This window comes from Poromitra crassiceps (assembly GCF_964638095.1).
Source record: "Poromitra crassiceps genome assembly, chromosome: 2".
NCBI lineage: Eukaryota > Metazoa > Chordata > Actinopteri > Beryciformes > Melamphaidae > Poromitra > Poromitra crassiceps.
Genome location: NC_139624.1, coordinates 38,431,102 through 38,567,761, shown reverse-complemented (window position 1 = coordinate 38,567,761; position 136,660 = coordinate 38,431,102). Strand labels below are relative to the sequence as shown.

At 43.2% G+C, this 136,660-nt stretch overlaps 3 protein-coding genes across 4 annotated transcripts; 2 read left to right on the top strand and 1 right to left on the bottom strand.

Moving 5' to 3' along the window:
• Window positions 1–13,348: 13,348 nt before the first annotated feature.
• Window positions 13,349–23,869, top strand: asb15b (ankyrin repeat and SOCS box containing 15b; the record flags this gene model as incomplete). The annotated part of the gene is made up of 12 exons (XM_083662064.1): window positions 13,349–13,436; window positions 14,006–14,137; window positions 16,038–16,202; window positions 17,965–18,071; window positions 18,212–18,350; window positions 18,774–18,945; window positions 19,770–19,930; window positions 20,118–20,262; window positions 21,303–21,458; window positions 21,676–21,778; window positions 22,774–22,927; window positions 23,664–23,869. 12 exons carry the CDS (start codon window positions 13,349–13,351, stop codon window positions 23,867–23,869), a joined length of 1,728 nt encoding a protein of 575 aa, XP_083518190.1.
• A 6,145-nt stretch (window positions 23,870–30,014) lies between these two features.
• Window positions 30,015–42,601, top strand: lmod2b (leiomodin 2 (cardiac) b; the record flags this gene model as incomplete). Its single annotated transcript, XM_083657739.1, has 6 exons — window positions 30,015–30,290; window positions 30,911–31,363; window positions 32,663–32,923; window positions 33,360–33,575; window positions 34,535–34,984; window positions 42,435–42,601. The coding sequence occupies 6 exons, from the start codon at window positions 30,015–30,017 to the stop codon at window positions 42,459–42,461; spliced, it is 1,683 nt and encodes a 560-aa protein (XP_083513865.1). The 3' UTR covers window positions 42,462–42,601.
• A 10,475-nt stretch (window positions 42,602–53,076) lies between these two features.
• On the bottom strand, window positions 53,077–109,522 carry LOC310793865 (actin nucleation-promoting factor WASL-like). 2 transcript variants are annotated; one of them, XM_083655757.1, is made up of 11 exons: window positions 109,152–109,522; window positions 87,501–87,635; window positions 86,996–87,082; window positions 84,848–84,944; window positions 82,673–82,696; window positions 70,506–70,695; window positions 66,221–66,263; window positions 62,615–62,768; window positions 57,891–58,432; window positions 56,762–56,870; window positions 53,077–56,120 (listed from the first exon to the last, which is right to left on the bottom strand). In XM_083655757.1, exons 1-11 carry the CDS (start codon window positions 109,341–109,343, stop codon window positions 56,059–56,061), a joined length of 1,635 nt encoding a protein of 544 aa, XP_083511883.1. In that variant the 5' UTR covers window positions 109,344–109,522; the 3' UTR covers window positions 53,077–56,058. The 2 variants fall into 2 exon arrangements, with proteins under 2 accessions (XP_083511883.1, XP_083511884.1); XM_083655758.1 differs by lacking the exon at window positions 82,673–82,696.
• Window positions 109,523–136,660: the final 27,138 nt, after the last annotated feature.

Below are 136,660 nucleotides of genomic sequence, written 5' to 3'. Positions count from 1 at the left end.
AAGTACCACAGTCTTTGTGTGTACTACCAGGTGCAGCAGTGGAAGGGAACAGTGGATGAACTCCTGCCACAAGAATGGGGATGGAAAGAGAGTGATGGAGGGCTTGTCCCTGTCCAAACTGACTTACCACCAGCTCCACAGGAACTCATGGATCATCAGATGCACCTGCAAGACAGACTGCAGCAGCCTGAGGTGCACATGCAAGAAGCATGACATTGAGTGCTCTGTTGCATGTAGCAACTGCAAAGGACTGGCATGTGCAAATTCAAGTCAAGCTGCATGTGATGATGATGATGATGAATATGAGCCAGACAACTTTCACTGATGATATTTGAGTTTTCCTTAAGAGTTAACGTGTTGAAGTTTGTGTTCATCTGTGCCAACATTTATGTTAATTAGTGCCAATTCGGCAGTCATGGGTATTTTAAAAGTAATAGACAAGTGCTATTTCAACACTGCACTTTCTCGTGTCCCCAGCAGCGCACATGCCAAGTTTGAAGTCAAACGGATGAAGGATTCTTGAGATAAACCGCTTTTTGTGTTGCCAGTAGGTGGCGCTATGACTATCCACGTGTCCAGAATTTGGCAACACACTGTCAGGTTCCTAAAAGCACACTCCCCAAGTTTGAAGTCAATTGGACAAACGGTTCTCAAAATAAACCGATTTTTGTGTTGCCAGTAGGTGGCGCTATGGCTATGTGAGTGTCCGAATTTCACGAAATTCAGCACTGAACTCCGTCGGGCCCCCCTTAGCACACTCCCCGAGTTTGGAGTCGATCTGGCCAACGGTTCTTGAGATATGTGAAGGACAGACAGGCATACAGTACATAATACAAACAAATTATGGCATCACTGATTTCAGTATTTTTAAATACTTTCCCCAACTGGGATTTCTTATGACTTTTTTCTCTTACTTAGAACATGTTGAGGACACAAAATCCATTGAGTTTGTTTCTGTTGCAATTTGTGGAAGGTTGACCCACTTTTTTAGCTAAAATGCCTGTACTACTAATCTATCTCTTATTTTCTTCCTCTGGTGGACAGGCCAGGAGCAGTGGGCAGCTTTCTTGTGTACAGTGCCCAGATGGAGGAACCCCAGGGGAGCACAGGGCGCACATGCAAACTCCACACAGAAAGGCCCTTTTGATGAGATGTAGTAGGCACTGAAGACATGGGGGGGACACACCCTCAGCGCTCACAGCGTCCCAGGCGGGAATCGAACCCAAGACCTAGGTGACATTGCACCACCATGCCCCCAAGCTGCTTAAGAACCTACAAGCAGGTCCTGACCGTACTCTCAAGAACGGATGATGGACGAGGTGGTTGAATGTGAGATTTCTGTAGGGACAAACAAGGTGAAAGGATCTTCCTGCCAAGAATTCCATACCATGATAGAAATGATGAGTTTCTCTTCATGCTTGTCAGACGGCAGTTCCCAATCATATTGCCTTTCTCAGTTACCAGCAACAAAGGTCAAACATTTCCAGGACCATAACTGTGCGCATGGTGCGTCATCTCCAGAGTCTCCACCCTAGAAATCAAGCTTGTGCATTATGAGAAAACTGTTAAAAGTATAATTGTGGTGTGGTGCCCCCCCCCCCCCCCCCCCCCCCCCCGCCCCAACAAGGCAAATTGGCTGGTGCCCCCGGGCACTCACCTCGATGCCATATATGTCCAGTGTGTTGTTTGTGACTAGCATGTTCACAGATTGTGACAGACCACACACAGATCATAATAATGTCAAAAACCAGTACAAGCCAAGCTATAGTAACAGTGCTCAAATGCAATAGTCCCTTTACTTTAAGTTGTTACATGTTTTGTTGTGATTTTTAAGGATTTTTAGAATACTAAAATTGTTATATATTATACACATTATGGTTAGGAACTCTTCATATCCTCTGAGAGACACAAACATTATTCTATGCATTTCACTATAGAGGGCTCAGAGGACAGGATCAGCTAGGGGATTCAGTGATTTGCGCAAGGACACTTTAACAGGGACCAAACTGGTCACCTTCCATGGTTAAAGGACAGTCTCTCTAACCGCTGTGATGAAATTCCAGTTCAGAATGACAGGAAGTCATTGTGATATCAGTTCAGTGATTGTAGTTCACGTGAATATTCCAGTGATTCCATGATTTCAGCTTCCAGTGAGACGTTTGATTCCAGTTCAAAGGGGGGCATGGCATAGTACTGAATGGGACCAGTTCAGAGTGATGAGGATCGGGGGGGGGGGGGGTATTCTCAGCTAGGCCGGGCACCAGCTGAATGCTGCATGGGATTTATTGGCTCTGACACTTACATTTCTACGCTTTACCAGCCAATTTGGCACATCACCAACGATTGTTTGGAGAGATGTTTCTCTCTGTTCCGAAGAATAAATTTAGCTGGTTAAATTGTGGAAGTGCCTGGTGAATTTTGTAATCCACCTGCCATTGCAGCAGGTGAGCAAAACAGGCTCAGGTCCATGCACTCAGATGTTGCTTTTTTCTCTAACTGTCACAGTGAAAGCGGAGGCGGGCGACGTGTCAAGCCACGCTCGTTCACCCAGCGGGCTGCAGCCAAAAACAGAACAACCTAGAAAGTGAGTTCTGCCAGTGCTGTCAAACTTTTCCCTTTTCTCTTTTCTCCGCTTCTCATGCTTCATCCGCTCTCATGTTCAAGGGCCGATCCTCCCACTGACCACCGGGTGTCGACGGTGTGGGCGAGTGTGTGAAGTGGGACGGAGATAGAAACAGTTGGGATGGTGTCAGACGGTGACGTTTGGCTATTCTCAATGTCACACACTGTCAAACACCTTCTTCTTGACTTGACCTGCAAAAGAGAACAAGAAAAGAATCACACTCACAGTCTCAAAAATGTTCTATTCCAGTTTGTCATGATGGTGCATTATGAAATGCATCCAACAAATTCTAATGACAGATACTAAAGCACAAAAATGGCTGTCGTTATGTAAGATAATGAGGGCGCTTCAAAGGACTATTGAATATTTAATGAGCAGCTCTTAGAACATAAGTCTTGCCATCCTGGAAGTACTCACCAAATAGCAAAACTGGGGCACACTATTGTACAGGCTTCATTAGCCTCAGTCGGTGTGCCTAAAAAGCGCACTGAAGAAGGGCTTCTTGCCCAAAAACGTCTGTGCGGCAATAAATATAAGTTAAGTAATTGGTTTTCTGTGCAGCAGTATTTCGGCACACATTTCTGAGGATTCAGCCCCCACATACAGTATATAACTGAGAGTTGAGCATGTGTTTTGCTTGTTTTCATTAGCCTGACCCACACAGACTCAAAAACCCAAACCAATGGAACATTTCCCCTGAATTACAGAAATGGCGGCCATGAAGTATTGACCAATTCTGATTGGGTGCAACACAGTAAATAGGCTACTAAGCAATATGTTAGATCTGCACTGTGTGGATCTGGTCACAGGTCAATCCAGGACGTCCCAGAGCGGTCATCTCAGCCCCTGTTTAATTGGGCATAGGCAGACTATGAGACAAAGGGCCCCTGGGCACAGAACCCCCTCCCTTGAGGCACTCCAAAAAGATGAGATATTTGTATCTCAGTGCACCATGGTTTGCGGTCAGTGCACATCGCAACCTCATTGCCCTCACGTTTGCGCCTGTCTGCCGCGTGCCCTCATTGAAATGAATGGATTTGAGTGTGCAAAATGTGAACCGGCCCCTTATGGGAGAGAAACTAAATTCGAACAATTACAAAGGAATTACAAGGTGCAAACACCAATATTATATACAAAAAGATTTTTTTTTTTTTTTTTTTTTTTTAAGTGCAAAATGCCTCTGATTTCATTTGGTAGTATGAGTCAGTGGGTCCTATGCTGACAGATCGGAATGGAAAACAACATTTTGGGGTCTATACCATTCGGATACCATTACGAGGCCTTTGGACAATGGTGTAGCCTACTCTAAAGCTTTACTGCTAAAGCATAAACACACACCGTAACAGCGCCATGTTGACACCTTCAAAACAAATGTTTAGGTTATTATGCGGGGATTTTGGGGCTTTGTTAAATAAATAAATTAAAAAACTCTCTCTCGTAACGGACAAGCCCGTCTTTTATTGTCACACGAACACCACAATACATGCATGCGGCCACAACACACTCATGCTGACGGTGGCCGGTGAAAAGTGTCCTCTGCATTTAACCCATCCAGGCATGTCCTTTCCTCCGAGGGGCAGGCCAGGAGCAGTGGTCGCTTTCTCGTACAGCGCCCGGGGACCAACTTCGTATGTTGTCGTCACTGGTCGGATGACGATGACGATCTGATCTTCTGCATGTTTTTAGTGGGGGGGTTATATACGGAGGAACCCCCTGGGGGGTACGGGGAGAACATGCAAATTCCACACAGAGAGAAAGGCCCTTATGACGAGATACCCCACCTGGGCAGTAGGCTCTGAAGATATGGGGGGGAACACAACCACAGCGCTCACAGTGTCCCAGGCGAGAATCAAACTCAGGACCTTCTAACTGTGAGGCGACAGCGCTACCGACTGCGCCACCGTACTACATAGCCCTTCGACTGTAGGACAGTAAATGTAAAGTTATTGACAGCATCATCATGTATCAGGCTCTGGCTCAAGGGCCCCTTGAGCTCTTGTGCCCATAGTAGACCTGTGTCTGGTCGGCCCATTCAGTAATCCATCCATGCATTTGGGATAGGTAGCCTCAGTGTGAAATGGCCAGTCACATTTTGGGCTATTCAGAAAATGGCAAGTCATGAGATTGACTAGAATTGTGTAAGTAGGGTATTCATTGTGGAGTACACACTATGATTCACCAGAGGGACCCGTTAATCTGATTGGTTTAATGCATCATCAGCCTGAATAACAGACAGAATAATGACAGATCTGTTCAAAGAGCCACAAAGGAGGAAATAATAATTCTCAAAATAGAAGGCAAATGGCAAACAAATATATTTAAATACTTGGATATTGGCCCAAATTTGTATTTTATTTATTTATTTATTTATTTATTTATTTATTTATTTATTTATTTGTTTATTTATTTATTTATTTATTTATTTATTTATTTATTTATTTATTTATTTATTTATTTATTTATTTATTTGCATTTCAAGTAAAACTATTCTCATCTCTCTATTTTCTCTGTATCTGCTGTAGCTGTATCTTATTATAGATTGAGTTCTTGATGAAATGATGATGAAATACACAAAGTTGGTAAAGGTGAAAAATTAATCGAGTACACTTCCCCATGTTATGAACTTACCAGCCACCACACTAAGAGGAAGACACAAGCTGTGACGGGGATGAGGATCAGAAGTAAGGGACTTCTCTTTGACCAGCTGTATTCACGACCCTCTTCTTGGCTCCCTGGAAGAAGAAAATATTATAAACTACAGGTAAAGCAGTCCACATCTTCGGAGAACTGGCAGTCCAATCAATCTTTTCATTATTGAAATGGTAGACAAGATTCTGTTGGGATTAGATCCTTGTCCATCACCAGAGTATGTGATTCAAGGGTTTTGGGCTACAATACTTTTATTGAACTAGGCATCTCGCTACGCGCGCTTGATTCCTAGGCTCGGCCGCCGCGCGGCCTCGCCCGCCCTGCAGCTCACATACGCAGCTCGCCCGCGCTGCATTGCCCACAGCTCAGCTGCTGCGTGGCCTCGCCTGATCTATTGGCGCGTGTGTGTGTGTGTGTTGCTCACAAAATGTTATTGCCCTTAAGTTTACATGCGCGCGTACATCAGTGCCTATGACATCATCAGTGATGTCATAAGATGATTTTGCTCTTATGATATCACTGATGACATCATCAGTCTTATGAGTGATGTCACAATGCCTCCTATGGCATCATCAGTGGGACAAAAATGGAAACATAAACATTGCCCACTTGCGCCCTTTTATAATAAGATAGATTCTGCTCGATAATAACTGAGTAAGAATAGGTTGTATTGGCCACTGCAATACTAATGCAGGATAGATGCATTAGTATTTCAATTTCTTCTGTTAGCCTGTGTGTTAAAGACTACAACAGGTCTGATCTAGCTTACCTGGTGTTTGTTGCGAGTTGAGGCACGGTGGAGGCTTGCATGGAAAGCCGGCTGTTCCTTGAGCAGCAGAATGTAAGAGTTCTTTGATGTAGTCAAAGTAAAGACCTGACATTAGGCTCCCTTCCCGATAGTGACACTGGAAGACTTGCATTGCCGTTTCCTAGGGGATTAGACAACAGACAGTCCTGAAATGGCTGCAAAGCTCAATTATAGGAGAAAAGATGCAAGGCAGTGTTTAACTAGAATATTTAGAACTCAAATTGAACGGCATCCCGATTTGCACAATGGCGTGGTGAACTTGATTTGTCAAAAGTATTATACTTCAGAAATACACATGATCTGATTGAATGATTGAAGCATTTAATAGGTGGAATCAATTAAACATAGCTTTCACATTTCACAGTTTATTTCAAGCAAGTTTTCCAAATGTTTTATACACTGAGTGTAAATGGCACTACTTTTGTTTCACCTTTTCAAACAAAAGCTATGCAAAACATTTACACAATAGAGTCAGTGAAGTAGCCTTATACTAGTCAGATTCATTTTATTTGCCAAATGTAATAGAGGTGTTTGTTTTGGAGGCAACAGTGCAGACACATGTTGATAACTACATCTTCACATGTGGTGCAGGGATAGCAGGACCTCACATATAAAGAGCAAGACACAACAGACAGCAGAGTATACATATCACTCCACAAACATCCATTCATCATTCAATTACTGTTTGAGGCAGCATGTGTGGCTGTTGAGATCTTACCAGTTCCTCGTGGTCAAACGTGAAGCGTAAACTCTTCAGCATCGCGATGAAGAGAACGATGTTCTCTTTGTTGGAGGATATGGCACCAAACATGTTGGCCAGCTTCCGAAGACTTTGCTCCAGAGGATATATATTTAACACCACCCAGCACATGCCGCTCTGGATTTGTCGGCACAAAAGCAATCAACATCTTGGTTAAAAGTGATCCAGTGTTCAATATTCAATCAGGTTTCAAAGAGTGAAGAGTTGCATGGCCCCCCTTTCCTCATCTCTGCGTGATACTCCCCATTCTACTTACCTCTTCTTTGGGAATGTAATAAATAGGAATCTCATAATCAGTTGGAATGTTTTGCTTCTGTGGTGGAAATAGAAATAAAGAGAGATTTTAAATGCATCATTTCTGTTATGCAAGAGCTCACAAGCCCCCCCCCCCCCCACACACATACAGACAGACAGACAGACAGACAGACAGACAGACAGACAGACAGACAGACAGACAGACAGACAGACAGAGCATTTGAGCTAAACTTAATTCCAAGTCATGTGACTACAATGTATATAGATGGGATATCGGAGGATATAGCCTATATTAAACAGTAACAAGTTAATAATCTCACCAATAATGTCAGCTTGCTCACATCATCAGTTATCGGTGTCCCAAATTTTCCAGAGCAGAGATTAAAACTTGTGAATAGACTCAAGAGGAGACAAGGTGTTTTCAAGATCTGTTAGAAAGCAAACAACAGTTAGGTACATAAAATATCATTCAATTTATCGAGTAAAATACTGGATAGTGTTGTATTTATTGCTGTATAACAGTTAACACCTTTTTTTTATCAACGTTTTTTTTTTATCGTGTTATTATAGGCTACAGGTAACAAATATGGGAGAGATGAGCATGCTGGACAATAAAAATGGTCCACTAATACAATATTGTTTTGGCATCGTCTGATCATTTTGATCTTGTTTAATAAAGCTCCATAAATCAAGGAAATGTTTTAAAAATAAGATGCATCTTCAGCTGCATTTCCTCAAATTAGTTTTGTAATCTTATTAGTGTTAGCCTTGTGTATTTACTTCGTCTTGTGTTTCAAAGGGGAAGAGGACATTATTGCACAATTAACCTACATCAGCAAATGAGATTGTATTTATGGCTTGGGACAACAAGGAGCTCAAAATAACTCTGGAGAAGTCTACACATGTGTATGAACAAATAGCAGTGTGGATGGGAGGGAAGGGTCCACATCATGTCCACATTAGCTTTTAGAACAGGACACCCGATTTACAAATCAGCCTGCCACAAGTGGACATAACAGAACATTGCAGCTGAAAAACCCAGATCAACAAAATGGCACCATTTCAGCAACAACAACAATAATAATAATAATAATAATAATAATAATAATAATAATAATAATAATAATAATAATAATAATAATAATAAAACTAATTAATCAGTTTAATTACAAATTATACGATGGGTTTTAAAAGGGACAGAAAAGCCTAAGGGACATACTTCCTCAACCCATATGACAGTTTTAGTAAAACCATGCTATTGATCAACTTTGTGCAATATAAACAGCTTTACAGTATTAAGCATACATTGCATAGAGATGCAGTAGATATTAAAAAATATGAGGGGGGGCAACAGGGTTAATTTGCCACTATTATTGTCAAATTTTGAAATCATAATACATTCTCGGAAAAAAGGGAAAAAAGTAGAGGATCCAATCTATAACTGGGCTATAATTTTGTCAATCAAGATCTCTCAGGTTAGTTATTTTCAAAAGTGCTACAATTTTCAGTCAGTGTGTTGGACTAAGTGTTAAAACTTTCATACAAATATTGGATATTTCATTTAGGAATAAAACTTAATTTAGCTCCCAATTTCTCCCCACAACACAAGCAAGCATTTGAAAAATGTTTGCAAAATTGGCTCTTTTATCATAACAAAAAAAAAGTCCATAACTGGGATCAAATGAATGACAGATACAGAAGCCAACTTCTTCCTCACCTCTCTTAATACTAAAAACTATAGAGGAAAGACAGGATGATCCTCTGCCATCATTTTGAGGTCATGCAGTTTGATTACATGAAATCAAATTAAGCAGTACAATCAACTTCTTCTGCACTCAGCATAAATAGCTGACCCAAATCTGGGTCTAAATTCAAATTATTACACAATTATTATTATTATTATTTTATTAATTTATTTACGAGCACACCATGATTGGTAATGCAATTATGTGAAATAGCAGTATTGGTGTAGACCCTTTCATTCATAACACAAATATTAAACTACTATTGTGGAAAACAAATTAAAATGAAAACCTACTTACTTTCTTCCTCATAGGGAACAAGAATCCAAGGTTGCTCAAATCCAATGCATGAAATTCAGTTTCCAGTTGGGAGACAGACAGGCAGAGTAGTGTGTATCCCCAAGTGTGTAGTGTAACTTGAGGATGGGATGGCAGTCTGATTCACTCCAGACAGCCTGGTGAGGTCTTTGACGTGGTGGAGAGGCCGCCTACAGGCTGAGTCACTGTGTCACACACTGACGCTGTCTGAGACTTTTTCATGGACTCCCACACATCCACTTATGCATCTAGAGAAAGTGGCTGCTTGTTCTCTTGAGGGGAAGTTTCGTCAAGGTTATTACTCAAGCTCTTTGGCAAAGTAAAAGTGAGATGATAAAAGTTGCTTGTTAAATATAGTCTCTCTCTGTGTGTGTGTGTGTGTGTGTGTGTGTGTGTGTGTGTGTGTGTGTGTGTGTGTGTGTGTGTCTGTCTGTGTGTGTGTGGGTGAGTGGGTGTGTGTGTGTGTGTGTGTGTGTGTGCGTGTGCGTGTGCGTGTGCGTGTGGGTGTGTGTTGTGTGGATGTGTATGTGTGTGTGTGTGGGGGGGGGGGGTGTGGGGGGGGGGGGGTGTGTGGATGTGCAGATGTACACTGAATGCACACAATATTATAATAATAACCTTTAATACACAACTTTGCATTAGGCTAATATAGGGCAAACTGATAAAAAAAAACTATATAAAAGAACAAGCAAAATGCATCGCATTAAAGGAATCAAATTAAGTATTTTTTTACACAAATAAAGAGACAAACTGAATTGAATTAAAAGCACACTCAAAAATTAAACCGTTAAAATAAAGGCTAAAAGTCACAGTCACTCTAATAGCCTCTCTAATATTACCTGATATCTAATTTATGAGCATATATTTAAAAAAGGGCTGCATTCTCAATCTTCTTTTGAGTGAGGCTTTGTACTTCTAACAAACCTGCAGAACAAGACCTGAGGGATTGTGTAATGCAGGCCAGTCTTAAGCCATTAAGAGCTTTGTTTGTATAGAAGTAGGATCGATTGTAAAGGAAATGATGTGCTCTCACTTCCTTGGGACGTCCTATAAGGGCACATCCTCTTTGCATGAAGTGCACTGATGAGGTGAAGCAGGTAAAAGCCATTATCCCTTATTGATTTCCTTTATTAAATCGGAAGGAGCTTTGAGAAAAGTGATATGTGGATTGTGCAGAAGCGGCTGCAACTCAATATCAGAGCGATGTCCCTCATATGTTGTTCATTCAAAGTATAGGTGTGTTATATTGTGCATTGTGTTTTACTTCGATGCTTGGAAATGACCTAATGTGAATGAAGTCATAGTGCAGCAACTTTCTCCATGCCCTGCAGGCGGAGTGAAATGGTGACAGGCATACTCTGTGTTGAGTCAGGTCGTTGTAAGCAGGTCAGATCTAAATATATCCCAGACCTCGTGCTCAGGACCCTGTGAAACAAAAACACAAGAGCTGCAAGTTGGAACATTAACAGGCACAAAAAAAGGCAGATCAACAGGTAAGAGAGAGAGATCAGACAACATTTTTGACCGGGCTAACATGTGATGTGTGACTGTATCATGTGTGTATCACTAATTCTGTGACTCAGTATTGACAATAGATGCATTCATGCAAGAGGCACGGCAGAATGAACACACACAATGACCTGCAAAATGACTTGCATGTGTTAGGGCATAGAAACTACAAGCTTGATATGTGATATGATATGTTTGTCAGGCATGTATTAGAGGCAGTGGCGGTTTTAGTGTTTTGGAGGCTTCAGGCAAAGACTACTGTGTGAGGCCCTTCTCCATTTTGCTTAACGCAATCATAGCTCATTCTTTCTTAAATCACTTGCATGAGCAATTTAAGATAATTCATTGCATTTACCAATTTTCTGATTGTGGTCCAGAGCTGTCTTACGAGTCACATACGATCCTACCTGTCGTTCTCCAAAGTAAAAAAATATATATATATGACTAATAGATTGTATCACTGTTACTTTGAAGAAATTTTGAATTTGAATATAGCTATAAATGACACTGTAAAGTAATGTATAATGATGTTGAAATTACTGTACAGCGGGTTAGTCACAGGAAAAATAGCAATCTCATAAATATACATAGTAGCCTATAATTGTGCTCAATACAAAGACGAAACAAAAAGTACTAATAATTGCCAGGTTATTTGATAAACACTCAGGTCAGACAAAGGCTACACATATTGGGGAAAATACATAATGTATTTGATTTAGGCTATTTCACTTCACTCAATCATCCTGGCTATTGTAAATATGATATAGTGTCTTGTAAGCCCATATTTGCTGGGCACCTTAAAGTGCATGACACTCAAATAAAAAAACATCAATCAATAAATCAATCAATCAGTGATGGGTAAGTGCAAGCTAATCTAAATTTTAAAAAGAGAAATGGCATACAGCATCACTGACTGAATACAATAGCCACTTCATTGTTATAGTCTCCCCGTTTTTCTGTTTTTCCTGTTATCTCATAGTTTTCTTTTGTAAACCTTCTTGGGGTAATGTCTATATTTTGGGGAACTTGATATACTTGATTTATTTTACAATATAAATTCTCTCCTTATCTGTCAATTTATCAGGCCACCACACAGGGTCTTCACCAGTGGTGGAAATGGTCGGGTTTTAATGGGGGAACCCACTTGGGTGGGGTTGGTGGGTGCACTGTTAAAATAAAGAGCTGGATGCTTGACTGGCATTTGCTTATTGATGTTACTCATTCCATTCAAAACTATAATACTTCGTCTCTGGCTCTACAGATCCATAGTATGGCTCTACCGACTAATCTGATTTAACAGACTGACTCAGTTGGTAGAGAACCTGACTAACAACTTTGGGCCATGAGTTCGAATCTCACCCGGAGCAAGTCTTGAATTTATTTGTTAGGTATAAGTATATGATGTTTCACTTTACATTAGGGTACACAAAAAGAGTAACTAATGGACAGGTAATAGTTAAGTAATAATTCAGTACTCATGAACTACTCAGTATGATGCATCACTTTACAATAGGGTACACAAAAATAGTAACTAATGGACAGGTAATAGTTAAGTAATGATTCAGTACTCATGAACTACTCTGTATGATGCATCACTTTACAATAGGGTACACAAAAAGAGTAACCAATGGGCAGGTAATAATTAACTACTATACTCTACAACTGACCATTAACTAACCATTAACTAACAAGTAATTACTCTACTCAGGAACTGACTGACTATTAACTAATCATTAACTAATGACTAATAACTACTATACTCACAAACAGACTTTAACTCTTGATTAACTAATGATTAACTACTATACTCAGAATTGACTTTAACTAATCATTAACTAATCATTAGCTAATGATTAAAGGCCATTAGCTAATCATTAACTAATAGTTAGTTTCTCATTAGTTTCGTAACTACTATAAAATGTGTGCACCTTATTGTAAAGTGTTACTAGGTGGCCTACAGTATAAAAGACGTGGAAGGGCGCTTGTTTCAGAGCCTCTGCTGCTCTTAATTGCCTCGTTAAGGGCATACATGGGAGAAGTGCTTGCTCTCTCTCTCTCTCTCTCTCTCTCCCTCTCTCTCCCTCTCTCTCTCTCTCTCTCTCTCTCTCGCTCTCCCTCTCTCTCTCTCTCTCTCTCTCTCTCGCTCTCGCTCTCCCTCTCTCTCTCTCTCTCTCTCTCATTCTCTCTCCCCCTCTCTCTCGGGGCCCCTTAGCAGACGAGGCCTCAGGCAACTGCCTACATTGCCTAACAGTAAAGACCGCCTATGATTAGAGGCACATGTCACACATGAATTCAATTACACAGTGTTAAAAGAAACACAAAAAATTAACATTTAAACGTTTAACAAATAGCAGACAAAATCAAAAGTGAAGACAAATTGGACATTTTGTTATGGCTAACATGATATGTGACAGCATGTTGTAGTGTAACCTAGATATACAAATTTGCACTAATATATTGAGGGCAATCTCAAGCATGAATGGGACTGATAAGGGATTTGCATGCGTGAGCCAGTGGAGGAAGTCCAAACTGCACACAGATGTGACTGTTGCATGTTACAAATTACCAGCACAAGTCATGTAACTTAATTTCAAACATACACATGACGTTGTGTATTACGACAAGTTGCAGGTGTAAGAGCCTCAATGTAAATACATAATTCATTAATTTGTCCTTCTACAGAAATGGGTGACACTGAACTGGAAGGTATAGATGAGGAACTTATTGAGTTTGCCATTCGAGAGAGCATTCAGGATTCATACAAGCTGCGATGTCATGCAAACAGGTGGGAAAGAAAAGATATCGAAATGTACCTCCGCTATTTCTTAATGCTTTCATGAAAACAGGTTTGGGGTTAATTCACTTTTCACCTTTCCACTCAAAATGTAAATTGAAACTGCCTTTCAAATAATAATACTACAGCCTTCATTCTCAATAATGTATCTATTCACTGCAGAAAAACCTTTCTGACAGCTAAGAATGGCCACATTTTAAATTTGGACGACATCTTGAATCAACTGAAGCACTGTTGTAAAGCACTATCAATCTGATTCTAAAGTCAAATATTTGGATCTGACTCGATGTTCTTCTCATGTCCATTAGGAAGGAAGCAAATTGTGAAGAATTTTGGAAGATAATGGCAGCGATTGATCAAGGTAGATTTCACTGTGTGTTGTGCATATGTACTGTCTCTCCATGTATGTACTGTATGTATGCATGTGTGGAACTCATTGAACTCATTGTTGTCCATGTATATTCCTTCCTACATGTACGCGTGCGTGCTTCCCTGCGCATCCCTCTGTGTGGGTGTGTATATCTCTGTTGGACCTCTCCCTCCCCAGGTGATGTGTATGCCCTGCGAAAGCTGTCGGGCTGCGTGTCTGCCTTCAGAGAGAGAGACTGCGGGGGCAGGCTGCCTCTCCACACAGCAGCTGTGCAGCCACACCCGGACGCCCTGGATGTGGTGCTGCAGGGTGAGAACTTAGCAGACTGCCTTTAAATCAACCAGCAGGCTGAATCCAGCCTCTCTGAATAGTGTGACAGTCTGAGTGTTGATCAAGCATCACTTACCATCTGAATCCTCACATATTGCTAATACAAGTGTAACAGTCGCTCAATAACAACACTACTGTTGTTGGTTGGTGGTCTTACCCTGGACTAATGTATTTCACCTATGTTTCATTTGCTATGATGGTGAGTAGATGATCACAGAATTGTCATTTTTGGGTAAACTATTCCTTTAAAACCCCTTCTCTAACTCATCTGCTTCTATTCATCTACATCTCCTCCTTTGTGATTGGTATAGATTTAATAAGGGAATTAAGGGATAATGGTTTTTTACCTGGATTCATGTCATCGGTGAAAATACGTTGTTTCCCTAACATGTTGTGCTTTCGGTGTGTGTATCAGCACAGACACCTGGAGAAAAACACCTTGGAGAAGCAGACTTAGGATGGGGCAACCCATAGTCGCCAGAATAAAACATCCACACATAGCCTACTTGTCAATGTTACTGAACCAAAAATATGTTGCATATCAACATTTCTAGATACGTGTATATCAATGTTATAGAGCAGTGCTGACCAATTTGGGGCCCGCGGGCGCTCTGTTTGTTTTGGCCACGGATTTGGGAGAAAAAGAAAAAAAAAACTATTTTTTTATTATTATCATTTTTTAAATATCCCCCCCCCCCACCCCCGATTTTTTATCCCCATTAGTGCTAACTCAATTTATTTATCCTGGTTGCTACTCCACCCTCTGCCGATCTGGGGAGAGCCGAAACTGGCTCCATGCTTCCTCCGAGACATTAGGCAGTTAGCCATGTGCTTCTTTTCACCTGACAGAGGAAGCTTCACCGGTAGGACATAGCATGTGGGAGGATCACGCTATTCCAACCAGTTCCCCTCCCTCTGAACAGGCGCCCTTAACGACCAGAGGAGGAACCACATTAGCAACCAGGATATTGCATGTTTTTGTCAAATTGTCATGGCAAATTGTTTACAAAAGATGGACAATAAAGCTGATTTTCAAAGTACCTTGAGGATTTTTCAAGTTGTGAATTAAGTCAAATTTCTCTCTTGATTACAAAGGTGGAAAATACAACTGTTTTTAATGGGGTGTTTACTGATTAAATGTTTAAGCTCCCCACAAATGCAGATGTTTTTTTAAATATATATAGCCAATTGCAAATTATTACAATTACCAAACAGATGAAAAGTAGATTATTATACTGAAATGTTATTTTAGATTTAGAATGTTAATTTTCTATAAAACACAATACATTTGAATGTAATTCCACAACATTTATTTTTGGCCCTCGGCCCTCCACCCAGATTGAGTTTTGGCCCTTCATGGGAAAGAATTTGGGCACCCCTGTTATAGAGTCTGCTATTGAAATAGCGTGGTGGCCAGTAAGGGCATTGTGGTCGGGGTGGATGGAGGGTGTAAAAAACACTTTCACACGAGAGCCGTCTTCACGTACATGCGTGTTCAAAGTCTACCTTTTAACTGTAAGTCACATTTAACATTTTTGTTGTTTAAGCCTAACCCAAACCATCATCTTAACTAAGTTGTTTTACTTGCATAAATATAACCGTTGCTAAAGTTGTTTTATTTGCATGTAACGTTGGAAAGGCAGCGAGGTTTTCAAATTAACCACCATTTTGTTTCAAAGTTACATTGAGATTGTACTATGTGTGCTTTGCAGAAACATAAAATGCAGAGGTTTTAGACATGTAAGATGCTTACATTTGCTTACACAGTGAGATTGTACTATCCATGGTTTGCAGATACATACAATGCCAACGTTCTATTCTGGCGACCGGGTTGGATGGGCACTGTATGTGATCATGCACTCTTCTTGGTGTCCATCAGCATCAACAGTCAGTGGTCTGACCCTGGAGGAGCAGACAGCGGACGGGGAGACGGGTCTGACTCTGGCAGCTGAGGCCGGCCTGGCGGGAAACATCGGGGTGCTGCTGCAGCGCGGGGTGTCTCCTCACAACACCAACAGCAGGAACGAGTCACCACTGCTGATTGGTACACACACTCCCTCTGATACTACTCACTCACTCACTCACTCACTCACTCACTCACTCACTCACTCACTCACTCACTCACTCACTCAATCAATCAATCACTCACTCACTCACTCACTCACTCACTCACTCACTCACTCACTCACTCACTCACTCACTCACCTCAGTAGGCTAATGGCATATGCCTTAAAGCAATATTCCACTTAGTTTTGAAAATCATGAAAACCAGAATATAAACTCACCAAGATCAGATGCATGCATGTTTTTTTTTTGTTTTTTTTACCTTTATTTAACCAGATAAGACATTTGAGATACAAGATCTCTTTTGCGAATGTGATCTGGCCAAGAAGGCAGCAGTTGCAAGCCAAGTTACAATCAACATAATTACAGTACACATAAAGGAAACATAAAAACAGGGTTATAGAGCTGAAACATTTAAAAAAGCAAGGACAACCAAGTACATCATAAATACCACATCCAAGGGTAATAAATAACACAGGATCAAGAACGTAAAAACATATGGCCTAAAAACAAATTTACATGCCGAGAAAGGCAAAGTAAAACTAGACATTACTGCAGGAGCAGCTTGAAGTAAGGACTACAGATAGAGCATGTTTAAAACTGGACAGAGGAATGGAGGAGACAAGTTTTAGACGGGACTGCAGGTCGTTCCATGACCAGGGACCAAAGTAGGAGAGACTCTTTTTTCCAGATTCAGTTCGCATATTTGGCACTTTGAATGTCAACCAGCTATTTGATCTTAAGTTATAGGAGTTGTTTATCGCTACAAACATAGAGCAGATGTATGAGGGTAGTCTGCCCAGGATGGCCTTGTATATGAACATGTACCAGTGTCGCATTCTGCGCAGGGCAAGGGAGGACCATCCAACCAGGTCGTACAAGGTGCAATGATGAGTCCTGTAACCTGAGTTTGTGATATATCTCAGAGCGGCATGGTAGAGGGGGTCCAGTTTAGACAAGGAAGTAGGGCTAGAAAGACTGTAAACAACATCACCATAGTCTAGCTGAGACATAAAAAGGCTTTACACCAGGCGTTTACGGGCAGACAAGGAGAAACAGGCTTTAAGCCTATACAAGAAACTGAGAGTAAATTTAAGCTTCTTAGACAAAGTGGAAATATGCAATTTAAAGTTAAGGTGACTATCAAACCAGAAGCCAAGGTATTTATAAGACTCAATGAACTCAATGGGTGCGCCATCGAGTGTACATAGAGGAGGCGAGGAGGGCACAGTGTTACCATGTGCGAACAGCATGGTAACATGGGTTTGTAGAGGTTTATTGAAGTTTATTGAAAGTTTCTGGTACAGGACTATAGTCCTCTACACCAGACTCACACTCAGTACAATAATAAAAAGAAGTCATGTTGTAATATACAGTTAAAAAACAAAACAACACAACAACATAACATACATTAAAACAAAGTACCAGAGCCAAATACCTGGTCTAATAATAAATCAACAGCCTGCCCTATAGTTATACAAGAAATCCTTTGTTAACCAGTGTTTATCTAATCTGTTTTTGAACGTGTTAACTGAAGGGGCCTGCACCACCTCGTCTGGAAGTTCATTCCATTCTCTTACAGCACGAACTGTAAACAAGTTTTTCCTCTTTTCTGAGCGACAGTTTGTTGGAAATAGCTTCAGGGAATTCCCTCTTAACACATATTTATTGAGAGCAGAATAGAGCAGTGTAGAATAACGCCCATGTTAAGTAGTTTGTTTTGTACTTTCTACATTTTGCAGCAGTGAGACAGAGATCCTATGACATGGTTCTGGCCCTCATCATGGGAGGGGCCTTCATAGAGCAGGTGTGTCTCACCAAGTGGACGGCCACTCATGAAGCTGCGAAGGTGAATAGCACAACATCCACACCTGCTACATTTCTCACCCAATTAGTTTAGTTTCAGTTGGGTTACATTCTGTTTTCGTCCGTCTGTCCTTCCTTCCTTCCTTCCTTCCCTCCTTCCTTGCTTCCTATCTCCTACACCAGGTGGGCTGTCCAGCCATTCTGATCCTGATGCTTCAACACGGAGGCCAGGTGTGTGGTAGAGACGGTCATGGGGTGACGCCTCTGGGCATCGCAGCTGAATACGGCCACACTGAGGCTCTGGATATACTCATAAAGCATGGTAAAATGCTACAACTATAATGGTCAAGTTCATGCTTTGTGTCTTTGCATGATGGCTTCGAGGTCCAATCACATCTTTTTTAAGCCTATGTATCCATTTAACTATATGTATTACCCTCTATATATTACAATTAATGTAAAATGAACACAGCACAGGAAAACAACATAGCAAGGAAACAGTATATGAAACACCTAAAAACCAAACGGAGGTTGCAAGCTTAAATTAAATGAATGAAACATTTGTAGAGGAATATATTGCAGCTAGAAACAGAATTGATTGCTGTAGGCTTTCAGAAAATGATAAGACAGACAGACAGACAGACAGACAGACAGACATGATTTCAATTCCTCATCGCTGAATTATTAAACACCGATTTAGCCTGCTCATCAGACCCAGTGTTGTATTTCCCCTGTCCTCCACTAGGTGGCGATGTGAACGCCCAGGCCAAAAATGGAGACACCGTCCTGTATGATGCCTCTGGGTCAGGAAACCTGGACTGCGTTGAGCTGCTCCTGCTGCATGGGGCCAACCCTAATGTGGCCAGCTACGCCTGCCAGCTGCCCATACACAGAGCCGCCTATGAGGGACACTTCCTGTGAGCTGACCTCTGTGTCATACAGCACACTCACATCAGTCCAGAATGAGAAAGTGCTGTTCTGATAGAGCGCCCCATTCTCAATGATCTTGACAGGCTGGACGTGACAGCTCTCTCACGCTAAGCATGTCTGAATAACTGAATTTTAAAAGTCCATTTCCCTGAATTGATGGAATTCAACCCAGCACTGGTATGTTATGAGTGGAACCTATAATGGATATAGTGTCTGGCGTGGGTTATACAGTATGGAGAGGGACAGATGGAGAGAGACAGAGACAGAGACAGAAAGAGAAATAAATAACTGACTTGACAACATGGGAATAAAACCTGTCTCTCTCCACCTCAGTGCTCTGCAGATCCCTCTAGGCCAATGGTTCTAAAAAATGTCACGTTGAGGACCCCTAAACTGAGACAAATTAGACCATGGACCACCATTTGATTATTAGGGGTTCAAGTTTGGTGCAAAATGTGGGCATTTGTAAGCATTTGTTCAAGGCTAGAACCCCTGGTATTGCCGCTTGCGGCTGTATTTATTATTGTTGTTGTTGTTATCCCAGGTTGTATGAAAGCCATGACCAAAATTATCATACATTCTCTCATTGTGTTACTTATGGATGGAATTATAGTGAAAGTAAATTATTCCTCTTTTTGTTGGGGACCCCCTGGAACCCCTTCAAGGACCCCTGCGGGTCCCGAACCCCACTTTGAGAACAACTGCTGTAGGCCTCTACTGACTTCTACAAATAGAGCCATGTTTCTCTGTCTAGCTCATAAATTCTGGCAATTCTCTCTCTCCCTCTCCCTCTCCCCCTCTCTCTCTCCAGAGCCCTGAGGACTCTGATCCCCCTCACCACTAAGAGAGCTGTGCGTCTCTCGGGTCAGAGTCCGGTCCATTCAGCAGCTGACGGGGGGCACGCCATGTGTCTGGAGCTGCTCATCCAGAAGGGTTTCAACATCAACACCCTGCTGGATACACACATCTCAGGTAGGGCGCAGCTGGATGTACTCCCAGTCGCACACGTCAGTATAATGATGATGTTAAGGTTGTGACCAGAGAGCAACCACATCGCCTTTTCTCTTAAATTGTGCAGTGATGATTTACAGTCATAAATGTCCTGTCAACTGATTTGAGGCCACTTGTCCAGTCTAGACCTATGGAAATCTCCTTGCAGAGAACTACGGGGACCTGAGGAAGAGTCCACTCTACTTTGCCGTGTCCAATGGGGACGTGACCTGTACTGAGATGCTGCTGACAGCTGGAGCTAGAACTGACCTGGACCCTCTGCGATGCCTCCTGGTCGCCATACGGGCTGAGAGGTGTGTGTGTGTGTGTGTGTGTGTGTATTCCCCTTCATGATGAACATGACATGATGTTATCTGTGTAGAAGGAATCTCCTGCGCTTCAACCCCTCCACAGAGGGAGGTCGGTGCTCTCAGAACAGGACAAAACAATGTAAACAGGTCAATGGGCCACTTCCAAAAGGACTAACCCAATGAGTGAGCTGGAGCACACGAAGTCACTTAAATAAATTTAATAAAGGTACAAAAACTGACGTTTCGACGCGCACTGCGTCTTCTTCAGAGTCTTTTGGAAGTGGCCCATTGACCTGTTTACATGATGTTATCTGTGTAGATTCATTTCAGTCATCCAGCTAGTAAGATGCCCAACAACAAAAATCTGAAACCACAGGACACTCATCCGAGAGGCTTCACCAGTTAGTGGTGAGGTAACCTTCTTCAACTCTTCATTTGAAGTTCAGTGATTTTTGGTTTTATTTCTTGTAGGACATGACATGATGTTGGTGAGAGTCAAGGGGAATGATACTTGTAGCAGGACACTAGCAAAATATCACCAAACAATAATCGCAAATAATTGTTCTAATGTCGACAAGTGTCTGCCAACTTATCATAGGTGGACACATTGCATTCATTACCTTTACAATAATGTTAATGTCAATATTGTGTAACCACTAACCAGGCAATATGTCCTGAAACTTCATGTCTGCTGTATCCTCAAAAACCTGAGTTCTAACAAGGAGTGAAATGGTTGTACATATCAAGGCAGATTTTCATCTGACTTCAAATTAATTCCAATCCACCTTTGATTCTGGCTGTATGGCAGTAAGAGAATACTCTTTCAAAGTGCATGCAATAGACCCTTCTCACGGGGGCCATTTTGTGTCGAAAAGGCAGGGTAAACACAGGTGCAAGCAAAACACTAATGAGGGTTTCCCACTTCCATGATTGGAATTTGGAAACCCTCATTAGTGTTTTGCTTGCACCTGTGTTTGTTCTGCCTTTTCGACACAAAATGGCCCCTGTGAAAAGGGTCTATGTTGTGCGTGTCTGCTCTGCAGGTATGAGTTGGTGCGTCTGCTGCTGTCATATGGAGCAGAGGTGAACTGTTACTTCAGAGTGATCAGTGACACGGTGTTTCCCACGGCGCTGCAGTACAGCCTGAAGGACCGGGTCATGCTGCGCCTGCTGCTCAACAGTGGATATCACGCTCACAAGTAGGGCTAAAGCACCTCAGCACTTAGCAGAGGCACTTCACTTACATTTCACTCAAGTTGTTTAAGGGTTTATTCAAGTAAAAAGTGTTAGAGTACTTAGATGCTAACAAAAATCATTAAGAGGTGCAGCGTGAAGTTATGCCAACAAAATGGTGCCAGATTATGCTATTAGGCTACAGTAAGTAACATGTTATCTCTACAATACCCTCCCCGGTAGGTGTTTCCAGTGTGACCATGGTAACAGTGAGGAAATGGATAGTACCTGGGTTGACCTCCATAACCAAGCCTACCAGATTTACAGCCAACCTGACGTCGTCTCTGTAAGAACACAAGTCCAAACTATGTTTCATGACAGACACATGTCATATGATGCCTACTGAATGTATGGGTGTCTTTCCAGGGCGTTGTCTTTCCATCAAGGCAAAGGGCGGCTACTAATCTAAAATATGAGATCGTTTTGATTTGTTTAGCACTTTCTTTATCACGGCATAATTCCATTTGTGTTATTTCATAGTGTTGATGGTATTATTCTAAAATGTGGAAAATAGTAAAAATCAAGGAAAATGTGAGTGTGTGTCCAAACTTTTGACTGTTAATGTAGTAATTGCAGAGCCGATTGTGTAGGATTGGAAAAGCACTGCTATAAAAGTGAACTAATTTCTACGGTGGAGACGATGCGCATGCGCCATGGCCACTCTTTTTGGGGATGTGACTAAACTCATGCCAAAATTCAGCACGGCACTCTGTCAGGTCCCCAGCAGCGCATCCCCCAAGTTTGAAGTCGATGGGATGAATGGATCTCGAGATACGTGAAAGACATGTTCTGATTGTTCGAAATGCGAAGTTTGAAGTAAATCGGACGAATGGTTCTCGAGATAAACCATTTTTGTGTGGCCAGTAGGTGGCACTATGACTATGCACGTGTCCGAATTGCATGGAATTTGGCACCGCACTCTGGCGGGTCCCCAGCAGGGCACCTCCCAAGTTCGAATTCGATCAGATGAATGGTTTGGAGGCAATCGGAGCAATGGTGTGCGAGTTATGGCCATTTAAAGTCTAAAACATTGCCGTAGCGCCCCCTGATGTGCACAATGGTTTTCATTTCCCCCCGGCGCCAGATTCATGCCAGCTCACTGGAAAGTGATTGGAGCAATGGTGCATGCGCCTTGCAACTCCGGACATCCGAACACATACGGACAGACATACAGCTCTCCAATTATAGTAGTGAGATCAGCCAAACAATCAACATCTAAACTAAAAAAAACAGATCGCCTCCCTGGTTGACTCTGTTGTTGTCTACATCTCTTGCCCACAGTTCTGTGAGTTTGTGTCACTGTCGTGCATGGTGCATCTGGTGGGTAGCGTGGTGAAGATGCTCCTGGACTACGTCAGCCATGTCAGGCTCTGTCCCAACCTCCAGCGCATCCTGGAAAGGAAGCCAGAGTGGCCAGAGATCTGTGACATACTGGGTAAATCTACCAACGCATTGCGACAAATCCATTTTTTTCTCCTTCCCGGGGAGATTTGGCAAGAATGTACTGTATATGTTCATTTTCAGCAGCACCATGTGTTACATTCACACATACACACAGTACATACAAAATGTGACTTCCTGATACATCACATCACATCATAGACAAATGACATAGAAGTGTGATGTCAGCTAAATTAATTGATGACATGAGAAGATGATTATGGGCATGAAAAAGCACAGCTAAGGTGTAAAGATATGGTTAAAGTTACATTTTCATTCTACCACTCAATAAAGAACAACCATCATTTGAAAACAATGATCTTTACAACACTGTGTTGAAGTTTGATAGTGCACACGGGATGAGTGTCTCACCTTGACTGGTTGACCTGAATATGGCTGAATTTTTCAAGTTTGTGATCTGAAATTAACTGAAATACCATTAATCCAAGCAAAAGATTCTAGTTAGGAGCTTGAACTACTGTATAGGGGAGGATTTACCTGCTCCCCATCCCTCTTGTTCCGAGTTTGAGTTAGAACATGCTTTACAGACAATAACAAAATAACAGATAACACGATAGCAAAAAAAACAAAAAACAAAACAAAAAATGTATATGAAGTACAAGAACCAAATAAGTAGACAAAATAAGTAAATAAAAGACAGCCCATAAAATGATTTTCACTTTAGGAATGCGTGAAATAACTAGATGTGATGTGTCTGTCTGTATCTCTAGGCCAGCCACGGACTCTGCAACACTTGTGCCGATTGGTGATCAGAGGTCACATGAGTCCCAGGACGCTGAACGACCCCAAAGCCATGGCTGCTGTCCCCTTCCCCCCGAGACTGAAGCACTACCTCACCTACAGAGAGTACGACCTGTACAGTGACACCTCCTCCACCTCAACACACCTCATTTCTACTGGTGGGATTGAAAAATGATTGAAAAAGGCATCACTCATTACCAGCCAATGGGAACATCTTTTTAAAGCTTCCTTTGTATTTAGTATTAGTATAATGAGTTTCATGTGCTGTGGGCCATGAAGTCAGAATAACAAAACAATACCTCACTCAGAGAGTGTGTGACCTCTGCATTGCCCCCCCCCCCCCCACTCCTCCTGTGAATACATTAGCATTTCCAGGTTTTTATTATCATTAATTTTTTTATTGGGCTGACCGGGCATGGAATCCTGGGCCAATTTTCCACAGTCTACTCCTAAACAGATGCAATACAATGCCTTGGACAAAAACAATGCCTTGAACAAAAACAGGGAAATAGTTTGTTGTGGTGTGTATAAATGTACTACTACTTATTACTCCTTACCATAATGATTCTGTTGGCTGCAATGGCAGACACTATGTAAAATATGACATGGCTATCATCAATACAATTCAATAATGCATGGACAATAGCATATAAAATAGCTGTGTGTGTGTGTGTGTGTGTGTGTGTGTGTGTTTTCATATTGATTAGTTGAAAATCAAATTAAAATCAGATTTTTTTATGCAACAGCAATGTTTGTGTGTAGAAATATTCATTTGTATATATATATATATATATATATATATATATATATATATATATATATATATATATATATATATATATATAGAAAGAGAGAGAGAGAGAGAGAGAGAGAGACGGAGAGAGAGAGAGAGAAAGAGAGAGAGAGAGAGCTGTTTGAAATCCCTAAATACATCAACATAATTCCGGTTGTCACATAGATGTAGAGTCATGGGTGTATAGAGTACATACTACTGTATTATGTACTCAGTACATTATGTACTCAGTATCAGACTGGAGGAGATTTGATTGGAGCGGTGACGTTGGGAGCTGCTGAGATCAAATGTACTTGTGTCTTCTGTGTTTGTGACAATGCCTTTTTGTGTAGTTTTATAAGTGAGAGAGAGTGAGTGAGTGAGAGAATCTCATAACAACGGTCAACCTGCCAGTGAATGAGGTCAAACTTTTTTAGACAGAATTCCTGTGATGCAATAGGTTTCGTTTTCCTAGTTCCTCTTAAAGACTATTAAAAGCTGCAGCCTGCTTCCGTTTTGCTGTGAAACAACATCATTCTGAACCCACACCTTTGTAATCCTTCATTCAGATGGTCAAATAAAGAACATTTGAAAAGAAGACGAATGCGGTATACAGTTTACCAGAGGTTGTAGCCTTAATTTTTTGGTTTTATCTCTTTTTGTCTAGAAGTTGCTGTTGACCTCAAATTATTAACACTGTGACATTATGGTGGTATTGCTGCTCCAAGCTTTTCCCCCACAAAAAGGCATCCGAAACGTCAAGTTCAAAATTCAAACCTCAGCAAACTTTTGTTTTCTCTGTCTTTTTTTGTCTGGTTGTCTGTCTGTCTGTCTGTCTGTCTGTCTGTCTGTCTGTCTGTCTGTCTGTCTGTCTGTCTGTCTGTCTGTATGTATGTCTATCCGTATGTCTGTCTGTCTGTATGTACGGTATGTCTGTCTTTCTCTGTCTGTCTGTCTGTTTATCTTCCTCTATCCATTCTTGTTCTTGTTCTTTGTCCCAATTTGTCACTGTTCTCATATGTAGCATGGTGCCTACTCTTCCTGTTTATTTATTTGTTGTCTGTCTTTCCCTGTTTCCATATACTATAGTTCTGTGACAGTGTGGGATTTTTAAATTACTTTTTAGTGATTGTTATGCACTGCATATAACAATTTATATTTGAACAACTTAGATTTTCTTTTAGACTAACATTTATCAAATTATTTGTTCTCTCGTTTCTTCTACAGATCTTTCTGTATGTCAGTTTGTTGTCTTTTTTCATTTGACCTCAATGGCATTTCATTTGTTAAACCATTTTTAAACAGAATTCCCCCGCCCTCTCTATTCAGATGTGCTTTATTGACATAAGTACTTGTTGCCAAAGCAAAAATAGCAACAGATTCAGACAGTCACAGCAGCAGTGACAATATGACAATAATAAGACTACTCTACCACTAACTCAATAGACAAAATGTATTGAAGGACATATGATATAGTTAGTTTTTTCCTCCACCGAATTGATCTTTCTCTCCATAGTTGTCTCTCTGTATCCTTCTTCTTTCACTCTGTCTTTGTTGATCTGTTCCTCTATCCATCTTTCTCCTCTTTGTTTTTCTAGAAATATAAGCAGAAGTTTAGCAGCAGCACTTACAGTATATACGCAGCATATCCAGAGTACTATTAGCAGAAGTTTAGCAGCAGCACTTACAGTATATACACAGCATATCCAGAGTAATATTAGCAGAAGTTTAGCAGCAGCACTTACAGTATATACACAGCATATCCAGAGTAATATTAGGAGAAGTTTAGCAGCAGCACTTACAGTATATACACAGCATATCCAGAGTAATATTAGGAGAAGTTTAGCAGCAGCACTTACAGTATATACACAGCATATCCAGAGTAATATTAGGAGAAGTTTAGCAGCAGCACTTACAGTATATCCACAGCATATCCACAGTAATATTAGGAGAAGTTTAGCAGCAGCACTTACAGTATATACACAGTATATCCAGAGTAATATTAGGAGAAGTTTAGCAGCAGCACTTACAGTATATCCACAGCATATCCAGAGTAATATTAGGAGAAGTTTAGCAGCAGCACTTACAGTATATCCACAGCATATCCAGAGTAATATTAGCAGACGTTTAGCAGCAGCACTTACAGTATATACACAGCATATCCAGAGTAACATTAGGAGAAGTTTAGCAGCAGCACTTACAGTATATACACAGCATATCCAGAGTAATATTAGGAGAAGTTTAGCAGCAGCACTTACAGTATATCCACAGCATATCCAGAGTAATATTAGCAGAAGTTTAGCAGCAGCACTTACAGTATATACACAGCATATCCAGAGTAATATTAGGAGAAGTTTAGCAGCAGCACTTACAGTATATCCACAGCATATCCAGAGTAATATTATGAGAAGTTTAGCAGCAGCACTTACAGTATATCCACAGCATATCCAGAGTAATATTAGCAGACGTTTAGCAGCAGCACTTACAGTATATACACAGCATATCCAGAGTAATATTAGCAGAAGTTTAGCAGCAGCACTTACAGTATATCCACAGCATATCCAGAGTAATATTAGGAGAAGTTTAGCAGCAGCACTTACAGTATATACAGAGCATATCCAGAGTAATATTAGGATAAGTTTAGCAGCAGCACTTACAGTATACTGTATACACAGCATATCCAGAGTAATATAAGCAGAAGTTTAGCAGCAGCACTTACAGTATATCCACAGCATATCCAGAGTAATATTAGGAGAAGTTTAGCAGCAGCACTTACAGTATATACACAGCATATCCAGAGTAATATTAGGAGAAGTTTAGCAGCAGCACTTACAGTATATACACAGCATATCCAGAGTAATATTAGGAGAAGTTTAGCAGCAGCACTTACAGTGTATACACAGCATATCCAGAGTAATATGAGCAGAAGTGTAGCAGCAGCACTTACAGTATATACACAGCATATCCAGAGTAATATGAGCAGAAGTTTAGCAGCAGCACTTACAGTATATACACAGCATATCCAGAGTAATATTAGCAGAAGTTTAGCAGCAGCACTTACAGTATATCCACAGCATATCCAGAGTAATATTAGGAGAAGTTTAGCAGCAGCACTTACAGTATATACACAGCATATCCAGAGTAATATTAGGAGAAGTTTAGCAGCAGCACTTACAGTATACACAGCATATCCAGAGTAATATTAGGAGAAGTTTAGCAGCAGCACTTACAGTATATACACAGCATATCCAGAGTAATATTAGCAGAAGTTTAGCAGCAGCACTTACAGTACTGTATATACACAGCATATCCAGAGTAATATTAGGAGAAGTTTAGCAGCAGCACTTACAGTATATACACAACATATCCAGAGTAATATTAGGAGAAGTTTAGCAGCAGCACTTACAGTATATACACAGCATATCCAGAGTAATATTAGGATAAGTTTAGCAGCAGCACTTACAGTATATACGATTTAAAACACGATTTCAGACGGACAAGCCCGTCTTTTATTGTCACACGATCACACATCAACACATGCATGGCCACAAACACACTCATGCTGACGGTGGCCAGTGAAATTTGTCCTCTGCATTTGACCCATCCTGGCTTGTCCTTTCCTCCGGGGGGCAGGCCAGGAGCAGTGGTCGCTTTCTCGTACAGCGCCCGGGGACCAACTTCGGATGTTGTCGTCACTGGTCAGATGACGATGACGATCTGATCTTCTGCATGTTTTTAATGGGGGGGTTATATACGGAGGAACCCCCTGGGGGAGCACGGGGAGAACATGCAAACTCCACACAGACAGAAAGGCCCTTACGACGAGATACCCCACCTGGGCAGTAGGCACTGAAGATATGGGGGGGAACACAACCACAGCGCCCACAGTGTCCCAGGCGAGAATCGAACTCAGGACCTTCTGACTGTGAGGCGACAGCTTTACCACTGAGCAGTGTTGGGAAAGTTACTGAAAATTGGTAATTAGTTACAGTTACTAGTTACTTCTCTCAAAAGGTAATTTAATTACTTTAAAGTTACCAGTTACTTCAAAGTAATTAGTTACTAGGGAAAGTAACTTTTGCGTTACTTTTAAAAGTCTGCTTCGATTGTTATTAATGTACACATTATGTTAGTGTTGCTGTGCCACAGTGTGGCATTGAACATTCGCTTATTGGGGAGGCTTATAGCCTATCAAGGTCCTTAGCCTCTGGGGCTCTGGCTGCAGCTCTCTCCCCGGACTAGGTCTGAGGATGAGAAACTGGGTAATCCTCTGAAGTTGTCCGTTATTTTCATGTCCTAAAGTAACTAGTAACTAGCCCAGTTACTATTTTAGTAACTGTAACTGAGTTACTGAATTTGAATAAGTAATTAGTTAGATTACTAGTTACTGAAAAGGGTAGTTAAGTTACAGTAACTCCCAACACTGCCACTGAGCCACCGTGCCCCCACAGCATATCCAGAGTAATATTAGGAGAAGTTTAGCAGCAGCCCTTACAGTATATACTCAGCATATCCAGAGTAATATGAGCAGAAGTTTAGCAGCAGCACTTACAGTATATCCACAGCATATCCAGAGTAATATTAGGAGAAGTTTAGCAGCAGCACTTACAGTATATACACAGCATATCCAGAGTAATATAAGCAGAAGTTAAGCAGCAGCACTTACAGTATATACACAGCATATCCAGAGTAATATGAGCAGAAGTTTAGCAGCAGCACTTACAGTATATCCAGAGCATATCCAGAGTCATTGCCAATGACAATGAGTGAGCAGATGGGGCTCAGTGTCTTCCTCAAGGACACTTTGACAGGACACATGGCTGTTGAGACATTTGCTGTTGTTGGCATCAAGCCTGTGACACTTTGGTGACAATAGGCCACGCTGCTGCTTGGACGGCGATATAGACTGTCTCTCTCTCATTCTGTGTATCTCTTGAGTCCAGTTGGTCTTTTTTTGGGTTGTGAACAAAGCCGCCCAGGCCACGGTGACAGACGGCCACGTTGACGGGCCACAGGCTCTGAGCTCACATGCTTTTTGTGGCTCTGTCTCTCAGAGCGGTGCCTCCCAAAAAAGACGCTGCATCATGGGGCCCACACTGTGTTACGTTCACCTCTGATCCCTCTCTTAAGGCCTAAACAGCAGCTGGGGAGATTAGAGAGGAGAGGGGACAGACACACACTATCGCTCTCTCTCTCGCCTACACAGCAACACACCCAGGAGTCGGCCAACCAGGATAGATCATGTTCAGACCGGAGTGGAGTCTTACCAGAAGGACCTTTTGACTGGAACTCAAGAGATAGAGGCCAATCTGACCAGACACCCAGCAAGGAAACACCTTGATTGGGCTCTGACTCTGCAACGACCCCCTATGTCTTTGGACCTCCAGCAACCCCCAGGCCGGATCCCATCTTTCACACAGGACCTTCTCTTTTGTTGGAACCTATAATCCCCAGAGTCCAACTTCCTACCATACTCATATTCAACTCAAGTAGTGGACTGATAGTGACTGAACCTCAAGCCTCTGCCCTCGCTAATCACGCTTTGGCCATGAGCTGCTTCGGGTACCGCAGAGAGCTGAGCAAGTACGAAGATGTTGACGAGGACGAGCTCCTGGCATCCCTCAGCCCAGAGGAGCTGGCGGAGCTGGAGAAGGAGCTGGCAGACATCGACCCTGATGCCAACGTGCCCATCGGACTCAGACAGAGAGACCAGACAGACAAGACCCCAACCGGCACCTTCAGCAGAGAGGCCCTCATGAAGTATTGGGAAAACGAGACGCGCAAACTGCTGGAAGATGAAATAGGTGGAGGCAGCTCCAAACCGGTCAGTGATGCATTGGGGTCTAAGCCATTTTTTCCTATTTTTGGGCCGTCTCATCTCCTTGTGTAATAATGCTTGTATGACATCAACCCTGTAATGCACTATCAAGTGATAGCCTATACATAGCCTATATATTTTTATTTTTTATTTTCATGACAACCTGGACTAGGCTATATAATATGTATGCTGCAATGATGTCACATGAATGTATAAATTGTTATATGACCATAAATACAAAAGAAAAAACAAAGCGGAAATTGAATCTCACAGAAATGTATTCAAATCACACAGTGAACAATAATAACAATGGCTTGTGTCCATAATCTGTACTAAATTAGGGGTCCTTGATATATATATTTTTAAATAATAACTGATTTAAAGGACTTAAATTACATCCAATCAAATCACAGTTGCCTTAAAACTTAATTGATGATAATGAAGTTTAAAGAAGAAAAGGTCTATATGGCATTGCAAATTGCAAACTCATACTGAACAAAAATATGCAAGTGTACGACTACAAAAAATGCTGACCTCCCATCACAGACTGCTTCCATTGTCGCTCAACTTGTGTCTATAAAAGTCCAAGAGAGAATTCACCATTTTAAAACCTTATCTAAACACAGGATGAGGAACAAGAGGAGGAGTGTGTGACAGGAAGAAACAGCGAAGCGGAGGATGAAAAAGACGACGAAAACGAGAAAGAAAAGGAAGAGCGCACAAAAGATGAAGAGGAAGAAGAAGAGGAGGAGGAAGAAGAAGAGGAGGAAGAAGAGGAAGAAGAGGATGAGAGTGAAGAAGAGGAAGAAGCGGTAACAGAAGGGGAGGAGGAAGAGGAGGAAGAACAACAAAAACCTGAAGCCCCAAAGGACAGCGGTCCTCTGACGCTGCGGGCCGACGCCCCGATGCTTCTAAAACCTCAGAGGGCGGAGCCTATTAGACTGACTCCTCCCCCTCCACCTGCTGACACCAACACCAGCGGAAACCCCACCGTCGTCGACGAGACTCTCGAACGTGTCCTGAACAACGACCCTGAACTCACCGAGGTCAACCTCAACAACATTGACGACATCTCACAGGTAGGGTTGTAGATTTTTTTTTACAAACTACTTTAAACATAAGGTGGTCATCCTGGATCCAAGAGTTCTGAAAAATTTAGTAATTCTAAAAAAAATAAGCTTTTTCAAGTGTAGCCTACAGGGTTAGGATTTCCTCAAGATTATCGAAAAGAGAGAAAGAAGGCCAAAAAAGTATTTTCAAGACAGCCATGTCAGTGGCAGCCATCTTACCTCTATAGTGTAACTGTTAAGTAACTTTGATTCTATGCTAGTTTATTTTTTAGACCTGTGTGCATCTCGCCATAGTTAGGTGATGGCATAGTTACATATATTTGGAACAAGTCAAGTCACGGTGTAGCCTATTAAAGTACAATATCACACCAAAGTGTCACAGTACACTTTACAACAATGAAACAATATTAAAAGAATCCAAGAGAGACATAACAATAAATAATGTAAAAAAACAAACGAGATAACAACACAAATAACACTATCAAAAAAAGAAAGCAAACACAATTGTTGGAGAATGAGCAGCAACTACTCATCATCCTGTGATTAACTCAGAGGCCATTTACACCTGGCATTAACATGCGTTTTCTGTGATCAGATTGCAATCTGATCAACCAAAACGGGTGTCCTCTCAATCCGGATACAGTTGCTGTATGTGGATTGAGAGTACACATTGCATTTACACTTGTGTTCAATGTGGTCACAATGCGTCCCTGACCACCTCTGGAGGTGGGTTGTCCGATCAGATCGCAATCCATATTCTGTCCTCAATGTGTCTTGGGGGCGTTTACACCTGTACTTTCAAGGGCCAAGCACTATCTGATTGCAATCTGATCACAGAAAAGGCATGTTAGTGCCTGCCAGGTGTAAATGGCCTCGCAATGTCGCTGGTAGCAAAGATGGGTTTATATTTGCAGTAAATAAAATGGGTGCTCATTTTGTAGCATTGTGTAAGGAGCAGGGCATAGTTTGACTGCCTCTCTGAAGACTTCAGGTGTACACCCCCAATCCCCATAGCAACAAGCATCTGCCTGTTGAAGTGTCTTTGAGCAAGACACTGAATCCCTATCAGCTGCAGGGAAGCTGTTATGCAGTCGACCCCACTTATGACCTGCCTGTGGAGGGGGCAAGCAAAACGAGTTTCCCAGTGGGACTGAAAGGATCATATTAAGTCAATTTTAAAGCTCCTCCCATGATATGCTGTATCATGTGCTGTAATACACGTCAAACGATAATATACTGTCATGCTGATTCAAAAGGTTCCGCTAAATGTTTTGGAGAATATAAATATTAGTCTAACTCATCTCCCAGGAAGTCCTGATCCGATTTGCTGAGGCGTTGAGGTCCAACACACACGTGCGGGTCTTCAGCCTGGCCAACACCCGAGCTGACGACCCCGGGGCGCTGGCCATCGCTAAGATGCTGCGAGAGAACTCATCCATCACCAGCCTCAATATAGAGTCCAACTATGTGACAGGGAAGGGCGTGCTGGCTCTGGTTCAAGCACTTCCAGGAAACAACACCCTGACTGAGCTACGCTTCCACAACCAGAGACACATGTGTGGAGGACAGGTTAGTTGGTTAGTTGGTGAGATTATGATGCCAAAAGCAACAAAAAATATTATTATTATTATTATTATTATAGTATAGAGAATTATTTATGACTTTACTACTAGGCTACTCCGAATCTGGTTATGGTTAACTGCTTGATTTATTTTTTATTTTGGCAAGTAAGAAAATATTAATTGAAACCCTAGTGCCTAGTTACATGCTTTTATACAAAGCACCTGATTGATTTTCTAGAATAAAAAAGATCTTCCTCCTCTCATCCATCTCATCTTTCGCTCCATTTCAGTCCTCCTCCTGCCCCCCCCCCCCCCCCCCTCTCTTCATTTTTCTTCCCCCATCAATCCCACCCATCAGGTGAAAGCTTCTCAGAGCAAACCATGCCCTGGTTGGCTTCTTCTGTCTACAAGTGCAAGGTGTAACACTGTCTCTTCCCTCCCAGGTGGAGATGGAGATGGTGAAGATTCTGAGGGAAAACTACACCTTGCTCAAGCTGGGTTACCAGTTCAACCTCCCCGGTCCCAGGATGAGCATGACGGGCATGCTCACCAGGAACCAAGACCGCCAGAGGCAGAAACGGCTGCAGGAACAGAAACAGCAGCAGCAGGGCCACCAGGGGGGGCCAGAGGGAGCTGTTAACCCTCGCACCACTGCGCTGGTATGTAACTGTTTGTTCCATAGTAGATGTTTCTCCTAAATGGAGAACTGACATAAGATCCTAATTAAAAACCTTTTGATTGGCTAAGATGTTTATGGAGGATTGACATAGGATCCTAAAAATTTTGATTGGCTAAGTAGGCTGGTCTTTAGCTGTTAAAATGTGGTGAACTGTGGTGGTTCTCACATAAAATTATGTTCATCAAGTCTCCTACTCAACATCGTCGTTTACATTAGTAATTGATTGGATTTATATGGTGCTTTTGTGTGTGTGTGTGTGTGTGTGTGTGTGTGTGTGTGTATGGTCAGATTTGATTTTGTCCAGAATCCTATGTCTGTACTGTGGAGATAGCAGAGGAACTATGATCAAAATAGCCATTCTTCCACATTCTTCACAACTGTGTTAACTTCTTGTTAATGAAATAATGCTGAAGTTTGACGATTCATTAGTTTGCTGGGGTCCCCCTGTAATCCCATCAAGGACCCCTGGTGGTCCCCGGACCCCCCGGTGAGAACCATTGCTTTACTCTCCCTGGATTTCAGCACTCTCCCATGATGGCCTTAGGTGGGGAGCAGTTGAAATTTAACATTTCGCCTCCTCTAGAAAAGCAAATGTTTTGGCCTGGCCATCACCGCTGCTAATATATACAGTATATCCTCCAAGTAAGATAGATGAACCCGCCTGCAGTCTTTCACAACGGGTATAACTCTTGTATGCCACTGCAAAAAATAATATGATCTGAGGGGAAGTGCACCACTTTTTATTAAAATCTGGCACTTGTGGATAGAATATGGAGATAGACGTTCCTGAGAATCAGTGACTTCAGCAGGGAGTTTGCAAAGATAAGCAAATTTAGGAGGGGGAGACGGTCAGTGAAAAGAGTGTGAGGTCAAGGGGCATAACGTGTCTGTTGTGCAGTGTGATAATCCTTTTAACGTATCTCTTCTCTCTCTCTTTAGAAGGGGACACCTAGTTCATCACCTTACAGCTCACCCAGAGCCTCCCCATGGTCCTCGCCCAAGCTTCCCCGCAGCGAGCCGGCTAAGAAGCAAACTCCCCCCGCTCCCCCTCCGCCCCCACCACCTCCCCCGCCTCCTCCCCCGCCCCCGCCGCCTCCCCCTCCGCGGGAGAAGAAGAAGCCCACCAGGAAGATCGCTGAGGTGATCCGGGCGCACGAGGAGGGCAGCAAGAAGGAGGTCAAGGCCAAGGGGAGGAAAGGCAAGAAGGGGAGGGGGAAGGAGCGTCAGAGAGCAGAGACGAGCAGCATCCTGAAGGAGCTGAAGAACGCGTTGAGACCTGTGTCTGGAGAGAGGAGAGGGGAGGAGAGCAGGCCATCCACGCCCCTGAGGTCAGCCCACGACCAGCTGATGGAGTCCATCCGCACCAGCAGCATCCGCAAGCTGAGACAGGTGAGCGCTCCCCGCTCACTGTTGGTACAATATACCCTCTTCACAACAACCGTTTTGAGGTCGTAAAGCAGGTGTAACCAATATACCCTTTTCACATCAGCCATTTTGTGTCCAGGGGCAGGGTAAACACAGGTGTAACCAACTGCAACATTACTGCAACATTAAAGGTCCTTACACATCAAGAGCGATGCGAATATACGGCACGAAATTGCGATGCGAGTTTTGACCCACCTGTCAATCACAGCCACAGATGTGTACACGTCGGAAGCGAATTTCTGAAAAATCGAACGTGGTTCGAAAAAATAAACACCGCAATAACGCTCAGCGAAACTTCGCCGTCGGTATACACGGTTGCATTGACTGATATAGGTTCGGAAAATATTATTGACGTGCAAATTAATCGCACGAAAAAAACGTGCTCGGTGTGTAAGGACCTTAACTGCGGATGCCTAAATGGAATGTAATTTGGAAAACATCATTAATGTTATTGGTGTGTTGTGGCCTAAATTGAATGTAATTTGGAAAACATCATTAATGTAATTGGTGTGTTGTGTTTACCTTTGCTTTGAGACACAAAATGGCTGCTGTGAAAAGGGTCTATAACATTTATGAGTACCCTTGCACTGGAACACCTAAATGCAATGGGACCATCATTAATAGTAATGGTTATAGCTGCTTTACTTGTTGCTTTACCACCTCAAAACGGTTGCTGTGAAAAGGGTCTATACAGGAAGACGGAGAGAAACAGGGAGATGTAGAGATGTATGTACTGTCTGTCTGTCCACTATGCAGTCATATCAACCCTAGACTCTGTGCCATCGCCATAATACTGACTACAGGATCTGGATTTCCTCTCTCTTGGCACCTAGTCAGGAAAAAGCTCTCATCTATTCAACGTGATATAAAGAGAGAGCCATCAAAGTGATAGAGTGCCATCTGGTTGTCATGCAATGACACAAGGTAGGAAGGAACAAGGGTAGGGCTTCATTCAATTCAGTTCAAAATGCTCCATGCTGTTTTACCAGCCAACTTGATATTTCAGAATAAAATAGGATGTTTAGGTATCTGCAACCAATATTTGATTGGTTGATTGCGTTCTTTTGCCACCTTGACCTTAATTAAATAAGTGTGATGCTTAATTACCTTTAGCTAGGTAAAGAATGGGACTATTTTTTATAATGTATCAAGCCAAAACCGTTTTTTTTTTAATTAGACATGGGGCAGAGGGAATGTGCAAGAAAGGGAAAGGAAAGTTAATGACCTTACTCATTCAGTTATGGCAATAATATTAAATTTCCCAGTAATGAGTAGTGTAACACTACTATTTCAATTTCAGCAATACAAATTAAGTCATTATTGTGTTATCATCTGTTAAAAAAAAAGTTCAAAAAAGTTTGATTTTATTGAACAAAAGTATGACAAGAACATTGGACTGGTGAGCAAATTCTGTTTGAAAATGAGAAAACAGGACCTAACTTCCAGGTGGTGTTTTACAACCTGGCTCAGGGAATTAACAACGAGGAGAGTCATGTGCCAAAGTAAAACTTATAACAATGTATAAATTGAGGACTAACACACACTAGGCGTACGCTCCATCAAACCAAAAGAACAGAACAAAAGTGCACATAGGTGATGTCAGAGAGGGACACTGAATGGTCTGCATGCTTTTAAAGCCAATACACCAGGACCATAGACGGATTATGACTTCACGGGCCCCTGGGCATGCCCCCCTCACGGGCCCCCCCTCACAGCGCAAAAAAAAAAAGAAAAATTTGCCCCCCGATTTTTTTAAATCCAGAATGCAACTCGGGCAAGTTATCAGATATCTGCACTGATTGCAAAGGGTGGACAGCTTTTTCATGTGGTGACTTTGTGAAACAGTGTCTGAATGTGGCTGCAGATATACTGTGTTCACTCCTGAGATTGCATCCCTGCAAATTGTCATGGCAAATTGTTTACAAAAGATGAACAATAAAGCTGATTTTCAAAGTACCTTGAGGATTTTTCAAGTTGTGAATTAAGTCAAATTTCTCTCTTGATTACAAAGGTGGAAAATACAACTGTTTTTAACTGGGTGTTTACTGATTAAATGTTTAAGCTCCCCACAAATGCAGATGTTTTTTTTTAAATATATATAACCAATTGCAAATTATTACAATTACCAAACAGATAAAAAGTAGATTATTATATTGAAATGTTATTTTAGATTTAGAATGTTAATTTTCTATAAAACACAATACATTTTAACACGTTCACTGCCAATGACGAGTTGACTCGTCAAACAAAATTCAGCCGTTCACTGCCAATGACGAGTTGACTCGTCAAAAAAAAAAAAAAAATTTTTTTGACGGTGCTACGTGGATCAATGCCCCCCACGTCTCCTATAAAAATATTGGAAGTATTGAATTAGTATAATCTATTTTACCGACCAACTAAGTGGCGACAGTGCTCTCCCGACAGAGAGAATGCCAACCAAAAACAGCCGCGGGAGAAAGCCATTCTCAAGGAAATGGCTTGGCGATTTTACAGTCATCAGTCACCAGACTCGCCGAGAGCGGCCGCGCCAGCAGAGCAGCACACCGAGAGCGGAGAGCGGTGCTGGCGTGGGGGATTGCAAATTTGCATAATAGATTATGGGTGAAACACACTTTGAAACACCCGCAGAAAGGCCAGAATCGCACGCATTCCGAAAACCCAGAAACGAACGAGCCTCATTCTGTAGGCGAAAACGCTTTCACGCTGCTGCACACGGGCGCACAAGGGTGGGGGGTTCCAAAAATAGATTGGGTGGGCAGCATAAAGCCTAGAATCGCACAAAGCTTCATCAAAGCTCTCAACCGAAAATCCAAGAAACGATTGAGTCCCATCCACAGTCCACACTCGCCACACTCGCCGACGAGGGGCCGCCAGAGAGGGAGGCTGCTCACTGCTCAGACAGGCAGGAGAAACTGGCTTGTGACAAACGCCACCAAACACGCCCACGGAGGGAGGAGTTTAAGGGAGAGGGTGTTCAGAACTATATTGTTCAGATGTCTGATCTCTCACTGATGCCAAAAATAAATGGTTAAAGTGACTGTTCTGCCTGTTTGATTGAATTTCACAAAACTGCGATTATCTCAGCTTCCTGTCTCAGACACTGAAACCATGCTGTACTCAACGGCTAATATCTACATAACTACTAACTCTACAAACTAACTCTTTTAGACAGAGAAAGCACACATTATCTATTAGTACTTTTGTGAACTTCGTGTTCACAAAGTCCAAGCAGAAAATTATCCTCGGCTCTTGTAAAATGAGCCAGAATCCTCAAAAAACGGCTTGGCAGAAGCTACCTACAGTAAAAAAAAAAATGGCTGGCAGTGAATGTGTTAATGTAATTCCACAACGTTTATTTTTGGCCCTCGGCCCTCCACCCAGATTGAGTTTTGGCCCTTCATGGGAAAGAATTTGGGCACCCCTGAGCTAGAGTCTCTTCGCAGGCCGCCTGCGAAGTGAGCTCAGGGGCCCATAAGCTAGAGTCTCAGCTGCGAAGTGAGCTCAGGGGGCCCATAAGCTAGAGTCTCAGCTGCGAAGTGAGCTCAGGGGCCCATAAGCTAGAGTCTCAGCTGCGAAGTGAGCTCAGGGGCCCATAAGCTAGAGTCTCAGCTGCAAAGTGAGCTCAGGGGCCCATAAGCTAGAGTCTCAGCTGCAAAGTGAGCTCAGGGGCCCCATCAGTTAGTCTCTTTGTGCGGCGGCCTGCGAAGAGACTCTAGCTCATGGGCCCCCTGAGCTCTCGGGCCCCTGGGCGAGTGCCCGGTATGCCCGTTCAGTAATACAGCCCTGACCAGGACCAGGTGCAGTCCATCAGCCAAGACAGGGCCAGGAGAGTGGGAGGGTCGTCGTCACAGGTGTAACTTAAAGTATTGTTACTACTCCCAGAAAGTAATGTGACTACTCATTACTACTACTGTACTTTAGTAACAATAGACCCTTTTCACAGCAGCCATTTTGATAGTGAAAGCAGGGTAAACACAAATGTAACCAATAACATTAATCAAGTTTTCTCTGATTTCTCTCCCATTTCTTCCCTAATTGACCAATTCTCCTGCTGTCGAAGTCGTTGCTCCACCCCCTCTGCCGATCTGGAGAGAGCTAGCACATGCTTCCTCCAATACATGTGCAGTCACCAGCTGCTTCTTTTCACCGGCAGGACGTCACGCATGGGAGGATCATGCTATTCCCCCCAGTTCCCCTCCGCCCCGAACAAGCGCCCCGACCGACCAGAGGAGGCACTCCTGCAGTGACCAGGACTCAAACCCCACCGGCTTCCCACCCGCAGACACAACCAATTGTGTCTGTATGAACGTCTGACTAAGCCGGAAGTACCGCTGCTGGGAACTGAACCCGGGTCTCCGCGGTGGTAGGCGAGTGCTTTTACCTCTACATCAGAGGTTCTCAAATGTTTTTCAGCCAAGGACCCCTTACAAGATAGAAAATATACCGGGGACCCCCTCATTCTGATTTGTGATTTTGGGCTAAGCTTAATTGTTTCCACGGTGACGTGCTTGACTTTTAATTTGATAGGTTTGTTCTTAGAATGTAATCCATGAACCATTATGTCATTTAGCAGACGCTTTTGTTTTGTCCAAAGCGACTTACAATATCACAATTTGTCAACAGTACTACAGAAAACCACTATGCAACACAATCAATGACAGCCAAGATATTTTGATAGACTAGCACCATGTAGGAAGTAGTTTGAGAAGGAATAAGTAACATGTAGCATTTTTTTTTTAATTAATTAATTAATTAATTAATTAAAAAGAAAATTACCTGAAAACTTTTCACGGACCCCCTGGCAAAGTGCCGCGGACCCCCATTTGAGAACCACTGCTCTACATTACCCAACCAATAACATTAATGAAGGCCCTGGCACTGGAACACCTACAGTAAATGGAATGGGGCCACCATTTTAATGGTTATACCTGTGTTTACCTTACTTTTTGACACATCAAAATCTCAAAAAAGTAATACATTACTCTTGAATAGACATTCACAAGAGTAATGTAGGCTATTACTTTTTTGAGAACAAAAACCAACATCGCAAATATTTTGCAGAGCCAATTGGCTAAATGCAGACAAAGGCACAGGTGGACTAAACAGTAGGCTAGTACAGATTACAAGCAGATATAGGCTAAGGAACGCACAGTGCTACAGAACTGTGTAAAGTGACAACACTACAGTTGCAGAGAAGATTCCAGAGAGACTTTGCTAAAACCACACATGAAACAAACTGCACAGGGATATCTGCAGGCAAGATGAACAAGTAGAGAGTTTAATTTAGATCTGACAGCCAGAGGTGTGTGAGTCATGCCTGCGGCGGACATGGTACGTTCTGTCTCGGAGGCGGGCAAAAGACTGCTTACCACCACCCAGCACCGCAGCATGATCACAATGCTTTTACAGCAAGACACACACACACACACACACACACACACACACACACACACACACACACACACACACACACACACACACACACACACACACACACACACACACACACACACACACACACACACACACACACACACACACACACACACACACACACACACACACAAGCCATGCCCATGAGGTATGACGCAAATGTCAGCCAAGCTCTCAGTTGAGTGGAGCACCCTCAACCTGTGGAGGATAAAAGGATAGAGAGAGAATGAGGAGGAGAAGGGAAAAATAGACAGAGACAGAGAGACGGGCAAACAAGGAGAGACAAGTCCTCTTGTGCTTAGAAACAGTGGTGCACATGACAATGACAACTTTTTAGCTGTACATATTTTATTAAATGCATTTATTCGATCGAGATATCTTCACACTTGACTACTATATTTGCTAAAGTGCTAGCTAGAGGTTATTCTGCCATAAATTGTATTGAGAAAAAAAACTAATTAAAAATAGAGACATCTGGAAATTAAGCATAGTTTTTCTTTTTTCAGTGCATGACATATCAGGCCTTATCTTACGCCCAGTGCAAGTGTAAGGGCAAAATTCTTACAGTTTGCTAGTTTCTAGCACTCAAAATCATTTTTTTCCTTCTTTTAATTACCACTGGGTCACTGAAACATGTCCTTTGATATAGGATCAGTTGTAATAAAAATAAATATTTTTTATTTTTATTTTGAGTGCTAGAAATGAGCAAAGATTCTGCCCTTGCACTTGAACTGGATGCAGGTTTAGGTCTTTGGTAAAGGAGGAAAGAATTTTACCTCTGCTAATGCTTGGCACTGCTTGTTATGTTGTTACAATGGAAAATCAGTGCTGGCCTCAGATGGCGGGGGGCTCCTAGCTGTGAAATTCCAGCCACTTAGTGCAGGTATTTATAGAACCAGTTGACTGGAGCTTTGATAAAGACAGATAGGACATGTTGCCACGGCGCACAGAGACAACACAGTCAACACAGCCCACTTATAAACACATTTGTTGACACAGAGGTGATCTTGCAACTTTACATGCACATCAAAAATGCACTTATACTGAGATTAAGGCTATAATGTGAAGCAGAGCCCATATACATATTCTGATTATGTTGATCATATTCATCTGATAATATGCAAGGTAAGCATAATTGCAGTAACATACTATTCTGATACGCAGCCTAGTGAGATAAAACTTTGCAAATTGCATTGCAATTTTTGAGAAAAGCCGCTGCAAAATCAAGCAATTTTGTTTGCAACAATGTATAAAAGGGGCAAGTGGGCAATCTCTGTTTCAATGTTTGTCCCACTGATGATGTCATAGGCATTTGTGACATCACTGATGATGTCATAGGCATTGTGACATCATCAGTGATGTCATAAGAGCAATTGTGATGTCATCAGTGATGCAGAGTTGTGACATCATCAGTGATGTAATAAGAGATGGTGAGCCCGCACAGCGGTCGAGCTGCAGGGCGTGCGGGCAGGCGAGGCTGTGTAGCGGCCGAGCCTAGGAATTAGCTGAGCCTAGGAATTAGGGAGCAAGTGGGCACCGTTTGTTTCAATTTTTGTCCAACTGATGATGTCACAATGTCTATGACATCATCAGTGACATCATTATTGACAAAATCATCGTATGACATGACTGATGATATCATAGGCACTAATGATGTCATAGGCATTGTGACATCATCAGTGATGTCACTCGAGCAATTGTGGTTTTTGGATACACTCGAGCTATTGTGACATCACTGATGATGTCATAGACATTGTGACATCATTGAGAGATGTCATCGGTGATGCAAAGTTGATCAATTGTGTGCTGCATTTGCCAATAGGGCAGGTGAGACCACGCAGCGGCCGAGCTAGCTGTGTATGCTCATGCAAAGCTCATGACTATCTTTATTTTCAATATCATATCAATATACTAAAGCATGAATGCCTTAAAAATATTCTTAAAAACTGCTCTTAAAACTGACGTGGTAATTTCTCCCCAGGTGGAGCTCCCACATCATCTTCAATAATAGAAGAGGAAGAACGCCACTGGTCCATTTGTTGCCATGGAAATTGGGAATTTGAATAATTTGATGAGGGAGACCAACAACAATGAAAGCAGGTGAAAACGTTGGGATTACTGAGGAGAAAATAACTGCATTTTTACTCTTGGAAGAAATACTGGAAAGTCGCACTGCAGTAATACCTTTACATTTCAAGAAACATCTTGTTACTTTAAGTTTTTTTTTATGTATTTATGCATATTTGAGAAAGGTATTTTCAGTTTGAAATGATTACTGATGAATGAAATGAAACTGATATGTTTTCTAACATGTTCTTGTAAAATTGTAAATATTTTCTGTATTCCTAAATATAGCTATGTGATGTTTACAATGTCACAGTAATTAAAATGTTTTCAAGGTTATTGCATAGCCTACTCTGCACACAGCTCCACTTGAAAGTATCAGGCTGTTAAGTTAGTGAGGTAATTTCACTCTTGTTGTGTGCACAGCCACAAACCTTCAATCTGTGCATTGATGTATTGGAGGAAAAAGATGTATGTATGTAGCCTATGTGAAGGCCAAAGAATAATCACGACTATAGGCTACCACAGAAGACTTCAAGATCAATGTTACATTACATTACATTACATTACATTAGGGGCCGTTCGTTATTCATGGAAGGGGTCACTGGAGGAAAATAGGGGAGGGTGATGCTTTTAAAAATGTTGTTTCAGGGAGGGTACACTGTTATTAATTTGAGTCCAGAGAAGGGTCATACCAATTTGAATGGATCAAATATATATATTTATTTGATCTATTTATTATTTATTTTTGCATTTCGGAATTCAGCAACTATACCCAACAACACCCCTCCTGACCGGGAACAAAATGTAAATAAATACAAAAATAAACTCCAATACTTTTAAGAGGCACTAGCCGGCCCGTAGCTACCATTGAGGACACCGAGGTCATGACCTCGGTATTTTCATTTTTTTTTTTTTTTTTAATAGCCCCGGCCCCCAGATCTATTCATCTGTCATTGATGTTTTAAAGCCCTCATAAATAACATGATCTATGACAGTTGATCAGAAATGCAACAATTTGCTTCCTCTCTGTGTGCTATAGAAGTAAGAGACATAACTCACCACAACGTTCAAATTTTGCATTGGGGCTAGACTTTGGTGACAGTTCTATTGAAGTGAATGGGAAAGTACCTCCCCTGTAAGTGATGTTTGTGTAGATGGGCCATTGTATTTAATTCAGCAGTATTCTGCCATGCAGAATATAAATTATATTATATGGGGAGACATTTATTTTTTGTATCATTTTAAAGCAACAGCACAGTAAAGAGGATATTAATCTAACATGATGTCTGTAGTTCTTTATAGATCTAGCCTCTTAATTTTGCTCTCAAAGTGCACCAGATTGAAGCATTTTACTTTAAAATGGACAAAATTCTCTAACCGGGGGTGCACAACCCCCCCTGGACCCCCCGCGCCGCACTAAAATGACCTCGGTATTTCTCAAACCCTGGCTACGGGCCTGGGCACTAGGCAAGGTTTTTGTGTGAAAAAGAAAGAAAGCGGGATATTTTGCCTCTCTTATCTGTTTTGAGTTTAAAGACTGGCTGACTTGACCTTGCTGTGTGTGCTTTACTTTACATGACATTACAAAGTTGTGTTTGCTTGCCATTTGGAGCCTCCAGTGTCCAAAGTGCAAGCTTTTAATGTCTTTCCGAATTTCTCTACAAATATGATCAAAATGAATGTGTTATGTTATAGGATATCATAATAATCTTAGAAGAACCCCATAGGACCCTATCATCCTATGCATCATAATGGTTAGCAGCCTCGTTTCAGCATGGAAAAGCATCACCCATAATTTACAGTAGGTCCCATCCACAAACTATTCTGGATTTAGCCAGGGTCAGAGGATTACTTTGGATGAGCCCAAGGATTTAGCGAGCCTATTGAGAAATGGGGTGCTTGGTAGAGAGAGAGGGAGAGAGAGATGGTGACATGCGAGAGAGATGACCAATAAGAGAGAGAGAGAGAGAGAGAGAGCAGTGGATGGTAGATGTGAGGGAAACTGATAGAGCACAGGGGGATGAGAGAGTGAGAACTAAAGAAAGACGGAGATGGAGAGATGGAGAGTGAGAGATGCGAGATATAAGTATTGCTCGCTCTAATCCTGCTCCTGTATCTTGGGGAAACTCCCTGCATGGCTCCTAAATCCACACTGCAGCTGTTCAGAGACACTGCAGCTTTCAACGGTCAGCATACAGTAGGCAGCAACAGCCTCCAGGGGAAAAAATGTGTACTAAAAAAACAAGTAAACATTCACTTAACCTTTGAGTGTTTAATCTACAGTAGCTGGGGTGGGGGTGGGGGGGAGAACGTGAACGGTGTTGTGTGTTAGGAGGGCAGTTTCATACACTTTCTGTAATAAACATCTACAGTAAAAGTTTGATGACCCCTCGAGGGACGTCCAAAAGCCAAAATCGTATCAGATGGGGGACCCTGGGACAAAATCTTATCAAATGGGGGTCCGTGGTCTAATTTGTTTCAGTTTACAGCTCATTGACGTGAGTTAGGGACAGGGTACAACTACACAATGTAGAAAGTGTAGTTGTACTACACTTACACTACAGAAAATGACACTTGATTCTACAACATTCTTGAAACTAAAATGAAATGATCTAAAGCGAATGAGTTGAATTCCCTCCCCCTCCCTCCCCTGATATGTGAAGAGCTTTGAGTGTCTAGAAAGGTGCTATATAAATCCAATCAATTATTATTAAAGCCATTGGCAGATTTTCTTTGCTACAATAATGATTTTGGGACTCAATAATAGATGAAATTGAGATTGCTTGCAGTCAAGCCGACAGGCCGAAAGGCTTCGGAGAACCTCATAAGCACCAAGCATTCCTTTTGCTAAGTGTTCCTGCACTCAAGTGGCACTGTCTTTACCTGTCAGTCTATCTGAAGAGGCATCCCAGCAATGTAGAGCACTTCCTGGTTGAGATCATTGTAAACAGGGACTCTGCACTCTGGCTGGTCGTGAGGTCTCTAGACCATATTTCAAGCAGAAGGCCATTCGTGCATAATCTAATCCGACGTCAGTCAAGTTATAGTATGACGTGGTCAGTCAAAGTCTTAGTATGACGTCCGTAATGACGTCAGATATGACGTCAGTTAATTCTCATATATATAGCAAGGGTTCTACGTCACCTCTCTCTCTCTGGCCGATCATAACAGCAGCTAGCTTCACGGCAGTCCATCTCCCCTGGAGCCGTCCTCCGAAGCGTTGTTTTGCACCATATCTGGAGACCGAATCAGCACCCTCAAGCCTTCTCTACCCGTGGAAATCCCCCGCAGATATTCCCCGCAGATTCCTCAACGCTTCCCACTCCATTTCTGGCATGTCGAGCTCCGAGCCAGAGCAGTCCATGGACAGCGACAAGAGCTTAGCCAACGAGACCCTGTTCCAGATCGGCCACGGCGCGTACTTGCTTTCCGAGATGTCTGATGAAGACGTTGGCGAAGCGGCCGGACCACAGGCCGCCAACGCAGCCACGATGAAAAGGCCCGGCGCGCGTTCCCGTGGCACGGGGCGCGCCACTGCGACGGCCCGTGGAAGGAGAGCAGATGACAAAGTGCCGCGTGCGCCCGGACGCCCAAGAACGCGTGCGAGCGTGCCGGAGGGGGAGGCCGCTCGGCGTGGACGTGCGAGAGGCCGCGGACGAAGATCAGCAGAGGCAGCCGCTCCGAGAGCGGGGAGACGGCGGGGAAATACAGGCCTCGGGGCCACCGCGAGACGCCATGTCCTTCCTGGTCGCACTGACCTCCAGGCCGCCGCCCCGGAAGCGGAAACGGCCCCATTCGTAGCTCCGCCGAGCCGACAGGGGTCGTCAAGAGCCATTCTGCGGTCCCTGCTAGATGCAAGCATTAAGTCGATGGATGCGAGCAGATCAGTAGAGGCTCGTCTGAGGGCCCTGGAAACCCCCCCCCCCCCTTTCCCCCCACGTTCGCCGCAGCCCAGCCGGCGCAGCAGCCGATCCTGCCCCCGCCCACGCAGCAAGCCGACGTGCTCCTCACCACCGCCCAACCCGCCCAGATGAACACCCTGGCGTCCGCCACGCCCGCCATCCCATTTGGTATGCCTTTTGTTTCTCCCTGTGCCAATGTGTCTCCCAGGTTGAGGTCCCAGATTTTGAAGGGCAGAGACATTAATCTAGTTAGCATACTCCTGCCATCCCCCGAGTGCAAAAGGAAGGTCGCGGGTGACCCAGATGGCCCTGTCTATTTAAAGTCGTCCGACCCCCGCCTGCCCAAAGACCTTTGCCTATGTGACTTCCTGAACACGTTCGGCGTCTACCGCGACGTGATCTGTGAGGTGTACCCAGAGCGCCGCTACGAGCTAGATATATATATAGCGTTAATAGTGGACCTCTACTCCAACCACGGTAAATTATTCTACCAGTATCATAAAGCATTCTCCGCTAAAGCCGCCCTGATGATCACCCGGGCTAATACGCGGCTTAACTGGTCCATTATGGACATGCAGATCTTCACGTCGCTGGTTAGCGGGCGGCCGGCGAACACCTGCTACTCGTGCGGCGAACCGGGGCACTCCGCACAATTCTGCCCAAAGGCGGCCTTTCAGTCCGGCGCCGCCCCCACCCCCGCCCCCTCCTGGGCGCCCGACACCAGCGGGTCCTCCCAGGTGCATGCCCATTCCCCCGACTCCCTTTGCAGATATTTCAATGAAAACGTGTGCACATATCCCAAATGTAATTTCCTGCACGCATGTAGCACCTGCGGGGACGCCCACCCCCGCTCCCGCTGCCCGCAAAGGACCCGCCCCCCACCAAACAAGAAATATTGATTTACATTGCGCTGAAAACACCACATGTACCGTAGGTGTCCCTTGTGTTTGATTAAATAAAGCGAGTTGATTGACAATTTACCTGGTCTGTGATCCGATCATCCTATCATTAAACGCCCACTAATAACAATAGTAATAACACAACTAAGAGGGGGGAAAAAAAACAAAAACAAAAAAAACATACATGTTAAAAGCCGACAACCTATGGGGGGAAGATGCGGATCCGGATTCGGATTCCGGACCCCTCATCGTACAATTCGGTTCAGCACTAAGTCACCGAGGCCAAGCCGGGAACCCCTAAGCCACTAAGTCACCAACCCCTAAGTCATCCCCTAAGCCACCAAGTCACCAACCCCTAAGTCATCCCCTAAGCCACTAAGTCACCAACCCCTAAGTCATCCCCTAAACCACTAAGTCACCAACCCTAAGTCATCCAAGTCCAGCGCCAAGTCGGGAAGTCACTAAGTCACCGAGGCCAAGTTGGGAACCCCTAAGCCACTAAGTCACCAACCCCTAAGCCATCCCTTAAGCCACCAAGTCACCAACCCCTAAGTCATCCCCTAAGCCACTAAGTCACCAACCCCTAAGTCACCCCCTAAGCCACTAAGTCTCCAACCCCTAAGTCATCCCCTAAGCCACTAAGTCACCAACCCCTAAGTCATCCCCTAAGCCACTAAGTCACCAACCCCTAAGGGAACCCCTAAGCCACTAAGTCACCAACCCCTAAGCCATCCCCTAAGCCACCAAGTCACCAACCCCTAAGTCATCCCCTAAGCCACTAAGTCACCAACCCCTAAGTCACCCCTAAGCCACTAAGTCACCAACCCCTAAGTCATCCCCTAAGCCACTAAGTCACCAACCCCTAAGTCATCCCCTAAGCCATCCCCTAAGCCACCAAGTCACCAACCCCTAAGTCATCCCCTAAGCCACTAAGTCACCAACCCCTAAGTCACCCCTAAGCCACTAAGTCACCAACCCCTAAGTCATCCCCTAAGCCACTAAGTCACCAACCCCTAAGGCATCCCCTAAGCCACTAAGTCACCAACCCCTAAGTCATCCCCTAAGTCACTAAGTCACCAACCCCTAAGTCATCCCCTAAGTCACTAAGTCACCTACCCCTAAGTCACTAAGTCACCAACCCCTAAGTCATCCTAACTCCTGGAAACAATCTACTCCCCATGGCTCGCTACATCAGGCTCAGGCCTCAGACTGGCCCCAGCGCCAAGTTGGGAAGCCACTAAGTCACCCAGGCCAAGTTGGGAACCCCGTCACCAACCCCTAAGTCTTCCAAGTCCAGCGCCAAGTCGGGATATCACTAAGTCACCCAGGCCAAGTCGGGAACCCCTAAGTCACTAAGTCACCAACCCCTAAGTCATCCAAGTCCAGCACCCAGTCGGGAAATCACTAAGTCACCCAGGCCAAGTTGGGAACCCCTAAGTCACTAAGTCACCAACCCCTAAGTCATCCAGCACCTCAAGCGGACGCTCCAGCTGGTCTTCATCGGCTCTCCAGCTACACCCGCCCGGAGCAGGCGGCCATACCGTGGCCCAAAGAACCCTCCTTCCTCAATCGGCGAGCATGGCAACAAACAGTGTCCCGGGCTCCGTGCCAAAATGTCTCGTTGGTGGTGGCTCCCCGAAAAGCACAGCGCCCAGTAGGCGCGGTAAATCTCCCGGATCATTTTTGGGGGAGAGAGAGAGTCGAGAGAGAGAGTCAGGGTCAGTCAGAAGGCCAAGTCGTGCGGCGCGCAAGGCCCGACCGAGCTGGGAAGCGCCAGCCGCAATGCAAGCAGGGGGGTCAAGATCGAAGGCCCGACCGAGTTGGGAAGCGCCAGCCGCAAGTAGCCATAAGTCGTTAAAAAGGTTGAAGGCCAGAAAAGTACAACCAATTACTAATGTACCAAGATCGAAGGCCCGACCGAGTTGGGAGCGCCAGCCGCAAATAGCTGTAAGTCGCTAAAAGGTCGAAGGCCAGAAAAGTACAATCAACTACCGGTGCCCGCAGATCTCAATTAACCTCCGGTAATCAGATCTTCCTTTTGGGGGATCTCCTAGCCTACGCAGATGATTGAAGTGAGGTCTCTAGACCATATTTCAAGCAGAAGGCCATTCGTGCATAATCTAATCCGACGTCAGTCAAGTTCTAGTATGACGTGGTCAGTCAAAGTCTTAGTATGACGTCCGTAGTGACGTCAGATATGACGTCAGTTAATTCTCATATAGCAAGGGTTCTACGTCACCTCTCTCTCTCTGGCCGATCATAACAGCAGCTAGCTTCACGGCAGTCCATCTCCCCTGGAGCCGTCCTCCGAAGCGTTGTTTTGCCCCACCCACCTCCCCAGTCCGCCACCAACGAGTCGTGACTCCTGATCCCCCACGGGGGGGATCTCCTAGCCTACGCAGATGCCCTCCTCTTGCCTCAAGAGCAGCGCCACTGGCTAATGGAGTCATGCGCAGATGCCCTCCTAGCCTACGCAGATGCCCTCCTCTTGCCTCAAGAGCAGCGCCACTGGCTAATGGAGTCATGCGCCAAAGTATTTGCCATGCATGCCGATTGCTAAATAAAGTTTGTTAAATCCTACCAACTGGCCTCTCATGATTGAAAGTGAATCGTCCTCATGCAGAAGGCCTATTTGAGAGACTATTTTAATGATGGACAGAGGTTTTCAAGACTCATAATCTTATCCGTGAAAGTTTACCACTGGTCACTAAACCACAACATAATGTAGCCTACTGTACATGCGGTCACATGAACAAGAGATTATTTTACGTATATTTATAGTCATAATTCCCATCTTTTACATGTCCCTCCTACTCCATGAGTTTGTTCCAACGTAATCTCTGGTGCTTTGGATTATGTCATGTAAACTCTGTTCAATTACTATATTTATTATATCAAATATATTTTCGACCATCATCGCAATCCATGTAGAATGACAAGAATCAGCACACCAAGGGATCTGTGCTCTGCGGCTGACATCATTCATGAGTTTCATGCTCATAAACTTGTATTAACGAAATACATGTAATGCATAAATTATACAGCTTTTTAGTGAAGTTCCCCGTTGAAACATTTTGTGATCATCACTTTCAAATATTATTTGTTTGTTTATTTGTTTCACACACATAAAGATAAAAACACAATAAGTATAAAAAAAGAAAAAAAATTAAGTACATGTGAGGGTTTGGTAGAAGCCAATAGAGGCTTATATGAAACCACACCCAAAAGACATATAAAAGCTAAAAAAGATAAATAAATAAAAATCACCGGCACATTCCAAACATTAAGGTAAATATAAACTGCACCACATATGTGCAGAACCATGGTTAGAAAGATTAAAAGATTCAATTTTTTTATGGACAGGAGTCAAAAATCAAGAGGTTCCTGCTGTCACCTGTATTAATGCTTGTGTGTGCATGGTCTCTATGGAAGCATTGTATCCAAGTAGTGCTCCCATATGGAAAGTGGCATTGCTGGTCTAATCCCCTTTATAAGCTCTGCAGCAGAGAGGAGGGATGCTGGGTCAGTGTGGTGTCAGCTAAAAATAAACCGTAAATATATGGAATTAAATTGTTTATTGTGTCCATGTGTGTGTATATACAGTACACACACTGTGGATATCAGGGTCAATGCATATGACAGCTAAAACAAAACCATTATCAGAATTTTATTGAACTTTAATGAAGGAAACCCACTTAAGATGAATCATCTATCCACATTCACCATCACTGACAAAAATAGCAGATACACCATTAGGCTTTAGGCTACTTTTTTTTTTACACCCTCCCCCCTCCACACACAAACACAAACACACACACACACACACACAGTTACTGGGTTAGTGGCTGTACTTACTATGCTCTTTCCCTCACGGTCCACCTGGCCAGTGTGTCAGTGCCACGTTTTGCCTCGCCTAGGCGTGAAAAGGCTGACCTGGCAGGAGGGGTGTAATGGTGGCAGTACAGGATGCGATAACCCAATAACCCACTGCTCAGCTGTTACCACATCTATTCCAACTCCCTGTCTGCTATTGCTGGTGATGAGGTGTGTATTCAGCACTTGTCACACACAACACAGATGCACATGCTCAATCTCATATTCAAACATAACTGGACTAAATGAAGGTAATAAATGTTAGGTGTTTGGGAACACCGTTTGCTAAAAAGCATCTGATCTCCAATTACGGCAATTTCCACTTATCTACCTTACCTGACACACACACACACACACACACACACACACACACACACACACATTTGGCCAAGAAGAGATGTAGGTCTTCAGGGAGTGTTGTTAAAAGGAGCAGACATCTAATCACAAGTGAAGTTGTACTCCCATGCAAAGGACCTGAGCCTATTTGTGGGTGTGTGATTAACAAGCGTGCCAGCATCCACTCATCAAACTGCACACAACCAGAGGGCATTTTAAACACACCCTAGGACCAAATACACATCATGAATGTACAGACCGCTTGTTCTAATGAAAGACATGAGTGAATGTAGGTGAGGTGAAAGCATAGATTTCACAAACTATGTACTGTAGCTTTTCATGGGGATGGAGGGGTGCACTGGAAAAGAAGACCAACATGTTTTGTAATGGGATATTGGTAACACTATATAATAACGTTCAGTCGTAAGTCATTTATAAGCCTTTAGTTAATGATGAACTAATCACTTACAAAACATGAATATACATGTGTAGATGATTAATAAATGCTAAGTTAACATATCACAAATGCATTGTGTGATCTATAAACTTTTAGTAAATGAGGTGTTCCTCACCTGTTACAAATGATGTGTAAATCATTTATAATTAATTTACAAGGATTTCTGCATCCTCTAATCTAAAGTGTAAACCATTCATCACACATAAATGTGTTACATACAAGGGGGTAGCTCTGTCAAAATTGAAGCCAATGCGGAAGTGCACTTAAACCTGCATTCTTTCGAATGGCCTGCAGGGAGCGACCAATTGGTCTGTGCCTGTGGACTTCTGTTTTTTGATGCCTCACATATGGCATTTTGGCCAATGCCATCTTGGATCTCGACACAAGTCCAGGGGTTTCCCACAGAGCCTGCTATTGGTCCGTCATCGGTGACCTGTGTGATCAGTGGACAAGTGACCCGTCAATCACGCCCCAAAACATATTCTGCAACTACAACATAGTCTGAAACAAGCGATTGAGACCATAAACGCATTAGGAAAGTGTTTACTGAGGCCATACTTGAGGCTTCAAAACACAAGTCCACAAACCAATGGGTCGCACCCTGCAGGCAAAGAGGACACTTCTGCATTGGCTTCAATTTTGATAAACAGAGCTACCCTCTTGTATGTAACACCTTTATGTCATGAATGGTTTACACTTTAGGGGATGCAGAAAGCCTTGTAAATTAATTGTAAATTATTTACACATAATTTACAACAGGCGAGGAATACTTCATTTACTTAAGGTTTATAGATGACTTACAACATATTTGTATATGTTAACATAACATTTATTAATCATCTACAAATGCATATTCATGTTTTGTAAATGGTTAGTTCATCATTAACTAAAGGCTTATAAATGACTTACGACTGAACATTATTATAAAGTGTTACCAGGATATTCTATCAGGCATAAAAACATATGAATAAAACCCAGATGTCGCTGAATTTCCCCTCCCAAAATATTCATTCCGATGGGGGGAGGGGGCTGGATATTCACACTCAAAGAACACACATTGTGCTGGTAAAAGAGACCCAAATACCAAAGTAAGTAAATATCAACCTTTTATTTGAGTGTAGTGTACAATGTAAGAGTTTTTATTATTTGTCTAGCCCCACTGGGAAGGCTTGGTGTCCATAACATCTTAGTTACCTACAGAAACTAATATCAGCCAAAACATGGCTATAGGTTTCCCAAAAGTATCTTGGTATTTGAGAAGAGTAGCGTTCTAACATTGAGTAGCAGTTTGTCTTCCGCAGACAGAATTTAGAGGACACCAACATTCCTCCATTCACTTACTGGCTAACAGTGTTAACCAAAACAGAGGGGAGACATGAATTTCATTGCTATTTTTCTTTACCAGGATCTTCTCACAATGTTGGGGCAAAATATTTCTGCACTGGAACTTCAGTTACACCGAAAGAACATGGTTAGCAATATCAGCATTCTTCATTCAAAACAATGAAGAACACCAACTGCTCAATGCTAGTTTCAATCCATGAATACTAACATTGCTAACAAGTTTATAAGGGTATTTGAAGCACAAAGGTATACAGTACATTTTTCAACAATACCACATGAAGAAAAATAACATCTGGAACTGTCACAATATCTCTTCAATGCCAACATGCTTTTGGGGAACCTCAATAAGATCTTAGATTATCAGGTCTAGACAACAATCACACAACCAGGTTTCATTGACAAGATGCAGGAGCTGAGCAGCTCAGACGGAATTCATCTTTTGGACCCAGCCACTGGTCCTGGAGCATGCCATTCCCATGTCAGTTGTTTAATTTAGCAAATCGTGACCAAACCTCATAATCTACAGACCTTGAAGCCTAACCTGAAATGGAGGTCTTTATATATTAGCACACTGCCACAGAGGAGCCAGAGTCATCGACATAAGGAGTTTGAACAGGTTGCAGTATGGATGCCATGTGGGTGCTTTTCTTTGCACAAGAGCTATTTGATTACATTACATAAACGCTGCCCAGTTAACATCGTCTTTGTGAGAAGCCAAAACATTTTACAAACCAGCTTTGCAATGGTTGTAGAACAATAAATGGGTTTTCCATTCATTTCTTATTTCACTAAAGTTTGACATGCATCAGAACATTACTGTTGCAAAGCTTTTAAAATATCTCAGCTACATGTTAATGCAGTGTCGCAGCAAGCAAACACTGTACAAAGACATTGAGCCTATTGTGGAGCAAATATGGCCACCATATTGAAACCTGCAGTGACCAAACTTTGTCTATGATTCTGCAAAGAGCAGTACTGGTGTCTTTCAAGATAGATACATCACTTTAGCTACTCTGTATGGACTCTGGTTAGTAGGCAACACACATATAGAGAGCACACATTAGGCCATGTCTGCATCAGTCTGGTCAAATTCTTACTTGCTATAGTTTGGTTTCATTTGGCTTTAGCAGCAGATGGGTGGGTTTGAACACCTTTGGACACTTCACATTGTGCTAGGCTAGCACTGCTAGTGTATATTTCAATCACTGAAAAGGATACCAGATTTAAAATACTTTCCTGTAATAGCTTAAATTTTCTGGCACTAATTGTAGTGTCCTTAGTGGCAAACCCATCTTGCACTAAAACACATGCAAAGAATTATTGGCAAATATTTGACCCAGGTCTGGATCCGCATACATTTATTTGGTCTTATTAATTCTGTATTTAAGCTATTCCTTTATACCTGATTAATGATAAACTAGTTTCGGGAACAAAATATTGTTACTAATCCAAATAAATGCCATGAATCTAATGTGTTTCTCCCTATACTACTGTGTTAGCAGTTAGTGACTAAAACAGATAAACGCTAATTTAGCGCCACTGTTTCTGTACAGTAACTTAGCATCTGGACCAATCAAGCGTCAGGTCTGTAAAATTAAAACGTCTTTATTCCTCAAAATTTACATGATGCATGACCTGATTCAAACAAACAGGTCTTTACTGATACTCTGGTAGCTACTGTAAAAAGAAAAGAAAAAAATAGAGACAAAGGAAAGATAAAAGGAAAAACAAATGCCTTATTTCCTCTGAATCTGTAGTGTGATGATGATAAAATAAAGAAACTATAATTCACAACAGATAGCCTGCCGTAATGTTGTGGACTACCTGTGTGTGTGTAGTGTGGTGTGTTAACGGTTAAAAGTGTATTTGCCTCATTATTTAAAGCATAATGCATGTTCCATAACGATACAGACCTGAAATTGTCCTGTATTCATGCAGCGAGTCTCCTCTTTCAATTTGTGCAAAAATATAACAAGACTCAAACTCTGGAGCAAATTTACAGTTGACAGTAAATTAAGCTAAATATTCCAAAAAAGAGCTCTTCTTTTTTTTGTTTTTTAAGAAAATAAGAGTGCTAAACTAGGATCATTTGAATAAGTAAAAATAAACTAGAGAGCAACAGGGTATGAAAATAGTTAGATTTTTTTCTCCTCCGACTAACAACGATGACATGAAGAAGGGTTTCTGGTAAATTGTTCTCAGAGCTTTCCCTTAAATCACTGACCAGAAGAAAGGAAAAGATTCAACTCTACAGTTCAACAGACAATTTGATGTCAAACTGCACATTAATCTGGGAAAGGGAATACGAGAGAGCTGTCACACATGAGAGAGACTGTAATGAGTGAGAGTGTGGGAGAGAGAGGCCACATATGAGATGGATGAGTGACAGAAAGATTGTGATAAATAAAGCAAAACAGCAAAAGCCAAGAGATGTGAGATACTGGTGTCTCACTGGAAAGAGATGGAGAAGAGAGCTACACTTACAGCCAGGCAGCGAGAATATGACAGAGAGAACGAAGAAACAACAAACTTTACAGTAAGATACGAGAATGACATTTACAGATTAAATGAGGTATTGCACAGATTAATAAAAAAAGCGTAAAGGCAACAAAAATATACAGCAAGTTGATAGAACATTTACATTTATAATTTGAAATTAAAGATTTTTTTTTTTTTAGAAAGACAGGAACAATTTAGTGTCATAACCATCTGGGGGGAGGAGGATCGCTAGTCGTCCCATTCATCATCATCCTCAAAGTCCTCGTCCTCGTCATCATCATCATCCTCGTCTATGAGAGGGAAGGAGATGCAGTTCAGTTCATGTAAGCAAAAAAGCATAAGCAAAGATCGTGGTGAGAGTTGTGGTCTAGTAACAAGTTGGAAGTGCACCTCCCCCCCCATTTAATTTACTACATTTAAACTGCCATGACTGAAATATAGGGCTGTGAATCTTCACTGGCCTCACGATTCGATTAATCTGTCAATGATTCAATTCAACGATGCATCTCGATACAGCTCAAAGTATTGCAGTTTCAAGAATCAAATCCTCAATTTTCTATATTATTACTGCACATGGCTACTTTTTCATCAATTAATACAAGCATTCAGATACATATCAAGTCCCTTTTTGACTTAGAAAGTAAAATTCTGCATGTACATTAATACATTAAAATCTGAATGTCAACAGAAATCTAAACATAAACGATCCAACGATTCATCTGTCAACAATTCGATTCGAATCACACGTCTGCATCTCGATGTATCGATTAAACGATTATTTTTGACACCCCTACTGAAATGTGGCTTTGAATGAAATAAGTTGCATGGTAAGTTCTTCTGATCTTCACGTTCCACCCTTTAAAAGAAACACATCATTACATGGTAGTGAACTTTATGGAGGGTGTGTCTGTGTTTTCGTATGAATGTGTACCTGAGGAGTGAATGGCCTTGCTTCTCTTCTGCATCACCTCCATCAGGGCCCCTACGATGCCTGCCGATAGGGCCGGCGTGGAAGGGGCTGAATCTTGATTATCATCCCTCTGGAGAGAAGAGAGCAGGAGTAAACAAAGTTAAAACTAGAGCTGCAATGATTAGTCGACTGATACATTTGTCGATCGACAGAAGATGAATCTTAATCTCCAAACTTTTTTTAAAATAATCGATTAATACTAATTTTTAAGGAAAAAATTCAGGTTTCTTTAGTCTTCGGTGACAGTAAACTGATTATATTTGGTTTATGGACGGCTGGTCAAGGAGACATTTGAGGATGTCATCCTGGGCTTTGGGGAAAAAGTGATTGACTTTTTTTCACCATTTTGTGACATTGTACAGACCATCGGTTCCCAAACTGTGGTCCGTGGGGCTCCGTCTAGTGGCCCGCCAGAGAATTTCATTTCATTGTAAATTTAATTTACAGTTTTGACATATACACATTAACTCTGAGGACTAGCTGGCTATATTATATTCAGGAAATATCACAATTTTAAAAAGTTACTTTCAGAAGCTGTAGCGGGCTCAGTTTTAAAGACAGAGTGAAGTTTCATGAAACTGGAAGACGGAAGACATCGATTGGTACCAACCATGTCATGCTAGCTTGTCAGCAAGGTGGGTAAATAACACTCCAAACTTAGGCTAAATTTTGGTAAGGGGAAAAACATTTTCAAAGGGGTCCTCTTTTTCACAGCCTAATGTTGGCAGGTGTGTGTGTTTGTGTGTCCGTTTGTGTGTGTGTGTCCGTTTTGAACCAATAGCCTTATTATTATTGAGCCTTTCTGCTGCTATTGCATGGTTAAATCAGCCAATTTGATTTTATTGGGGGAGGGGGGGGTTGGTATATGCAGTGGAAGTGGTCCCTGGGAAATTTGGTTTGGTACATAGTGGTACTTGGTCTGAAAAGTTTGGGGACCCCTCTTATAGACCAAACGTCTTATCAATCAGTCGAGAAAAAAAACCCCAGACAGATTAATCGATAATGAAAATAATCGTTAGTTGCAGCCCTAATTAAAGCACACTTCACAACAGCTGGGTGGGGCGGAGCGTGTGTATGAATGAATGCTCACAGGTTTAAGCTTGGTGCCTTGTCTAATTTGGTCCAGGAGAGCGTCTCTGCCAGTGGAGGAGGATACCGGCCTCTCTTTCTGTTCCACCTTCTTCAGGTTGGTGCCTTCTCTGATCTGACTCAGCAGCAACGACTTGCCGACGCCCTCGCCTCCGTTAGCCTCCGGCAGCGGGGGAGGAGCCGGGGGAGGGGGACCGGGAGGCGGGGGAGGAGGGGGCGGAGGTGGCGGCGCTCCCACACCGGAGGGAGTCGAGCTGGGGGGAGGAGGGGGAGGAGGGGGCGGGGGAGGCGCCACGGGCATGGAGGCGTGGGCTGGGGGAGGGGGCGGGGGGAGGGAGCCCCGGCTGGGCGGGGGAGGGGGCGGGGGAGCAGACACGCCCGGCCGGGAGGGTGGCGGAGGCGGGGGCGCGGAGGTGGGTGCTCGGGAGGGAGGGGGGGGCGGGGGCGCACCGCGACCCCGGGCTGGAGGAGGGGGAGGGGGGGCCGACCCATGGTGAGGGGGCGGGGGAGGGGCGCCGCCTCTGGACGGAGGGGGTGGAGGGGCTGTAGGAGACAAAAGTACAAAAGAAGGTAAAGAAAACCCATTCAAATCCAGTATGTCATTTAATAGTTCACACCATAGACCAGGGCTATTCAACTGGTGGACTCCATAGAGAAAATAACTAGCAAAGAGCGTTCCCATCTGCAATGAAAATTACTTCCTTACATGATACACATGCGCCTCAGGCAAACGAGGAAGTGATTTTCGTTGCAGAGAGGTAACTCTCTTGATAGTTCCTCTCACTATGGATTTACTTTGAGAATGACTGTTTCCCGTACTTTGGATTATTATTTGATGATCGCATGGTGAGTACACAAGTCACAACATGTGTGATTGTGTCTAGCGCTGGTAGCATAGAGACTGCCACTGTACTATCTAACTACCGTTAACAGTCATATTTCACTGTGAAATGCACTTTCTAATGCATGCACAGTGAATATGTTGGCGACGTATCCCTTGCCTTTAACGTTAGCCACGTGGCTTTTCAATCAGCAAGAAGAATAACAGAAAACGTGGATTTTTTTATTTTTTATTAGAAATTTCTTGGCAAGGATGAATGTATTACGTCACGGTTAGGCAGTGTCTGGGGCAGCAGCTCGGCAGCATCAACCAGGGGAGAATGCTATAACGTTAGTTAATAAAGATGCACAAAGTTTCATTTAATATACAACTTGTAGCAGTTAGCAAGCAACTTTGACGTTGGCACCACTAGTCTCTTCCTCTGTATTTCTCTGATCTGAACGGGGCCGGGTCTCAGATTTCTAATAATAGATGGGTCCACTCCGGGTCCGGGTCCGACATTTATCAGTTCTGAACAGGGCCGGGTCTCAGATTTCTAATAATAGACGGGTCCACTCCGGGTCCGTGCACAAATTTCCCGGGTCCAGTAGGGTCCGAGTCAGTGATTCTGGACCCGTGAAGACCTCTACTGTGACGTACAGTAGCTAAACACAAAAGATGCAATATTAATAGGTTTTCATGAGATACTCAGTATTTAATACTGTGCTACCTAGGTTCTAAACAAGAAAGAATGTTTAAAGTTGCTTTCCTTTCCTGATGCACTATAAATGTTTACAATGCTGTGGTGTAGCTAGGTAAGTGATGTCAGAATTTACCAAATTATATTCAAATGGCTGACGTGTTGTAGGATACTTAGATTTGTTTCAAATACGTGTTTACTTTTGGGGCTTTAACACAGCTTTCGTTGCACAGAAATTAAGCACTTTTAAATTAAAATTAAGCTACTTTTGCAATGTAGTGAAATAAAAGTTTTGAAAATGTGGTGGCGCGTTGTGTTGATTAATAGCTTGGGGAACGGTCTGGCCCCCGGCCCCTGACAATGTGGCCCCCTGAACAATTGAGTTGAATAGCCCTCTGCCATAGACCATGCAGATCTCATAAGCTCTGATTTATTTTCACATCTCAATGCCTCCAAATGTGTGCCATAAGAGACAGCTTGCAAGATCTGAACGGTCAAGGGAATTCACGCCATGCTTCTGTCCAAAATACTAATCAGTTCTGTAGCTGTTGCCACACCATGCAGTTATGAGATAAAGCATACATGGGCAACATACGGCCCGCGGGCCGTATGCGGCCCGCGGGCGCCCCCTGTGTGGCCCGCGATGGAATTGAAAAAAAAAAAAATTTTTTTTTTTTTTTTTTTTTTTTTTTTACAGTGCACCTGAACGCAACATGCAAGATACCCGCTGAATAAGTGTCCAAATGTTCATGTCATTCTGGCCAATACTCTTCTGTTATAGCATTTCAGTCTGGAATATGGAATATATTTCAATAATATTTATGACTAAAAGGCTAAAAGTAATCTCATGTGTAAGAAATGACTGTTCTACATTGAAGTAGAAATTTAAATAATTAACTTGTTGATTTTGGATTTATTTAGCTTCAAGAGTGCATTTTTGTTCTTGTGTGACCCTCAACACAGGCTTTGAGAATCCCAGGCCACTTACTGATACTTAAGCTTAAAATAACCCACTCATATTCTGGTTTATTTCAAGAAAAACATTTCGGCTAGTGGAAATTCGAATTGGCTGGTAACTTTAAAATCTAGCAGCCATATTGGCAGGTGGTCAAAAAAGTTAATTTCAAGCACTGAAGAGGGAGAGCGGGTGGTGACATAGGAGTGAGTGAGAAAAGGATCAAATATTGGTGGTTAAGACTGAATAATGACATCACAACTGTTAATTTAAAATGAGTTATTCCTCTAAACCTGGCTTCAAATGCCCAAAATGTTTCGCGCTGGCGCCGTTCAGCCCTCAGCAAAAACTGGTAGCGAGGACATTTTTTGTGGCCCTCTCTATGATCAAAGTTGCCCATCCATGGGTTACGGCGTGACAATATTTGTTCGGCCCCCGGCAACAATCTGGGTTTCTCATGTGGCCCCCCATGAAAAACAGTTGCCCACCCCTGAGATAAAGCCACAGGGGGCAGCCTTGCTTCATGTAACTGTTATAAACTAAGCATCTTAAGAAATATATTGTTGTTAACACAGATCACAGCAGATCCATGCATAGAAACCTACCACTCCATCTGGGCGGACCTGGGGATACAACCACACTAATTAGATTATCCTGTTATAGTGTAACAGGTACAGTGGTCTTAAATGGACAATCAACCCTTTAAAGAGAATGTACATATTGAAAAAAGACCCACAGGGGGTCCCTGCAGAATATTTTCCTGGTTGGGGGGCTGTGCTGCATTCGATCTACATCAAAAAATTCCCATCAAAGCCAATATCAATGACAATGCAAAGTTGCGGGACACTTCCTAATTGTGTGTTGCAATGGATGAAGGTGAAGGAAGGTAAAAATGTCACCTTCCTGTATCTAGATTTAGTAGGTGAAATCAAGCAGTAATATCTTTCACCTGAATGTATTTGTCCCGTTTGTCTCCCCCACCACCCAATTTTTTATAGAACACAAACAAAACAGACAAACAGGCTCAGACACAAGAAAAGAAAAGAAACAAAAACATACGAACATAATCAACATTCAATATTACAGTGGTGCTACCAGTCACGCAAGGTGCTTATGTGCTTGTAAGCGAAGCACTTGGGATTTCCTGCAAGGGGTCTATAGGAAACCAGCTGGGCGAGTCACCTGTCACCCCTAACCTCATCAAGGTAGACTAAAAACGGGTCCCATATGCTTCCCCCTGGGTTTCCATCTGGACAATCAGCTCAGTGGAGATGTTCACGTTGAGGAGGCTGTGAAAAAAGCCTCCAAGCGTCTGCATTTTCTCACTGTGATGGCAAGAAATGGGCTCCCTGTAGAAGACCTGGTCGATATCTATAACAAACACTGATCAGACCATGTCTAGAATATGGGAGTGTACTGCTTGTGGGCTGTACGGCTAAACAACAAGCCACGATGGACAGGGTTCAGAAAAGGGCTGTCAAAATAATGAGGAGGTTCAAGGACATCTCTTTGCATCTACCTGATCTGCAGACACGAAGACAACAGGCCACTGTGAAGCTGATTCAGGACATGCACCAGCCTAACCTCCTAGTAAGGAAGAAAGGACTGGCCGTGTTCTGCGCAGAGGCAATCAGTTGTCTTTGCCAAAAACCAGAACAAATAGACTGAGAAACTCCACCATCTCTTGTGGCGTCAGGCTTTTTAATGGGCTGTAGTTAAGCGTTGATTGTATTTTTGATGTTGGGGTTTGTTTTAATAATGCATAATGTACAGTATGTGTATTTTTTAGAGTTTTTTTCAAGTGTACATTCTGCATAATTCAATCATGTATTGCAAGCCAGAATGATTAAACTCAAACCCAAACTCAAACTCATATACAGTAGTTAGAAATTTTCTAAGTGAGTTGGTTCTCAGGAACCGGAGTCTCTCCATCCTTATAACAGAGATCATGTCTGTCAACCACAATTGGAAAGAGGGTGAAGAGGGGTACTTCCATTCCTTAAGAATATATTTTTTGGCAACAGTTGTCCCCAGTGTCAGAGATTGTTGCACAGCTGTAGTGAAGTTCAGAGAGAACTCCAAGCAGCCGAAGATGGCGAGTTCTGCCTCCGGCTGAAGGGTTATTTTGTAGGCCTTAGTGTGTCCCGTTTATCTTATTGAAAGAGAAGAGGTCTCTAATGTTTTGTACAGTACTGTAGACTCTACAGTAATGTGTGTTTTTTTAGATGACCAAATTCCTGTCTGCCTCACCTTGTCTCCGTAGCTCGTTTTTGACGGCCTCCACTCCTCCTTTCTTCTCAATGAAGTCGTAGATGACCTTAGATGTCTCCTTGTCCTTCAGCTGAGCTTCAGAGATGCCACACATATCAAACAGGTTCTTCAACTCTGGGTCCAAGTTATTCAGCTGCAGGGGGAGAACATGGAGGAACAAGTGTCATTTGGCAGATGCCTCTAATCCAACTGCCATGGATGCATGTAGTATCAGTATGTAAGTATAGGGTTAGTATGGGCGCTAATCGATGCCCTAACCTTGGTAATACAATGGTCATGCTTTACCAATCAAAAGCATCAACAGGTAGCATTTCACTGTCTTTAGCTCAGGCCTCTTACGTGCAGCAGCTTGAGAAGAAGCAACAGATGTCTGGATGAAGGGGGGATTTGATTGATCATTCTCCTCCTCAGATACATTTGCTCAGAGTTGTACTGACGATTGATGTCTAAATGATTGAAATCATTTGAATTCAAACAGTGGCATTTGCTGTTTAGTCCACTCAGTGAGGTCAACTGGGTTTTGTCAAATCAAAAACAGTGGAGCCAACAACAGAGTGGCTTTCCTGGTGCTCTCATATCCACCCACACCCACCCGTTGTCCCACCTGGATGCCTAATTAAGATAAAGTTACACTGGAATGTGATTATCCAGTTCAAAGCTTGTGCAAAACATGCATGCCGGTGATGATTCTGGATATGCAACACCTAATTTTACAAAAAATGGTTACATGCGTGAGAATAAAACTCATTCATGTAATATTACTGAAGTTATTAACTATCTTAACAGCTATACAATTCAAACATTTGCACTTTTGAATACTTATTAATGAATGACTATCAATAGTATCAATCAAAAAAGAATGTTGTTCCTGATTGGGTTTTGAAACTACACCCTTAATTTCCTGACACATTCTGATCCGTGGTTGTTTGATTGCAGTTTCGTTCCAGTGAAGTTTTCTACCTAGCAGTTACTGGCGCTGGTCCTGTTCTTCCCTGCAACTGTGGCCCCCTGGATCCTGAATTACCACTGCTGCCCTCCTCCCTCTGAACTTTTAGCCCTGACCTCAACACCTTCTCACCCACATGCTGCCTTTTCTGTGTGCATTTAGGGTCGAAGGCTGGGCTGCCGGATAGGTTAGGCTGTAGAATAGCTACATTATTTGTCTTGCTAAAATCTGCAATTGCCTACCTTGTTTTTGTTGTTGTTCCTATGCTCATCTTATCCAAGTGTTTGCTCTTACATGCTAAAATCTGTTATGTGTCTTCACTGCATTTCTGTATTTATGAAAATATTAGCTCAGTATCACACTATGTGACTAACATGTTAGGAGTTTGGTTAAATAAATGTACTATTATTCTTAATGTTTTCAATCATTTTCTAAATGTACGTTAGACATTGGTTCTAATGGTTGCCTTTAGCCAAACCAATGGCATCATTATGAGCAAACAGTGCTAAGCAAAAATAGATGTTTAGTTTTAAACTGCTGAGTAATCCTGCTTTGAGACACTTTGAGCTATCCCTCTATAAAAATGCAGAATGGGACCACAGTGCTTTAGCTAGCCCTCATACTGCCACCTGGTGGTGTTTCGGCAACACTATCAAGTTGGCACCCAGGAAAAGGTCTCATAAGGACTCATTAACCCAGATTCCAGTACAGTTCAAAATGGCTCTGGCCAGAGCGTAAATCATTATCTGGCATAAGTCCCCTCATTCAACCAACATTTTTGTGTTTCATATCGCATGTTGTTGCCAACAGAGTTGATGCAGTAAAACCCAACAAAGCCACAAATAAACTATTCAACTGTTTCCTGTATGAGAGGTCATATTGCACCTGTAACATGTGTGTGAGTAGTATGCATTGTGTTTCTCGGTTATCTGTCAATGTGACTGGTGGCCAGGATAAACTCTGCTACTGTTATTGTACTTGGCAGATTAAGTGATTCTGATCTTTAGGTATAAATACATTCAAATCCCTTCCTACGCAAAACCCAGCTGATTAAATAGCCTTTTTTTTGCCCTCCGATGTCCTCTTATGATTCAGTGGTCTACGTACAGCATGTATCCTGCAGGATTCCCCAAGAATTCCTCTTAGTGGTGGCAAGAATATGAAAAGTAGGGCTTCTTTGATATGTTTAGCAGTTCATTCACTTATTTCATGCATTGATGCATATTTTGGCAGTAGCCTGAGGTTTAGAGAAGAGAGCCATTGGAAGAAATGATGTCCGTTTGAGAGAAGTTTGTAAAATTATACTGCCTGTGCATTCGTGCATTCATTAATTCGCACTGGAGCTAAATCCTAGCCTGGTCAAACCATACTGACCACGTGAACACACGTTCCGTTTTGTTCTGCGGATCAGTCTGTCCTCTCCAGTAGGGCTGGGTATTGGCAAGGATCTCACGATACGATACGTATCACGATACGATTGTATCACGATATATTGCGATGCGATACATATTGCGATATATTGCGATATTCTACAGAATTTACTCAAAATTAAATAATAGAGCTAAAGATACAACACACTGTGTACCACCCAGGTAGTGTAATAATATGTACATCACTTTATACTGATAAGTTAGTGGACAAATTTAGTCAAAACTACTGAGTGTTGAGTGTTACTGAACGCATCGATATGGGAAATATCGATACAGTATCGATTAGGGGTGGGAATCACCAGATGCAGAGGGCTGGCATGGCCTGCAATTTTTTTTATTTATTTTTTATCGCGATACTTGGCGTCCAAGTATCGATACAGTATCGGGAAATAAAATATCGCGATATATTGCCGTATGGATTATATTGCCCAGCCCTACTCTCCAGCCCGCCCCCAGCCATTTCCAGAAATTACAAAACGCACAGGCCAAATCAGGGATCTGCCTCATAGTTGACAACATAACCAGCCAATCAGGGACGCCGCTCCTGAAGCAAAAAGTGGGAACAAGAGTGTGCACCAGCGGCGTTTCTTGGTGGAAAAGATTTTTCTCCATTTTCACCGTTCTTCCGAGTGGGTTTGGATTGGATTTGGCAATTGATTGGCTGAAGGAGTTGTCTGTCAAGGCAAGTACTTCTCCCACCCACTGAAATCGATGTGGGCGGGCTGGAGACCAGACTGATCAGGCAGAACGAAACAGAATGTGAGTTCACGTGATCAGGGATGGTTTACCAGGCTAGCTAAATCCCGGGTTGTGAGAGGTGAGCGAGTCTTGTGAGAAAATTGTCACCCATTGAAATATACACAAGTTCTTGAAAGCATTAACTTAGGAGACCAAATCATCTGAATGTCATCGTTTCCTTTCATAGTCAGCTGAGCCCCCTGACCTGCATGATCTCATACTCATCATCCAACATCCAGCGTAATTACTGAAGATGCTTTTTGGGGGGGATGAGTGCGTAGATGATGCAGATGCATTCCCATCACCCCAGAAATCTCCTTGTGTAACACTAGTGATGCTACACAGGCTGACTTAATATGGCACAGCTGATATTGAATTTCTAAAATCTGTTCATCGAAGTGGATGAACAGCAACATAGTCCTAAATGTACAGTCACACACACACACGCGCACACAGGAATTGTATACTTACATCAAAGCCTGTATTAGGATCCCAACCCACATGTCCAATGTGCCTGTAAGAGAAGCAGGAGAGAGAGAGCATGTGAGACAGTGAATGAGAGAGAAAGTGAGAGGTGAGGAGATGCATACATAGAAGAGAGAAGAGAAGAAGAAAAGAAAGGCAAGAAGAGAGGCAGATGGGTCAAAATCCATGGCCCACTGGTGGACCGTGAGTGGTCTGCCAACAAGGGGCGTCGTCTTATATTCAGCGGTCTAGACTTTAACATGTAATTTTCCATTAACAACAACAGTTGCGGCAGTTCCCCTCAAGCGAGGCACCGTCACTCTCTCCCTCCCTCCATATCACTGTTGCACATAACACTCGCACTTTAGCGTTTACCGAGTTGACAAACACGCTCGCTCTCTCTCTCTTTCGTCCTCTCCGCCTGCGGTCTGCTTGGATCGGCGGGGTCAGTGACAGGCAGACAAGGCCTGAGTTCAGCTCCAACAAAACGTAGCAAAACCTTTTATCAACACGGAAATGGTGATGCGTTGAACACCCTGTTGTGTCTATCTGTTGGGTTGGATCCAGTGACGCACTCCGCAAGTAAACGCCAGCCACTCTATGCGTGGTAGCCATGGAAACATTAGCATAATAATAACAACTCTTAATTTTTCTACAATTTCATCTAAAAGACATTGAAAATATGATCTTATTTAAGAGAGACAGTTAAAAACAGCGTACCTTTTTCAAATAATAATAATAATTTTCAAATAAAAAGATTTTCTTTATAAAACAACAAAACAAGAGACAAACAAAAAAGATTTGGCCTTCAAAAAATGTTTTTCCCCAAAGATTAATATTTTTTGATGTGGGGTTGTATGAGGTAATTGCCAACAGTCAGTGTGAATGGAGATTTAAGCTAAAAACCGGGTGTAAATGAGATATTTTCAGGTCTACTTGGCATCTCAGGGCTTGTGGAGACTTTACTTACTTTACTTGGATTACGCCAGGTGAGCAGTATGGAAGCTCTATTTGCCTGACACGGCCGGTCTCCTTTTCTGCAAGCTGGGACCGCACTGGCTGCATTCTACTGCATGTAGTATGCAAGTACCTCATACTGTACAACCCCCCATCCAAAATCCAAACTTTCAGATTATGGACAGTAGGAGTAAATCTGTCACCATATCAATGTGTCACCCAGATATTTCAGATTTCACATGATTCAGATACCTCGTCGTGTGGCATTCGATTATACCTAATGCATCCTTAAAATCTAATTTCACAAGATTCCTTGTTTGTGAAAGATAGATTTCCAATTCTATATAATATTTTATTTTCTTTTTTCTCAGGAGGGTGACTGGCATCTCCCTTAGGGACAAGGTGAGAAGCTCAGTCATCCGCGAGGGATTCGGAGTAGAGGAGAGCCCCTGCTCCTTTGCGTAGAAAGGAGCCAGTTGAGGTGGTTCGGGCATCTGGTAAGGATGCCACTTGGATGCCTGCATATGGAGGTGTTCCAGGCACGTCCAGCTGGGAGGAGACCACGGGGCAGACCGAGGGCTAGAGAGGTTATATCTCCACACTGGCCAGGGAACGCCTCGGAATCGCCCAGTCAGAGCTGGCTAATGTGTCCGGGGAAAAGGAAGTTTGGGGTCAAGTTAAGCGGTTGAAGATGGATGGATGGAACATTTTCAGTGAGCTGAATGTTATGTGCCGTATCATGATTTTAGCAATGTCCCCTCCTGCATATTTGGCTTTGTGTGCTCTCAACAAACTTGATGACTTTTTAATGCCAACAGATATAGACAGACTAGTAGAGACCGAGGCTGCAGGATGGCACCCCTTACAGTACATACACACACTACCAATGCTGCCACCATTGACCTCGTTCCTGAAAGCACAGCGCAGATTATCCTCACATTGTCAGTCATGATACATATTATTCTATAGGATTAGACTATGAATAAGAAATAGCCTGGATGAACACTTCCCTCAGATCTATCAGCACTTATGATGCTTGTAGGTCAGAGGAAGACGGTTATAGAGCTGAGCTCAACAGTGACCGCCCACTTTTTCACAGTTCTGGTTCCACAAGAGAATTCCCCATTCATTTTATCCATAGACATTTTGAAAAATCCTGATATAAAAGGGTTTTAAGCCTGGAACCAAGCCAACCAGCCAGCAGATGAATCGTGAGTGATCATGAAACATTTCAGAAAAATAAATACGGTAAGTAAAAATAAAATAAAGTAAAACAATAAAAATATGTAATTTTTTTCACCATTTTTATTTTTGCATGTATGCAAAATAGGGATGGGCATCAATAATCAAAAATTGATAAGGAATCACATCGATCATGTGCAATTTTGATCGTTTAAAAAAAAAAAATCAAATGGATGTGCTGAAATAATTGATTTCACTAGCTGGTCGCAACCAGGTGAGGGCGCAATTGAACTAGTTTTAGGAGACAGAAGCAGCCAGAGAGCAAAGCGGAGTTTTGTTGGAACCATTCATAGATATTATATTACTATAGATGGGTCACCGCAGGCTCTGCCAATTCTATCAAATGGTAGCAGCAAGTCTCCTAAAAGGGTGTGGTCAACCATTGACTCAGACCTGCCGAAGGTTTCCTAAGTGGGCGTGTCCATGGGAAACCATGGGCAAAACCCACGTGACAAAAGGAAGTGAGTTGAAGTTGGGCCGTCTTGCTTGAATCCCATCGTCTTTGGACCATGTCGAGTTAAAAGACGACTTTGCTCACTGCAAGCACTGCGATGCCGTGTATAAGTACAACACGGCCACGACGCCAATGATCCACCACTTGAGCAGCGTACATCAGCGTTCATGTCTCACCCCTGAGCATGTTAACATGCTCATCTTCCTAAACAAGAGTCAGTAGGCTGCTTTGTTGTTTATGAGTGGACACCAGTCACCACCGCCTTAATAAGTGAGTCACTGTTATTTGTTTTATGAGGCTCTAAGTTAAATAGCCATACATTCAGGTGGTGTCTCGTCATAGACGTGTGGTCAATGGGTCAGCATGGGGGAAATCCTCCCATTCTCCCCATGCAGTATAGTTAGCATTTAGCTGCTAGCCCAGCCCAGGCAGACAGTATCGGGGATTTAAGCCCTACAGTAAACACACATCTGAACAGACGTCTATGTACCGGTACCTGCTTTTGAATCCCCAGTGTAGAGCCGCAGCACCGTCCTTTGGTGTCTATATATACAGTATGTATACAGTATATATATATTTATAAAATGGCTCTCTCAAATCAAGCAATCTGATTGGTTCACAGCCATTGTATAAATCCAATAACCCACTCCAATAACCCATGGCCATGGGTTATTGAGTTGCCATGGCAACTCTTACTAAAAGGCTTTGGTTACCTCAAATGACAGTGTAGAAAAAACAAATGGCGGAGACAGCTGTCAGATCCTTGTGAATCGATCTTCGCTTATAACTTTACTAATACTTCGCAGAAAATTATGTTTTGTACAAGAATAGACGCGGGCTAATGTCTTAACCCCTCTGTCCCGCGCCCTCACTCTTAACCCCGCATTTCTAAATAAGACGTAACGTTAGTTGGTGTCGGCATACGGCTCTGGTGTCGGGCTTTGCAAAAAGCTCTCAGCTTCTCAGCAAGCGCCAGGATTGGCCAATGTCAACTTCAGTCTCCAGAACGATCCAATCAAATCACCCGCACGTCTATCTTCTTGCTAGAGGTCCCGCCTTACAGTAGTGTTTCAACTGACTCTATCAGAATACCATGCCAGTTGGACTTATAGTATTATTATTATATTTATATTATCATACTTGGAAACCGTTTTATAAAAGCAATATAGTACTCGAGCAGCGTGTGTTGTGGCATATATCCCGCTGATCAGGTGTTATCCCACGAGGCCGCAGCACGAGGCCGCAACACCTGATCAGCGGGGTATATATTTGCCACAACACACTGGCTCTCATGCTATATTGCTTATATATATATATATATATATATATATATATATATATATATATATATATATATATATATATATATATAAATTAATATTATTATTATCGATGGTTAATTAAGGGACAATAACCAACTGATTTTAATTAAATTAAATTGTGACCGTGATAATGCTGATGGTTGTATTTCTGTGGCATCGTAATATTGTTGAAGACAATGAAAATACACTGCTTTTTTGCAAATAATCTTTGGACTGCACATGCCGTGTTATCTGTCACACTGTGACACCTTTTTGTTTCAACTGTAGAGAGAGAGTTTGAAATGATCCCAACCCCTGCTGCCGCCCGGTGACTCACTGGAAGTTGCTTGGTGTGCCGATGTCTGCCTTGGTCAACCTCTTCTTCTTCCCGGCACCCTTCACCTTCTTCTCCTTCTTGGGGAAGGCGGAGTGCACAATGTTGTTGACCTGAGAGTTGTTATGGTAACGCTGCACATTGTTGATCTCTGGGTTCTTGATGTCGACAGTGGCCATGGGCAACGTAGGGCCTTGATAACGACAGAGAGAACAGTGTTAGAGCTACAGTTCACATACTGCAACAGTACAGAGTGGAGCATTCTCTTAAACTATAGAAGCCCTATTGCAGGATTGTTTCTGCTACAGTATGTCCACAGGGAAGAGTATTAGTATATTGAACCTGCCTTGCCATCTTTACATCATCCACAATGGAAATCAAACCATGCCTATTATAAGGACAAAACATTTAAACATAAAACAATCATAATAATTAGTTATTATTTTGATTAATAATAATGAAATAAAATAAAATAAAGTGACATTAATTTGTTTTCCTTTTGAGTGATCATCAGTCATTTTGAAATAGGTGTCAAATTTCCAAATCGTTAAAGTCTCATTTTAAAGCAAAATTATTCAAAGCTGTCAGCAATATGAATGGATGGCACAGGGCATTCAAATACAAATGACTATTTGGAAGGTACAATTAGTTGGCAGAAATGGACACTGTGACAGGATGGTTATCACTTTCACAGTCATTGTCATAGTCATTGTCCACAAATGAAACAATCCTTCATATCCGTATTTAAACCGCCATCAAAGATGCTCAGCTGGAGATACTGGAGATCTCTCTCTATCCATTCAAACATCAGCACTGTGTTTTATGTTCATGGAAAACGTTCTACGTTTCTGACGTGTTCAAGCTGTCAGTCACCACAGTCCAAACAAACAGCCAACACTAATCATTAGTGTTTGGGCTGAGTTGCCATTAGTGACTAATGGCAACTCAGCCCAAACATGTAGCCAACAAACACAGCATCTATATTAATGAAGTGTGATCAGCCCGGTGCGGTGGTGAAGTCCACCAACAAGTACAACACTAAAGCCAGAGTTTCAGATTCAATTCTTGCATCTATTGTGAATGTCTGCAGCTTGTAGATTTGCAATGATCTGAATTTCTTGGTAATGTTTTTCGCCATCTCAGCAGCAGGACTAACTGTCAAACGGCTTTAGATTGTTTTTAAAAGGATAAAAAGGAAGCACTTCTTCCCCGGTTTTCCATATGAGATTGCATCACACTCAACAAAGAGGAAGTTATTTAATATTCAATTTATTTTCATGACCGCAGCGGGCTTCATACAAATTAAGTGACGAGAGGAAAATCCCACCTGTAGCCATACCTGTCAACATTGGGCTTTGAAAATAAGGGAGGTGTTCCGGGACCTCCACCTGACCATCATTTTTACATTATGAATGGGATGTCCTCTCTCGGTTCCAGAGATCGACCAACTAGCATGCTGGTTGACATCTTTTCCCACACCGTGACCAATAATAAACTTGCAAAATGCATGGTTGTTTCCCAACACACTTCTGGCCAGAAATAGTTAGATAGTAGATCGTTTCCCAAGTATGTACGGTAGATATCTATATAGATTTTTTCTTTTTCTTTTGCTGGCGACTGATCAGGGATGGACTGGAACAAGAAAATGGCCCTGGACTTTTTGACCCAGAGAGCCCACATTCAGCCTGTGAATATTCCAGCATCCCCACCTCATTGACGCATAGGCTAGATGAATACAGCAATTCTTAGCCCACGTTCACAACATATGCCGAAGCAACGCTCAACCTACGCTGAACCCACAAGTTTCATTTCAGCATCCTTGTTAACAGGTGAGACCGTTGCTTCAGCATGTCTTGAGCGTGCCTTGCTCAAGCCACGCTCAAGACACGCTGAAGCAATTGTTCAGGATCCTATTTTCCAAGTGTGAAGCTGCCAGGCATGAAGTCAATGGAAGTTGTGGGCGGGGTCAAGGCACACCAAGCGAGGCACTGTGGAAAAGAGAGTGCTTCTTGTGTGACCGGTTAAGCATGAGCTTAGTTTCAGCGTGGCTTTGTTGTATGGTGTGAAGTGAACAAAGGCTTAGTGTCACACTACTTACAGTGTATATAAATTAGTACTACATAGTATATATGGTTTATTGCCAGCAGACCACCATTGTGAGAAGACCGCAGCATTCAGCATTTAGTGCATCATCATAAAGGGCTATATTTGAAAAGGCAATATAATCTATTCCTTACAGAAAAACCACATGAACTTCACATGTGCAAAAATATGCATGTACATGTGCTTTGGACATGTGGTTTTGGAACATTTTCACATGTGAAATGTGTGAAATCCATGTAAATTCCCATGTGATTACATATGAAACCTATGTGATTACATGTAAATGTTGTTTTCCACATGTGAAAATGTTTCAAAAGAGATGTGAACCTCATGTGTTTTTTCTGTAAGGGATATCAATAGGCCTACAGATGAAATCAGTAAGGGATTGCCACTGCCATTTTTAGCACTTTGATTTGGTAACTTTCAACAATAAATATTTAAATTACGGTAACCAACACCAGGTAACAATAAATTCTAATAAAGTATATAGTGTTGTCTAATAACAAACAATAAAGAATTAAAGAGCATGGTGCAGGTATTTTTTTTAAATGTATAATTAGGACTCAAGATTCTTATGAAAATACCCCCCAAAAACAAAAACAAAATTAAAACATGCCCCCAGGGCAGAAATATGGAGAAAAAGGTGGCATTATAATGCACATGCTAAAACAAAAGCCATCTGGGCAGATAACACCTGTGATGTCACTTGGGCTACTGTACTTACTGTAGTAATAATAATAATATACAGTCAATGTGTAGCCTACAGCATGCCAAAAACACCCAGAATCAGCATTGGCAGACGTACGATAATGATCATATTTGTATGATAATTTACCACCAAAACCAATAGCATTTTGACCCTCTGGTACGATAATTCGACACTGCCCAGAATGCATTTTGGCATTGACAGGAGAAAAGAAAACTCAGTTTACTTCCACTTACTTTCTGTTTAGTTTGGGCACTATCTATGGTTAATATGGCACTTTATGAAGTTTTTAATAGTTTCAGTAGTCAAACGTAACTAGGTGACCCCCAATATGCAATTGGTTTTTCAAAATAACGCCTATTTGGAAATATCATTTTGGAGAACCATGAGACCGCACAGCCGACCGACCATCTCAGCTGATGTAAGCCGGCTCCAGAATGGTCTCAGTCAGATAAGTATATTGTTGGAGATGGACGGACAGACGGTCGGCATACGGAGGTAATGATCCGAGGGAACGTTTATTGTTATTGTTTATTAAAATCGTCACAGGTGTTATTGCTCGATTTGCGGGTTTTCATGCCCGCTTGCCAGCTGCTTTATAAAAAACAGTCTAGATGTAGCTATGTGTGGGGGAAAAACAAAACAAAACAAAACAAAACAAAAGAGAATCCTAATTGCTACATAAAAGCCCCACATATGAATGCAAAGTGGTCTCTAACCTGCACCATGCTCTTTGAAAGGCAGAGCAAAGGGGTGGACATGTAGAGAGAGGCACTGAGCCTCTTGATGCCGTTCCATCGGCAGTGTAAATGCTGCTGGTGCTTCCTCAATTTCTCTGACTCACCTTTTCATTTTTTGGAAGGATTCCTTTCTATTTTGTTAGGTTTTATTGTCTGATCGCACTGATCGGCTCATCTGACACTGTTCGTGAGGGGTGGAGGCATCGCTCTCACTCACCTCTCTCTCTCTGTCTTTATAACTGTAGAAATGAAAAATGGAAATACAGGAGATTTAGAAGGGAAATGATGACACTGGAGCACGGTGGGAGAGGGGGTCCGGTGAAAATACAGGAGAAACCCGGGAAAATGGGACAGTTGACAGGTCTGACTATAGCACATACCTTTGCCACTCCTACTGGGACTTTTGTGAGCTTTGATGGGCAAAGGTGAGGCTGACCGACTGCGCTGCCTTCTCACTCTGTCCCACACGCCCCTGCCATCTCTTGCTCCACAGGTGCTTATATTGACATCGAGGAGCAGTTTCCCTACCCCAGTGCAAGCTCCATCATCGGGGCAATGGGAGAGCCGAGCAGCGTGCAGGGAGAGAGGAGGGTAAAGGTCTTCCTGGGGGAGAACCAGGCAGTGTAAGGTGGACAGGCAGCCACCTGGCCCCACACCTCCTCCTTCCACTGCAGCCCCGTCCCCTCTGCCCTCGCATCCCATCTCTTCGGAGGGAGTGGATAGGAAGGTGGTACAAAACATCAACGTAGACACTGACTGGGCATGGGCAATATGGAGAGAACAAGTTCGGCTGGAGACAACGTCAGAATCAGAAAGAGCAAGATCCTGGTTCATATTTCAAAGAATTCAATGTAGTTTTATGAGCCAAAAACGAGCTGATGTTGGACAAATCCCAGAGATTCTGCTTCAATCAGGACAGAAATCCAGAGCGTTGTTCTGCCAGAGACACCATATCCAAAGACATTCTCATACTCCACAGGTAAAGGCTGCTTGCTAAACAGGTTCTGAGACAATCCTGTCTGAGCAGGGGAAAAGCCCACTCCAAACAGCGTCTCATTAAAGGTTTGATTCCAGCCTTCTTCGTAGAAGAATCAACTCTCTTTTCTTTACTAATGCAACCTGGGAGCCAGGATGCCCCCCCCCCCCCCCCCCCCCGCACGCCTCCAAGATGCCCCAAACACCTCGACAGAGAATAACAAAAACTCCGATGAACTCCCTTCAACAGTCTAGTTATTCAATGTACTATGTCATCCTTTTGAAGAGTGGAGTCCCTGGACAAACCATCTGAGATGTGAAGGCAGATATCCAGCAAGGCCATTCACTCTTCCTCTGCGATTCTTTGCATCACTGCCTTAGTTCTGTTCTTTCTATGGGTTTCACTTGCCCTCTTCTCATCTCTCTGTCGTGTCTGCGTCCGTCTGATGGTCTGTCTGTTTATCTCTTTCGCAAACATGTTCTATACTGCCGTCTTTCCATCTCAGGAGGGTGTACTGTTGCTGTAGATTATCAAGCTCAGATTGTGTCCCTCTCTTCATTTCTCCACCCACCTAATACAGACCCACACACACACAAACACTATGGATCTAATCCCAGCAAATTATTCCATCGCTGGGTTTTACGTAACCATTAAAACCCATCCATGCCTAATCCTCAGATAATCTCTTGAGTTTCTAAACCATGGTGGGGTGAGAGAGAAAAAGAAAGAAAGATAGCAGAGGAAGAGTGGCAGAAGAGGTGAAAGAAGAGGGCAAGAGAGCAGCTGGAGAGAGCAGGAAAGGGCAGCAGGGAGCAGGAGAGGGCAGAACAGAGGGATCAGAGGACAATGAGCTGATGAGAGGGGAACACAGCCATGTTGTAGTAAGAGAGAGCCAGAAGGAGTTAGCGACAGAAAGAGAAAGATCCAAGACAAAGATCTTCCTATGGGAGGACGAGGAGGACTACCTTAGAAATAAACGGATTCACACACCAACACACATTCAGTTAAAATTACATGAAAGATCAACATTCTTGTCAAAACCCGTACATGGGTGCAAGTACAGACATAAATATTGATAAGCCTGCTGGATCAAATCATGCCATCTGTCGTCCCAAAATGGGTTAAAACACACACATACACGGGCACAGAGTGAAAACTTGAGCGGTATGTCTTATGCTGCATACAAAACACACCAGCGTATGTGTGTACAACATCCAGAATTGTAGCCCATATGGTCCGAGTCATCAGGCCACATTGCGTGCTGGGTAGAGGGCATGTAGTTCACAGACCAACACTGTTCTAATTCACTGACGCTGTGCTAAAATTATGTTACACTGCATCAGTGTTGTTACTGCATCTTGATGTATATATCATGGGCTTATTTGGTTGCTTCTGCTGCAATAATATCTCGCTATTCTTATAATTTCAGAATTCAGTGCTGCTGTACTGATAGTGTGCCATAACTACATACCGTATACTAGAGAAGTTATGACTTAAAAAGTTCCCTCTCCTGCATCAATTTGTAGGACAATGCAGCTCTCTCTCCCCTCATCATCATAAGCACCATCACAGGGAACAGGAAGGACTGAGTGAGGATTTGTGGAAGGGAATGTACATCCAATGTGTTTACATTTGTGTGTGTGCCTTGAGATAAAAAACCATAAACACATCCTTTGATTCTATCTCACCTGTACAATATGTTATTTCTCTGTTCTTTCAAAGTTAATCATTTATAAACCTTAACACGAAGCCGTACACTGTCAGTGTCAACAGACTTAGAGAATTGTTTTCTAATCTATATCCATTTATGCAGATACTCTTTCACATTACAAATGAAGTGTAGTGCACAACAGATAGTGATGAAACACTGGTATGTGGTAGAGCAGTCGTCTTCAACAGGGGGTCCGTGACCCCTAGGGGGTCCACAGAGGTACTGCAGAGCGTTCGCCAATTTTTGTTTTTTTAATGTATTTTAGACAAAAAAAAAATAATAATATTGAGTCAACTCCAAGAAATAATAGAGTACCGCAGGGATGACGTATTTTTGTAGTCGGAAGGCGGAAGTCCCACCTGTTGGATCTTACAGGGAAAAGTCAATGGGGTTTTAGAATGCAGATTTCATTTAGAGTAAATGCATAAAATAAGGTCTGTGGTTAACAAAAGTTTATGGGAGTGGTAATTTAGGTTCAGCAGGATAATCTTCATGAATGTGACTCACCTTTATGCCTTTTGAAGCATTTTCTAAAAATCACGTAAAAAAAAACGCATTTATGTTTCAAAAATCATAAAAGTGATTCACGTTTGTGAAGATTATCCTGCTGAACCCAAATTACCGGTCCGCCATTTGGTGATGCCTGATGTGGAAGAAAGTGAGCCAAAGATTAAAGATCTAACTTGCCCACATAATTCCATCAACGCCTGTGGCCAGATACACCCTGAGAGGTGCTCTCTGTTCCTTTTGCATTGCTTATACAAACATGCTTTAGGTGACACCAACCAATGAATAACTGTAATATAATACAAATATGATTTGATGGAAGCTTTTATCCAAGCATCTTAAATTACTATTAGCTTTTTAGTTTGTGTAGCCCCAGTGGGAATCAAACCCCTAACCGTAGCAGAGTTAGTGCTTCTCTTCCAACCTGAGCTATAAACCCGACCTCATTTGCATCCTTCCATGTGGACGAATGCCATGGCGCCAAAATGGCTGAAAACCACTGATCTAATATCAGATAGGTGACAAAAGTACCTCTTATGAATAACGGCTAAAGTATCACCTGTCTGATGGCAATTATGGCGCATCCTCGTCACCACTCCCATTTGTTTACAGATGATCTGCAAAGAGCATTTGGCTCCAGTCTGAGTATCAGAGCTAGGAGATGACTTTATCATTATGTGTCTATGGACCTAGTAAAGCTAGGAGATGACTTTATCATTATGTGTCTATGGACCTAGTAGAGCTAGGAGATGACTTTATCATTATGTGTCTAGGGACCTAGTAGAGCTAGGAGATGACTTTATCATTATGTGTCTATGGACCTAGTAGAGCTAGGAGATGACTTTATCATTATGTGTCTATTAGGGATGGGCATCGAATTTCGAATTTTCGAATAATCGTTGTTATTATCAAGGTCGACTTTTATTATTGAAAGTCGAAATTCGGAAGAAAAAAAAAAGTAAAAAAAAGTTTTTTTTTTGTTGTTTTTTGTGAGTGAAATGTTGCATTGTCTCCCCTGATTCTAAGTATAGTCGAATCGCTTGGTTTGAGCAAGTAAAACATTTTTTATAAGCATTTTAAGCAAGGTTTATGGAAAAATGAATGGCGGATGAAATCTCATGAAGAGGGAGAGGGGGTGACTTTGGCACTCCTTTGGCACTCAGACCTGAGCCTACTAAATATTTAATGAACCACTCATGATTGTCAAAACTGTTTTTTATTTTCGAAAATGTCAATGTCATGTAACATGTTCTTTACTTCAGTGGTGCAATGCTTGTTTGAGCTAAAAATCCACAGCAGAAGCTTTTTCTATTAACACGTTCACTGCCACTGACGTATTAATACGTAAAAAAAAATCCAGCGGTTCACTGCCATTGACGTATTAATACGTCAAAAAAATGATTTTTTTTTTTTTGACCGTGGGATGTGCATCTAACCCTTTTACATCTCTTATATAATTATTGGAGCCACCGAACGTTTACAACCCATTCCACCGACCCACTAAGTGGCAACAGTGCTCTCCTGACTAGAGGAAGGCAAGCATTTTTTTAACTTGTCACGCCATTCTCACCCCAGCCATTCTCATGAAAATGGATGGGGGAAAACGCTTTCGTTTTCGCGCTGATTGCTGGCGATGCGGGATTGCAAATTTGCATAATAGATTACAGGTGGAACACACTTTGAAACACGCAGCATAAATATGACCAGAATCGCAAAAGCTTCTCTCAAGCAAAACTCCAAGAAGCGAGCGAGTCCATCCAGACTTCCTCAAACAGCGGCCGCGCAGACAGGCACAGGACAGCAGCAAAGCAGTGAGACTGGTGACAAGCTTGTGACGGCCGCTGCAGCCAAGAAGAACGCGCTGCTGCGGTGGGGGGTTCCAGAAATGGACTGGGTGGGCAGCATAAAGCCTAGAGTCGCACGGGGCTTCATCGGGGCTCTCAAACCCAAGAGACGAGTGAGACCTATCCACACTCGCTGCCAGGGAGGGAGGCTGCTCAAACTCGCTGCCAGGGAGGGAGGCTGCTCAAACTCGCAGCAGCAGCAGCAGCAGCAGAGCACTCGCTTGTGACAAACGCAGGCTGAAAGCCACTAGACACGCCCACGGAGGGAGGAGTTGAAGGAGAGGGCGTTCGGAACTATATTGTTTGGATGTCTGATCTCTCACTGATGCCAAAAATAAATGGTTAAAGTGACTGTTCTGCCTGTTTGATTGAATTTCACAAAACTGCGATTATCTCAGCTTTCACTCTCAGACGCTAAAACCATGCTGTACTCAACGGCTAATATATACATAACTACTAACTCTACAAACTAACTCTTTTAGACAGAGAAAGCACACATTCTATTAGTACTTTTGTGAACTTTGTGTTGACAAACTCCAAGCAGAAAAGAATCCTCGGCTCTTGTAAAATGAGCCAGAATCCTCAAAAAACGGCTTGGCAAAAGCTACCTACAGCAACAACAAAAAAACGGCTGGCAGTCAATGTGTTAATTATTAAAGCATTAGACTTAGAATCAGGGGAGACAATGCAACATTTCACTCACAAAAAAAAGAAAAAAGATTTTTTTTTTTTTTCCGAATTTCGATTAAAAGTCGACTTTGGCCAGCGAATTTCGAATAGTGTTTTTGCTAGAAATGCCCATCCCTAGTGTCTATGGACCTAGTAGAGCTAGGAGATTACTTTATCATTATGTGTCTATGGACCTAGTAGAGCTAGGATATGACTTTATCATTATGTGTCTAGGGACCTAGTAGTACCTACCAGCAATACCTGAATACTGGGTCATTCTCAGGCCAAAGACAGGGGCACATGTAACATGTCAAATATCACAGCATGTCAACTTGATTTTGGGCCTTTTTCTACACACAAAAGGACATCTCTAATTAAGAATCTATCTTCAGGGTTTTTCCTGCATAGAGGAATTTTGGCACCAGAAGGTGGTTGAATGTGAGATTTCTGTAGGGACAAACAAGGTGAAAGGATCTTCCTGCCAAGAATTCCTCACCATGACAGAAATGATGAGCTTCCCTTCACCTTTGTCAGACGGCAGTTCCATCAGATTGACTTTCTCAGTTACCATCAGCAAATGTCAAGGGCAAAAGAATGACAGAGTTGGCATCTACCTACCTCAGCCAGTATTTGCTGAGGTCATGGCCAGCTCTACACAACCTTCTCAAGGAGAAAGCGATCCAGCAGCATGAAAGTACTTATTAAAGGTGATGAGGAGGAATAAGGAGCTGCTGTAATCCTGTACTCATACAAACATTTCCATAACTGCGCCCATAGCGCATCCCCAGAGTCTCCATGCGAAATTTCCAGTTGACATAATTTATTAAACAATAAAACAGACAATGTATATCATCTTTGGCTTCATTACCATCAGAGAGGAACAAGGAAGGACTGAGCGAGGATTTGTGAAACGGGAACCTACTTCCACATGAGATGACATTTTTATAACATCTAGCTTTTTTCTCTCTCACCTGAACAATTAGTTGTTATTCAACGTTCCTTCTATGTTAACCATTTATAAACCTCAACTCTACGAGGTCCGACTCTAAACAAGCTCAGAGAAGTATACTGTACACCTAATCCTAAAAACACTCAAAGAAATGTTCTAGTGTGTGTGCGTGCACGTGCGTGTGATATTTAGCTAATGGGGGTTGCCAGGCTTTCTTATCCACACCGTTCCATCATCAGTTAGTTTCTAATGGCCTTAATGGTTATAGTCAGGGCAGGGGGTGGTGAGGAGGGTAACATGACCCTGAATACGTGCTTAAGACGCCAGAGCAGGATAGAGAGAGCGGTAGAGTGAGAGACATCTATGCCATTAGAAGCTCAGGCAGGGTTACACATCATATGGGTCTACCTTCTCCAGATTAACCCTTGGGCTTTGATTCAGGCTCAACGCATTATATTATTATTAACACCATCACTAAAGAGAATAAGTAACAGTGTAACCGTATGGACAATATGCGATTGCACCACTTCTTTGACACTGTCAATCTGATTTATAACTGGGTAGAATTTTAATACATTTAATTTCTAATCAAGTTTTTTAGTGTTCATTATGATATTCCTATGTGCCAGATGGTTAGTGTTTAGCCCATAAGACAATACAATGACAGCCAGAAGGTTTCCACAATAACAGTAAAGTATTTTATAAAATAAAAAAAGGAAAGTATCAGAGTACGGTAAATTTTTAGTGCTTTTCTGCAGCTGACAACTAACCAGACACAACCTGCATTATACTAGCCTGGGTAAACCTAGCCTCCACGTGACCTGCATGTACTGAAACGTATGCTACAGAGAGACATAGTCTGTGATATCACATGACCTCCATGTACTGAAACTTATGCTACAGAGAGACATAGTCTGTGATATCACATGACCTCCATGTACTGAAACTTATGCTACAGACATAGTCTGTGATGTCACACGACCTCCATTTACTGAAACTTATGCTACAGACATAGTCTGTGACGTCACGTTGAAGGCTGGGTTCACCCAGGCTAGCATTAAGGGCCGTTTAGAGTCCAGCGATTTATCATAGCCTGACGGGCATCGCTGAACCCCTCCTCTTGTCCATTCCAGAATCGCTCGACACTGATTTTGGACGCTGTCGCTCGTAAAAAGTATAAACACCTAGGCGATAGGAGAACGCATTGCAGAGGTGCAGAGCAGGATGTGTTGTGATATTTTCACATGGATGAATGCCGGACGGACAGACAGAGAAGCTGCCAGTAAAGGTATAACGTTACCATTTTGATTGCAACATTACAAAACTGTCTATCTGCTTGCTAACATGCTGTATGAATATCCATGCTAACAATGTGTTAGCTGTTACTGACCGTCTGTGTTGAGAATGTCCGCTTTCCAGGCATTTGCCTTTTTAACAGCATCTTTATAATCTGCCTGGTCATTAGCCCAAAGGCTTTTGGAATCGTGTCATTGTGTTTATTAAGTTTTCGACAAATATGTGATCTTCTTCCATTGTTAATTCAACTAGCTAGCTAACTAGTGGCTTCAGAAACTGCAGTAGGAGAGAAAAAAATGGTGGTTGTCATGACAACGGAGCCAACGATGGGGTCAAAGTTGAATCCAGATGAAGTCTTGACGATGGTCGCAATGTTCATCGCAACGCTGGCATATCGCCCGTCGCTGGAAGTATAAACACTTCGTTATCACCGACGATGGAATGTGATCATGGTCGGTCGCAATGACCATAAATCGCTGTACTCTAAACTGCCCTTTATACTGATGCGATAAACCCCTCCCATCTGGCACACAAAGCATATTGAAATAAATAAAAACCCGCAAAGAGTTATTTGTAACTGACCATCTGACAGAGGTCTGATGCCGATCTTACACTCCTCTCCTGTTCATCACTGCAGTTATTGAATATGATAAATATTGAATAACATACCATTTGGAGGGTCGCGTCTCTTCTCTGTGAACACAGACAAGTGAAATCATTACATTGCTGTGCTCGGCATGTGTGCATGTGTTAGTGAGAAGCGAATGTGTGTGAGTGCGTCAGGTCGCAGGTGTACAAAGAGAAGAGATTTTATCGATTTGCAAGTGCAGGGATCGGCGGGGTTGTGCAAGCGCTGCACAGACAGATTCTTTGGAATAATTGGCAAGCAAAGTCTTATGTTAGAGTGCTGCATAGACTAAAATCACACTCATGCACACAAACACACACATACATGACTTCTAATGCTGTATGCGCGTGCACATTCAGAGGTGCAAAACACTATAAAAGAGGGCAATAAACACGCTTCTCTCTGGTATTTTTTCGTATATGTATTTCTTATAGTACTGTACACCAATGACCGAGTCGTACGAGAGGTGGTTAGATTTAGGAGAAGCACACAGCCTGTTAATAAAAGAGTTACTCGCAGAGCTGAGAGAAGAAAACACAACCACACAGATACACACACGCACACACACACACACGCACACATCAAGGTACTGATGGCTTGAGTTTTCCATTGGCTGAGGGTCAAAGAGTAGCGGCTTCATAGCTAAGATTAGGCACCAAATGCAGAGGGCTGGAGAGAAAAAGATGGAAGACAACAACGCAGTCAGTAGGTCAGGAAATGACCCACAGAAGAAGAAAAGATAGTTGATCTTAATCAAGCAACATAATGATGAAAGTCTAAAGACTGAGTGGCAATTAGAAATGTAAGTAACGTTTGTACCGCACGTGTGCACAAATGTGATTTAAAGTTAAGACTCAGTCCTGTGACTCTCAGAGTTAAGACTCAGTCCTGTGAGTCTCAGAGTTAAGTTAAGACTCAGTCCTGTGAGTCTCCTGTGAGTCTCAGAGTTAAGTTAAGACTCAGTCCTGTGAGTCTCCTGTGAGTCTCAGAGTTAAGTTAAGACTCAGTCCTGTGAGTCTCAGAGTTAAGTTAAGACTCAGTCCTGTGAGTGTCAGAGTTAGGATGAACAGAGGTGTACACAAGAGTCACAGCTCTTTTTCCCTTCGCAGGATGCATACTGCAACAACATTTGGAGAAATTTGGACCCAATTACGCTGTCCCAAAAATGAATTGTTGGTGCTGGATGAAAACCATGCATCTGCCAGCTACATGTATTAGGAATAAAAATAAAAATCTTTAATTATCATTGGCACCCAATGTACTTTTTAGCTTATAAAGCAAACATTTAACACCTTTTAATGGTCATGCTGTTCACTCAACAATTAAATTGCGTTCAATTCAAGAAAGACACACCCACAAGTAAACATGTCATCCCCACCAAAGATGCAGCTGGTTTTACCCTGAAATTGTAGTGCTGTCCTTGGGGCAATTAGTGTAATGGAGTGCAATAGAGAACAGGTAAAAAGCCAACAAAAATCCATCTGAAAGGCTTTCTTGCAGCACCAAAAACGAGAGAATTTTGTAAAGATGGCTTTGAAATGTGCAGCTGCCATTAGATACATAATATAGATATATACAGTATGATAAATAGATACTATAGCAGGACAAAATTGAAAAACCTTTTTCTTATTCCACTGTTGTCTCTATATTCTTTCACATGAGCACCTGAATGGCTGGAGCTGAGGGAGTGTTTGCAGAAAGGGTTAGAGATTTTCAGGTTTGAAACTGTTGTTATTATTATTAAGAGCTTAAAGGAATCTGAAGAACGGGTCACAATTCAAGGAGAGGAATCAAGGATGGTGTACATGTAGAGAACAGACCCAGGCAAAAAAGAAGAAGAAGAAAAAATGACATAGTTGCCAATACATTCAACTTTAATACGGTGATTCAAATGAACCCAGGTGAATCAAATGCCACTACAAAATTTATTAATGTTTTATATAGTATATCAGACCCTTTTTGCCTGGTTCTAGGTGGCTGAACACTGCAAAAATTGACAAATTTACAAGTGATTATTTTCTTATATTGACACCAAGCATATCAAGATATTTTGATTTGAAGTAAGCTTGATCATTTTTGAAGGCAAGGAAAAGCAAACTAACGAACAAAAAACACTATGAAGCTTGTCATTTTTTGCAGTGAGTTAGGTAAGCAGAGGGGAAATTGGGTAAGTAGTCAATGTAGGTTTGTAGGTAAGTAGGCAGGTAAGTATGTACCAGTTTTCCTCTGTCTTCTCCCCAGTAGCTCTGTCACATGGGCACGGAAACGCTTGGCCTCTTCCTCACTGGCAAAGTTCAGACCCACCTGGTATGTCTGCACGCGCACGCACGTGCACGCACACACACACACACACACACACACACACACACACACACACACACACACACACAGACACACACACACACACACACACACACAGACACAGACACACACACACACACACACGTACAGAGTCAAATTAATGAAAGCCGCAACAAATAATATTGATTCCTTGGCATGGAGTAAAAACATGATTTGTAAGTCTTATTATAAAAGTAGAACAAGTTCACTTCGTTAATAAGTTTGAAACGTCACATAATTCCAGGCAAAGTGCCAAACGAATATAACATAGCATCACGCTGCTTCCCTGTTGTCTCGACAGTAAATAGTCCTACTCTTATCACCACAATCAGCAGCAGTCCCTCTTAACTCATGGTCTGTTGAGTTGGAGCCTCAGCTAAGGTGTTTGCTCCGCAAATAATGGCTTTAATCAGGTGAAATACCTTAGATATATGACTTTATTTCCAAAATGTATTTTTCACATGATGGAAAGAATTAGCTGACATGTTGCTGTTGTGAGATTATGGCAATGTGCAACAAACACACAAGCATTTAGCACTCAGCACTTGACAGTCAGCTGAATTGGGATACTACTAGGTCTAAATCTTAGTGCAACACAAGCACTGATCACTGAGCACTTTAACTCCTACAGTCTCTTGACTAAGCCGTCATGTTGTCAATGTAAAAGGTCCTGTTAGGATTGTTTTGTTTTTATTTGAAGCCTTAACACTGTCTCAAATGCTTCTATTTTGTGATTTATGTAATGTTTTATATGAAGCAACTGTGTACTGTACCCATGACAATAAACAATAAAGTTTAACCGAACCTAAAAAAGAAAAAGAAAGAGGAATTAGGGGTAAAAAAAAATATATATAATAATAATCATAATAATCATAAAATAATAATAATGATAATAAAAATGGGTTTCATTTTGTGAAAGTTACTCAGAACACGGATAAATGAGTACATTTTTGTGTGTGGTACTCTAAAATATATATAATAATAATCATAATAATCATAAAATAATAATAATCATAATAAAAATGGGTTTCATTTTGTGAAAGTTACTCAGAACATGGATAAATGAGTACATTTTTGTGTGTGGTGCTCTACTGATCCCCAAAGTAGATGAGGTCAGGTCAGGATCAGCAACAGAGCAGCAGCCCTGGAGTTGGTAGAGAATGGATTCAGTGTGTTGCTCAAGGACACTTCAGCAGGGTGGATGCTTGCTGCCATTGGGGCTTGTACTTACTACTTAGGCCCGCTGTAATCCCCCTACTCATTACACCACCTGCTGCCCAAAAGTAATGCTCCTTTATCTTCCCAAGCATAACGGATAACAGTATGCCTACTGTCACTATGGGCTCTCACCACACTAGTTTCTTAAATTATAATATTCTCTGCTTGGCTTGTTTCTTTCCAACCACGTTGATCCACACACAGTATAAATGACACCCAGGAGGCGGGGGGGGTTTAGCTTATTCTTTTTTTGCAAATGTAAACATTTGTGTGGAGTAAAGGTCCTTGCACACCAGGGGCATTTTTTTCGTGCGATTAATTCGGACGTCATTAATATTTTTCAAGCCTATTATCAGTCAATGCAATCGTGCATACCAACGGCGAAGTTTCGCTGAGCGTTATTGCGGTGTTTATTTTTTCGGACCAAGGTCGATTCTTCAGAAATTCGCTTCCGACGTATGATTGACAGGTGGGTCAAAATTCACATCGCAATTTCATGCTGTGTATTGGAGGAAAGTTCATCAAGGCCTTCCTGAGATAACGCGTCAACGAGGTAGAAAATGGCGTTCGTAAGGGCACAGTGACCTTGAACTTTGACTACCAAAATGTAATCAGTTTATCCTTGAATCCAAGTGGACGTTTGAGCCAAATGTGACGAAATTTCATCAAGGCGTTCCTGAGATATCGCTTTAACGAACATCGGACGTACGTACGTACTTATTGACGGACGTACGGACAACCTGAAACCATAATGCCTCCGGCTCGGCTATCGCAGGCGGAGGCATAAAACAGAGAGAGCCACTCACATCTCCAGGAAATGTCATGAAGTATGCTCTGGTGAGGTTGATGGAGAAGTTGTTGTACAGCTCCTGTTCAAACATGGTCTTCCCCTCCTGTGGAAAACAGAGAGCATGTTGAATGAAAAATAAATGTATTAGCTATCACTTATTAGAAAAGATAGCTTTGTGCTTTGGGTTTTACAGGGAAGCTATAAAGAGAAAAAACAATGTACTAATATATTTAATGTGTTGTTTCTGAATTTATGTGCCTTCTTCCAATAACACAAATGCCACAGATTCCTATGTTTGGCTATACAAACTTGAGGACCTCAACAATACCCAGTGCTGCTGGTGTTGTATTCACGATTGCAATGTGATATATGTATCCATAATAATTATTGTTATAACTCTCTCTTACATTACTGTGAACCTGGAATACCCAATAGGGCTAAAGAAAGTGTCAATATCAATATTGTAATCATACATGTCCAGAATGTGTGCTGAAACAGTTGGTTGGTTTGTATGTACCCACCTTGATGTCAAAGACCCTGATGAAGTAGGATCGTAGGGGGTTGTCTTTGACCAGACAGGCCACACCACAGCACCTCTTGTTCCAGCCAGAGTTCCTCTCTGCTGTGAACACTTGGACCACCGCTGAAGACAGCGTCTGGAGGGAGACAGAGTGTTGCTTAATGTCTGTCAGCTGTTTCTAATTCAATCGATTAGACATGGTTTTTAACTATATATATATATATATATATATATTAGGGGTGGGGGAAAAAAGCGATACACCACAGTATCGCGATATTTTGCCTGACGATATTGTATCGATATTTGGACGCCAAGTATCGATATTGCAAAAAAAAAAAAAAAAAAAAAAAAAAAAAAAAAAAAATTTTTTGCAGGCCATGCCAGGCCACCGGGTTACTATAAACTTTAGTTCCAAGGCCAGCAGTAAACAAACGGTAGCATATTTTCATTTTGTTTTAACAGTAACAGTTTTGTCATAACAGTAATTTACAAATTCCCCAGTTACTGAATGGGCTGCACAAGATGTTTTGTGTAAGTGAAGTGAAGTTGCAAAAACTACATAAGTACAGTAGTCCACACACACATCCAGTTAAGGTGGACTGTAAGTAGACTGTAACAAACAGTTCAGTTTGTCAGGTGCATGCAACTATGACATGACTTTATAGTTGTTGGTCTGTCTACTTGACAATGTTGCTGCAATAAAATGGTTGAAGTCAGATGTACAGACTGAAAAATTGTTCTTATATAAACCAGATGTTGACAAAGTTTTCCTTTGGGGACATCATTTGCATTTGAAAATGTAAGAAATCGCAATATATCGAAATATCGCAATATTCAATATATCGCAATATCGAAAATATCGCAGTATCGCAATACTATCGTATCGTGACTCAAGTATCGTTTCAGTATCGTATCGTGGGCATCTGGTGATTCCCACCCCTAATATATATATACAGTATATATATGTATATATATATATATATATATATATATATATATATATATATATATATATATATATATATATATATACATACAGTATATAAATATATATATATACACAGTATATATATATACAAGTGGATATATATATATATATATCCTGTGGACGGAGGAACGGAGGTGTGGAGGCTCCAAGCTATAAAGAGATTGAGCCCTTACTAATTAAGGCAGTATACATCAAACATATTTGAATAATGTTGATGGGCTTTACCCTAAGGTACATACACACCACCCAATGTCTGGATTGATGGCTGCTGCACACATACAAAATATCAGACTCTGTCTGCCAAAGTCTGCCATGCGACTTATTTAAATGGACAGTCACTAACTTAAGTCCAGAATATTTGTTTTTAGTGGGCAGCGTTTACCATAAAGTATCTGGGAGCTACTACTTCTTATGCAAAAGGAACAATATTTGACCTGTTGGCATGAAGCCTAGTTCCCTTCTAGATGTAGTTCCCCTTTCCTTACTATCTAGTATTTCACCCTCCTCATCTTTCATACTTCTATGAGGCCAAACTAATTATACAGGACAGGAAAATAAAGTATATACAGATCTTCAAATCTTCTCTTCACACAATCTCAGAGCCTGCCATGCTGCTGACCATGAGATGAGTGTGTGCCCTTGCCTGGAAGCCCTATCATCTCTGTGGAGAGTTGGCACCATGGCACCATTAGATTTATACCTGCAACTACCACATCCTATGGCCAAGAGAGGAACTGATATCAGCCACCAGCTTTTCTAGTCAAGTTGTTTTACTCTACCAACCACTTTAGACAGGTGAGCTAAGCAACTGTTCTTTGGAAGTTCTGTTCCATTCTAAAAATGTAGCTGGCTGGCAAATTACTGAAAGTGTCAGTTTAAATTGGGATTTAGCAGCTGAATAGGATTGGGCGATTGAACAAACAAACCGTGAACAATAACTGTCAAACTAAATTAATGTCTGCAAAACTGTTTACAGTCTTTGGATATGTGCGAGATCATGTGCAAAATACATCAGCATTGTTTTTAGGTGTTCTCCTTTGTTCTCGTTGTCATTTAAATTTTAGTCTTGTGCAAGACACCCAGGGTTTCCCACTGCGTTTTATAGGCCACCACAAGTTACCATGTTTGTTTTCATTGGGGCAAAGGCCATGCTTGACAAGCTGCTGGACAACAAGCGACATTGAATGTATCTACCCTAACATACATGAGCCCTTTTCCCACATGCGCTTTGTACCGCAAAATGACCGGTACGTGGTCTAATGCCTGCATGTGAGAAAGGCGCCGTGCCGGTATAAGCGCGACCCCATCGTCCCCGACATTTCACCAGTTTCGTGCCAGTCAGAAGAGCGGTATGCTCTTAAGGAGACGCAAGTGGAAACGGTTCCAGTCATTTTCCGCGACAGCGGTCCTTCAATCATGGGCGAGGAGTAGCCTACACACGTTGCTTAATGTTCCAGCGGGCATAATCTAATCATTCGCGCACATTAAAGCAAACTGGCGAAATGAATTTGTGATAGCCTAATAAGAGCAGTATGTCAGCTTGCTGATTTCCGAAGGCAACCCCGGACACATCAAACAAAGCCAGTCTGTAAAAAGTGCTTCAACGCGACGCAGGTGAACGGATAAACATCGAACCAGCAACTATTTCTCTCAGACACGGATCCCAACTTCTTTTTTTTTTCACATTTCTGTTTATTGAAGTTTTCAGGGCATAAATGGTACAGCACACGGATCCCAACTTCTTCAAAGTGCATCAACTAATCATTCGCGCACATCAAAGCAAACTACTTCCACATTTCGCTTGTGCATTTACTGTGTCATTCGCTGTGTCTGTCCGTGGCTGCTGCTCTCGAGCAGAGAGGGGAGGGGGAAATCGGCTGTGTTGATTACGCTGGCGGCTTGACGCTGCTCTTAAGTCAAACGAGTGTGATTTATTGTGTGACAACTGACAAGCGAACTTATTTCGAGTTTTGCCGACCCCCCAAATAAGCTCCCCCCTCCCCCCGCCCCCCCAACATACAGGAAAATTCGCTGATAGATTCCCACATGCGCGAGCCGAAGTGTGAAGGGAAATGTCCGATATTGACTTACAGGTAATTTTCCGGTACGCATGTGGGAAAAGGGCTTATGTTTCCTGTCTGTAACATACATGGTCTGGCAGACAGAAAATATTGAGTGCATTATTTATGTAGGTGTTTAGGTAATACATTTCCTGTACTGGGAAACGCACACAGAAACAAGAATTATGCTCAAGTTTATTTAAAAGTTATTTAGAGCCAGCACAGAAGGCAGCCTAAACACAGCCCACATTTCCGAGAGAGACTTCCTCAGAGTGTGCTGCCTGGTTTTGTCACAAATTAGTGCCTTGTGCTCCTGTTTCTACACGCAACGCAGCTTTCATCACGTAGGCTAGCTGTTCTTTCTCTAGCTGTATTTATTAGCCGGTCATGACATGAAAGTAGATTGAGAGAAAAGCTAGGCTAGCACAGGCAATGTGAGTGCTACTGTACAAAGAATGTGTTGGTGACACTATATGCCGAAGGAAGAAGTATCAACACCAATGTACTGTATGTTCCTCATGTAATGACGTCAGCCCAGCACCATATGAGATAAAGCAGAGGATTAATGAGAATGACTATTGAACAAGTAGTGTGCCATCTTGAAAAATTGTGTCTGGACAATTTAATATTTTATTATCAGGAAGCAGTGGCCACTATGTAAATTCACTTAACGAAAATTTCTATTGCACTGACGCTATAGCTCCAGGTTATTATATGAAGGGGAGTGGTGGCATGTGTGATGGCTTGTGTATCTATCCTAACGATGTTAAGAATGCCCTCGAACGAAGGAGTGTTTTTTTTTAGTTGATCAGTTTGTTTACAGCGCGAGCCATAAAACTAAGATCCAGGCTGTCCATTTCTGCTCCTTACATAATGACACGGTTTCCGTTATCCGGTAATTGCCAGACATTTACCGTTATAATTAATCAAAGTCTAACAAATTAAAATCTGCCGGTCACCAAGTCCGCTGAAAATAATCCCCTCTCAGCACAATTTGAGTAGAAAAGAAATAGGCTCAAGATACATTTCCACACACCACCTCCTATTAAATAGGCTAAATGAATATTTGTATGTGTAATTCACAATTAGGATGCACACGCAGAAGCTCTCAACAGTGTGGCCAATATCACGCCTGCATATTCGGCATGCAGAGAGACCCAGAGAGAGATGAGACGTGAATCAAACCTTGAAAAGTATTTTCTTAGACCAAGCGGGTCTAACGTTATTGCCAATGACGATGATAATGTTATTAAAAGCAGACTCCATCTGGCTTTCCGAACGGACAACAGGCTAATTAAACATCACAAGCGCAGCTGGGAATATTTGCTTAACTTTATACTGGAAGAAAAAGTAAGGATACATTATTGTTAGTTACCTGATAGCCTTCATCTGAGAACTGAAAGCCCTCCCTTGCCAGTGTTCTTTTAATAGGCTACATCCATGGTCTCGAGTTGAGCACTTTATTCAAAGCAGCGTGTGTCAAAGTCGCCGCAGCGCTTCACTAGGGATGGGCATCAATAATCGAAAATCGATAATTGATCATTAAGGAATCAATTTGATCATGTGGAATTGTGATCGAATTATTATTAATTTTTTTGCGGACTAGGTCTGGGTGGAATTCTTTCTTCCTCTCCCCTCTCCATTGCACAGCCGACTAACGTGAGGTGGAGCTTCGTATTAGTTTCTAGTTTTCTGGCTGGGCGGGGTCCTTTGTGCCAAACAACACTGTTTTTAACATGGGGATTCACACCGGCATGCGCCGGGCAGTGTTTCCCCTAGAAAAATGTTCAGGCCTGGAGGGATTTCAAAACGTCCCCCGACCCCAACGGTGGGGGCCCTCGCTGGCAACGTTAAACTTTTAGGTAACTAGTTTGCATCTATGTTTGCAATGGGATGCGATGCGAACAGTTGTATTATGGGATGTGCGTTTCCCAGGCAACGACACATGTTGACACGTTTTGGAACAGTGCTGCACGCTGGCACAATGCTCCTAAAAGCAAAATGCTTATTGTTTTGACTGATTTGGCATCTTCTATTACTGTCAACACTGTCAACACCAGTAGTAATAGTATGCCATAAAGGTTTACCTGGCGGGGGCGCCTGTAGAATGGTAGGGGAAACACTGGCGCCGGGGACACAAACAAACGCACCCAGCGATCTGCAGACCTGTTTAAGGCCACGTATGTCGTATGATGAAACTTTGTACACTTCTTTCCTAATTTTCAACAAAGTGTGAGTAACATTACACATGTTCCAGTGAATTCAAGTGGCATGGCTGGGCATGGACTCAGCTAGCCCTTAGCATGATGCTAAGACTCAGCATAAACCCCCACCTGAATCCATTCACACACATGGAAATCGACCATCAGGACAGATTAGGAGGTTTTTGTCACGAGTTTATAAGCCTGGAAGCCACGGACGGTGAGCTGAGTCCTACTTTCCAAATGTTGAGTACAGTAGCCTAACGTTACATGTTTGTTTAGCTGCATTGTTAGTCACAGCGCTACTGTTGTCTGTCTGATAGTGATATTCTTACTACACAGCAGCAACTGAAATCATGCTGGACACGTTAACCGGCATCGTTTTTTTTCTAGCGGAAAAGCTGATAATGACAATAATAGTTTTTGATCATCGTGAGCCATTTAGCTATGACCTTAATCCAGAGCACCACAAAATAATTATGACAATAGAAAAAGTTTGGGGTGATCCAGGGTTGTTAAAACAAACACCCACCCACACATAGATACAGGCACAGGAACACACGTGGCACGCACGCACGCCGCACACACGTCTAGGATCAGAGATCAGACTCTCTTTACAGGCCGCTGCAGGGCTTCCCTCACGTTGAGGGGTCCAGGTTCACAGCCATTAACACACACATCAAAGGTAGAGCGCCCGCCAACAGGGCCAATGCTGGGAAATCTTTGGCTGTGGCTAACTCCTGAGAACTTCCAACATTGGCGCTATGCTTTTTGTGAGTCAGGACTTTATCGTGTTTGCCCTCTTATTTTCACAGTTGGGCCACATTTTTAGAATTGGGCATCTAGGTACGCTGCAGAATGAATGGAGAGGAAACCAGAAAACAGCTTTCTATTCCCAAACACAAGTACGCAGGGTTGCCTGTCACGAGAGGAGCTGCCAGTGACGGCTTAAGACTGGCTGTCACAGCTGTCAATCACCCCTTTTTATATGGTCAAATAACTACTTAAAAACAAACTTATCAGAAAAATGAACATTTGAACATACATTAGCATGATAAGAACTACCTAAAATGATATAAACCATCTTGGGGGAGGGGGGGGATTTGACCTGTACTTAGATTTGTTTGTTTGTTCATGTCCCATCCACTAACATGGCGGAGGCGGAACTTGTGACCTATACTGGGACCGGCCACCAGGGCAGTGATCTAGATGTTTTTGGCTTCACTTTTGGAGAGCTCACATCCTGTCCATACTGTATATATAGTCAATGAATGGGCCCAGGTGCACACAATCGGCCTAAGATCCTCGTCCACCAAGATGAGCCAGGAGAGTGGTAGGGTCATCACACCTGGTAAAAACCTTCCTGATAATGTGAGCTCACATTCTATCAGTCTGGACTTCCAGCTGCCCACAGCAACTTCCTGAAATAACAATGTAACTGGACCAATCAGGGCCTGCGTCGTAGTTGATGACATGACTGGGCCATCGCTCGCAAAACAGTAATGGCATCTCCCGAAGCAACGAGTCTATGTAGAGTAAACACAGTCGTAAGTGCAGTTATTGTAGAAATAGTCTCAATAACAACGATTAAACAAACACAAGATGCACATTCTCGGTGGAAAATACGTTTTCACTGTTCTTCCAACTGGATCTGGCGACGCTGATTGGCTGAAGGAGTTGTCTGTCAAGGCAAGTACCCCTGCCCACTACAATCGATGTGGGCTGGTAGTCCAGACCGATACGGAAATTAGCTAAGGCTATAATCCGGCACATTTACATGCAAATGTTCATTAATGTTGCACTGTCCCTGAAAAAAAAATAAAAAAATACATAGAGCGAAATAGAATGTGAGGTCATATTATCACCAGGCTAATTATTGCTTGTTTGTGAGTCGGATCCGGATCCGCTCCAAAATTAAATGGGCTCTTCCTCGGCCCATGCTACACCCTTCCACAAAGTTGCATGAAAATAGACCCTTTTCACTGGGGCCATTTTGTGTCGAAAAGGCAGGGTAAACGCAGGTGCAAGCAAAACGGTAATGAGGGTTAGGTTCGCCCACCAGCATGTATTTTTCCCCTTCCCACACTCCACCCCTCTGTGTCCAATTACAACATTACAATCAACTTTAAAAAACACTTCAATGTTCTCAGAGAGCCCATTTCTCTTGCAGCACTGCACGTACTGTACATTTGTATTCATGTTTATTAGGGATCGTCGATATGGACAAAATCAAATATCACAATATTGTTTACCAAAATACCTCGATATCGCTATTGCGAGAATGCGAGTAGGGATGACTCTTGGTGCTTTCACAAAATATCAATGAGAATTTGATAAATACTCATCAGCCATGTGGCTATAAAGACTAGGTATGTAAAAGGAAAAATTGAACAGCTAGAACAGTCTGGTAAGTTCAGAAAATTACAACACTTTACTGTAAAATGTAGCCTTTAAAACCAGGAAAAGACAACACTTATGCCATATCATGTTTGTAATACAAATACTGAGTCACTTGGTAGCCTGGCTGACAGCACTTCCTTGTTTGGATTTGACGCTTTAGAGTGGAGCGGTTCATTTTTACACGTATCAATTGAAATAGCAAAGATCAGAGGGAGAATATGAATTCTGCTTTGTGCTGGGGTTTCTCTACTGCCCAGGCTCTGAGGACCTGGAGCTCCATCCATCTGCCCCTGGAGCTCTGATTGTTCCTGACAGGGCCAAAGGCTGCAGGGGGCGGGACTCCGTCTGTGATGTCATCAAAAGCCGACAAACACTCGCTCAGCCGCAGACACATGCGCCCTTACGAATACTCTCCTATATGCACTTGTTCTCAAACACACTAACTCTCACACATGCTCTAGTCTTTCCCTATTCTCTATCTGCCCAACAAGACTGACATCACTGTGCTGACCTGAGCTAGAATCAGGAACGTAATCAACTGTTATACACATACTGCGTGCACGCACACACGTGCACGCACACACACACACACACACACACGCACACACACACACACACACACACACACACACACACACACACACGAAGTGTCATATTGATCCAGAGCTAGAGTGTACTGTATGTAACTCTAGGAGGTCAAGAAAAAGACAAAGGGAGACAGTGGAAAGCCGGAGGGAATCATGATACTTTTTAGACTGACTTCCTGAAAGGTACAGTAGGGTAACTAGGCTACACTTTTTGCTTATCAAATACTATTATTTTTCCTGGTGTTTCCACGATGAACTAGTCTACTTTCAGTTGCAGTGCTAAAACAAAGAAATTATGATAAAGTAATAAAATATGATAAAATAAAACCGAAAGAACTAGGGCTGACCCTAAAGCTGCCTTCACAATGATAAGCGAATAGCTGTTTACCGTAGGTGGGAACTAGGAAAGAAGTGTGGTATTGTTTTCTTCTGAGCTGCTACGGTTGACATGACTAAATTTGCTAAATTGTTAGCTTACCTTTATGAGAATAATGTAAGACTGTAGAGTGTTCGCTGCGGCAGAGAATAAATTGTGCTTTGTTTGAGCTAGCAAATTAATTATTCTTCTTCTTTCTGGCCAACGTTAGTAGCCACGCCACAGTGCAACATAATGCTATATTTTCATAATCTTACACACATTTTGACAGCTGCTAAATTCTTGGCTAATTCCCTCTGCTTTCCCGGTCATTGCTCCACCCCCTCTGCCAATCTGGGGAGAGGTGTAGACTAGCACATCTATCAATCAAATTTATATTTATATAGCACTAAATCACAAGTTATCTCAAGGCGCTTTACAAATAGAGTAGGTAGAAGACCAGGCTCCTTATTTTAGACCCAACAATTGAAACAATTCTCACATGCACATGCTTTCTCCAATACATGTGCAGTCGCCAGCCGCTTCTTTTCACCTGACAGTGAGAAGTTTCACCGTCAAGACGTAGCACATGGGAGGATCATGCTATTCCCTCCAGTTCCCCTCCCCCCGAACAGGCCAGATGAGGCACTAGCGCTGCGACCAAGACACATACCCTTAATCCAGCTTCCCACCTGCAGACACGGCCAATTCTGCCTGTATGGACGGGATTGGACGCCTGACCAAGCCGGAGGTAACACGGGGGCTCGAACTTGTGACCTTCGTGTTTGTAGGCAGGAATCTAGTGCTGGCTGCACTCCCCCGACAAAATTGTGCTATGTTGTGATTGGTTAACACCTTTTTGGAACCGAGAGATCATTGCTCTGCTGATACTGCTCACCTGAGTCCCTCCTGCCTCATGAGGCACTAAAGGATAGCCGCCAATGCCCGCCATCTTAATTTAAAATGTTTTCCATCGAACATTTGGTCATGCTGTTCCGGCTTGGCACAAATTATAAATCATATCACCTCCTCATTAGATCTCCCTGAGGAACAGGGAGTGAAAATAGGAAAGAGGCAAGGAGGTGAGAGAGGAGGCCAGGAAGGAGGGAAGAGGAAAAGGAAAAGAGAAGGAGCTAAAAAAAAGGGGGCATGAAAGGAAAAATACATGAATGAGAGTTAGAGGGAGGGAAGTAGGGAAAGATGGGATACAAGAGGTAAGGCGGGGTTAAAAAAAGTAGAAAGGAAGGAGAGAAAAGCAGAAAGGAGAGTCATGTTCCACTTCTCCAGCACAAATCACCAGAGGAGGTCGACCACGGGACTTCCTGTAGGACAGGACTGCTGATCAGGCCGTCTGCACGCACGCGCCCCCAACACCCTCACTCTCACTCACACACACACACACACACACAGAGAATTGGATCCTTTCCACCTTTTGCCCAGTCAGACAGTGTTGCTGATGGTGAAAACAGCCCAAGGAATACCAATGAAGAAAACCAATGAGTAAGAGCACTGTGTGTGTGTGTGTTCTCTCTGTCTCTATGCGCGCGCGCGCGTGTGTGTGTGTGTGTGTGTGTGTGTGTCTGTGCAGGTTTCAGCAAAGCGGAGCACAGATTTTAAATACTTGTACATGATTCCTACAGTAATTCATGATGCATGTTGTTAAAGGGATTTCAGGCAGAAGCAGTACAGCTCCAGCCTCCAGACTCTCTCACACTCAGAGACTGGCATCATTACAACAATAATACACGTCAAGTGTGTGTTTTGTAATGGCTGAATATGTGTCATGTGTATTCTGCTAATCTTTTTAATGCTAAGTGGAACTACTGGTCAGGCAGGACGGACTATGGAGGAATCTGAATTTGGAGGAATCTGATATTCAAATGCCATCTCATCATCCCCCAAATCAACCATAGAATCTGAATGTCAGAATTCAGCTTCACATTACAAAGAGGCATAGCTAAGAATGATATTTCATTTTCACCCATTTGCCATTGAATTCAATGAGAACTTGCCTTCGCCTTAGGCCGGGTGGTGAACATTTTGGGGCTGTGCAGACGGCCAATGGTTTAAGCAACAGGCAACAAAGAGAGACACGAGATCCCCTCCAAAAACGTTTCCTGGTACAAGGATGTCCTTGTGTAATTAATGCAACACCACCAAGGCACCTCCTTAGGGAAATACAGTGTCTCCCTCCCTCCACAGCTCAAGGAGAGCTGTGCTGGTACAAGCTAGTACAACCAGTGCCTGGTTAAACCACCTTAAAGGGGCACTTACCCCACCGGATTTCTGGCAAAACGGTATTCTACTTGATTTGAAAATTCTGCAGGCAAGATGGCCACCTATAGTCCCACCCTGGCAGAATTCCTAGCCCATAAACTAGTGCTGCAACTATCGATTATTTTAGTAATCGAGTACGGTATTCTACCGAATAATCCATCGATTAATCGAGTAATCGGATAAGAACCCTTTTTTGTGTTTTCAAAGGCTTATCGTAAATATACACCAAAAAATAAGATAAATCTCTTCAAATAAACAACTACATTGGTTTGCGGGGTCCGCTCGCTATTAGCTCTGCCTCTCTGGTCTGTCTGCGATCATGTGTTCTCACGTGTTTACACCCATATGTTTACACTGGAAGAGCGCTGTGCCACACCAGTAAGCGTCCGTGAGAAACACAGTCTCTACTCTCTAAATGCCGTGTCGAGGCGAATCATTTTGGCCTCGATCATTTTAATTATTCGAGTTATTCGAGGTACTCGAGGAATCGTGACAGCCCTACCATAAACTAACTAATAACTTGGCCAATAAGTATGTAACATACAAAATAAAACAAACAGTAATGTCTTCATTTGATGTAGAATGCAGAGGACAATAATTGGTTCGTTAAACTCGCATTCCAGGAATATTGTATTTACCGCACTGCTCCTAAAGTTCTTTAAAGGTCCCAATTCGTGCAGCTGTAACCTCTTAAAAACGTGTGTCTCTGGTCCATAAAACATGATTCTGGATTAATTTGTCGAAAATATAGCAACCCCGTTTGTTGTGACGGAGTTGTCCCTTCCTCATCTCGTTGTGTCCCAAGAATGGTCTGTTTCTATAATATATTCAGAACTAACAGTTCCCATTGGCCGCTGAGGGAGAGCCCGCCCCAGGCTCCCAGCGGCCAATCAGATTAGCGTCTGTGGACCAGCAGCTAGGTTGTGTCAACTAACGTTAGCAACGCTACGCTAAAGAGGACATCTCAAAATGCCTAGACTTACCGAATGCACCTCCGCAGTTGCTGGATCACGTACAGTTGGCGTCGCTCCAGCTAGAAGTGTTAATTTTGTGGCTATAGACAAAATGGTGCAGGTAGCTTGTGTGAGAGAGACGCGCGCAGTATGCTTGAGGACCATCGTGACGTCCCAATACCCCGTCTGGGGAACAGAGCGTTAGGGGGCGTGGCTTGAAGGAGACTGCAGGGGGAAGCTGGATAGGGACAAATCCAACTGTGGCAGTTCTGAGCTTGTGACCACTCATTACAGGGAGGGATGACAGCAGTATATATGCATTTACAAGTAAATACAGCTTTTGCACGAAAAAAATCCAACGGTTGACTGCCGTGGACGAGTTATCTCGTCAAAAAAAGAGGTGGGACGTGGATCCAAGCCCCCTACGTCTCCTATAAAAATATGGGAGCCACCGAACGTGTACAACCCATTCCACCGACCCACTAAGTGGCGACAGTGCTCTCCAGACTAGAGAAACCCGAGCAAAAACAGCAGAAAAAAGTGTGAGGAAAACGCTGCGAAAACGCTTTCGCTTTCGCGCTGGAGCTGGCGCACAACATGGGGGATTCCTAAAATACACTCTGGGTGCAACACACGCAGCAGAAAGCTCAAAAGCCCAGAATCGCAAGCAGCTTCATCCCAGCTCTCATCCCAGCTCACATCCCAGCTCGCAGAAACGCCAAGGAAACCCCAGAAACGCCATCTAGGCGGCAGAGACTCGCCTGGCATACACTCTGCCTGCAGAGCCCCAGAGAAACACACACGGAGGGGAGGAGTTTGCAGGAGAGGGGGGGGGGGGGGGGGGGGGGGGTGCTGTTATATTGGACTAAACTATTACGGTAGTTTAGTCTCTCTCTCTCTCTCTCTTTCTCTATCTCTCTCTCTCTTAGCTTATGCTTACTGTGGAATAAGTGTACGCACGCACGCACGCACACACACACACACACACACACACACACACACACACACACACACACACACACACACACACACACACACACACACACACACACAATACAGTATACACACTTGCCCAAGAGCACCCATAATCACAGGCACGTGAGGTGGTTCTAGAAATCCATTTATCTCAAAACTCTCTGAAAATCTCTGAAACCATGCTGTATTCAACTGCTAATGCCTACATAACAGAACATGATAAAAACTAACTCTTTTAGACAGAGAAAGCACACATTCTATTAGTTCTTTTGAGATATTTCGTGTTCACAAAGTCCTAGCAGAAAGGCTAGGACTAGGCTCTTGAAAGATGAGCCAGAATCCTCAAAAAAACCCTTGGCAGAAGCTACCTACTGATTGGAAAAAACTGTTGGCAGTGAATGTGTTCATGTTAGCTTGGACGCTCATAGTCAGTCACAACACTGGCTGTCTCACAACTCATGGCTGCATCTGAGTGACTAGGGACAACTTTTCAGACGCCCGTGGAGACAATCTTTCTCAAAGGAAACTAACATTAGCGACACAGCTGGAGACTTTTTCTGACATGGGATTAACATTACCAGCAAGCAGCAGTAAGCAGGCAATGCTGGTAAGTCCTCCCTCCCGCTAGCAATGATGCTAAGTTAGCATCGACTTTTTGCTGTGGAAAAAAAGGCACATTTCCAGAGATGGCCCGCAGTGACGACAGAATGCACACGCAGGCTTAGCTAACGGTCTTATGTGTATTAGCCCTTGTTCACACAGGACGCCTAACGTAAGCAGAACTGAAGCTTGAGGCAGGCTCACGCTGAGCCGTTCACACAAGAAGCCTTCTCTTTTTCCTCTCAGTGCCTACTCGGCGCCTTGAACCCGCCCACAACTCCCATTGACTTCATGCCTGGCTTGACAGATCAATGCTCGGCTTCAGCACGCGTCACGCTTGGAATAGGCGTGAATCCTGAACGATCGCTTGAGCAAGGCGTGAGCGTGGCTTCGGCCTGGCACAAGCGGGTGGTGTGAACGGCTTCGCCCGTTAACAAGGACGCCTAAATGAAACTTGTGGGTTCAGCGTAGGTAGAGCTTCGTTTGAGCGTTGCTTCGGCGTATAGTGTGAACGGGGGCTTAGGAGGGCATAATTTGCCACGCGCAAATACCACCGTGACGTAACGATGTACCAAATCGTCCATTCATTTGAGGCCCCCCCAAAAAAGCAGGTTTGAACGGCACAGAGGGCACTTATGCTGCTGAAAATGATACAGTTTGTAGAATATTATCAGTTTGGTCTCAAATGCGGAAATTTTTACCAGAATTCTTCACACACCACCCCAAAAGCCATATATATCGGTTAAAAGCTGAAAGTAAGTGTTTTGGGGGTTAGTTACACTTTAAGTTTCAACCTTAAAGAGCATGGTGCAGGTTGGAGACAGACCACATTGCATTAATATGTGGAAGGGGTATATAGCAATGGGATTTGTGGGAAAAAAAAAAAATTCAATCACACATAGCTGCATTTAGACTAGTTTTTGTAACCAGCAGGGGGCACTGGTCAATTTCATGGAACTAACACTTGTGATGTCACAGGGATGCAAACTAGCCATGGTTACGCTTCACTCTTCCGACTGCTCGTGCTCAACACGACAACACACAAACACATGTATCGGTGCAGCCATTTACAGCGAACACGTATGCAACCGTCAGCGCGGATATGAGGAGGGTGAGAGCGAGCGAACCAACTAAGATTTTGTGCTATCTCCCACAATCGACTGGAAAGTCCCACACGCAAAAACCCTCAAAACAATTAACACGTGCTGGACAGCTGGCAACGCATGGTTCCTTGGTGCTCGAGGTCCGGTTCAAGGTTTGAAGCTATTTTGAGGATGGACCATTGACTGTATATATTATCTGGATGATATGAGCATGACGTCACCCATTGGGTTTTGATACCACAAAATGAGGCTTGAATCTCCATCTCGCACCCGCGGCCTCGCCCGTACCTCGGCTGCTGTGTGGCCCTGCCCTATTGGCGCGCGCAGGTGTGAGTGTGTGTGTGTGGCTCACTAAATGTTATTGCACCAGTAATGTCACAATGCCTCCTTGTGTGTGTGCCCCATTATGATATCACTGATGGCATCATCAGTGTGTGTGTGTGTGTGCCCCCCTATGACATCACTGATCAGTCTTGTCAAAATACCTCCTTGTGCGTTTGTGACATCACTGATCAGTCTTGTCACAATGCCTCCTTGTGTGCGTGTGCGCGCTTATGACGTCACTTTTGACATAATCACTGATTACATCACATCATTAGCTAATTAGCCTTATTAAAAAATCTGGCTCCGTCAGGTCACCCGCACGGGTGCCCTTTACACACCCTGAAGGTTTCAGCCCAATCACACGTAAAACGGCATAGCTGTGGCCGAACACAGAACCTGAAACAAAGTCCACTCCACATACTCAATTTTATATATAATAATAATAATAGATAGATGCTAAGTACTAGCGAGCTATCTGGCGAGCTGCTTCTTCTTCTGCAGCTTTCCAGCAGACTAGATGCCTTGTGGCACAATGCTGCCTCTACCTGTCGGAAGTATTACTGTTCTTATTTATCCAATGTATATCGTCTATTTCCCTCGAAATGGGCCCATAATTTAGAAAACGGAGGACATGAGAGCATGAAAAAGACTTGAAAGTGTTTTTCAGACCATAAACTCATTTGCAAAATGTTTATTTAAGGGTGTATTCACACCTGTAGGTCGTTTGCTTTGTTCCGATTCAGGTACTTAATTGATACAATTGTTGCATTTGTGCCTTGGTTCGTTTGTGTTCACACAGCCATAAATAAAACAGTCCAATAGTATTGTCAAACTTCCTGGATTGGCCAGCAGACACTCTGATAGGCTAATAGCCTCTCGGGATGGAAAAAATAATTCCCAGAGATTTTCCTATTATGATTATAAGAATGCGTTTTGTTAGACCTACATTGTAGGCTATGTCGGGCGTGCGCCGTGCGAGGAGAGAGAGAGAGAGAGTTTTTAAACGATAAAAATGCTCGTTCTTCAGGCAATTACGCACAGCGCAGCTGACTACGGCAGCTGGTTTATCCAAAAATGCACACCGTTTACTGCAGTTGTGGCGGATCGAGGTCGGATCACGTTCTCACCACAAACGAACCGCACCAGAGTCCGTTTAAAGCGGACCGAGACCACCCTTTCTTGGCGATCTCGGTCCGCTTGTTTTGTCCCGCATCCGAGTGCGATTGCTGTGTTCACACTCCCCCAAACGAACCGCACCAAGGGGGAAAATGCTCTCTGTTTCGGAACAACTGCTCCAAACGGAGCAGACATAAACCGAGAGAGAAGTGGGGCCGTTTTTCCATTCACTTGCATGTGCCGATTTTGATAGTGCAGTACACACGACGCCCCCCACTGGCCATTAGAAAGAATATAATTTCCAAAAAGAGGGAGGCAGAATTGCCGACTGGGATGGACTGACAGTCAAATCTATACTCCCTCAAAAATTGTGCATTATCATGTCCAGTGGGTTTTGCCTGGCCCCAAAAATGTGTTGTGGTATCTCCTCCTCTTGAATCACCATAAATTCAGCCATGTTCAACAAATAATGTCACACAAATTCACATTTAAGTGAATCCCTGAAGATTTTCTGAGGAAAATGGCTACTAAGGACCTTCTAGCAACACATAAGGGAATACTTAAGTAGATCAGGGCAAACACTTAGAGATCTAAGGGTTTTCCCTTACAATATTCCTAAGGAAATCCTTAAGTGATTTTATGCAACACATTTTTTCCTATGGGATACTTTGATGAAAATGTAAGGGCAACCTTTGCTTAAGTGGTTTTCTGCAACCGGGCACTGGCCTTTTACAGCCAGAATAAATCATTGTACAGAGCCAGCTAAGTGCTGTGCATTGTGGAAACAAAACAGTAACGGTAACTTTGTTGGTAACTAGATTTCCTACATTTCCTGCATAACAACAAGTACATTACATAACACACAATCAGTCGGTCAGCCGCTACATCAATGGTGGGCATTCTAATTAGATTGGTCAGAGAGATACGTCCGTCTCTTCCAATAATCCCCCCCTCTCACACGTCTGTCTGTCTCAAAGTCTCTCTGCATGCAAAGACGCACACAGGCACACGTCACATGCACACGCGTAGGACTGTGAGGAATGTTTCTGATTCGACTTCTGGTCACATGCTGAATGACATAATTGCCAGAGCTCCACAGGAATGTCATCACTGGATGTTTAAACAGGTGCAGAAAGACACACCTCAGTAGAACCTGTGCGTGTAAGGGAGGAGGAATGAGGTCTCACTCACCATATACAAGCACAAATGGGGCTGATGTACTTGTGTCATGGATGGGACAGGAAAGGAAGCCTGTCCACCAGGGTGGGAATTTAGTCATTTTAGGGGCAAGGCCACTTGACCTTCGGCGTCACTATTTTTTTAGGGCACAAGGCCACATGCTAGGGCACAAAGGCCATTGCTCTATTGACATCATGAAGAGCGATTTTTCTGAAATGTGTTAAAATGAGCCAATGGCAATGATCCTTTGCATCCTTTGCATATAGGGCAGGCTACATTAAACTGAGACCACTGATGCTTTTAAAGCAACTGACAGTACTAGTAGCAGGCTGGTAGCAGGACACTGCCAAGGTGGCCATAGGGATCTCAGGGCATCAAGGCCAGAGGAAGGTGTAATTCCCATTTCCCACCCTGCTTTCCACACCAAACAGGCACTGACGCAGACACATCACACACAGTCCAAAGAACAGGCACTGACGCAGACACATCACACACAGTCCAAAGACGTGACTGGAGAGAGCTGAGCTCTAATGACACAATGAGGAAGAGCCATGTATTTAACACAGAACAACTGTATTGTCCATGATCAAAGGCAACTACAGAGTTACTATGAGGAAGTAATGCTAAACTATGCCGGGGAAACAGTGAAAGTCTGTGTGAAAGTCAAAGTCTACACTAAAAGACTTTGCACACAGAGTCCGTTTTTTCGTCCGAAATTGACGCACGGGAAAAAAAGAATACGACCTAATTTGTGTCAATCATCATTGACACACCGAGTCTGACAATTACGTCCGTCATTTAAGTTTTCGGACGAGGTTCAATTTTCTGCGTTTTTCCGCATCCATGAAAAGCGTTTTGACAGTTGTTTGACCACCCAGAGCCGCCGTAGTGTTGCTATTCACAATGAAAAATGGCGTCTGAGAAGTTAATTCACTTCGTCTCCCAGCACAAAGCATTTTATGACAAAGCAGGAATACAGAGATTCGGAATTAAAAGACAGAATGTGCCGGGTGATTGCAGACCAGCTTGGAATGCGGGACGGTGTGTGTGTGTGAGTGAGAGCCACACAGACACACTACCAGCCGCTGTTCTGGATCAATAGGATCGCGGTAGTTTTCTTTTCATTGCAAATTTTCCAACGAATATTGGATAATTAATTACCACATCGGATGACGGATTAAAAAAATGCAGCGAACAATTCGGACTCTGTGTGCAAAGACCTTAAGTGTCACTGGTACAGTAATAAGTATTATCCCTACACAGGCAATAAATACCGCTCATCATCATACTTCTACTCAACACATTTCACTGGCAGGCATCACCATATCTGCCTCTGTAATTGACCTACAGTATATCCATAGAGCAAACTTGCTTAGGCTGCACCCTTGATGGGTTGATGTGATGTCAACACTTTAAACTCAGTGCATGTCTTTGTGTAAGGAACGGGGTAAGGTGCAACATTCTCCCTGACTTTTATCATGAGATGACATTAGCCAGTTCTCCACTCGGAAAGCACAGCCAGTCAGTCGTCTTCCAAAACAACTTTCAGGGCAAAGCTACTAAGCAACTATGGAATGGCCTTAGCGTTTTTAAATTACATGGGAAAATCTTGCTGAAAAGGCAAAATTTGAATGGCTCTTTGACCTTGTGTCTCACTTAATGGCTTTTGTTGGGAGAGCTGCCAGACTGGATGGGAAACATAATACGCACTATTTTGAGGCAATGCAGCTGGGGAGATATACCAATACCAGTAATCAACATTTATTATAAAGCAATTGTAGACCCATTTGAGTTGTTGCCTCCAAAAATGCCCCATACATCTTAGACCTATACTGCTTAATATTCAATGTAATGCCCAGATTCATTTAGCATTAAAGTCATGATCTGGGTCAAATCATAAGCTGGGTGAGAAATAACACTAGCCTTCAGCCAAAAGCTGACACATTTTGATTGTAGCTAGCTCAGCTGGTAAGTTACTCATCGCTACCAGCATATATTTATATATGAAAATTTCATGTCACGATTATCCTGTCCAAAATTAACGAGATTACCGATATTATCGTGATAATCATCAAAATATGGCATTTAGTATGGCACTAAAACCTACTGGAATCACTTTACTTTACATGTACATTTTGTTAAGAAACAAATATTGGAGGTGTTGGCCCCCAGGGCCGACACTTTCCTCCAGCAGGTTCTGCAGGTGGGAAGCTCATCTTTCTGTTGTTCCTTATTTTTGAACCCATTCCACACATTTGATGTAACTTTTTTAACTGGAGGATACAAGCCCAGCTGGCTTCAGCCATGTACACGCGCTCCCCTAGGCCATAATGTGCTGCTGTTAACTCTGTTCCTCTCCGAAACAGTGTGACATAACGTCACATAACCAAATTGACGTCCGATCACAGATCCGAAGATATAATAATCTCCTTACGGAAGCCAGTAGTATGGTCGGGGGTGTTAAAATGATATTCCTGGGGAGTACTTTGGGAGTTTGAGTATTTCATGACATGTTTGCTCGTCATGTGCAAGCGGTGCACCATAGCAAGATCAAACACTCCCTGTTGTAAATTCGGCACAAGCTGTGGAAAGACTGATTTTAAACGATTGTTTCATGCAGGAATATCATTTTAACACCTTCTGGCTTCCGCAAGGAGATTATTATATCTTCGGATCTGCAATCGGACGTCGGAGACGGGTAGGAGAGCGTTAACATCGGAACATTATGGGGCTAGTGCTCCCCTTGTGGCAAATGGCAATTCATAATAAAACAGGAAATCAAAAGGAGTGACTTGTGACTTGTTAATGGGATAAATTAGACAGCTTTTTCAAGTCAATCGTGACTCGGGCGATATTCATTCTCGTGTGACGATATTCATGATAATACGATTAATGGAAATTCACCACAATACAATTATCTTGACTGAGTGTCTATTATCACGATAGACGATAAATCAGAATGGGAATCAGAATAACTTTATTGATCCCTGAGGGGAAATTGAGTCTTGCTACAGTCAGGCATGAAAAAATATAAACATCACACATTGTAAGAGGCATAAGAATGTACCATAAACAATAAAATAGAATAAAATATAAGTTACTTAGCCTATGTACAGTAAAGTGTCACAAGGATAAGTACCATTTAGTAAGTGAAATATCTGAGGTACATCCTATATGCTTAGCAGAGAGTATAGTAATAATAAAAGTAATGAGTAAGTCAGTCATCCAGTCAGTCAAGTGAACAGGGTGTATGATTGACTATTGCACAAACTGCTGTATTTAGTAGTTATTGCACATTGAGTTGTATTGCACAATCAATATCTTATATTGTTCCACCCCTACCATCAATATCTTATATTGTTCCACTACATTGGCATGAAACCAGGAATTTTTCAGACTGAGGCTCTGTGCTCTTCTGATATCACATATACATGATAGGTTAGTTAATTTAAAGTGACTGGCAAATCTTCTGATGTACCAGCCCACTGTGGCTGGTTGATGATAATAATAATAATAATAATAATAATAATAATAATAATAATAATAATAATAATAACAATAATAATAATAACAATAATAATAATAAATCCTGCCTAGTCATAATCAGGAAAGTCTCACATAAGGATGAGAAATAGCTATAGGGACTGGTGTTGTAGGATAGCATGTGTTCAGCTGCAAATGCCTCACTGCAAATCAATGTCATATGACTAGCAGTTGTGTTGCGTATGGGCCTAACTATGACTAGTAGTAGTAAACGAGGACACTAAAATGAGTATACTGAATGCTAAACCTGTTACGTAATATCCAACTATATCACATAATATTGAATCGTGACATTACCCTATTGATCATGACTGCAGTTAACTCACGCACGTTACAGTAGGCGACTGCAATGCATTCTCATCACATGTGATTGGCATTGGCATGCTCCCCAATTCTTGCAATGGGGGCTTTTAGCAAGTCAGCACTGCCTTCAGCCAGGTCTAGTCGACAAATTGTTCACTGTGTAGTAGACACACTTCCGAAAACAAGCAAGGTTCAGCTATGTTATGTAATGCCAGTGCAAAATCATCCCTTTGCTCTTTCTGCTGATGGATTTAACAGCCCCGAAACCCCGACCGAACCGCTCCACTGCAAAACAACCGAGTTCGTTTTTGTGTGGCTAGCAGGCAGTGGAAATTCAGGCTTTCCTGGGTGATTTCAGGTGTGTCGAGCACTGAAGGCGTTGTAGTAATGGAGGCCTCGGGGTTGACTGAAACTTGCTGTCACCGTCCTAAACGGGATATCAAACATAATCTCCCGGGCCCCTACCCTCCCTCGTCGTCCCGGCTGTCAAAACAAACCAACCTCTTCGGGGAGAAGTCTCAACTGTCCAGTGAAAACACACGGTCATCTCGACTACCTTCGCAACCACAACACTATTAAGCAACATTACAACTCTTATCTCTCTTTATGGGACATGGAACACACACAACACGGTGCAAGCTAGCATTAGCTATATCGTATAACAATTTGATGGAGGAAAAAAACTTACGATGCATTTCCTGCCAAGGTGGGCGAAAAGGCATTCATTCTCCTGCGGTGTCAGGACTATCGAACCCACATTTCCTGGCCGCCGTTGCGGCGGGTGTCCACTCATCATTGACGATCGATTTAAAAAGTATGCACCGACTCTTAACTCGTGATATGAAATCCAAAAAAGATAAATAAACAATCCCTCGGTCATCCGTGGCCTTCCGCCGACCCCTCTCACCGGCGGTTGGGTTTAAGCCGGGGGTCTGCGAGGCTGTGGTGTCAAAATAACGACGGGATTTGGGAATACAATGCGACGTCTCGCTCCTCTTAAAAATAAGTTAACTTCAAAATTGCAGCGACGATGTGAAGATGGAAAACGGTAAAACTTTCCTGGGAAGTCCGACCGCCAGAGAGCTGGGAGCCAGATCCATCCAACATGGCAGTGTGCGGACGAGTCCAATGCCTCGGGATAAGGGGGGAGTCCACACGTTTCCCGTGCTGTCTCAGGTAACCAGCAAGAGAAAACAGTGACACAATAAAGGGTGAGGCTGTCTTATTTTGTCACTTTCTGTAGCAAAACAAGTATATTTTGGTAAATGCCTGCTGGAAAATTTGACGATTAAAAGATTGCGTTATCCAACGCACTTCCGTGGACATGGTACAGTCCTGTCCGCCCGTGGCTTTTATGACAGGAATGTGTGCGAGAGCAGAATGGGAGGAGATACGAAAAAAAGGTGCAAGTTGCCAATATTATGTTATAATGCTCTTCACCCATGAGAGGATCTGAACTGAGATGAAATTCAAATCACTCGGGTCTATGCCTACAATTTCAAATATACATTTTAAGGTTGAGCTAAGGGAACCAAAGTTTCTTCTTCTATTATGTAATGCCAATAAGCCTACCTAATTGATCCCATTGACCCTAGCCTCCCCCAAATGAGGTCAGATTCAGTGACTCAAGGTCAAGCACATTTGAGCAGGGAGGATGTTTTCTAGCACAGGACTTGAACCCAGATTATCAGGCCACTAGTCTAGTCCACAGTTGTTATTGTAGGACCTATAATTTCCTTGTGGGTTAACATTGCCTGGAGGATAATGGAATTAATTATCCTCCTGAACTCTTACTGTAAAAGCTTTCGGGACGAATTAAGGGTCATTTTATTGTAATAAACTATAGAAATGATGGCAAGTGAAATTAAGACTGCTCCTGTTACTATATAACCATGTGTTTATGTGTGTGTGTGTGTGTGTGTGTGTGGGGGGGGGGGGGGTGGGGGGGGGGGGGCAACTAGTGTTGTTCCTAGGGCAAGAACAACTTCTAGGAACATCCCTTCCATTTTGCATCGAGTTTCTGACTGGAAGTGGACCTAAAGAGAACACTTGTTTTTCCGGAGGAGGTGGCGGTATTCCTCACTCCGACCAGACATGGTTCTTCTATCCAGCCTCCAGGAGCAGCAAAACCATCATAGTAGCCGAACTCACAGTTCCCTGGAAGGATAGGCTAGCCATCTCTCACCAAAGAAGAAAACAAAGTACCAAGATCTGATTGATGAGGCTCTTCTCATATGGCACGCAACCTTATTCCCAATTGAAGTCGGCTGCCATGGTTTCCCAGCAACATCAGTGCGTTATTTCTTACAGAAGGTTGGCTTGGAACCCAAACATCTGAAGAAAGCCACTAGGGAGATAGCCATCACAGCTGAGACCAGCTCAAGATAGTTGTGGTTGACCAGAGCTCGCAGTTGGAACCTTTCTGCAGGCAAAGGTTAATCTTCGCTGCCCCAGTCAGGCTAAAGGGTGAAACGCTTGTGACCCTGAGATACCTGCTGAAGATCAGAAGGGTTTCCAACAATGCAAATGACCACACTTCCACCAAGGATTACTGCCGCGAGGAGGAACTTGCAACATCGTATCGTAGCTCCTGCAGTTTCTGCTTGTAGCAAACCGTCTTTGATGTTTACTTCCCCTGAAATTTATTAAAATTGTACATTTCAGTATTTTTCTTTCACAATCGTTGGCAGTTTGATTCAACAACACATGGCACACCCCTAGTCCCTGCTGTGCATCACATGTTAAACTATTACAAACTGTTGGGTAAGGACCATCTTCTACCATTACATTTCCATTAAATAACAGCAATTAAGCAGATCTATTTAGAACCTAAGTAGCCTTGCACAAGGGCAGCACACATGCTTCATACATATTTTACAATAATAATATGCCTCAGGGTGCGTGTGTAATATACATGCATGCAATATGCTCAATCAGGCTTTTGCACTGCTGTTGTGTGCAGTAGCTGGCTGTCTTTCAGAATGGAGGAGAAGAGAGGCCATCCCCTTATTAAAGATACAATGGAGAATTTAGTTTGCTGTACACAACATAATCAACATTTAATATTACAACGTGCTACCAGCCGCATAAGGTGCTTATGTGCTTGTAAGAGATGTTGTGCATGGGATCCCACGCAAGGGGTCCATGAGAAACCAACCGGGCGAGTCACCTGTCGCCCCTAACCTCGTCAAGGTAGGCCAGAAATGGGTCCCAGATAGTTAAAAATCTTTTAAGTGAGTTGGTCCTCAGGAACCTGAGTTTCTCTATCCGTATAACAGAGATCATGTCCGTCAACCACAACTGAAAAGGTTATTCATATTGATTCTTGAAGAGCTTTATTGTGCATGGAAAATTTGCTTTTTGCAACTTTCACAACAGTTAAACCTCAAATTATAGATGTGTTTTACTCTGTTATACTCAGACAATTGGCATAATAAACACACCCTGACCTACTTTAAACATGTAGAACTTGTGTTGGCTGTCAGATGCTGTTACTCCTAAAATCAAGTCTGTCAGTTTACAGTTGAGTGAAAGCAAATCACTGCATAATGCCAAATAATGAAAACACAGTCCATTATCTGATGCTTGAATAATTACAGAGGCTCCTTTGGGACTTTCATAGAAAAACATTTCTCTGCCTCCCTTCCCCCATTACACAATACTTGTTTTTGATAATGACAAAAGGCTTTCATTGTTTTTGCTTGGGTCCTGATCACAGAGATTCCTGTGTGTGTGTGTGTGTGTGTGTGTGTGTGTGTGTGTGTGTGTGTGTGTGCGCAAGCGTGCACGCATGCGTGTGTCTGTATAAGTCATCTGTGTGTGCATGTACGTCAATGCGTAGGTGTGTGTGTGTGCGTGTGTGTGTGTGCGTGTGTGTGTGTGTGTGTGAGAGAGAGAGAGAGAGAGTGTGTGACAGAACCTCTGGCCATTCCTCCTCTATACAAGGGTCAATAGGGGGTAGAGAAAGTTGAGGCCCCTTTAGAAACCTGATGACAACCTCAGAAAATCTCACTGGTAACACCTGTTATGAATGACACAAGATACAAGATATTAAGCCCATGCATATTCAGATGAAAGGAAAATAGTCCATCCTCATTTCTTCTCCTATACAAAGCTGATTCAGTTGGCACTTTAAATTTATGAATATGGATGGCAGCCCCCTTCTCAATGTATCATAATAAAATATTTAGTCCTAAAAATACAACCTGTAATTTACTTGCACATTTAAATTCTAAGTATCTTGGCATTATTTTCATGAACAGTTTAAAAGCTTTGTTAACCCATGATAACTAAAAACTAGGTCAGTCTTTCAGTCTTAATGTGTCAACAAATGTAACAAACATTTTACAGACTAAAGTAATTATATATTCTTTTCAACATTTAACTGTCAAGTGTCTATCAAAGTTCAGACATGGGGAAAGTAACAGAAGAAATAAGGGAGAATCTATCATGAAATAGCTTCCTGCTATCCCTGTTGGTGAATTTGAGTACACTTCACTCATTGTCAAATCTAATCTTCATCTATATTTCGAAATGTTTACAAAGCCTTAATTTGAACACAAAGTCAGTGTGCACTGGACATGCTCCTTTACATAGTTTTTCAGGGTGCTTGTTGCAGCAGAGTCTCTGTCATCTAGTCAAACTTGTAATACTCGACTAACAGGGAGAAAAACAGCTCGGGAAACTCTGCACTCCACCTGATGCCATTGGAATGCATAATACAGAAGCGTAATAATGACTCGTCCTGGAACAGTAGGGATACTTCTCTTGCTCAAACTGAACAGATTGGCAAGCTGGAACAGTGACTAAGAGAAAGAAGAGGGGAAGGGAGCAAGAAAAAAATCAACAAAGAGAGATTTGGCAACAGAGAAGAAAGGGATAGAAAAGGAGAATGAGTTGGAGAAACAGCGACATACTAACCTGACTCCGCCAGATGGGGCGGTATTGAGTTCACAAATTCACAATCGTGAAACAAATGTGAAGCAACCTACATCCATCTGGCAGCGTCAGGTTAGCGACAGACAGTGAGGGAGCATAATTTGGAAAGAGAGACAGACAGGTAGAGAAGAGAAACAGAGATGAATTCCCTGCTGCCAAAATACTGGTTAGAGAAATAGATGTTTGGCTGATGTAGCCTAGTTGTTGATATGATCGATGATAGGAAATAACAGAGCTGTTGTTGTTGATGATGGTGGTGATGATGATGATGATGATGGCCATGAGCTATGATGACACAATTATGATACAGATGATTACAGTGACAAAAAATTCTAACACTGCAGTAATAACAACCAGTTTTCCTTACATTACAGTGGATGAAGGTGGATTCACTTGCTGCCAAAGGTCAACAATAGATTAAGTTCCTTTTGGTTTCTGCATGTATGTGATTCTCATCCATCTCTGGATGGATGGTGTGGTGAGGTTTTTGACCAAGAGGAGAATCTATGATTCTCGTCTGCCTTAGCGAGATCTGATCTGACATAAATATCAGATCAAAAGAGTAGAATCAGGAAGGACAGGGGGAGTGAATATTATAATATTATTATTATTATTATTTTTTTTTATTATTTTTTTTGAGAAAGGGACAGTGCATATTAATGAACAGTACAGTCAGTACATGTAAATATGCCAGATTATAGCTCGAAGGCTAGTTTCCATCTGGAGTCCCTTGACAGGTTGAAAGCAAAGTGACAGAAATCACATACATACATTACATAGGAAATATACAATATCAGTAATAGCACAATTAGTAAAAGAGAGAAAAGGAAAAATAAATGATTAATGTAAAAGTTAGTACATGTGTGAGCATCCTGCACAATCACACATGGTCACAAGACTGGTTAATTCTCAGCCACGCCTTCAGATGGCCCTTGAAGGTGGCCAAGCTGGAGCTACCCCTTATAGAGGGAGGTAGGCTGTTCCATACAGCGCTTCCTTTAAAGGATAGCACGTTTTGACCAAACAGGGTTCTTCTGAGCGGAACTTCACAATCCCTGTTGGTGATGGCTCTAGTTAGCCTGGTCGGATTGGCAGTAGATCTATATTTAATAAAGGTTACAAGAGGTGGAGGTGCTAGGCCATGCAGGACTTTGTATATCAAGCAGGCAGAGGTGAATTTCCTGAAGTTGTCAAAGCTTAGCATGTTGAATTTGGATAGAATATTGCAGTGATGATAGGTGAAGGGTTTTTATCTAGGATTTTTAATGCTTTTTTGTAAAGTGATTTGATTGGTGTAAGAATTGTTGAGCCTGTCATAGACCAACTGGTTAAGCAGTAGCTACTGCTTAACCAGTTGGTGTGTGTGTGTGTGTGTGTGTGTGTGTGTGTGTGTGTGGCCAACTACAATCCGGCCAGAGGTCCGCTGGTGGTCAGAAAAGGCGCTACAAGGACCTCCTGAAGAGATGCAACATAACACCTTCAAACCTGGAAAGGGCCGCAGCAGACCGAAACACCTGGCGCTCCTCCTGCCTTTCAGGCACCTCTCACCTTGAGGAGAATATATCACTGAGACGTGCAGAGAAACGATCACAACGACATGCACGCACAACAAGTACAGTCCAGCAGCCAGATACCACACTTACCTGCCCCACTTGTGGAAAAGTGTGTGGATCGCGAATAGGTCTACACAGCCACATGAGGTGGCATGAGCGCACCAAGCGCTGAATACCTCTATACCCCTGGGAGATATGAAGTCATCATCGACATCGATGGACTGCCATAAGCAAGTAAGCAAAGTATGTATGTATGTAGATAGATATATACTGTACACACACACACACACACACACACACACACACACACACACACACACACACACACACATATATATACACCAGTGTTGGGAGTAACTAGTTACTACTGTAACTTAACTACTTTTTGCAGTAACTAGTAATCTAACTAATTACCTTTTCAAATTCAGTAATTCAATTACCATGGGTTACCAGTTATTTTAGGATATGAAACTAGCGGACAGCTTCAGAAGATTATCTGGTGTCTGATCCTCAGATCTAGTCCAGGGAGAGACACCGCCTCCCTGCCCGGCAAAAATGCTCCACATGCTGCAGTTGCAGCCAGATCACCAGACGCTAATGACTTTGAGTAGGCTATAAGCCCCAGAGGCTATGACCTTGAGTAGGCTATAAGCCCCAGAGGCTAATGACCTTGAGTAGGCTATACGCCAAAGAGGCTAATGACCTTGAGTAGGCTATAAGCCCCAGAGGCTAATGACATTGAGTAGGCTATAAGCCCAAGAGGCTAATGACCTTGAGTAGGCTATAAGTCCCAGAGGCTAATGACCTTGAGTAGGCTATAAGCCCCAGAGGCTATGACCTTGAGTAGGCTATAAGCCCCAGAGGCTAATGACCTTGAGTAGGCTATAAGCCCCAGAGGCTATGACCTTGAGTAGGCTATAAGCACCAGAGGCTAATGACCTTGAGTAGGCTATAAGCCCAAGAGGCTAATGACCTTGAGTAGGCTATAAGCCTCCCCAATAAGCAAATGTTCAAGTATCCGATGCAGGTACATACAATTTGACAGGCTTGTCCCACACTGTGCCACAGCAACACTAAAATAATGTGTGCATTAATAAGACAATCAATGCCACAAAAATTATTACTTTTAAGTAGGGGTGTCACGATACACTCAGTTCACGATACGATACGTATCACGATACTGGGTTCACGATAACGATACGATACGATACGATTTTAACAATATTTTTTTAAACTTGAATAATGACAATATATGACTGGAAAAGTAGTATTTTATTTGAAATGCACAAATACAAAACATGCTGTTGTGGGAAATTGTTATTACAATAACAACTAGAAAAAACATGAGATTGGAGATAAGGCTTATCTTGAAATAGAATGAGTTACACCGTCACTTAGATTTACTTTGAACTAAAAGGTTTCTCAACAGTATAAATTCTCATTATGCATCTTCAGTTTTTCTTCAAACTCAAACAACAAGACTTTTCTTAGTCTATTTTTATGCATCTTCAGTTTTTCCTGTCAAGTAAACAGTTTAGCCAGAAACTCAATTGAATGGTTTCTCTCCTGTATAACTTCTCATGTGTCTCTTCAGAGACTTGTTCAACTGAACTACTTTCCACACATTGAACTTCAACAAACAAAGACGTTTCTTTGTCTATTTTTGAAAAAAAAAAAAAAAAAAAAAAAAATTGCGATATGAGATTTCATCTCAACGATACATATCGTGACGTTTTACTATCGCGAAATTTCGTGGGACGATATATTGTGACACCCCTACTTTTAAGTCACTTCTAAGTACTAACTTTAAAGTAATTAAATTATCTTTTGAGAGAAGTACTAGTAACTAATTACTAATTTTCATTAACTTGCCCAACACTGTTAATCACAAGCCAACAGGCACGTGCACAGATAGACCCCAGGTGGTGCCCAAGCACCTGCCCTTTTGCCCTCTGAAGGATAAGTGCCCTTTTTGCAAGACACATCCGTGGGAAACATTATTGTGTTTCAGAGGCTCTAGCGGACCCATTTTCAAACTAAAGTGAAGATACTGATATCCTCCGAAACTAGAATGCCTAATGCATCCATTGGTACCAGTCATGCTAGGTTGTCGGGAAGGGGGCTAAATAACGCTCCAAAGTTAGGCTAAATTTTGGCAAGGAAAAAACTGGCATGACCATTTTCAAAGGGGACCCTTGATCTCTTACCTCAAGATATCTGAATGAGAATGGGTTCTATGGGTACCCATGAGTCTCCCCTTTACAGACATGCCCACTTTATGCTAATCCCATGCAGTTTTTGCAACAACAACAAAATGCAATTCTTTTGCATGCAGTAACCTATAAATTTGTTATTTTCACCTTCTATTTGAATATTTCTGCATACTGGGGTCCCTAGAAATGATTGGAATTACATAATCTGCATATGACTGGAAAGCTGAGACTCTTGTGGGTTCAATTAGCCCAATTGTATTCATGTGTGATAATGTTAGTCCCCATTGTGGCATTGAAGTGAGAATTATTTTTGAAACTTGACCTCACTGTATAAAATTACCTATTTTTTGTTGTTGTGTCTTACATGTTTCTGTAGTGTATTGAGCCTGTACCTACTATTGATGTTTACAAACGGCCCAAATTCTAATCAATAGGGTGATCATATGTGATTGCATACAACCCATGTGTTTGGGATTGATGTTGAGAAGCTGCCCATGTGCCCATGTGCAATTGAGAACAGTTAGTGTGAGAAAAGCACTGAATTATGTAATCTGCAGTTCCCACCAAAAAAGCTCTTGAGGTCTATCTTAGAACAAAGACGGCCTTATTTTAGTATCAAGTGCTGTGTAAGAACCACGTAAGAACTGACGTATTTCGACCTTGCAGGTGGCCGTGCTATCTGTAAACATGAAGACGGGAGTAAGTTTCCCGTCAGAGCTTATAACAGACCATTGTTTAAAAGTTTGAAGTAATATACTGGCTCCCATATTACTCAGGAACATTATGCAACTTGGTTGAGATATATTTGTATGTAATGTTTTTTCTAACCAATTATGAAAATGCAGTTTGAAATATGCTTTGTGTTATGAAGAAGAAATGTACTATCATGGATGTGTGTGTGTCAATCCTGCGCGGACACACACACACACATACACACACCCCCCGCACCCCACACACACACACACAAGCACACCACCGCCCCCCCCCCCCCCCCTTCTTGAGCTCTCTCACACAGAAGACATGTCAGAGTGTACATATATGTTATTGTTTATAGTTAATATAATGCACACTTTATATGCATTCATCATGACACATACACATACATACACACACACCCCCCAAACACACACTCACTCACTCACAAACACTATCTCTCTTCTTTCTCTTCCCCTCTCTCTCTCTCTCTCTCTCAAATACAAACACCCACATGGCCTGCGTCGGGATACGCCCACTCGAGGATCCCAGGAAGTCCGGCAACGGTGGCTTTGCCTCAAGACTCAGGGCTTCTGGGAAATGATGTTTTTGGCTTCAAGACTCCTCCTGCTTTCAACTTCAGGACCAATCAGAAAGTCACATTTACTGTATAACATCTCAGAGTGAGAGGGGTGCGGTATCCTTTCATCCCCTGACACTTGGTGTTGAGGAATGACAGGTCACTGCCGAGACGATCGTTTCTGACTGAGATAGATCTTCTGGACTTGAACTACTTTGGGTATCAGTATCTAAGAGTTTATTCAGTTGTTTCTGACTTGTACCAATTTTAATATATGCTTTGATATAACCATTCATGTCTGCTAGTCTTAAATAAACATGTGACACTGTGCACTTAACCTTAATCCACCTGTCTTGTTGTCGAATGTGTCCTTGTCTTCAGTCTCGCTGTTTCCCTCCCACTCAACGAACACGCCTGGGTTTTATGTGACTAAAACTCTATCACTACTTTAGCAAGTTCATGCAAATCTGTGGTCTTTATTCCCTTTTTTAACATGTAAATTGGAAGGAGGTGGGCACTTTAAATGCTCTCACCCAGGGACATCACACTGTATTTTTTTAAATTAATAATTATGAGAGGTGTGCCCTTTTTTCACTTGAGCACCTGCCCCCCAAAATTGAGCCTTTAGCCTTTTACTTTCATAACCTAAATTTTATGTTGTGGTGGAAAGTGGGTCAAAGAAATGATTGAGTAGGCTACACTACAGTAGATTTTGTTTATTTTTATTTGTTTATTATTGGGACCCACATTAGCTTATACCTAGACGACAGCTAGTCTTCCTGAAACCAGATAACCCCATAACACACATTAAATCTCCATACTCTAACATCCTGGTATATCACATAATCTGCATGTGCACAAACAAACGTAAAATATTTACAGACACACAAGCACATATGTCTATGGAGAAAGAAACGCATGCTCACACACAAATAGCATACTTCCTGGCAATTGCATCTTACACAAGCAACAGTGTCTGCTCTTAATTCAATTAAGTAGTAATTGTGTCAGTTAGTGCAAGCAGTTACAGTATTAGTTGTCGCTGTCAGCATCATGGCATTTGTATGAATAGAGCATTTATTCCACTCAGACAAACCATTCTCACTCCCAACTTGTGAAATACTGACGATCCATCAAGACCCACTTTTTAACAGATGGGATACCGCTTTGTATCATTTTTGGACATGCAGAGTAGTCCAATAGACTGCCATAGAACTCCAAAAATGTCTGATATGGGCGTTTCCCATACAGAGGCATACATTCAAGCTGGTTAGCTCCTGGCTTAGATATTTAATAGTGAAACCATTCCTGTTTGACCACCAGATGGCAGCATTATACTGAATATTACACCACAGGCTGGCATTGCAGTAAACCCATTGGATTGGTCAGCAAATAGTTAATCCAAAACGGGGAAAACCCCATCCTTCTGTGCAGTATTGCCTGCATACAACTACATACAACAAAACTATTACTCTAGACCAGGGGTTCCCATCCTTTTTTTGCTTGGTGACCCCACTTTGACGTAAAAAATCTAGGGACCCCAGACATTCAAATTCTGGTACAATATGGGTATAATATCAACAGTGACATTATCAGTGATGTCACATGTATCAGTATGCTGACTTTTTTCTCAGAATTCTGACTTTAATCTCAGAATTCTGACTTTTTTCCTCAGAATTCTAACGTTGTTTTCAGAATTCTGACTTTATTCTCAGAATCCTGATATAAAGTGATAATCTCAAAGATTTTCATCCAAATATGTCACTATCTCTGATGGTGAGGTAGCACAATGGTGATTGAGCCCATTGATAGACGCCTTTGCATTTTCAGTATTGCACATTGAGTTATAATATGATATTATATTATATATATATTATATAGGTCGATGGTATTGCACCATTTATGAACTTGGTGTCTGTGGTGACACAGGGTGGGCGGAGCTAACACAATAGATAGTGTAGGTTCCCGACAACTCTTGTGTTTAGTAGGATAACAAGCTGCTTTTTCCGGTCTCTATTACGGGTTGTTACTATGGCCGAAGAAACTGACTAATGCCACTATGCAACACTGTTTGGATCTCACCTGCAATTATTACTTATCACCATAGGTGTCACCCAAGAGAACAAAACTGAAATCTTAGAGATTATCACTTTAAACTCAAAACTAAAAGAAAAAGAAAAAGAACAAATGGCCCTAATACTCTTCGGTAGTTTTAAATGGTGTGGTATAAAAGATTAAAATAAATACATAAATGCATAAAAATCAGGTGACCCCACTTAGGGTCATGACCCCAATGTTGGGAACCACTGCTAGACTGAGGGAGATAAGCGACCAAAAGAACAATGGTCAAGTGATGTAAACACGCTTTAATGTACCAACCCTGTAAAAAGGGGGGTCAAAGGTTCCTGCCCATCTGGTGGATAATTACTTATTGATTCTAAGGTGTTTCCCCATCCTGATAACGGATACTGTGTAATAACTATTCATTGTTACCTGTACATTGCCTTTGTTTTGTAGTAAGAACATGACCATCTACACACTCTGAGGAATGTACTATATGGAAATCTTTCTGTAGGCTATTATGATAGTGATATTATCACTGCTTAACCATATAGGGCCTATCACCTGGGGGTTGATCTACCAGTCAATTATTGCAGGATGAAAGAAAATAAAGGATTTTGGAGAATATTCACATCATGCTCAGCCATTATAGGGTAATCATACTCAGCTTTGCATGGTTAAATGTTTGACAGACATTCAAATTATTTGCTGTACTGTTTTGCTCAACAGCCCTCCTCTTTTCCCGACAGGCTGATCTCTATTATGATGCATCAACTGAGCCATGGAGATGGAGGTCAAAAATGTTGGAGACCTTGAGATGAAGGATGATTTAAGAACATGTCAGACAGGCATTGAATCATTATTCTCACTGGCATTTTAGTAGTCATGGCTTCACTGTGAAAACTGTGGAGAAGGACAACAGGCTGCGAAGAGCAAAAATAACAAAAACTAGACTCTACTTGATAGAGTGCAAACCTCCCCCAATGTGAAACAATTCTCTAACTTCCAAATCTGCAGCCTCTGTAAGTGTTTTTCTTTCTAAGCAAAGACTACACCAGCTGAATAGCATGTCTTCAACCAGAGAGGAGGAACTAATCAGTCACCTGCTGTAGTGTTTAGCTGACCTGCAGACTCTAGTCTACAGTCTCATAAGACACTGGATTCTCACATGGTTTTACAACATTTTCCTTGTCTCCACTGCTAGCTAATAGTGCCTGACCTTCATCTACTTAACATGCTAATTAACTGGAAGTGAGACAGTGGCCTTCAGGATTTGTCCTCAGGTTGCGCTGGACCACAAAACACAATTGGATATAGAGGGCATATATCCCATATAAAGGCCCAATTATACAAAATTTTCATACGAAAATAAATGCGTCAGTTTCAAACGGTGTAATCATCACTGCCCAGTGCCGACATACTTTCATGCGTCTTTCACGTTGGTATTATGTTAAGCAATACATCCACCAGTGGGCAGTAGAGAGTCAAATGTGTGAGTGTGTGTGAAGTTCTGCTGCGTTTCATGCGTATCCATAAGCTTTCAGAGGACGGACAGAAATACGCACGACTGACCGTCTCCATCTTTAATATAGAGTATTGGGCCTTTAAGCAATACATCCACCAGTGGGCAGTAGAGAGTCAAATGTGTCAGTGTGTGAGTGGTTCTGCTGAGTTTCATAAATGTGCACGAAATGAACGCAGAGTATGGACCGAAGGCTCTGTCCATCTCCATCTTTAACGTAGAGTATAATCGGGCCTTCAGAAGACATAATGTTAACCATCAACGTTTTCTGTCTCTGTCTGTTTCTCTTCCTCCATGGTCATAAATGTTTGTATTAAATACAACATTTGTATCTTGACCTCTGTTAATTATTTTGTTGTTGTTGTTGTTGTTCTTGTTGTTGATGAGAAAAACACATACATGACCATTGTTATGACCCAGCTCATGAGCCATGCCAAAAACAAGAGAGACACATTTGAACTGAAAGGTGAACAATTTTGTTACTCAAAATAACATCCAAAACATATTAAAGGAATGAGGTGTGTAAATCAGTAGTATCAGTGTGTCAGCAGATGGATGAGTGTGGAATGGTGAATGGAGGGTGTTGTAAAGTGTGGAACCCTAAACTAACACCACAGCCGAAGCTAACAAACAGTAAGTAAGTAAGTAAGTAAGTAACAAACAGCCAGGTCAAGGCTCCTGGGGGACTGCCTGGTCAGGTGCTCCCAGTTGCCTGAATGAACTCCGCCTATGGAACCTGCCAGGCAACAAGGGGAAACACACACACACACACACACACACACACACACACACACACACACACACACACACACACACACACACACACACACACACACACACACACACACACACACACACACACACACACACACACACACACACACACACACACACACAGAGCAGGCCCTGCTATAGGGCAGAGGGCCGTCACGGCATCAAAATAAATTAAAACCACTGACCTTTAAAATCCTCCACTAAAGTGCAACCTGGTTTATGGCTAACAAAAACTGTTTATTTACTCCTAAAACCATCTGTGCTTACTGGCCAATTGACAGTGACTGCTATAGCTATCTTGAAAATGGGCTGGATTTGTGTTTGAATCTAAACTAATCTAATCTCTTCTCATCTCATTACATCTGGCCCACAGTGGCTACAGTGGAGTGAAGTTCATGCAGGCTTCCACTTTTCATGACTCCAGTACTCAGAAGCTGTCTCTGGCAACACAGGCATCTTCTGGGAAGAAGCAAGGAAGAGAAAATGATGTACAATTTGTAAGACATATCTGTGCTGCCATCTTGTGACTGCATCTGAAAATTACATTTGATTACTATCAGTTCAGTTACCCAATAGGTCATCTGGAAAAATAATTTACACCATCTATCTCTTATCATAAATCCTAAACAAAACTATTTTGTAAGCTCATTTATCCAGGGATAGTTTACTGAGCATAGGCTTTTACAGCACTATCCTGCTTTACAGTTCTGCTGTCACACAGGACAGATGCAGGAATAAAGCTGCGAAAATCATGAAGGACTGTACCCACCCTGCCAATGGACTGTTTGCCCCTCTCCCCTCTGGTAGGAGGCTACGCAGCATCAAAGCCAGAACCACCAGGCTCAAGAATAGCTTCTTTCCGGTGGCTGTGAGAATTATGAACAACGCATAACCACTCGAACTTTGCATACTTTAGTTTTCACGTATCTAATTATATACATATATATTACTATCTTTTATATATAGTACATAGCATGTATTATATCTATATATGTATATATCTAAATGCTGCTCGTGTAATGTACTGCTGCTACTTCTTATAACGTTTTACCTTATTTTTTTACGTATCTAATTATATACATATATATTATTTTTATAGTATGTATTATATCTATATATGTATATATCTAAATGCTGCTCGTGTAATGTACTACTGCTACTTCTTATAACGCTTTACCTTTTTTTGTTACGTATCTAATTATATACATATTATCTTTTATATATAGTACATAGTATGTATTATATCTATATATGTATATATCTAAATGCTGCTCGTGTAATGTACTGCTGCTACTTCTTATAACGTTTTACTTTTTTTTTTTACGTATCTAATTATATACATATATATTATTTTTATATATAGTACATAGTATGTATTATATCTATATATGTATATATCTAAAATCTGCTGCTCGTGAAATGAACTGCTGCCACACTCCTCGCACTTTAATGCCGCCAGCTGTGAACGTAACAAAATGAACTTTAAGTGGCTCCCTGTTGAGCGAACACATGCACCTTAAATTGTTTCCCTTGCTCTTACATCAGGTATTATGTTGTTTTTATGATGTTTCTAATTTATATGTTTTTATATTGTTCTCCTTCTTAGTACTCAGTTGTTTTTATGATATTTTATGATTTATGATATCCTAGTTGATATATCCACCAGGACCTTGAGTTCATATTTCGTTCCCTTCCATGTTTCATGTTTTGGAATGACAATAAATATCCTTGAACCTTGAACACACATTTCTTCCGGAGCTGGCCAGCAGAGCCAGTATGAATGGTAAATGGACTGCATTTATATAGCGCTTTTATCCAAAGCGCTTTACAATGTGCCTACATTTACCCATTCGCAGACCGAAGGCGGCAAGCTGCCACGCAGGGTGCTGGCCCAGCCTTCGGGAGCAATTTGGGGTTCAGTGTCTGGCCCAATGACACTTCGACATCGAAGTGGACAACTTCCCCCGGCTCCCGGAGCCAGGGATCGGACCACCAACCTTCTGATTAGTGGACGACCTGCTCTACCTCCTGAGCCACAGCCGCATTGTCAGCCACAACACAAGCTTGGGTGATGAGACTGTTGACTCTTACATTGATCTTATTCTGTGCAATACTTCTGATCGTATTCTTATTGATCCCCAACATGTACAGAATGTTTTTAGTAAGGTATGCAACAAAAAATCAATGGGTCCTGATGGTTTACCTGCTGTGTTGCTAAAAAAGTGCTCAGAAGAGCTTACTGCTGCTTTCTGCCCTATCTTTCAACAGTCTGTTGACAAGCACACGGTTCCTGAAATCTGGAAAAAATCATTAATAATCCCTGTTCCGAAAGTAGCTTGTCCCACTGTTAATAAAGACTACCGACCTATTGCTTTAACATGCGGGGTTATGAAATGTTTTGAGAGAATTATAGTGAATATGCTTAAGTCTCAGGTGGCTTCCTCTATGGATCCTCTACAGTTTGCTTACAGGGCCGGGCGCAGCACTGAGGATGCTGTAGCCTGTATTACCCACTTAATTAGTAAGCATCTGGAAGAACCCAATGCTTATGCACATGTTCTCTTCGCAGATTTCAGCGCTGCGTTTGACACTGTAAGTCCTTTGCTGCTTGTCAAAAAACTGCACCATATGAATGTAAACCCTTTCATCATTAGGTGGCTCTACTCCATGCTGACAAATAGATCTCAACAGGTCAAGATCAATTTGGCTCTCTCTGACTCTAAATTGTGTAGCACAGGTGTTCCACAAGGGGGGGTGAGTTCACCTTTCCTCTTCTCAGCCTACACTAATGACTGCAGGAGTAGACTGCCAAATAACTTTACCCTGAAATTCTCAGATGACACTGTCATAGTCAGCCTGCTGAGGGGGGCTGAACGCCCCGAGGGTTATTTCGGTGAGATCAGCAACTTCAATGACTGGAGTGAACTCAGTCATCTCATGTTAAACCCAAATAAAACTAAAGAGATGATCTTCGATCCAAAATGTGTCTGCACCCATGACCCAGTGGTCTTGGGTGGAACACAAATTGAGCAGGTGGTATCATACAAATACTTAGGTATCCAGATGGACTATTCAGAATCAAGTGTATTCTCGGATTGTGGGTTGCTAGTTAGAATGCCCATCCACTGTACGGGGCTCCGACAAGAAGCAGACAGGAGGCAGGAGACAGTTTGACCGTTTATGTAGCTCTCAGTTCAGTACAGAATGGATGCAAGCTGTATACATGCTTTGCATACATATAAAATGAGTATGAGTATGGTTTTCCTAAAGGAGAAATAAGAAAGATATGTATAAGTAAACTATTGCCCATAGGCTACACTTCCACCATTATGCCAGCTAAGCAAAGCTAAGCATGCTAATGGCTACATGCTACCGACCACATGGCAAACATTCTAACTACAGTCTAACAATGATGTCAGCTAGGCTAGGCTAAACATCAACAGGTTAGCTAAACAGGCTAGCGGCTACATGCTAACGGCTAGCGGCTACATGCTAACGGCCACATGGCAAACATACAACAATGACCAATTCTGAGGCAAACTTCACATGAAATATACAAAAGAGAGAAGTAACATCAAATATCAACCTCTGAGTGATAACATAAATATTTCCTCCATAAACTGTAAAAGAAATGACAACTTACGTTTCACTGACGCATACTTCAGACTGAGGTAGAGAAATGAGGCTGAGAGATGTGGAGTGGAAAACACTACTGAGCACAGAAAACATCCCAGAAGGGGGAGGGGCCTCACTCACTTGTTAACTAACCAATTAAGACAGAAAATAGCTCAAAAGAGTGGGAATTTAGTACAGCCGCCCCCAGATTAGCACAGCTAATATGTAACATCAATAAATTCCCTAAGTATTCTTAGTATCTACGGTAGCATCTTCGGCGGCGGCATCGTTGTCGTCATCAGTAAGAGCCGGAAGTCGGATGAGCCGGGCCACAGGTCGGAGATACAGGCGGTCCTTCACCTTCACCTCTGCCGAACGGATGTGCCCATCAGCGCTGGGGATCAACTTCACCACACGCCCAACTGGCCACTGAGCGCGTGGCAACTGAGGGTCAATGACCATCACCACAGTGTCCTGGGCCAGGTCCTCGGTGACCCGCTGCCACTTGCGACGAGTCTGAAGGTTCGGCAGGTAGTGGCGGATGTAGTGAGCCCAGAAGTGGTCGGCGATGGTCTGGGAGTGCCGCCAACGGCGCTTGGACAGTGGCTCCGGAGTGTAGACTGCTTGGGGAAGGGAGGCATCCCGCCGCCCCATGAGAAGTAGGTTGGGAGTTACAGGGTCCAGGTCAGCAATGTCTGACGAGACGTATCCCAGTGGCTTGCTGTTCAAGATACCCTCAACTTCCACGAGCACAGTGAGCAGGACCTTTTCTGGAAGCGACTGGCTTCCAACTACAACTTGTAGGGCAGACTTTGCCGATCTGATCTCACGTTCCCATACCCCACCAAAGTGGGGAGCTGCAGGAGGGTTGAACTTGAAAGAGATCTGGTAACCGGCCAGACGGTCCTGCAACTGAGGCTCCATGGCGGCAAAGGCCTCCTTCAATTCCCTTGCGGCGCCGCGGAAATTGGTCCCTTGGTCTGAAAGGATCTCTGAAGGTGTGCCCCTGCGGGCTATAAAGCGCCTCAAGGCCAACAGGAAGGCATCAACATTGATGCTGTTGAGAAGATCAAGGTGCACACAACGGGTAGTCAGGCACTTAAAAATGACTCCCCAACGCTTCTCTGTACGGCGTCCGACCTTCACTACAAAGGGCCCAAAGCAATCAACACCTGTTGAGAAGAATGGTGGCTGTTGGAGACGGAGACGAGCAGAGGGCAAGTCGGACATGATGGGTACCAGCGGCTGCCCCCTCCACTTCTGACACTCTGTGCACATTCTTTGGTGCTGACGCACTGATTGTCTTCCCCTCAACACCCAGTAATGGCGGCGCAACTCCGCGAAAACTCGGTCTGGTCCTGGATGAAGGAGGCGCTCATCAAAGGCTTTGATGAGGAGCTTGGTGATGGTATGATGAGGATCCAAGACCACAGGGTGCACATCATTCGGACTAGAGCTCTCTAGGCGACGGAATCTGCCACCAACACGGATGAGACCAGAAGCAGTGTCGAAGTCTGGGGCGAGAGTAATGAGACGGCTCCGAGGAAGCACTGGTTTCCCTGATTTCAGAGCCTTATACTCATCTGGGAAAGAGTCCTCTTGACAAGCCCTCAGGAGAAGCGCTTCTGCACTTCTGTAATCTGGTTCGGGCAGACTGGTGTCCTGTATAGCCGCCCCGTGGAGAGACCTGTATGTAGCTTCAACCAGGTCCTTCCATGAAGTGAACTGGGTCACCTCCGGTACGTGTGGGTCACGGTGGGGAGCCGTTAGGCCACAGAAAACGGCCTTCCTCAGCTCCGACTGGTCCTCTTGGTCCTCGGTGACCACAGCTACTGGCCACAGCTCTCGTGGACCGCGGAGGTAAGCGGGCCCTTGACTCCACCGACTGGGCCTTGCAAGCTCGGCAAGGGTCTTTCCTCGTGTCGTCTCATCGGCAGGGTTGTTGTCCGAGTCCACATAACGCCACGAGTGCAGGTCGGTTAACTCCCGAATTTCAGCCACCCTGGTGCCCACAAAGACCTTATACCTACATGACTCGGACTGTAACCAGGTCAGGACTGTCGTGGAGTCGGTCCACAGAGTCGTCTTCTCAATGGTCAGGGTCAGCTCCCGTTCCAGGAGTTTAGCCAACTGCGCTCCAGTCAGTGCAGCACAGAGCTCCAGGCGTGGCATTGATAGCTGCCGCTTGGGGGCCACTCTGGAGCGGGCCATGATGAACGACGTGGAAACTTCGCTCTTCTGCTCAATCCGGAGGTAGGCTACTGAGCCGTATGCCAGCTCCGATGCGTCACAGAAGACGTGGAGCTCAAACTTGGCAGCTTTGGCATCCACATCCGAAGGTACGTAGCACCGGGGTAAGGATATCTTCTTTAGATCTGGCAGCTCGTGCTCCCAAGCTTCCCAGGCTTCAAGCAGATCACTGGGTAAATTGGGGTCATCCCAACTCCGTTGTTTGGTCCAAAGTTTCTGGACCAAGACCTTTGCTCTTGTAGTAAAGGGGATGATGAACCCCAAGGGGTCGTACTGAGAGGCTAAGACTTTGTAGATATGCCTCATCGTCGGGGTCTGTTGTTCTGTAGGGCGGTGCCTGTAGCCTAAGGTATCTGTAGGACAGTGCCACATCAGTCCTAGAGCAGGCTCTTGTGGATCAGTATGGTCCTGCTGCAACCACAGCTCAACGCTCTCCGATCGGGCCGCCGAGGGCAAGTGCTGGACCACTGATGGCTTGTTGCTGGCCCACTGCCTTATCTCAAAGCCTCCTGAGGCAAGGAGAGGTCGCATTTTGTCTATCAACTGCCTGGCCGACTGTTCTGCGGGGAGGCTCTGCAGACAGTTGTCCACGTAAAAGCTCTGCTCGATGGACTGCATCACATCCTCGTTGCCAGCCAGGTTGTTGCGCACATGCCTCTGCAAAGCAAATGTAGCACAACATGGGCTGGATGTTGTGCCAAATGGCAACACTTGCCACTCATAGACCTCCGGCTGATCCTCCCTTCGCATGTTCCTCCAAATGAACCGCACCAAGGGCCTGTCTTCTGGCAGCAACCGCACTTGGTGAAACATAGCGCGGATGTCGCCACTAATTGCCACTGCGTGCTGGCGGAACCGGAGAAGGACTCCCAGCAATGATGGGCCAAGAGAGGGACCAGGGAGGAGCTGTTGATTGAGTGAAAGGCCTTGATAAACAAAGGAACAGTTAAAGACCAGCCGGTCTTTACCGTTGTGTCTGACAAGGTGGTGTGGTATAAACCACGATTCTTGAGACTCGTTCAGGTCTTCAGGGGGGAGCTTGATTACAGACCCAGCATCCAGCAGTTTCTGGATCTCTGCCTCGTATGTCTTTGCCTTCTCTGGATCTTTGCTCAGACGTTTCTCAGTCCCCCTGAGGTTTGGTAACACACTTTCTCTAGTTGCCCTCAAAGGTGGTGCATCTGTCATCCGAAGGAGGGGAGTGGCATAGCGCATGACCCCTTCGGTGTTCACCCATTCTGTCTTTGCTTCCAAAACGTCCACAGCAGCCTGATCCTGTCGCGACCGAGTCACCAGCTTCTCGCTGCGATAAGGTAGCACGTCCAGCTGCCACAAACGCTCAACATGCTGGTATATGCAGTCCTGCGATGATGTAACTGTTGTAAAGAGACACTGCTGCACTGGTACCTGGTGGTTCAGGAGCCCATCTGGTCCCTGGAGCGCCCAGCCGAGCTGTGTGTGTACAGCTGCTGGTCCACCAGCTGGACCAAGGCGTATGGGTTCCTTGGCGGTGATCAGACTTGTGTAGTCTGACCCGATGAGCAGGAGAGGGTAAGCTTTGTCGAAGGATGGGAGAGGGATGCCACGGAGGTGGTGGTAACGTCTCTGGAGCGCTGCTGTAGGATAGAACTGGTCTGACAGTGCAAGACGAGGGGCTGTGAATGCTCCGGCGATGGTGTACTTCACGTCCGGACTGGATTGGGGAGAGACTTGAAAGTCTACGGAGGCTCCCTTCAGATGTGCAACATCATGCCTTATTGTACGAAGGGCCAAAGACTCCTCCTTTCCCCTAAGCTCCAAGTGCTGCGTTGCTGCTTGGAGGATGATGCTTCTCTGAGCTCCATCATCTAGAATGGCATATGTCTCCAAGGACTTGCTGCCATTCCTTAGCAGGACTGGGACAACCTTCAGGTAGACATGCCCTGTGGGGCTGGATTGGGTCAAGTAGATGCGATCTGATGACATGGACACTAACAAGATGCTCGGGCCTTGTTCTGCAATGCAGTGGAGGACCTTTAGGTGTACTCCCTGACATTCTGCACAGGGTTTATTTAGTGTGCACTCTGCACACTTATGACTTGTGCGTCCGCACCGCCAACATCTCTTGCTGTCTTTTATCCACTTGACAATCTGCTCTGGGAGACACTTGGTGATTTCTTTACATTGAGACAGGTAGTGGTCTTCACGGCGGCAGTAAAGACAGAGGCGGTTTAGGTTATTCGATACACTCTGTTATAGGAGCCCAGTCTGATACTGTTAGGCTACTGAGGTGCTTCGACCGCGGATGACCTGGCTGACGCGCTCGCTACAGCTGATGTAATACGTACGATAACATTGTTTAGAGTGCTGCATAAGAAAGACGAAGAAGGCCTGTCCTTGATGTTCGGAACCCATTCATTTATTCCATTTCACCGATGTGAATACAGCAGTTATTTTCCACAGAAAGTTAAAGGCAGAGACAGCGCATCAAACAAATGTTCCCGCTGCGACACGGTCAAAAACCGTTTGCCCTTCCGGGTCGAAACACCTAGCAATCCCAGGGCAGAAGCTACATTTATAGACCACCTGAGCCCAGGTAATCGGCACAGCGACGCCCCCTGGACACATCAAATATTACACTCAAATAAGCACACAAGAAATACAAACCAGGTTCAATTTGGCCGTTACACACCCGCTCCTTAATTGAGAATGACAGGAGGTCAGGAGAAATTACACAAAATAAACAGAGCCAAATTAATTAACGAAAGACAACTAAGGAAGTTTAAGGTCAGAGCACATACTGTCCAGCTCCACGGTGCATCTCTCCTCCAGCTGAAGACACCGTTCTGGGGGGCGAGAATGTTGCTCCTCCTCTTGTAGCACTGCCAAACGACGAGAGGCCGGCTGCTCCATCGCCTCTCCGTCGCAGCAGGTTCGGCTGGCTGGAAGAAGTGAGCGGTCCTGGCACCACTCCTTTTCAGCCATGGAAGCATCAACGTCACTAAAAGCCTCCTCCAACACCTGATGTGGCTTCTCCTCCCGCTCCTGTTGTGGGTTTGCCTCACCGAGCGCCGCCTCTCGCTCCTGCTGTAGGTCGGCCTGGTGGGCGTCCTCCTCCCGCTCCTGCTGTGGTTCCTCCTCCAGAACCACACAGACAGCTGCCACCTCCCGCTCCTGTTGCGGTTCCTCCTCCAGAACCACACAGACAGCTGCCACTTCCCGCTCCTGCTGTGGTTCCTCCTCCAGAACCACACAGACAGCTGCCACCTCACGCTCCTGCTGTGGTTCCTCCTCCAGAACCACACAGACAGCTGCCACCTCCCGCTCCTGCTGTGGTTCCTCCTCCAGAACCACACAGACAGCTGCCACCTCCCGCTCCTGTTGTGAGTTTGCCTCACCGAGCGCCGCCTCTCGCTCCTGCTGTAGGTCGGCCTGGTGGGCGTCCTCCTCCCGCTCCTGCTGTGGTTCCTCCTCCAGAACCACACAGACAGCTGCCACCTCCCGCTCCTGTTGCGGTTCCTCCTCCAGAACCACACAGACAGCTGCCACCTCCCGCTCCTGCTGTGGTTCCTCCTCCAGAACCACACAGACAGCTGCCACCTCACGCTCCTGCTGTGGTTCCTCCTCCAGAACCACACAGACAGCTGCCACCTCCCGCTCCTGCTGTGGTTCCTCCTCCAGAACCACACAGACAGCTGCCACCTCCCGCTCCTGTTGCGGTTCCTCCTCCAGAACCTCACAGACCGCCGCCGCCTCCTGCTGCAGATCGGCCTGTGGTGGTGGTGATTGTGAGGGTTGCTGCAGCTGCTGCTCCGGTTGTTGTGGTTGTGAGGGTTGCTGTGGCTGCTGTGTTGGTGGTTGCTGTCGTCGTTGTTTAGTTGGTGTTAGTTTTGCAATTTTAGCAGCAATATCCAGCTCTTCCTGTCTCCATTTAGCAGCAATATCCAGCTCTTCCTGTCTCCATTTTAGCTCCAGGGCTTTCTCCTCCAGAGCATGCCTTTCCTTTAAGGCAGCAGCCCTGACCAGAAGTGCTGCTCTCTCAGCCTTTGCCTGAAAGAGCAGTGCCGCTCTCTGAGCCTTTGCCTGAAAGAGCATTTTAGATATGGAGGATCCATGTTTGCTGGTTCTGGAGTGACTTTTCAGTATCTCAGACATCATTTAATACAATTTTTTTTTTTTTTTTTTAATACCAATACCTTCATACATATCCTAAACCACACAGAATCAAAACCAATTATATTTCACGGATTTATCAAACAGCAACATTCACAGATGGACCATAATGTCACGTTGTTAGCGCTACACGCATACCTGCGCTGCGCACATTGTCCCGCTCGTGCATGAATATAACATCTACAGCGCAAATAAACAGCTCCTCCAGGAAATACACACAGCCCTTCCAGGAAATAGACGCATCCGCGTCCCCACGCTGAACAGGCCAGCAGGCACTCACTGCCACCATTCACCTGCAGCTCCTCCTAACCGTAGCTCCTGCGTCCTCGCCCGCCATGTATGGCAGCAGACGGATGCAGACGTCCTCCTCCGTAACCAAGAGGCCGAGCACCAAGCAGCTACCCCGGCCTGTCCGCGGCAGCTCACGTGGCCCTCCTCCGGTTCGGTTGACTGACGCAGCACCCGCAACGCCAGCCGAGATCCTGGAAGCTACCTGGCCTGTCCGAGCAGCTGTCCCGGTCCTCCTCCGTAGCCGAGTCCAAGCAGCTCCTCCTAATCGGCAGCTCTCCTGGTCCTCCTTCGGGCTGACTGACGTCCTCCAATGTAGCTTTGCGTTTAATAACTTAGCCGATAAAAGTCCACGCAACTATCGGCAGCATAACGTTAACTCGGCGCTGTCCCGACAGCTCTCCTGATCCTCTCGCGTACGTTACTACACGGTAAACTAAACAAACAAAACAAAGGTTCTAACTTGAGCCAGGTTTTTGACTGTTGTTATAGGAGCCCAGTCTGATACTGTTAGGCTACTGAGGTGCTTCGACGGCGGATGACCTGGCTGACGCGCTCGCTACAGCTGATGTAATACGTACGATAACATTGTTTAGAGTGCTGCATAAGAAAGACGAAGAAGGCCTGTCCTTGATGTTCGGAACCCATTCATTTATTCCATTTCACCGATGTGAATACAGCAGTTATTTTCCACAGAAAGTTAAAGGCAGAGACAGCGCATCAAACAAATGTTCCCGCTGCGACACGGTCAAAAACCGTTTGCCCTTCCGGGTCGAAACACCTAGCAATCCCAGGGCAGAAGCTACATTTATAGACCACCTGAGCCCAGGTAATCGGCACAGCGACGCCCCCTGGACACATCAAATATTACACTCAAATAAGCACACAAGAAATACAAACCAGGTTCAATTTGGCCGTTACACACTCTGGACTTTATCACGGGTGAAACGCTGCACTTCCCGAGGTTGGTCACTGTTGTGGAAAACAGCAATGGGCAGACTCTTCTGTCTTGAAACCGACTGCCGGTCTGTGCGGACAGCCTGCGCCTGTGGTTTCTCTGTCTGATAGCGCTGGGCCATTTTAAACGACAGGCGTTGGGCCTCGGCTTTGCCTTTCAACCAGTTAGCAAGATCACACAGGTTATATGGATTGAGACTGTTTGTATGAAGCCGACCTCTCACCTGAAGGTGCTCCACAAAGCTGTCACGGTAATATTTCGGAAGTTTACCGAGCAGCCTATCCGCATGGCCTGTGCATGTAAGTTCCATCCCCTGTGGTCCTTCAAGTGACATCAACATGCCGACCAGCAGATCCACATTGAGTGCGAAATTCTGGAAGGCCTTCGCATCCCCGGATTTGACGTCAGGCATGTTGAGAATGGCGGCAATCTCACTCTGTGCCAACTGGTGAGGTTGACCGTATTGGCGTTGCAGAGCTTCCATAGCTGCAGTATAGGGTTCAGCATAATGGCGGCATGCCTGAGCTATCAGCCTTGCTTCATTCAGTATTAGGTGGTCCATCAACACTCTGAACTTGTAATGCTCTGTAAGCTCTGTGTGTGGATTCAGGAGGTTGTCCAAGGCCATCTTTAGGTCTGTGAACTCTCTCTCACTGTCGGTGGTGAGCTTGGGTAGTGCTGGGACCGGGACTGGCTGAAGAGGTGGTCGAGCAGGCTGGTATGCATGTTGCTCCAATACTGATGGTTGCTGAATGGTAACCATCGGGGGAGGTAGGAATAGACTATGTGCTGACGTTACCGAGGGAGGCAGACACTGCATGTGAAGTGCCGGGGTCACTTGCTGAGGCTGGAAATATTGTGGCACAGGAGTTACCTGTGGAGCCTGGAACAGGTGGGGCAGTGTACTCAATGGCTGGTAGGTGGGCTGAACCACCTGTGCTGGCAAGAGCTGGTAGGCTGGCTGCATGGCGCCCCCTGGTGTTAGCTGGTAAACCGGCTGTGTAGCGTTGACAAGCTGGTAAGGGGACTGAATAGCAGCTGCAGCAAGGGTTGGGTGCTGATATGTAGCCGGCGCAGTAGTGCATGTGAGCTGGTACACTGGTGGCACCGGCGCTGCCGGTGCGGGATAAGGGGTTATCACAGGCAGCTTAGCAGATGTGACAGTGGGGGGTAGTGATGATGTCACTGTACAGATGGACTGCCGGTGCATGGAACCAAAGGGATTTACCGATGGAGTCTGCTGCCCTTGTGTGGAGTAAACTGGAGTTGCATGGCTGACTGCATGAGGTAATGTGACATAGGGGGTCACTGAAGGTGCCATGGAGTAGGACGGAGCTGGGCCTGTTAACACTGCAGCTGGATAGGGTGTAGATGCTGTATGTGAGCGTGTGGCCGAAAGGGTTGCCAAAGTGCCTTGCCACATAGTGTGCCATGGGGGTTTCGTGGTACCAATATATACTGAACTACATTCATTGTCCTCTTCCTCATCCTCCTCATCATGGCTGAGGTGACTGTGAGGTGACATTGGTGAGGTATAGTGTGATTGGAGCCTCCAATCTTCATCCAGTTTACTAGCGATAGTGTGAATGTCACTATTGCCACCATGCCTGCCGTAGCTCACTTGCTGTCCTCCATAATGTCCGGGAGATAGGCCATGCACAGATAAAAGCTGCTCTTCAGTCGAGGTGGGCTCGGCCTGCCTACTGAATGACAGCTGTCTGGTTGTGTGGTCCATCATGATGTCTCCCTGCACTCCTAATGGGGTGCCGAGGGGTCCAGTGACTGACATTATAGTTTGAGGAAGTGTTACTTGGTAGGGCTGCAGGGGTGAGTGTGGCATCTGGTATAACATGGCATTCAGCTGACCAGAATAGGGGCTGGCTAGGGCTCCGTGGAACTGTCTCTGATGCTCCATGTCGCCGTAGTGGGTGTAACATCCGGCTCGAAGGACCAATATTCAGAATCAAGTGTATTCTCGGATTGTGGGTTGCTAGTTAGAATGCCCATCCACTGTACGGGGCTCCGACAAGAAGCAGACAGGAGGCAGGAGACAGTTTGACCGTTTATGTAGCTCTCAGTTCAGTACAGAATGGATGCAAGCTGTATACATGCTTTGCATACATATAAAATGAGTATGAGTATGGTTTTCCTAAAGGAGAAATAAGAAAGATATGTATAAGTAAACTATTGCCCATAGGCTACACTTCCACCATTATGCCAGCTAAGCAAAGCTAAGCATGCTAATGGCTACATGCTACCGACCACATGGCAAACATTCTAACTACAGTCTAACAATGATGTCAGCTAGGCTAGGCTAAACATCAACAGGTTAGCTAAACAGGCTAGCGGCTACATGCTAACGGCTAGCGGCTACATGCTAACGGCCACATGGCAAACATACAACAATGACCAATTCTGAGGCAAACTTCACATGAAATATACAAAAGAGAGAAGTAACATCAAATATCAACCTCTGAGTGATAACATAAATATTTCCTCCATAAACTGTAAAAGAAATGACAACTCACGTTTCACTGACGCATACTTCAGACTGAGGTAGAGAAATGAGGCTGAGAGATGTGGAGTGGAAAACACTACTG

Excerpts from the sequence above, each read along its gene's own strand:
- LOC310793865 (XM_083655757.1), bottom strand. The coding sequence starts at position 109,343 with ATGACCGAGGGATTGTTTATTTATCTTTTTTGGATTTCATATCACGAG. Across the intron at positions 87,083-87,500 it reads TCAGGGTCTTTGACATCAAG|GAGGGGAAGACCATGTTTGA; the intron begins GTGGGTACATAC and ends TGTTTTCCACAG. Across the intron at positions 84,945-86,995 it reads TCATGACATTTCCTGGAGAT|ACATACCAGGTGGGTCTGAA; the intron begins GTGAGTGGCTCT and ends GTGCGCGTGCAG.